At 38.0% G+C, this 115,946-nt stretch overlaps 3 protein-coding genes across 4 annotated transcripts; 2 read left to right on the top strand and 1 right to left on the bottom strand.

The window, feature by feature from the left end:
- The first annotated feature begins 6,318 nt into the window (after positions 1-6,318).
- Positions 6,319-8,613, top strand: SMIM15 (small integral membrane protein 15). Of its 2 annotated transcripts, none has more exons than XM_039709673.1 (2): positions 6,319-6,830; positions 7,986-8,613. In XM_039709673.1, the coding sequence occupies exon 2, from the start codon at positions 8,013-8,015 to the stop codon at positions 8,235-8,237; it is 225 nt and encodes a 74-aa protein (XP_039565607.1). In that variant the 5' UTR covers positions 6,319-6,830; positions 7,986-8,012; the 3' UTR covers positions 8,238-8,613. The 2 variants fall into 2 exon arrangements, with proteins under 2 accessions (XP_039565607.1, XP_039565606.1); XM_039709672.1 differs by lacking the exon at positions 6,319-6,830 and adding an exon at positions 7,212-7,247.
- Positions 8,614-9,829: 1,216 nt separating this feature from the next.
- Positions 9,830-66,451, bottom strand: NDUFAF2 (NADH:ubiquinone oxidoreductase complex assembly factor 2). Its single transcript, XM_039709671.1, has 4 exons — positions 66,279-66,451; positions 32,570-32,659; positions 23,618-23,658; positions 9,830-10,948 (listed from the first exon to the last, which is right to left on the bottom strand). Exons 1-4 carry the CDS (start codon positions 66,403-66,405, stop codon positions 10,691-10,693), a joined length of 516 nt encoding a protein of 171 aa, XP_039565605.1. The 5' UTR covers positions 66,406-66,451; the 3' UTR covers positions 9,830-10,690.
- A 21-nt stretch (positions 66,452-66,472) lies between these two features.
- ERCC8 (ERCC excision repair 8, CSA ubiquitin ligase complex subunit) lies at positions 66,473-95,886 on the top strand. The gene is made up of 12 exons (XM_039709670.1): positions 66,473-66,595; positions 68,605-68,700; positions 68,846-68,947; positions 76,696-76,819; positions 78,447-78,528; positions 79,199-79,267; positions 81,733-81,799; positions 83,073-83,176; positions 84,202-84,326; positions 86,744-86,941; positions 93,722-93,808; positions 95,521-95,886. Exons 1-12 carry the CDS (start codon positions 66,519-66,521, stop codon positions 95,587-95,589), a joined length of 1,200 nt encoding a protein of 399 aa, XP_039565604.1. The 5' UTR covers positions 66,473-66,518; the 3' UTR covers positions 95,590-95,886.
- Positions 95,887-115,946: the final 20,060 nt, after the last annotated feature.

Below are 115,946 nucleotides of genomic sequence, written 5' to 3'. Positions count from 1 at the left end.
AGCATGAGTACAGCAAGGAACACCTCTACCTTTAAAAGCATACCTGACATCTTACACAGAATTTCTGTTACCAAGAGAGTCAGATGAGCATTTGAATCTAATTCTTTTCTATGCCTTAGAATGGAGAAACAATTGTAGGAAAAGCACCTGATTTTTGTTGCAGTGTGAAACATCATGACAGCAGCTTTTGGCTGCCTGAGCTTTGTAAGCTTCTCTGTTGGGCTGGTTCTAAACAAATCAGATGTATGCAACTGTCTTTGGTGACAATCTAAGTTGTACAAGTTTAGTTTGTTGTTTTTTCTTAGTGATGCTATTCTAAAAGTATACTCCATATGTTTGAAACATAGGCGAGGACCTGGCATTGGAAAGGACAGACAAGCTTACACCTACCCAAAATGATAAGTCATGAACAATTGTCATGAACAATTGTCATGAATTGTCATGAACAATTTAGTTTCAAGAACATACATTTTATATTTGCAAAACTGACCCCCCACTGTTATGATGAAGATAAATTTATGTCCAGGAGATTTCTCAGCTGTGAAGGCTCTAGTAAGAACATTATTTCCTATAATCTGAAGAAGAAATACATGAGTACAAGTTCCATAGTACTGGAATTACTTTTCTGATTATCTTTTGAGCATTCAGTAAAATTTAAACATGTGATCCTGAGGCTGAGGTACTTCAGACAACAAAATCAGCATCAAGACTGGCTGATGTTTAGATATTTTAATTGTGGTGGTATTTCTTTAGGTTTAATAAATCTTCTTTTCTAAGAATGAGCTGAAAAGCTTTTAGCTTTTTTAGGTGTTTTAATTCTAGCATGAAAACTATGTAAGGGAACATATTAGAATTTTCTTTTCGTTTTCCTAAAGACTCCTTTGCTAACAAGCACAAGGCAAGAGAGATGTACACATAATACTAGACAATTAAAGAATTCCATTTCATAGAGCTAAGAATTCACACAAGGTATGACTCCTACTTCCACTGACAACAGTTTCTTGCCATATAAGATAGAGCAGAAGCAGCCAACACTGCTGGCTGTCTTTCAAATCTGTGATTCATGCATATACTACTTTTCTAAATTAACTTAATTTTGAAATGGGCCATCATTATCAATACTGAAGATTTATACAGTGTCTTTCAGCAGCAAAGGGATCACAATACTTTATAGAAAGTTCAAACTTCATAAACACACATAAACAAAAAAAAAAAAAAATATTCTGCCATGAATGGAAAACAGCTGTAAAACACACAGGGAAAAATATACCATAAGGTCTAGTTGCCAAAAAAAGGAATAAGGAATTAGAATTAGGGTGCCTTAGTATTACAGAAGTCCTGACTCATTAAAGTACGTCCTATTATGAGAGTCTCCAACTTCACTTTTACACTGGAATACCAGGTGCCCTGAAAAAAGGAAATCAAATCCACTGGAGGTGTGAAAAGGAATTTTGTTGAGGAAAAAATGTATTATTCAAAGTTGAATTTATCAAAGACACTAGAAGAGCTGTGAGATGAACTCTGACCATGTAATGAGCACTTAAAAGTACTGAAACAATAAACAGTACAATTATTATTATTACTGAAGTATCAGGAACTCATTCTTACGAAATATGCAGATCATGATGATTCAAGAAAAGAGGCTGTTGCAGACACTACCCTGGTACATTTTTTCAACTCCAGTTAGGGACAGCGTGACCTGCAGAAAGCAGCTGTATCACTCAATGAGTCAATATTGTTATTTGTTACTGCACTTGGAAAGAAACAATGAAAACAATAACTGTGTTCAGCTTTCCCATGATGAACTGCGGTGGTTACACAGAAGTGTGGCTTCTTGTTCTCTAGTTCTCAGAACGTCATTCTCTAGTTCTCAGAACATACAAAGGACTTATGTACACTCTAGGTGTTCTACCTTAGAGTGTATGTCAGTCAAGTTAAAACAGGATGTAATTTAAGACTCAAATGTCAATTCCTCTTCTCAATTTTGTCTTGTCTGCTGAAGAAGCCACAAAAATTAACTCAGTTGTACAGGGTTTTGAAATGTCTAGCTGCACACTAGCAATACCAACATCTATAAACAGGAATGGGGTAAAAACATAAATAGAAGAAATTTTAGAAGTGAAACCCTGCTCCCCGAACTTGAAAAAGTTGTATTTAAAACCCTTACTTGCACACAGCTTTGTAACAGACATAAGTTGCTTGTTAAACTCACGCTTCTACAAAATCAAGGAAAACCTGCATCCTAGAAGTTCAACTAATAGTCATGCTAACACTGCTTCTTTTATTCAAGAACCTCAAAGTATTTTAAGAAGGTGAATAAATATTAGCACCTGCTATACATGGACTTGATTCACTGGAAGATAGGCTGTTTGGTTTGTGTTTCTTGCACTTCAATTTGGCATTTCACTGAGGTGTTTAATCCTCAGTCCTGTGAGCATAAGCAGGCAGCTTCAGAGAATGACTTGCACCGTGGATGGCGTGAAATACTGTTCAGGCCTACCAATCTTTCTCCAGTGCTTTTCAGCTTTGTTGAAATGGAGATGAGACTTTTGTGGAGATGGCTGAAATTTTCCAAATCAGCCCAGGCCTAATGTCACAGCTGCTGTATTTTCCTGTGATTCCCATTTCTTATCTGACCTGCTACACTAAACTACCTTTGGGAAAAGATCCAATCATTTATAAAGCTGTATTGATAATGATTTTTCCTCTCCTTCCCTTTAATATAACCCACAATTCTAGAAGTCAGTTAATATCTGCATCAGTCATGACCATAACAGAATACAGTGATGATCCAGGAGATGAAATGATCCCTACTATTTGAATACCTTCTTTTTCTGTCTTGGATAATTCTTCTTCCTTTTTGAACTACAATAACCTACAACAAGAACAAATGAAGGCTAGAGTAAGGCATGATACGCTTTAGTTCTTCAGTTATATTATTCATTACAACAGCAGTAAAAAGAATGCTATTACATAAATGAACCCACGTAGAGCACAGAAGCATTTGATCATTCTTTAATCAAATATCAGAGAAATGTACTTCTATGTTCTGTTACTTTCTTAAGATACAAAAGCATGCAGCATATTAATCTTTGGGTCATGCACTGTCCCAACATGTCCTGTCCTTGAATATATATAGGAGTAGAACAATTTATAAGGGTTGTTTGAAGTTGATTTAGTACAGCTGCAGTACTAATCATGATTTTCACCACTTTCATCTTGGATACTCAGACCTAACTGTTGGGAATGATAGCCAACTACAAATATTTGGGGTTGACCATGCAATTTACAGAATAAACACAGACTGCAAATCCACTTCAACATGAAACACCAAAGTTCTTAAAGATTTGCAGCAGAAAAAGAATCTTTAATCCCCAGTGCTGCAAAAGAGTTTTCTTGGCTTAAGTACAGCTGTAAAAAACAGAATGTTCATTGGCTGGCACATACTGTGAATATATCATACATGGTCAAAAAACTCCCAATAAAGCTTTCACAGCTTAGCTATTCAACAGGCTGGAGAAAAAAATAAACAGCCTTTCTACTTTACAAAACTCCTAAACCCCCCCACCATTGTGCAATGGCCTAAGAATTCTAATTAGCTCTTCCAGAAACAGAGATATTCAGCAAGTGGGCTAAGCCATGCCCATTAGTAAGTACACATAAGGATTACTGGAGAATTCATGCGTATGCAGAGAAAAACCTGCTTCAAGAAACTAGTTTATCCTCAGACTGTACAAATGACAGAAAGGTACAAATGAGAGAAGGGTAGCTAGAGACAACACTGAGGGAAATATTTAGCAGCTTCCTTATACAGAAAGGTTCTGGACTACTGACACATGTCAACACATCTGAGTGAAATGAATACATTTACTCAAAGCTTGTCTTCACCACACACAACCAAACACTTCACAGACCCTTCAGTCACTGCTGGTGTGAGAAAGGCTTTGCAAGTAACTCTCCCATTTTCCATGCCTGTATTGCATTCCCAGCATTGTATCTTATTATTTCTAGATTTTTGGAGTGCTGTTTCCATTTTCCTGCCCACTCCTTCATTGTGATCTTTGATTACTGGATCCTTTCCTGAGAGATACAAAATTAATGACTTAAAATACACACAGGCACATACATAACTATAAATAACATAACAGGGTCATTTAAAGGCATTCTAGATTAGATGTAAAAGAAAGCGCAGAAGTAGCAATACAGTGACAAAACTACAGTTTACATAAAATTAATGCTTAATGTGGTGTTTAAAGTTCTCCAATGGTGTTAGAGAACACTAAGGGTTGCGATGTTTTGTGCAAGTTGTAGCTAGTTCTGAAATTTCTGTTCTCTCTTTGACTACCTGAGGTACAGCAGGAAACAGATTAATTCAGAAAACCAAACCAAGTATCCTGTTCTACCATGGCTTCATGGTTGAATTATTCTGAATTTGGTAAAGTGAGAGCCACAAATGAAGCCTACCATGTGGTAGTATGCCCATAACACCTCCTCATTCCTATTAAAGATGCACTGCAGTTTCAGCCAAGGTGGTAGTCTGGGTTGGTTTTCACAGATCTTAAAAGGAGCAAAATTATTATGTACAAGACTTCTACTACTTTGCCAATATAACCAGTGAATAGCTTCACAAACTGTTAGGAGGAGGAAGACAGCAGGAAAAGTAATTATGTAAGATCTGTTTTCTAGGAAAAGTGAATTAAAAATACCTGCCTTTTTTTCTTCCCTGCCACAATAAATCAGGCACTTTTCCTCTTTAAAGCAATAAGGCAGAGAAAACATTGAAAGGCAGACAGATCAGACAATTTCTATTATGTGAAAGACTGGAACAAGAAATTAATTTTGCAGTGGTTATATTAATAAGTCCGTATATAGCTGCTGACTAAGTCAGTGCTTATTTTGGAAGATGCATCTGAGTTTGACATTCAAACATCAGAAATGTAACTGAGTCCCCTCTAGCCGAATATACAATTTTACCAGAAATAGGATATACTTACGTAATACCCACCTACTTTAACTTAGCTATACAGCACACAAAACCTTCTTATTGTGACACCATTAGATACAACACCTCAGGAACAGTACCTGAGATCCAATAAATTGATATTGTTACATTCTGCCAAGATTTCCAAACTACAGACCAAACAGGGACCCATAACTTCTCTGAGTTTTAATGCTCACATGAACGGCTGAGTAACACAAGTACAGAGATACATGTACACACAGCTCCCAAAGATCTTGGAGTCTTGGGGGTCCTGGACTGGAAGCTAGCCAACATTATTTCAATTTACAAAAAGGGCATGAGGGAAGATCCAGGAAGACCTGTTGGTACAATCTCAGTACCTGGAAAAAGATGGAGAAGATCACACCGGCTGCAGTGGAAAGGCACTTGAAGAAAAATTACATCCTCAGGCAGGGTCAACAAAGTTTCACAGAAGGAAAGTCCAGTTTGACAATGTAACCTGCCTAGTGGTTTAAAGGAAGGACATGGATTTAGTTTTCCTGTATTTAAGAAGGATTAAGAATGCTTAAACTTGGATTAAGCCTTCTGATGCTGTCCCTCACAGCATCCTTCTGAACTTGTCCAGCATGTGCTGACCTGGCTGAAGCGCAGAGCTCAGCGGGGTGCTGTGCCTGGGGCTGTGTCTGCCTGGGGACCAGCCGTGCTCCTCAGGGCACAATTCTGCGCTGTTGCTTCTGCTCAGCCCTGAAGCGGCCAGGCAGTTGTACCTGATAATAGCTGTAGGTACCTTTCACAAGAACTGTCCTATCCTGTCCTGTCCTGAAACGTTTTTAATGAAAACACACAAATAATGCAATTTTCCACAGAGAGAATTGCATTTGACATACTGAAAGTGAAGCAATTTAGGTTATTAGTCAGGTGTCTTGTCAATAACTCTTTAGCAAAACATATTTTTGCCTGTTTTCTGCCCTTGAAATAATATAAATATTGACCTAAAGAAAATATATATGAAAGCAGATTGCTGTGGTGGCATTTGCTGGTATAGTACAGAGAACAGATCTGAATTGCTAGATACAATTTGAGATTTTGCAAGATCCTAATATCCTAATCTAAACTTTTCCTTGCATTGGAAACGTAACAAAGTTGTTATTCACATGTGCGTGTCTGTGCAAACGGAGAGAGAAGGCTTGGTGCAACATAGAAAGGCAGAATATTTTTTTTTATTTTTTTATTTTTCAGGACGAGCACATGAAAGGCTCAGAACACACGGCGATCAGCTGAGTATTTTTGCTGAGCTCGGTGCAGCGGGAGCAGCGCCATACCCAGCGGCTCCTGCTGGGCCATGCGGCCCCGGTGAGAGCCGCCCCAGCAGTCCCACAAGGACCAGCACACACCGGGGGCATCTCGCCCAGGGGCCGGCAAGGTCCCCGCGTCGCCTCCCGACCGCTCCTCGCACCGAGCGGCCCCGGCTCGGCCGAGCGCACGGCAACACCGCGGGGCTCCAGCCGCATTCCAGGCTGTTCCACAGCGTGAACCACCCATCCGGGTACCTCGGAAACTCCTTCTTCCCGGCTCACCGCTTCCTCTCACTGGACGCCGAGCGCTCCCGCGGCCCGCGGCGGCTCCCGGCGGGCGGGCCCTGCTCGCCGCTCCCGCCCGGCCGGGCGGGGCGGGGCGGGCGCCTCCTTCCTGTTTCCGCTCGGGATCCCGGAGCCCTCAGGGCCGCGGTACCGCGGGGCGGCGGCGGCCCCGGCAGCGCGGCTCGGGCGGGGGAACATCGCCGTCCCCTCACGGCCCCGTGTGTTCTCTCCGCAGGGAGCTCGGCTCGCCCTTCCGCCCTCGGCAGGCCCGGAGGGTGCCCGGGCCGCAGGTGAGGCGGTGCCGGCCGCGGCGGGGGCGGGAGGCTCGCAGGGAGGCGGGCGAGCTGTTCCGGGGAGGCGAGCCGGGGCCGGGGCCGCTGCGGGGCTTTGGCTGCCCCACTGCCGCCAGTCCAGCAGCCAAAGCACAGCTCGCCGCCCTGGTGAAACCTACACAGAGATAAACCAGCCGGGCTGGCTTTCCTTCACTTCCAGCGATCCACAAACCGCACTCCTTTTCCATTTAGCAATACGTTCTTGGTAGCATTTGCAGCTCTGTTGGATTAAATGCCTAATTATTCTGTGAACACTGAACTTTAACATTGGATCAGTGCTTTTTATTACACTTTCACATACTATGCACTGTTTTTAACTTCTAGCAAAAACGCTCTTCCCACCCTCGGCAGGCCCGGAGGGTGCCCGGGCCGCAGGTGAGGCGGTGCCGGCCGCGGCGGGGGCGGGAGGCTCGCAGGGAGGCGGGCGAGCTGTTCCGGGGAGGCGAGCCGGGGCCGGGGCCGGGGCCGCTGCGGGGTTTGGCTGCCCCACTGCCGCCAGCCCAGCAGCCAAAGCACAGCCTCGCCGCCCTGGTGAAACCTACATGGAGATAAACCAGCCGGGCTGGCTTTCCTTCACTTCCAGCGATCCACAAACCGCACTCTTTTTCCATTTAGCAATACATTCTTGGTAGCATTTGCAGCTCTGTTGGATTAAATGCCTAATTATTCTGTGAACACTGAACTTTAACATTGGATCAGTGCTTTTTATTACACTTTCACATACTATGCACTGTTTTTAACTTCTAGCAAAAACGCTCTTGCCCTTTGAAAGTGAACAAGGATAACTGATGTTAAAATGGTACTTGGTATCGCAGAATCGGTAGGGTTGGAAGGACCTCTGGGAGGGGATGATGCAGTCCAACCCCACTGCCAAGGCAGGCTCATCCAGAGCAGGTGACACAGGAACCTGTTGACATGAGCTTTGGTATGTCCAGAGGGAGACTCCATGACTTCCCTGGGTAGCCTTTTCCAGTGCTCAGCCACCCTCAATGTAAAGCTGTTCTTCCCCATGTGAAGGTGGAACTTACTGTGTTTTGTTTTTTGTTTTTGTGTATGTGTGCTTTTATTTTGCTGAGTACTCAGAAATTTATTATTTTTTTTAATATTCTGCAGGGTTTTCTCAATAGCAAAACAGAAAAGATGTTGGATATTAAGGCTTGGGCCGAGTACATCGTGGAGTGGGCTGCCAAGGACCCCTACGGCTTTCTCACGACCGTGATCTTGGCTCTCACGCCGCTGTTTGTCATTAGTGCAGCGCTGTCATGGAAGCTTGCAAAAATGATTGAGGCCCGGGAACGAGAGCTGAAGAAGAAACAGAAACGCCAGGAGAATATTGCAAAGGCCAAACGAACAAAGAAGGATTAAATGGGCAAAAATGGTCTTCCTTGTGCAAAGAATCCACTTTTAAAATTAAATACTTGTACATTTTGTTTTGCAACTGTCCTTTGATACTTGATCCTGTTATTTCTTGAAATATGAAATTTAATACTTCCAGTGTAATTTTTTTCTGCTCATTTGTGTTAAAATTTGCCCGAGTGACACTTGTTAGAGTAGTTAAATTTACTACTTGTATTCTAGTGCAGGTTGCTTTTCTAAATTTGCATGTTAAATGAAAAAAATTAACCTCTTGGATGGCTTTGGAGGTATATTATTTTTTTTTTCTCTTAGCTGAGCTAACTTAACAAGTGTCTTAAAATTATCAAGTTTAGGGGAAAATGTGAATAATAAACTGGATTACAGAAATGCAGTTTTTGGCATACCTTGAGCAGGGCTGTAGAGACAAGCCAGCTGTAGCATTAGACAGCAGACATGACTGATTTAATTTAAGGTCACTGCATATAGCTGTTTGTGCCCATAGTAGCTGCTGCAGTGTCTTTGATGGTGCTGCAGAAATAACCTACCTTAGCTTTTCCTTTTTCTTGACCTACAAGCCATCAACAGACTTAACTTCAGCCCAAGTTCTAGGAAACTGATTGATTGTTCTTATTAGCTTCCCTACAAGCCATCAACAGACTAACTTCAGCCCAAGTTCTAGGAAACTGATTATTCTTATTAGCTTAATTTCTCTTAAGGCACTCATGTTCTATAAAATACAGTACTGTTGTTTGATCTTCCCTAACAATCACCTGAACTAATTTGTTTTTGCCTTCATAAATTCTTTATGCCTCAAAGAATAGCCATAAGTTGGGTGAGACCAAAGACCCCAGTGGCCTAGTGTTCTGCTATAGCAAGTGGCTGTGCAAGGATGATGCACAAGCTGGTGACAGTAGTTCTGGTGACAGTAACCTCCTGGCTACCTTTGATCTAAGACTTGAGTTTAGGTAGGATTTTTGTTCTCATGGCCCTTGAAACTCTGCTGCCTTACAGGTTGCAAGATGCTGACATAGTCAGAAAAGTCAGGTTTGTGTTGTAAATACATCAAAATTATTTAACCTTATTTCCAATTAATCTCTTCTTAATAGACTTGATTAATCTTTCCAAGCCTAATTTTTTAATAATAATAATGTGTGTGGTGGCCTCTATGTAGTCTAGTTCAAAAGAGCTTGTAGCAGTCATTAAGATTTTAAATTTTGCATCAGCACAGAGTTGTGCATTCTAGCAGCTACTCTTTGATCAGGTTTAAAAATAAAACCTTAAAATAATACCATTGTTCAAATGAAGAGACCTATAGAGCTGGCTGACACCAAGGGGGATCAGAAGTGGGGAGTCTAACTGAAATTACTTTTAAGTAAATGTGAAGTTGATCCCCTTTCAATTTTGTTGGTGAAAGCAAGCATTATTAGAATATGACATCTGGGCATTTTATAAATATGTGAGATTAAGTCTCCATGTTTTGTATGAAGTGTTGTCAAATATGTATGTGTTCAACCTTTGATACCTACATAGCTTGAAACACAGGCAGGAAAACTGATGAGGGATACAATCCGTAAATAAATTTGATACTTTTTGAAAAAAAATTTGTCTGGTCTTTATTTTTATGTGAAGTTCTCAAACATCATCTCTAAGCAAATAATCTGCACATTTTATGTATCTGAACTATGGCCAAAATGATCTCATCATCTAGGGAAGTCCATGGATACACAAGGAATAAAAACTAATATTTTTTTAAAATATATATGACAGTCCCTTGTCCCAGACCTAGTGTTTTTTCCAGCAGCTTTATCAAGTATTCTAGCTTCTATTATAGCAGTTATATGTATTTTAACTGATTTTACCCTGTACAAATTGCTATCTGCAAATCAAACATTCAAAAATTCAAATTCAATGCTGACTGTTTTAAAATCAAACATTCAAATACGTTGACTGCTTTTAAGTTACAAGAACATCTCTACGATGAGTACAGTGTGTAATCAGTGTAGTGTCATAGTGATTCTTGTTAATGAAATCAAATTTTCCGTCTGCTTGCCACTGGAAAGCATGCTGGCACTGCCAAGGGATTTATTCTGAAGAGATATATTGGCCAAGGCTTGGGAAAATGTACAGACAATAATTCTTACATCAAGAACAGTTTTAAAACTAAATTAGCCTTCAAGGAAAAAGGCAATTTAGACTTCAAGAAAATTTAGATAGTCTTTTAAGTATGAATTCAAGAGTAACTGATGAACAGCAACTGTCAAAACCAAACTTAATAACACACCCTGTTTTTCACTAAACCCAAGCACTTCACAATACTTTGTCATGACCAAGACTATTTGAATAGTTCTGCCAAAGTAACTGAACCTGCTTTAATACTACTTTATTGTACTCTTGTATGTAACAGCTGTGTATGTTGTCTGTTAAAATAATAATCCATTAACAATACCTGTCCATTAAATTCCTTATTTATTTTGACTATTACCACTGCCTGGTGGCATCCAGGCACCTGGCTGGAAGATATTTGCAGTGCTTGTGGGATCTTGTGAGGGCTCCTTCCTTCCATAGTAAGGGGCAGATGCGTGGCCTTTAACCTGAGTATGACTTGGTTCAGCAACAAGTCCTTCCTCATACTCCTTGGCCTGAAGCAGCTTATCCTTTTCAGACACATCCTTGACTTTCTGCTTCATTTCTTCTCTATAATTTTCATTCCTAAGAATCTCCTAAAAACACAGCAGAAAGATAGTTAAGTTAGAAGCAAATGCAATATACAGTGTTGCAATAAAACATTTTAAACAGTAATTTCTTTTCTTAATTTTACAACCCACATTTGCAGGTATTAAAGTAAAATAAAATGTGGCAAAATTGGTTTGTTTTCCACAACTGCAAATTCAACCTCTATTGTATTGTGGTGTCCACTTCACTATTCTATTGGAGCAAAAGGAAGAAATTAAGAAATTAAATACATCAATAAATGTGAAAGTACATTAAAAATAAGGCTACTTTTGCATTGTTTCCTATGTAGGAGTTGATATTTACAGCTATTTATCATTTGCATCTGTTCTTGTAATTCACCATGTCTGTGGTGTTAGGTACCTGTGCCTCAGGGCACAGGTTTGGGAGAAACAGATGTGCAACCTTTGGGGTCTTGCTAGTGCAAGACTACAAAATAAATAACTAAAATCACAAAATCACGGATCGGTCAGGTTGGAAGATAGTGCAGTGGGTCATTTGGTCCAACTTAATTTAACCTCCATGCTCCAGCAGGGTCATCCCAGAGCACATGGCACAGAATTGTGTCCAGATGCTGCCTGATTATTTCCGGTGAGGGAGACTCAACCTCTCTGTTCCAGTGCTCGGTCAACCCCACAGTAACAAAGTTCTTCCTCATGTTCAGGTGGAACTTCCTGGGCATCAGTTTCTGCCCATTGCCTCTTGTCCTACTGCTTGACATCACTGAGCACAGCCTGGCTTCATCCTCTTGACACCTTCCCATCAGATACTGATAGACATTGATCATGTTCCGTCTCAGTCATCTCTCCTCAGCTTTTCCTTGGAGGAGGGGTGCTCCAGTCCCCTAATCAACTTCATTGCCCTCTGCTAGACCTGCTTCAGGAGTCCCATGTCTTTGTTGTCCTGAGGAGCCCAGAACTGGACACAGCACTCCAGGTGAGGCCTCACCAGGGCTGAGTAGAGGGGCAGGATCACCTCCCTCCACCTGCTGGCACTGCTCTTCCCAATGCTCCCCAGGATACCATTGACATTCTTGGCCACCAGGACACGCTGCTGGCTCATGGACAGCTTGCTGTCCACCAGGACCCCCAGAGCTGCTCCCCAGCAGGTCAGCCCCAGCCTGTGCTGGTGCCTGGGGTTGTTCTTCCCCACGTGCAGGACCCTGCATTTGCCTTTGCTGAATTTCAGAAGGTTCCTCTCTGCCCATCTCCCCAAGCTGTCGAGGTCCTCTGAAGGGCTGCACGGCCCTCTGGGGTATCAGCCATTGCACCCAGCTCTGCATCCTCAGCAAACTTGCTCAGGAGGCATCTGTCCCTTCACCCAAGTCACTGGTGAGTTAAACAGCCCTGGCCCCTGTACTGAACCCTGGGGAACAGCACCAGTGACAGGCCTGCAGCTAGACCCTGGGCCAGGGATTGCATCCAGCTGGACCCTGGGCCAGGGATTACAACCCTCTTGGTTCTGACATTCTCAATCCACCTCACTGTCCACTCATCCAGTCCACACCTCTTGAATTTTCCTACAAGAATGCTGTGAGACACAGTGTCAAAAGCCTTGCTGAAGTTGAGGTTCCACTGCTCTCCCCTCCTCCATCCAGGCAGTTTCATCATAAAAGTCAATCAGGTTGGTCAGGCATGATTTATCTGCAGTGAATGCATGCTGGCTGTTGCTGATCACCTTCCAGTCATCCATGTGGATAGAGATGGCCTCCAGAATTAAGAAAAAGGCTGAATTCTTTTCTCCAGATTACAAGTATATGGAAGAATTAAGGACAAACTATACCAGTACACTCCTCTGTGAACAAGAGACCATGATATTATTTTAGGAATTTAGGTGCTAAAATATATGCAGTACTGCCAAGAGTTTAAATAGCAACTATGAACACCTAAGAATGCTTGAAAGAAAGTAATTAAAGAAAACCTTATGTTGATCATGGCTGAATGCCAGATGCCCACCAGAGCTTGTCACTCCCCTCCACAACTGGACAGGGGAGAGAAAATATAATGAAGAGCTCACAAGTTAAGGACTGTGAGAGATCATGCACCAAATGCCATCACATGCAAAACAGACTCACTCCTATTGCTGGATGATGAGAAGTAAAATTAAATCTTAAAATAACCTCCCCTCTACTTCTCCCTCCTTCCCAGCTTTGTACCCTCCCTGTAGCAAGTGCAGGGAGACAGGGAATGGGAGTTATGGTCAGTTGATCATACATTCCTGCTGAGGGAGAGGAGTCCTTCCCATACACGATCACAGGATCCCACCCATGGGAGACAGTTCTCCATGAAATTCTCCAACATGGGTCCATCTCATGAGCAACAGTCCTCCCCAAACTGCTGCAATATAGGTCCATGGAAGCATGGAGTGCAGGACTTCAGGCACAGCCTGCCCCAGTGTGGATCTCCCACAGGGTCCCAAGTCCTACCAGGAAACCTGCTCCAGCAATGGGCTCCCTCTCCATGGGTCTGGAGGTCCCTGTCAGAACCTCCAGCCCAGGCCCCCCACAGGACCACAGTTTTGTCTCAGGCATCCACCTGCTCTGGCCTGGGTCTCCTCCAGGGGCTGCAGGAGAACCTCAGCTCTGGTGCCTGGAGCACTTCCTGTCCCTCCTTCTCCCATGACCTGGGTGTCTGCAGGCCTGTTCCTGTGACATATTCTCACCCTGCACAAAACCTCTACAAAACTTTTTAAAATTCTCCTTAAATATGTAATCAGAGAGGCATTACCACTATTTCTGATGGGCCCAGCCTTGAGCAGAGGCACATCCATCCTGGAACTGGCTGGGACTGTCTCTGGAGGAAAATTCTGGCACATTCTCACAGAAGCTATTCCTGTAGCTGCCCTGTTACCAAAACCTGGCCGTACAAACCCAATACACCTTATCTTAGAGGTACACAAGCCCTTTTATTAGTTCTTAGTTGCCTCTGTACTTAAATTCACAGATACACAGAGCAGAGGCAGAACCCTTTGCATACAAATGGAAATTGAATGGAAATACACAAGTAATACATAAATGACTTTACAAACTGAAGAGGGGTGAAAATTCTCACATGCTCCAATAGAAATATTGCCAAGCATTATGAGATCAAATTTTCAACAGTCAGTATAGCAAAACTTCTTTGTGGCATCTCTCATGTCTATCCTTGTTTACCATATGCCTATGTAAATCACCACAACCTTATTGATTTCCAGGGGATTACTCCTATGGTGCATGTAATAAACCACTACTAAGAAACAAGTAAAGCAAACACCTTTGTGATAACTGAAGACTGCATCATTGTCTCTGGTAAAATAATAGGAAGTGATTTATTAAAATACAAACACAACCTATTTACTATGAACAGCTATTAATTAAAAATCTCTTCAAGTGATTACTTCAACAAAAAGTTATCTTAATCAAGTAAGAGCAGCTGTAACTACACACCAAAATGCTCCTAGTCCATTTTGAATGTTGATATATAATTGTTCTCTGGTTTTCAGCCTCAAATATGACTCTTTTAGTCAGCTATCTGTGGACAAAGTATAATTGTGATAGAGTAAAATGAAAAAGTGGATCTTAAAAAAAAACCAAAACAAACATGAGAAATTATTCTTATTAGCAATTGCAAAAAAACCCCTGAAACTGAAGAGACTTATTCAGAATTTTCTATACAATTTACTAGGATAAAATTTTTCTACTACAAAATGTACACCTCCATTTTTAGCATTAAACTCATGCCACTAACATGTACACTGAAATCACTGAGTTCCTGTGCTTAAGTTAAAGAAAATACGAATTGGAAATATTGGGTCAATTAGCATGTTAGAAAAACTAGGTCAAATACATTCTCACTTTGAGATTCCACTGCTAACCAATCCTTTCTGATTGGCTACAAAAAGAGCTGAGAGCTAAAAGTTAGTTTGTTTGTGGGTTTTTTTCTTTGTTTGTTTGTTTAAGTTACATTGTCAGGTTCAGAACACTATTATTCTCTCCTTCTTCAAGATGAATCACAGTATTTTATAAGATGGCTTTCTTTACTATAAACTGCCTCCCAGTAAGTTTTCTGCTAAAATATAAGTACATGAACATGTAACGTGCTCTGACCATTAAGCAAAGTACAAATTCTTTCTATCCAACCCAGAGAACACATTATCTATCAGATAGCTGCAGTTTTTAAAGGATTAGCTTGTTCTTCCAACTATTTTTGTACAAATAAATTATATAAGCTCTTTGAACCAGCAATTCTCAGGAAATACATGGCATCTCAAGAGTACCAGAAATGTCCTTCAGCAGTTTTACTAAAAGAAAACTCTAAGAACTGGGGCTATGCTGCAAAACTAAAAAACAAAAAAAATGCCTTAAGATATCCAGCCACATTTTAAAGCAGTTGAACTCCCTATGTGCAGATGTTCACTTTGAAATGTATCAGCTCCCAGCATACAGAAGAGGATACACATGGTATGTCAAGAGCTACGCTCAACTACATGTTCTGCACCTTATTTTTAGCTGGAAATTAAAACAAGACATTTTATCACTGCAGGTTGTCCAGCTTTGGTGATTATTTCAAGTTGTATGAAGTTTTTAACACTTCTAACGTTTGGAGCTGCATGTCTTTACTCCTTAGGTAGGCAGAGTTTAAGAAAGTGATGTCTAAGGTTTCCTTGAAGAACATTATTGTTAAGGAAATACCAAAGTAGCCCTTTGTGGAGTTTGAGGCAGCTGTTTTTCATCCACAAAACTGCTGACTTCTGCATAACCTGACATCTTAGTATTGGTAACAGCTGCATGATCAAAGAATGAAAGATGGCCTGCTCCTAGGAGGAACACAGCTCAAGGCACGTTGCTGTCTTCCAAGGGTGTTTCTGCAAAAGACATAGGGCTGTATTTCCTGCCACCAGCATGAAATTTTCACTTCTGTTGCACACTATGTATTTTTCAAAGCTCTCACATAACTCCAGCAACTGAGTTGTATTACAAAGTACCCTCTGTGGCGTGGAAACTGTATTCACCTCCACTCCATACAAGGAGAAAAATCTAGACAAAGGATTTTAGATGCCTACCTTACTGTACTGGAAGAGCTGCTTTGTAGGGTAAATATTTGCAATGTAGTGTTCTTTTGCTCTTAAAGACTCCCATATTGTCACTCCTTTCCCCTTCCTGAATAAACTAGTAGCTTTACAAAATGAATAAAATGAGTTCCTCTTGGAAGGAAGATGTCATGAATACAAAAGAGGGTTCTCTAGACACATTCATTCCTTCGAGTGGAGTCTGGCTCAGTAGTCACCAGTCTTTGCTGAACACTTCTTGCTATTCTTCTCCACAGGCAGATGGTGGTACCGAACCCATTCTATCCTGCAGCATCTGTTGAACCTCACACCCTGAGGAACCAGCTCTCCCCTCTCTGTGTGTCCCTCAGTCCTTAACCCAACCATAGTCACATCAGTACCTGCCTCCCTCAAAACATATTCAAACTTCTGGGCACAAAGTTGTGAAGAGAGCTCTAAGGACGCAAGTAAATGCAGATATGCAGTACCAAGGTACAGTGTCTAAGGGGTATTTTAGCAGATTAGCACTTTCCAGAAGGTTCTTTAAACACCTAACCCTTTAATTAGAAGGGGTTTATTTATAATTAATTTTGAGAAAAATGTCACTTTTTTTTTTTCAGATGTGTTTTTATTTTGCTTAGAAATAAATCGTTTCTTTATGTTGTCTTAGAAACTATTTCAACTTCCCAACTTACCATAAGTTGAAATATTCATGGTTTCTCTTGATTTGCATCTTGTTAGCTAGTTACTGTTTGACACCAGAACTGAGAAACATCAGGACAGATTTTTTGAACTGTAGCTAGTACAATTTATAGAATACTCATATTTTGTGTCTAGTTTGAATATTTTATGTTTTATCATGAATTAACTTGAACTTAGAACTCTGCATGTTAAAAATTCATACCTGTAGGTTGACAAAAATTTAAAAAATAACAAATGGGATAAAAAAGGTGTTTTGGCAGAGTATTAAAAAAATTGATGTAAGTCAATTTAACATGTCAGAATTTTTCACCACTATCAAATTAACTGAAACTCAGGCAAAATGCTAGAAGTAAGCTGAATCACCATTTTTTTAGAATATCACCAAACAAACGAAACCCTGTTTTCCAGTTTGACAAGTAGGCAAGATGAGATAATTGGCTATTACACCATATTTCAAGAGTAGGAGGCAGAGAGAGGACCTCATCTTTGGGAAGCACTGAATGTTCTGATCCAGGGCAGGTCTTGATAACTCAGCAACTGAACATGACCCAGCAGTACCAGCTTGGGAATGAGAAATAATGTGGTAAATGAAAAGCTGTCATTGCATGGCAAAAACAGAGGAGTAGTGTGAAATAGAAAGGCTTATCTGGATTAGTCAAAATAGTTATTTAAATCAAACACTGACTCAACTGACTGCTAATTTTGTAAAGAGCATACACTAAATATCCTTGGTCCGTTGACAAACAATGTTAATCAAATCAATTTAAGATTTGTCTTGTGCAGGTTCATTTTTTGAGCAAATCTCTGATCAGTTACAATATTTAGTTTTACATGCAGTGCTAATATCACATCTATGCTAAATCAGTGAATTATTAATCATAACTCACAGTAATTTTTGTTTAAAGCAAATCTGCAGACAAGCAGTGCTTAGTATTACTGAAGTACTATAGTGCTAGATATGAACTACAGAATCTCTGGCATGAGCTGACATAGTTTCTAGGGCACCACAGTGTAACACTTGTGTTTGGCAAGAACACATACTAAGAGGCAAAAGGAAGAGACACTGGACTGTAAAGCATATCACCAACACATGGAGACTGTAGGGGTTTGTGCCTGAATTATTTTTACAATTCTGCAAAGGTATTTGTCCAAAATTACACAGATATTCAAGATTACAGATAAGAGTTTGTAGAAGCAGAAAAAACCACAAATTAGCCTGGCACCCACCACTGCACTCTGCCCTGGATAAAGGCAAGTCATGGCTCTGATCCCCACAGAGCAAACAAGGAACTGTAGCTGTGACTCAGTCGCAGTTAGGTCCTTGCTTTCCACGGTCTACATATGATGTAATTTGTACCAGCCCTTTTCCTGGTACGCTTCCCTTTGCCCTACACCCCCACCCAGCTGTGCTGTCAGTGAATCAGGACACAGAGCCAGTGCTCCATGGATAGGAGCAGAAGAGCAGTAGCAGCTCTTCCTTCTGCCGCCTTGGAATCTGCAGCGTGGGCAGTCTAGAAGCAATGGGACAAATTGGTGCTCCAAGACTTCTCTATGGAGGTTGGGCAAGCAGTTATATTTCAAACTTGAAGAGAAAGTAAAAATGAAGAAGAAGGAAAAAATCCTAAAGATGATGGTTTCTGCAAATGCTCAATTATTTTTTTTAAATTGACTCCTATTACTACTCCCTTCTATTTAAGGGACCTCAGTTCATTGCTCAGTTCTTTACATTGTCAAATTTTACTGCCCTTTTGCACCAAATAATAATCCTCTCTGGAATCATGCATAATTTACTATGCAAAATGCTATTTAGTGCAACGTAAGTTATTGAATATGGCCCAAATCCTGGTTGTGATTCTGGACAATGGTGGGAAATATTTTGCTCAGAGACATGTTTATCCCTGTGCTTTTAAAATATTTTTCCTTGAACCTGTTAATCATACTACAGCTTTTGGTGGCTTCAGAAGTAAATTACTCATGTCCTGAGCCCTAATCTCTATGTAAGAATGTACAATCTTCTTATCAGTGTTCTCATTTTACAACTTCTCAACTGAAACGTTTGAAAGCAAACAGAGGCTAAACTATAACATGCAATCCCAACAGTGTCAAAAAAAGCATTTTTCTAAACTCATTCCATTTTCCTTAAAGGAATACAAATTCTATGTAAACTAATCTACATGGATGAACCTGCTTTTGATCATACCGTCTCTCAAATAAATAATACTTATGATCAAACAGGAGGAGTGGATATACATTGTGGGAACTAACAGAATTTAATTTCAATGTAACTATTTGGGGATTGAGAGGAAGAAACCTTCTGCTTAATACAACTCACTGAAGTATGTTTTTTCCTCACTTGTCAAGGAGTTTGCCAAAACAGATAATTATGGATACCCTAGAAATAGTTTAAAAGAATAGAGGCATCATCACATTAGGTTTTTTTAGCATTTCACCTTCTATCCAATTGTGCAAATCAGAACTCACTGAATTTTATTACTGTGTAACAAGTACATACTGCATGAGAAAAGCAGCCATTTACTGTGGTTTTCAATTTCAAACTATTTTCAGGATCTTGATGCTAATTAAAGGAACATGCAATTCTACTTTACTTCCCATTAAATACTGATGTAACACACACATACAGAGCAACAGACAGGTTTCAGTTCAAACTGATATTTGTGGCTGTGCAGCCCTGTGTGTGCTACAGAGGAAGCAGCTTCTACATCAGCAGAGAAGTGCTATCTAGTACAAAGACCTGTATACACAAAGATGTGTTACTAAGGGTTCACATTCAGGATACCATGTTGGTGAGTTCAGAGATAAACCACATTTCCCTCCACACCAGTTTCTCTCAGCATTGCCATAAAGTTTCCTCATTAGTTTTCTGACACCCCAAGGAAGTCTGTAACTTTATTTCTGTCTCCATGCTACAGATATGGCCTTAAATAATGTCAAGTTTCTCAGATACCCTTGAACCTCAGGACATTATCAGAAGTAGTGTGTAGCTAGAAGATCTGTTAGGGGAGAAAAGGGTTAGATTTCTAAATATATTGGGATATCTTGTGTTACAGATGGCAGAATTCTTTAAAAGCCTCTACAAACCTGATGCTCTCTGAAATAAGAAAAAAAAACAAATAGAAGTTAGGCACAGAAAGGTCTGAAGAGATGTTTCCTCCTTGTCTTCATGAGCATCTTTTCTTTCCTTTCTAAATAAGATGTGAAAAAACCAAAATATAAAGATGCCAGGTTTAAATTTCTGTAGCCGGAAGGAAAACTGGGGAGTAGGGGAATAGCAAGAGAGCACATTAACATTTACCTTGGAAATTTCTGGATGAGCTATACAGAAGGTATACTATGGCTCAAAGAATGGAAGGGAATAGCCTCTTAAAGAAATAATTTCCATGGATCGAACATCCTTTCTATAAAACAACTGCTATATCTCAAGACGACTTTTCTTAATAAATTCTGACAACATTAAAGCTGAGGCGGTGAAGTAATACACATGTAAAGTGATATATTATTAAATCTGCTTCCACAAAATAGCATTTGATTAAAATTATTTTAATATTAGTAGCCTTTAAAACATTCTCATTAATTTAAAACTGTAAGGTCCTTAGACAGTGACATATGTCCTACTTGCCAAAACACTTTCTACATACATCTAGTTTCCTATATACATAATAAAAAAAATGTATTAGTCAACTGAGTTTTTAATCCCTAGTTAAACTGGTTAAAATATAATTTAGAGCTGCACAGGAATAAAGTGCAGCCAACCATATAGAATCATACTCAATACACATATAAAGGGACACATGACAGGATGCTACAGTACTGCAAAAATATTCATATTCAAGCTCAGATTCTCACTGTTATTAAGGAGTATATGTACTGTACACATACTGTACACATGCTCAGACAGGACAAAGGCATGATCCAGAATTTTATATCAAGACAGATTCCCTGATTACCATAGGAACAGAGTATGTTTAAGTAGAACATAAGAAATAATGTGATCTGCACTAATTTGTCAAGTTATCATCCTTATCATAATTAAGCTGAGACTTGGCATATTTCAAGCTGTAAAAAAAAATCAAAAGGCAACCAACTGTTAACCAGTATCCCAGAAAATTATTTTAAAACCCAAGGCTTCCAGCATTAACATTCCTTATGTAACTGGCCAGATTAGAAATAATGAAGGTGATGAGCAGCATTCATGAATTATGTCTAGCCAGACACAGAAGGCCAAGTGACTTCCTTCAAAAATTGGTAAAAACGGAGGGGCACACAAGAACAAAAGAAACCATTAGGGATGTGGTACATTTAACACTGCACGTGCTGATTTGTAGTATTTTTCCATTAAAAAAAAAAAAAAAACAGGACAGAAAAACTAAAGAGAGAGGTAAAGCAACTTCTTCTGAGCAGAAGTGAAAACTTGATAATGGAAACAAGTAAACAAAAAAAAAAATCAGGTGTTTGTGGAAGAAAGAATTTTGAATACAAAACATGATCAAGTCTCATGAAAATCATCAAGATACTTAGCTTGATGTCATGACCCAACTATTCTGACCACTGTCAGGGAGGAACAATTCACATTTGTTCTCACTTAAATGACTGACATGTCCTGATGATTTTGAATGACATTTTGTTAGCCTACAGTATTTACCAAACCACTGGTTCCCAACATGTGGTCATCAGTGTGATCAGTAAGATCCAACTGCTTTGTGAAGCTGTATCTCTGCAATATTTTCAATTAAAAATTCATCATGAAAACTGGTAACCTGAGTTGTTGAGCAAACAAACATAAAATTTGTGGGCTTTAAATCCTTTTTCAGAAAGTCTGGTCTTATGGGAAATACACAAAAGAACAAAGATTTCTCACACAGGGTTTCAATATGGAAAATGCCACAAACTGCCAAACAGCAGTTTATCATACCATCTTTACTGTCAAAAGGGAAACATAATATGGAATAGCAGCCAGTAAAGTTTATGTAGCTAAAATACTAAAGCAAATCAGTCCTACAAATAGGGACCAAACAATATGGTATATGTACTTCACTACTATAATTGTAATTATAATTATAACCCTTATGAATTATAATTATACTGAGATGTAAAGGTTTGTGCCAGTTTCAAATCAGAAGAAAAGTAGATCATATATAGCACCCCAAACTATTCTCTGTAATAGAGAAGAAAATTAGGCTTTGCCATCACATATTAAAAATATGACTGGAGCACCCTTTTCAAAATACTAGGGAGAAATTTTAACATACATGTATTTGAACTACTTTTTCTTACACAGGAAAAAAAATGTTTAGAGATTACTTGAAAAGTTAACTATTTTCAAATTTCTAGTTTATAATTTCTGCTCTGTGATATGGTCAATGAACAGCCCTGCAGGTGAAGTACCTAGCTGCTAAATTATTTCTCAGAACTATTACCCCAAGAAACTAAAAATATACAAAGTCCTGTAACTCTGAACGCACCATTAGTCACAGCAATCTTTCACTCTCCATAAATTGCTTTTTCTGGAAGGTAAAATATTTAGAACACTATTGTTCCACAGTTCTCTCACCTGTGGAGCCTTGCTCCATATTTCAAAAATGAACCAACAACTCTAGCACCAGAAAGAGTTTTACTGCACCAAGTCCAGACCCAAGGCTGCCTGTCTTGGAGAACGTTTACCTCACAGCAACTATCAGAGCAGCCTGGCTCACAGAAATGATGGAACTAAAGACACAACACTTCCCATCTTCAAACATCACATTAAGTGGTAATTTCAACAATAAAAGTTGTTTGCATACAGTTGGAATAAGCCAGAAGTAATTAAAATTAGGTCAGTCCAAACTTAGATGGAGCAACTGTTGTAGTATCAGTTCCATGGCTCTACATAAGTAACTAGACTGGGGAGGAAAAGGAAAAAATAAAAAAAATAAAAACCCAAGCCCATATTTACTACTTCCTGAATAGGTTTAAGGATAAATTTAACTTAAACTTCTTTCATTCATGGATGTATTATAGTCATTACTGTCTCTATAGCCTCAGTGGCAAGTGTGAAAGAGGGGCTGAGAGAATGAGTTGAAAAGCTGTACGTTGTGTAGGAGCTTGTTTCAATGACAAACTTCCCCAGGTCATATCAACACACAGGCAGTCAGGACAACTTTCCACGGGGCAAGATGTTCCAGAAGATCTCAGTGACCAAATAGCTGGATATGCCAATATATGTTCAGGGATCTGAACTTGACACAGTTACTCCTGATGCAAGTCAAGTATCTGCCTCCTTGGGTGTAATTTTGAATCTGCTGCAGCAAATTATGTCTTCTCTTTCATTCCTAGCTGGTGCTTAGCAACTTATAATATAAATGCTGGGCAACTCATGTATGTGTGTGCATGCATCTGCATACACAGATCAGCAGTCAAACTTGTTTCTAAACTCCTTACAAACTCATCAATGTGAAAGACACTAGAGGACATTTTTCTGCTTTCTCTTATAGAAAAAGACATAGCTGCAACTCCCTGTACCATTGGCACTGTAAAATGCTAGTGCAATTGGTTTTTCTGATTTGATGAATCCACTGGCAGCTGGGTTTGAAACCCACATTTTAATATCAACTACTATGAAAAAACCTTACAGTAATTAAAATGCCATAACAGCAATTTAAGAATTTTTTAATTGAAGAGACTCTTCAATGGTTCTGATCATCTTAAAGAACCTATGTATTTCATCTAAAAATAATTTTAAATTTAAGAAATAAAAAGTTTATTTTACTTTTTGCTAAGTGTTAGCTATCTAGTCAGTGTGCATTTTCATCAATTAGGCAAGGAATATACTAAATTCTCCCCCATAAGTGGCAGATTACTGCACAGATGAGTCCACTATAAATTAATTATGGTAGTTTCATTTCACCAATTGAAAATTTAAAGACATTACATCTCACCTCAATTGTGGGTGGATCTTCTCTCTTTTTTCTTATCCATGCTGAAAAAAAAATTAAATAGATTATTTCAAATATCACAAACAGTATTAAAACTCAAGATTATTATTAATTTGTAACAGAAAGGAAGTATTTATGAAAAAAAAAATAGAATTCACCACAACCTGGCAAACCTGTCATTTCCCAAAATGTAGGCACAAGATGTTATTCCCCATTTCAGAGAAGGGAGTTGTAGGGGATGTGTCACCTCTGTGTGGAGACCTTGGGCACGGTTTACATTCCACCTTGGCTGTCAAAACAGGGGTTATGGCACAGGCTTATTGTTGAGTTTGCAGTACAGTGTTGAGGTACACCCTAAGAAAATGACAAGCTGACTGATGGAAAGTAAGAACAGCCTTAGACCACTCTGGTGGAAAAGGATTCCTGTACATGCTTCAGACATTCTTAAAGCTGAAAACTTTTCATGTTACCACCAGGTAGAATACCTTTACAGGTATGAAAGGTACAGCCCCAGACCTGACTGAGGGACTGCAGAGCCTGGACTGAACACATCATGTGGCTCTGTGGATTTACTCACTGCCAGGAGGGGTGGGCACTGTGCCTGGCAGAAGGATCCCTCCATCTCAGTTAATTCATGCTGGAAAAGACAGTAGAGGAATGGAGGAATAAAAGTGGTGGCAATGACAGTTGTCCTGTGGCTCAGGTTTTCTGAATGAGATCCACAGACATTTGCCTACTCCCATCACTATCACTGCTGTTAGCTTGGACTGTCAGGAGGCAACAATTCAGACACCACATCACAGATGCTGACAGCTCTCTTTGTACAGTCAATGAATTAAGAGAGAGAGCTCCAAATATTACAGACATTATTTAGAGGAATGACCTGACACCACTTTTTAGAAATACCACTACTGTAGCATTTTTTCATGGCTTTTTAATCTACACAATTGGTAGATTCTTGGTTGAATACTTCAAAGACATTTGTCTTTACTTCCCATATTTTTCAAATTAATTAGTTGCAGAATGCAAGTAGCCAGTAATGAACAGAATGACAGACATAAGGAAGGCCACTTCCAAGTGCTGAGATGCATCACAATGTTATTTCGTATGTTTGTTTGGGTAATTAAGATTTTTGTTCCTATGCTTGAAAATGAGAGCAAACATAACATTTTGCTATAACCCACTCAAATTCCTGGCCTCACTTATTGCCATCTATAAAGTTACAGAAATGCTTTAAGAAGTAAATAGTCCATATTTTAATTTTCTAATACCATCCGTGCTGTATTTTGAGGGGCACCAGGGAACGATTTAGACAAGCCTAAGACACTAAAACCTGCACAGAGCCATAACATCATCTCATTTCTGAAAATGCAATTACATAGAAGGTGAAACACTAACACCAGCAACAGTATGCAACTGGTTTTAGGGAGAATAGGTTCCAATTAACATATGAACAAAGGGAGATGAAATGGTAGAACAGCTTGGAATTCATCCAGCATGTCAAGGCAAACAGCCTTGGTTAATGGTAAAGTTTAATGGTAAAATACCTGCAAAGATATGAAACAAGGTAATACTTTCGGTTCTTGTCTATCAGATGCCACTTCCTGAAGATATGTACTTTTAAATGTCTTTCTCAAACTGCTTTTCTTAAAAGCAGGCCCTGTCCTCTCTTCTCAGCATTCCTAACAAAAAATAGATCCAATCTATTGTCATTGTTGAGAAGTGACAGAGCTATGAAGAGTCAACACACTTTCTGCAAGATTTATGTCAGTGGAAAGAAAAACAGCCCAATAATGTAATTCAAAATACAACTTAATGACTTTCTATTAAATCTGTAGAACTTGCATGTACCTATAGCACTTACAAACATTTAAACTTTTGTAGGATTTCAAACTGCAAAACCTGGTCAGACGAAAGACTAAACTGAGACTGTCACTTCTCAGCTGGCAGCCTTACATACGCTCTGTAACAAAACCAATCATGCTATTGAAGAACATCTTATCACACAAGCATTTCCTCCTGAAGGAAGTTACCTTTGTCCATACTTAGCAATAGTTTCAGATTACTGAAATACTTGGCAACATCATTCAGAAAAAAGCAAAAAGTAGTAGAGATTTCAGATATAGCAAAGTGTGTATACTAGACACTAATCAATAAAAGATACAACTGGAGAAAAAAAGGGAAAAATACTAGTTCAAAATGCCTCATAAAAAGTAAATCTTAAACCATCAAAATTTAACAATTACTTTCAATGAAATATCATCTTCTACCTTGCCATGCCTTGCTTCTGACCTGTGGAAGGACAGTACCACTGTTTTCAGTCCCATAGCTCTCAACAAGTAAAAATTGCTTTACTTTATTCAAAATTGCCAGTATTTTCTTAAAACACCAGTGGCATTTTTACTTCAGATGATTATAATAACTGATTCCTAAAGAAAAATTTTGAAATAAAATTAAGCTGCAGCTAGAAAGTACTGCTGAAATACAAACATTACAATAGATTTTCTTTCAAGAACACCTGTGACTTTTAGCAGTTCTTTGACTAATGATTTTCAGATGAATGGAATACTTCTAGTAAATTATTTTATAATTTAATTATCTACCTTGTTTAAGAAGCTGCAAACAAAACAGTGAAGCGCAACACTATCACATATGTCCTGTGAACAGAGGCTGTGAAGTAAGAACCACTCCACAATAAATTTTCATTCATTAACGGAATTCAGTAACAACACTCAAAAGCAAAGAAACAAACCTTAATTTAGGAAGATTTTTCGTATCACACATTCCATAATAGAACTGTATCTATTTAAATACATAAATAATGCACACATTTTTAACACTGTGCTCTTTTTCTTTCCAGTCATAACAACACTAGAATACTTGGTTTTATTGGAGCTATTAACCTTCCTGTTTTCTAATAAATGTCAGGGGTACAAATCTTTTTCAGCTTAACGGTACGTAAGACTTGTTGGCTCAAATATTGATACTACAAGTAAATTAATTGTAATATCTCTCATGAACTTCATAAGTAAGTCATTATTTAATGAAAGATTTCCTCACTGCCATGCAGCTGAGGAAGGACTATAGCATGAAAATTTGCTAAAATCTTTTTATATTCATAAGATGAAGTTAGTTAGATTTAACGTTATCATACTCCTCTGTGCAAATCCACTTCTCAAATATTCTTCATAAAGCTCAAGAAGAAATATGAGTTTAAAAGCAAAGAAAACATCATCTATTTCAGTATATAAGTCTTTCAAAAGAAATACATTTTACTAATAATTCACCTGACCACTCCTTAATCATTGGGGGTAAGAATGGGAGGACTCTAGTACACTCAATTCTCACCAGTTTTTATGTGGTTCTTTTTGAGACAGGAAGATTTTTAAAAGCATTTAAAATCTTTGACTTTTAAGTTACCAATAAAATTTTGAGCACCCAACACATGGTTCAAAAAAAGGACCATTACCTCATAACCCAGGCATCAGAGAAATTCATGGTAGCAAAGGGAGAATGAAGGTGTATAAAAATATAACCAATTTCCTACCAGCACTATGTTTAACATAATTCAAGTAAATAATATGTTGAAGTTTATATATTTTGCATTCTCTTCATATATCTGCGTATACCCAGATGCAAAATATACATATCTGTGTATAAAGCTGAGCAAAGAAAAAACTCTTGTACCTTTCTTTATGATCACCTTTGGTAAATGCACTTTTAAATTACTCAACAGCTTTACACCATAGCCAAATATTTGTTGATGGAAACAAGGTATGTAGGTGCTTTATTACATTTTATTTGAACAATATATAGCACACATGTATGTACTTAATAAAAATTTGACAGTTATAGCTGGGAAAAACTTTTACATTATGTTCCCATTTCCCTAAGCTAACAAAATGAAATGCTTTCACCATTGTCAGCCAAGATTTTTTTAAACCTGGCAGAGAAGGTAACATGTATGTACTGAGTGCAACCCAAACATCCTCCCTGCTCCCAAAGCTTTGGCAAAATGTATCATTGCCCCCATTTAAAACTGCTGCTTCTAATTTTATCTGGATGTACTCATTTTAATTCCACCTTTGTCAAAAAGGAATTTTGCAAGTAAGCTGGACATTTCTTACCTTGAGATATTCGCATTCTTTCATCAGCACTGATTTGCATTCTTATTAGAATGCATGAAATTTTCATTGAACTTTAAGACTCCTACTGGCCGATAACAAGCTGCAATGGCCATAAAAGTGAACATGCAAATTAAGATTCCCATTAATCACTAAATGTTACCAAGAAAAAGAAAAGAGAGATTAGGAGTAGACAGCAATAAAATGCTGTATGAAGCATGCCTTCTCCCAAATCTTTGTGGTATGTAAAATTACAGATCTCCCCTGACATGTCTTGAGGAGGTAAATTACACATACTTAAGTAGGTGAACATTCAGAACTAAAATACAAAAATGTTATCTGTTGTGTGCATCCATACTGCCTAAGGAAAAGGAGGCACTCACTCTCTGAAGTAAAATACAAGAGACTTCACTGAAACAAAACCAGGCATTGTTGTATACAAATATGTGTTTGCAAATATTTGTATACAAATATTTGATTGCATTCTAAATTTAAAACTACAGCACAAGAGGAAATACACTTTTGGATTTTTAAAATTAAAATAAATTAAATTTTAGGTGTAGAAATAGCTAACACTGAGAACAACACAAGGGATTGTTTTAGCTTTACAAAAACCTTAATGGACATGTCAGAACTTTTAATAAAATTCAGAGGTTTGAGAATGTACATAATTCAATCTTGCAGAGCACTTAACACTAACATCTTTAGGATAAAATTTCCAGACAAGTCCTTCAGGAGTAAACCCTTGGTCTTGTATTCAGTAAATATAAGTACACAAACAACCTCTCCAGAATCAAAGAAACATCTTGCACAGATTGAGTCTGTGACCTAGATGATGCTTTATAGCTTTCTACTTGGTCTCCTTTACTTTATTACATGTTTAAAACTTGATGAACACAGCACCAGAGTCAGTTCCCTAGCTGTCCAAGTTGTCTTAGGTACAGAATGAGATTTAACTTGTTCTGTCCTCCAATTTCTCTACAGCCTGTTCCCACTCCTTACACTATCCTTTGTCCCTGGTTTTGTGAAAGTTCTCTTCAGACAAGTGATGCCTGTAAGTATTTCCAGGGATGGTACTTTTATTAATTTTGGTCATAAGAGGTTTCTTTTTCTAGTCATACAGTTGTGCAGGGTAACAAAGAAAGGAAAAGGGTGCTGGGATGACTGCTGTTAAATGAGGTGGCCATTTAGAATTGTTCACAAGTAAAAAAAACCTGAGTCCTGGCAGAACAAAGACAGTACAGGTAAAAGCAGCTCCCTACAGGTCCCAAGAAAAGGAGGACATAAGGGAACAGACTCTTCAGCACAGTCTTAAAAGTGAAAAGCCTGAGAAGAATAGGAAGGAGAGCCAGCCAAAACTTAAGTAGAGGCCATGGATGTCAAAGTACATACTCTGGGTTTGGAGAGGAGGCCCCTGGAGATGTAAATGTGGGCCCACCAGAGTCCAAGAGCAAAAAGAAAATAAAGCAAGAAATATTAAATGAAATTCTAACCTCATATTCATCTTTTACTGTTCAGAGGAATTATCAAGTATTTTAGAACTCCTTCTGCAAAGTCTCAAGCTATTTGTTGGAATGATCAGCATCCATAATAGCATGAATTATAATGTAAACACCCACAGAAAGAATGTACTGGGATATTTTCAAGTATCTGGACAAAAGACACAGGGTGAAAGTTCAGCACAGGTCCTGTGGGCCTGGGAAACATCTAGACCAATGTTAAAGAGGTAAAAATTGGGACAGAAATTTAATGAGAAGTTCAGCAAAGAGTGTCTAAAAATTTTGAATTAAATTTTTCTTACTCAGAAATTGGCTTCTACACTAGTATTTAAACTATCTACACTTTCCGTTCCTTCTCATTTTTAACTAATTCAGAATTTCTTTTTTGACAGGAGGCAAAAAAGAAGTAGTGATGAATTGAAATTCAGAGCATTCTACATCCCTCACACCCCAGGATAGGTAGCCAAGACATAATAGTTCTTTCAATAGCTTCCATACCCACAGCAGAAGTACCAGTTTTCACTTGTCAAAATTCTACATCCATAAAACCGTTTGCAAAGATTAGACTAGCACTGGACGAAAAAATACAGTTTAGCCTTTTTCTCTGGAATTCCAATCTTTATCTCTCAGAAGCATACACTACATGCCCTTCTGGTTAATAAATGCACCAGAGAAAAAAGCATGCATATATCTCTTCTTTCTAGAGACAGAAGTAGGGTTGTGGTTGAGGAATGGTACTCCTCAGTTTACTTCTCTCACAAAAGCTCCCCAAACCACACTGCTGACTGCTTCCTCTCCCTTCCTCTTCCACTCTTCCCCACTGAGGGTGGCCAGGGAGGAGGATGGGAATCGCAAAAGGCAAAGATCACGGGGTGAGATAACAATTACTGGAAACAGCAGTGACATAAGAAAACAAACAGATATTAATGCTAATAATAAAAGCATACAAAAGAGAGGGTAATTTTCTTGCAAAATGCTCACCAAGTATGATGTGAGATGACCACAGCCATGTTTTATCCCAATCAGAAGCCACGCCTTTTTTCTCAGAAGCCAGAGTCCCCTTCCCCTACTCCCAGCAATAACCTAAGGTGGTATTGTATAACATCTGGATTCTGGCCACACCCTGTCAGCCACACCCTCTCCTGGTGATTGCAAAAATTAACTCCCTCCTTGGCCAAAATCAGGACAAGTACTTAAGAGCAAAAGACTATTACTCAATCGGCAAACTGCAAATTTTCCTTTCCTCTGTGAATTCTTTGCCGACAATGTATTTGTATTTGCTGACAAAATCACAAAAGAAAACCTCATGGTTACGAAGATGAGGAAGTTAAGCAATAAAACTGTAAACATAGCTCATAACAACAGGACTGTCCAGTTAATTGCTTCTTCTCTAAAACAAATCTGAACAGGATGCCTTGACTTGAAAAGTGTGCCTCAGGTCTGGCAGCTGCAGCTTTTTAGACACGTCCATATGCCCTTGAGGGTACATGGTATTTGACTTCAAGGTCTTTTCACACACAACATCCCAAAAATCTGCAACCTTCAAGGCACTACACTGTCAAATCCCATGGTTTTGAGCTAAATTTCTGAAGAGAGATATAACAGAGGATTTTCAGCACTACACAGATCCTAACAGCATGAAGCAATGGGTTTGTATAGCAATTTGGTCTAACCCCATTTGTGAAAGGATGATTAGCCAACACCCATCTGAGACAGTCTGACTGTCCACATTGTGTTCCTGTTAATTCCAGACAACTGCAGACAGAGACTACTGAATTGTCCTGGATGGGAATTCCTTCACAGGAGCTTCATATATACTTCTTGGTGTCTGTGGTGCAGTGTTTGCATGACACTCACAGAGAACTAAGATGAGCTCTAACTGACAGCTGGAGAACTTTTGGATGACCTTCAGAAAGCTGGATAAATAGCATTCATCCATTCAAGCACCAGATGATTTAGTTAGTACAAGTCTATCAGGTTGCTGCTGTCCTTCAGAAGATGGCTCTCTTGGACTGACAAAGAAGCAGAAACAGCTAGAGCAAGACTTGCCAACCCCCTGAGGGTACTGCAGAAGTAGAAGACAGAAACTGTTGATACTGTGGTTTCACCATAGCTGGCAAACACTGCCAATAGTGTTGAAACACCTTTCAGAAGCTTTCTGCTCTTACTGCTAACCTCAGTTGATCACAGCAAAAATCCTGGGAATTAGTGTAATGACAATGATAAAAAACAAGATAAGAATGTTTTCTATTTCTGTATTGACTCCATGAAGGAATATGATGGGCCTGAAGTTTTCTTTTTGTTCAGTATCATCTCCCTCAGAGAAGAGCATCAAGCATAAAGGAAAGAGAATGAGGTAAAGCAAGTATACTAAGACATTTCCTCCAAATATGTTGTAGACTCAATTCATTTGCAGCTCATTCACAAATTAAACCACAGTAATATCTGTTCCTACTGAACTCATGCAAACTTCTAGCAAGCAGAATAGTCCACCATGAGGAATTCCAGAGCTTAAATACATACAGCTTAAAATCTGTTTGCTTTAAACCTACCAACTTCTGGGAGATGTTGAGGTATTTTTCTTTCCCAAAAGCATGTTGAGTAATGGGTAGCCTCTACATACTATTTCAGGGATTCCTTGCTTATGCTGCAGAGTCCTGGATTCTAAGTCACATTTAATCCCACACTTAGGTCAAGCACCTAACAACTTCCAAGACCAACATATACTCCTCTCGTTTCTCTCTTTCTCCAACAGCTGATCAGCTAATCCTAAGGAAATGCGCTAACTTCCCTGAAGTGTTTATTATATCACAAATTTTCAGAAAATAATTTAATCAGTAGCAGTTGGACAAGATATTTACTTATTAACAGGTTCTCCAACTCTCTACTAGATTGCACAACGGAGAATACAGGAAACCAAATACACCATAAAAAAAGCAGCCCCATCACTGGTGACACCAGCATGTAGGTGATCTGACTTAGATATTAACACTGCAGTGAAGGAATAATAAGGAAGTTTTGTTTTATTCAGTGCACTTCATGCTGGTTATTCAATCAGATCCTCCACAGGCACAAATATTTTCACATTTAATAGAAATAAGTCATCTCCACAGAGGCTTTACTTTCATTAAGTACTGACTTCTCAAACAAAATGTATCCTATTTTTAAAGAGTTATTTTAAGAATTCATATTGTTATATAGTTAAATAAAAGCCTGCCTTACCTAAAATGAAAGATAACAAATAACTAATTCACATAGTCAGGCCTTCCATTAAAAATACAGAGCCTGCATTCAATGGCAAAATTATCTTGAAATAAAACCAGAATATTTACCTTCCCATTCTGCTGGAAAGTCCCCAGTTTGATACTGATACGCTTCACGATTTACCGCTTCTACAAATCTCCTTTCCGGTACAATCTGCCCTAAAGCAGAAAAAAGAGAAAGAAAGATACATATAATTATATTATATATTTCATATGTAATATAACGTTATATAGAAATACAGTTAGATAGAAATATCCTATATAAATTGTTTAACTGTATTTTTATATAATAGGTATTTTATATTATTTATTTCTATATAAGTTTATAATTGCTGATCACCTTATCATTTTGAAAGAATGTATTTATTCACGTGAGTCGAATGACATAGAGGATGAAAATGAAAGATTAAAATACTGAGAAAATTATTACCATCTAGACATCAATTTGAAACGTTATATTTCAGTAGCTTCAAGAAAAGCATCCATGTCTATTTTGAAGTTGACTTGTATTATTGATGATGAAAAACAGCACTCAAAGTTCACTGGCTAGGTTTGTAAAGCCATCAGGCCATATCATCTCCAATCACCAGCATCTGCCTTGTGCTTGTGAGATTTTCCACAACTGCCTATAAACTAAATAAAATACATTCTCTTTGTTAAACCCAAAAACCAGAAGGTAGGAATCTGATAGGGAACACTCAGTATATTGAAAGGGAGACAGTGTGGGGCATCTAATCTACACATCCCACATTCTGATTCTATTACTGCCAAAGAAGAATTAAAAACTTCGAACTGAAAGGTGGTACGCAGCAGACTGACTGTCAGATATTATGCTACTGTATGGAGAAAGCATATTTTAATTTGCTTTTTAAATTAGCAGGTACTGCAAAGATATGCAAGGCTCCCATCCCTCACAGGGAAAAATCCAACAGTATTCCCTAGGCTTTTTCTACCAGCTTCCTCTCTTCCTGGGGTGCTCATATGGAGAAATTTGACATTTTGAGGAAACATTAAGTATACCTGCATAAAACATTTTATTTCATAATGAAGTGATTAATGCAGTTCATTCCTTCAGTATGCTTTCAACAAGTATTTCAACTGAAGTTATTTTAAAACTGATACCAGTTGGGACATGGAACCATTAGTAGCTAAGCCCCACACTATTATTCACTATGAAGTATTTAATACAGTAAAATAAGAACTTGTATATAATGTGAAATTCCTTTTCTAAGATTTTTCTTTAGCTTTATATTTTATTTTCAAGCAAAATGCAACATTTTTATTTTTTCAAAATATGTCATCAGGCAAAGAATATTGTGTAGAATGCCTTCATCTCCAAAATTAGATATTTTTAATCAGTGTTGGAAGTTATATGATTGATACTTGTTTATTTTATAAGTACACAATTCCTATAAGCTGATGAAATTATAGTTTGTACCTAGCTGTAACACAATTTTTTTTTCAACAATACCATGGATGATTTAATTTCTTACACTATTCATCTACAAACCAAAACAAAACTACAGAATTACTTTCTTCCCATGCAGAAGATTTCCAGAAAAGCTGAAGAGACATTTTAATTAGGGCTGATCCCATCTAAGTCTCAGAAAATACCACTCTTCTCCAATCTTGTAAAGTTACTAGACTTTACTGTTAGAACAGCACCTCTCAAAAAACTGTCCTTAATTTGAGTATTACACCATCTGAATAAATAACCATTAGAAAGAGTAGTGAAGAACTGTTTTTTTCTAAGTGCCACCACAACTTGTGACTGGTATTATTAAACAAAATATTCCACTTCTTATTCTGCTGCAAGCTTTCATAAAACACATAAAAACTCATTCTCCAGATCCCACTGTCAAATCACACTGTAGAGCCAAACTCAGAAATTATTCCCCAAATGTGTTATTTTGAGTACTGCTGGTGGCTTTTAAGCCTCTCTGCATTTGTGATGCACACATGACACTAATTAACTTCAACTGCCTGATTTGCCTTGTCCCCTAGGTTTTTTTTTTGCAGACCACCACTGACAAATAATTTACATAGACTTTTGTAGGGAAGATCACACTGAGGCCTCTTTAGATGTAATTAAAACATTTTATAGTTTGGGGAAGCGTTTTTCGTACCAAAGATTGACTTCATTGACTGTTTTGCTTCCTCTTAATTCATCCCCATATTTTCAAACAAATACTTGGGTCTTTGCTACAGCAATGCAAGAAATTTCACTTGTAAGAGTGTACGTATGAAGCAATTAAAAATAGCACCATAAGAACAGTTTTAACTTTAAAATTAACCTCATTTTCATGTGACCACTGGATGTTAGAGACACTGAAGAACCATTAATGCTTCAAATTGGGATTATATACATAACACAATACATCCAATTGAGTCTTAAAAAAATAGCAGGTCACTTCAGAAAGAATTTAGCAGATGGACAGAATAGTAACATAGAATATCAGATACAAAATCGTTTACACTGAACACCAAAGTAGCCAAGATTTGCAGGAGCTTTCAAGCAAGCAAAATGGCCAAGAAAATTATGTAATTGACAGATCTTTCAGCAAGTGATACAGTATTTACATATGTTACATTTATGTATTTTCTCACTTCACATATTTTCTCAAAACCTTTCAGTCTACTGAAAAACCAATGCTTCATGACTGAAGTGAATTTGTATAAAAGCCCCAAAACAGAAGTATTTAGCAGAAGTTTGTGGCCTGCTGGCATAAGAAAGGGGATAGTAAAAGCCAGCCCAGGAAATACTCAGTGAAACATAAAAGGGTAGCCAATGGCATAATTGGCATAAGAAGTTTCTAAATTTCTACAGCCTTATCTATACACTAAGGAGTCCAGAAACCAGGCTACATTGTTACAAAAAACCCCCATGATTAACAGTAGATATGTACAGATGTTATAAAATTAATATTTTAATTTTTCAGTAACTTCTAAAGAAGAGTGTTTCTATGGGCAAAATATCCTAGTTAATCCCCAGCAGTCATTAAATACTATATATATGTATTTACATTTAGAAAAAGCCATTGAAGAACCTTTCACATGAAAATAATGAATCCCAAAATTGTTGTGTTCTATAAACAAATTATTACTATTCTGACACCAATTTTGAAAAAAAAATTATACACACTATTCTAAATATCTTCAGGAGCCCTGATTTTCACTGTTTACAAAAGCATTATTTGAAAAAGATTTCCTGTTAACCCTCAAACAAGCTTGTACAATTTTTGCTAAACAAACTATGACACACACAATGAGTGAGAGCAGAAATGGGACCAGAAACAAGGAACTGGATGTTTCTGGTACCTGAACTGAGCTACCTGAACAAGAGCCCCTGCCAGATATAAAGTATCAGCATGTTTTGCAGTCAGCAAATGGAAACAGGATCTCCAGCTCACATACTACTATGTGAAAACAGTAATTGCCATTCAAAATGAATGAATATCAGATGTTCATGAGAACATCTTTTGGCTGGCTGATTTGCAATGTCTGCATACTAAGAAGAAACCATGGAAGAAATGCTGCACTACGATGGGTTTTTTTAATGCAGAGACTGAACTTGTAGCCTTTGTGAATTTAAGGCAAATGGCCTAAATTCCAGTTTGCACAGCAGTGCTCTAAATTTCATGATGAAAGACACATTTGTAAAGTATACTTTTTTACTGAAGTGCTATGTAATTTGAAAAGATTAAATCCTGTTAATTCACTAAGAGCCTATTATTTCCCTGTCAGCAACACAACATAAACTTCACCTACTCAAAACAAAGGCTTCTAAAATTTTTTTCAGCAGTATCTTACAACACTCAAGGAACAGGTCACCCATTTCTTTCCTGTTGCTAACCACCAAATAAACTGTAGTTTTTCCTAAATGTGAAGTAGCACTTGAATTACCAAAGCAACTGAACTATAAGCAGTTCTTCATATCAAGCAAAGGAAGAAATACTTCTCTGGAAGTAACAAACATAGATTTATGTATCTATAGGCTACAGGAGCAGCCCATCACTGTCAGAACAGGATCTAGAGTTTTCCATCTCCACTGAAGAAGGAAAAAAAGTTTGTTACAAAAGACAACCCTTTTAAAGCTGAGTAATAGTTTATGAAAGCCATTATCTTCTCTTTGCATAGATTTTTAGCTGAGGGAGTCTATTCATAGTCTGTTTATATTAACTTGTGGCCATATTTCCAGTGTTTCTGCAATATCTTTACCTTAGGAAAGACATAAATATTTTAAACTAATATATTTTTACCCAAAGAATTATGGGTTTTTTTCCAAATATAGACTTCTATGATGTTAATTAACTTTTGCTTAGTGACAAATTAATAACTTCCAACAGTTCATTATATTCATTCATACAATACATACAGTATCCTGAAACACAAAAAATTTAAGTATTTGCACCTAACATCTATACTTACAAATGTACTTATATTTTCTCCAATAATCTATAATGCTTTATGCTTTATAAAATCATAACAGAAACACATTTTAACTTTTAAGAGCCAGCAAGGCCACAGACGTTCAATGGTTCTGATTTCCATTTACCTGAAATGAACCAGTGTAACTATGATATTTTATGAAAAATCTTCTGCTAAGATTTTTCCCCTCCTGACAGCTGAGTGCCTCAGGAAAGAAATGTAAACAATAACTGTCTGCTGCTGTGGAGTGCCACAGGTGCATCTTTCATTGGTCCATGTGGATTGTTTTCAATCAGTGACCAATCACAGCCACCTGTGCCAAGGCTGTGAGCAGTCACGAGATTTTGTTATGGATTCTTATTCTATTCTTGTCTTTGTAGCCTTCTGATTCTTCTCTCTTTGTTCTTTTAGTATAGTTTTAATGTAGTATTTTAATATAATATATAACATAATAAATCAGCCTTCTGATGAAAATAGTCAAGCCTCCTGTCCTCCCACATGGGGTCTCAGAGACAAGAAACCAGATCAGTGATTTCCAGTTTTTTACAACAATGCAGGATCAAGAAATACTAAACTTGTTAAGTGCTGACTCAGCAAATCCACAAAAGCTGTAAATATCAGGGACTCGCTGTCAAGAATTGTGTTTCAATTTTGCTACTTATATTTACATTTTAACAGCAATACATTTGACTTTCCAGAGTTGTCTACAAGTACTAATTTCTTCCCAATGTAAGACAAGTTTTCTGAGACTTCTACTGAAAATTTGAAGGCAGGGAAACTGCTCAACTTTTGGGAATGTATACTGTTCAAAGAAAAAGACTGACATACACTACAAACATCACAGTTCCTTTTCACTTCCCAAAAGAACTGCCAGCTGACAAAGTCAGTAAATTCCTCTGGGATCAGTGCCCCTGGAGTTCATGTATGTTCACACAAATCTTACGTTTTGAAAACCTGCTGTATTTTAGACTGTGGCAGTTAAATTAAGTAATATTTGTTCAAGAAACAATTTCTTCCAAGGGACAGACAAATCCCTCTGCTAAATATCCACTGCCATTGTAGCCCCTGGGCACTCTTAATCTGCTGCAGGATGCAGCACCACCAGTTCCCACTCCCTGCTCACTGGAAAGGCTTATGTCTTCCTCCTCATCTGTGAAGCCTGTGTATTTAAAATGAAGCACTGTTTTGTAAATGAGTCTACAATAAGCCTCCTAGAATTACACAACATTACATTCTTTTGGGAACACAAGTGCAAATGATACTAGTACAAATGACAGTTCCTTGGAGAGCTGATGGAAGCTCAGTGGTCTATCACAGAGAAGCTTTCTCCCAACCATTCTTTTGGTTTCTTTTGGTCTACCAGATTCAAGAAAGGCTTTTCTAGCAATTACTGTCAAAATGTGAATAAATCCAAGAATGAGGTGCTTAATTTATTCTATAAATGTATGGAAATGCTTAAAAAGGGAACATAGCATGTATAAAGGGAATTTAGCAAGTAGATAGAAAGTGACAATAACTTGTATAAATAAAAACATAAGGCAGGGAGCTAAAATGGCAGTGATACACGGAAGAGAAACTGTATGTGACAGCAAGAGTATGAATTGTAAATAAAATTAAAAGAAAGTCACAGCTGTGAAGAACATCCATTCTGCAATATGACCCAACACAGCAGTGTTGCAGACTGGTTTGGATGATTCATTACATTTCAATTAGAAATGAATTTTCAACAAATCTTTTGCAAAAACTCATTTATCATCTCCACTTTTTCCAGAATAAACAGAATTATTACAACTAACTGCACATACATTTCAGGGTACTAATGCTACCTTTGGGGGTTAGTATATTTTAATGAATTTTACAAAAGGACTACAGATGTGAGACTTGCAAAGAAAATTCAGTCTTATACAAGGTCTGAACACCATTAAAGCTAATACTGTACTGCACTTGAAGGATTAAAGAATACTGGTACTACTATTTTACTGTGTTTGCTTTTCATTGTGGAGGTTAGGGAAGAAGAGTCACCTGTTTCAGCCACAGTCAACCCAACAGTGAAACTTCTGAAGAAAAGTTAGCTAAAGTCCTTGAGATGTATTACGCACTTAATGCATATCCATATCCTACAAACATTTAAAGAGTCTTAAATGTTATTCTTTTTCCTACAAAATGGCATCTTTCATCTATACAGAAATAAAGAATGTTTAGTTTATTTGGTTAGAGTTCTGAAATAAACAAGGATTTCAAAGGTACTTTTTAAAACAATGGTAAACAACACATACTAGTAAGCAATATTTTAGTTGATTAACAGTAATATAAAATCATTTACCATTCAACAGGTTGTTATTTTGTTTTTTGGGTTTTTTTATTACCCTCTAGCTTTACACTGTTAGGTTACTTTCAAAGCTCTCTTCAAAAGTTTGTTTCTTTGAGCTGTCCTGTGTACACAGATCCATTAGTTAAGGTACTTTCCAGCAACACTGATCTGGAGAAAAAAACCCCATAGCTTAGCTGGTTTTGGTGGGCTCAGAGTGGTGTAGGTGGTGAAGAAATAAAAAAAAGTCTTCACATACCCAAGGAATTGCAGCAATACCCGATCTGCTTTCAAACCTAATTTGAGCAGAAAAAAACTTAAAAGTGCAACAGCTGAGAATAAGGACTAACCATAAGTTGAGGCTTTTTACATCTGGTCAACCCATTATTTTATTTTATTTGTCTATTCAACTCTCAGACTTTGCGTGGTCTCTTTTCAAGTTACAACAAGCAAATGCATACACAAAAAAGCAATACAGAGTTGACAGTTTTCCTGTTCTAGTTCCACAGTCCCAGCTTGAGTAAATTGTAGACTAAACAGAAAAAACTGAGGTTTATGTGCTTTCCCAGTGTGCAGGTAGGTACCTAATCATCAAGTACTTGAATACCTATTTGAGCGCTCATTGATTTAAGAGTATTGCACCAGGTGCAACTATTGTACTAGTTGTCAATAAGTTTATACAAAAATTTCTATTTGAAAGCATTTACCTTGATGCCAGAGAAAGAAAAGAATAATGACTACTTTTGGATGGCAACCTTTAGGATTGTATAGCTTGTAAAAACTGTAATACAAGTGTTTGTACTGTAAATGCAGTAAACTGCAAACACAGAGTTTACAACCACCAAAAATACAAGCTGTGACACTTATAAACTCTACAACCAAACAATTTCAGTTCTTTATACATTAAAGACTAGTAGGTTCCTAAACCTACTGGCAGTAAAATTAAGAACAGTTACTCTATCATGCTTTATCAATTTAATCTCTAAAATGAAAACTCTCAGAGATAAAGACACATAGATTTTCATTATTGCAAACTTGCTCAATTAACCTAATTAGCATTCTAACTCATTCTGTGGTGCGAGCAGCTAAGATGTCTTATGTCTTTGTACTAAGATGTCACACAAGCACTTTAATTCTTAAATATCAAAACCACATGACTTGCATCTCACCATACTAAACTCTGCATTGTCCAGCTATGGTGGACTCCCTTTTTAGTTTCTGCAACACTTGAGTGCCTACTGATCTCAAAACTCATATTTGTTGACCCTCCTTAACTGCAGCAAAGAATGGGAGCAATGCAGACTACAAACTATGAGGAAAAGGCTTACGGACACAACCTGGTGCGTGTAGCTGCCTTGCGGGGCATTGAGAGCTACAGGCAGAAATCTCTAACATCAAGATTATAGAAAACATCTCAACACTGAACATCTCCACAGTCTTAAGATGAACAGATACTCAGAAACAAAGTTGTCAACGGATTGACAACAATGATAGTGCTTTACTGCTTCTATTAAAAAAGAAGATATTTCAGAAATATTTGACCTCTTCCTTCTCCTGCCCTCTTTCTTCCATAAAAACAGAAATGGACAGAAATATACAAAATATTGTAACCAAGGAAGACAACATTTGTTATATTCTGTCATAGTATTTGTCTCAATAGCATTTCTTACTAAATGTTTCGGTAACACGAATTTTTTTAACTGCATTTTTTCTTTTTGCACATGATGAACATAATGAGACTTGTTACTCAGACAAATAAACCCAAATCTTACATTCTCTCCTATCTGTGTATGAATGAGAGGGAGCATGCCACAGATGAGATTTTCACCCCTAAAAACATAATCTATTTTAGTATATTCCAATACTGTTCATTTTCTATCCTGGGAATTTATTATACAATCAAATCACATGTATGATAAATCTTCTGCAATTATCAGTAAGAGTCTTTCAGTTTAAGGACACTTCTGATTTACAGTTGCATTTTACGTACTGTACAGATGACTGCATGTACATTTAAAGATAAAAATTCAAATATCTTTAGTTCAAATCAGTTAAACTGAAAAATCTTTCCTTTCTGGCTGCCTGTATTTCTCTTTAATCATGGCCAGTATAGGACCTTATTACAAGTAATTTGTTACTATAGAACTGAGGAAAAAATGCTAGCCTCACAAGTTTTGTCATTTTTCCCCCCACTTCCCCCGCAGGCTGCTATTGTTGATGGCCTTTATGGAAATATAAATTCAATCAGCAGCTGCAAATTTCATGAGACGCCCATCTTCATGCTGAATTTCTAACTGAGTGTCAAAACAATCTGTGGATTTCTCCCTGATGAATTGTAAATTTCTGCAATTTTCTCATGTTAGAATTTGAGCTGCACTAAAATAGAGCCAGCCCAGATACAGTGCCTGCCAGACTGAGAGAAGTAATTTTCCCCTTCATTATCTCAACTCAGACATTGAAAGGGTTAAATGATAATAAACAAAATTTATATGTTTCTTTTTTATTTTACATAAAAAATTAAATCCCATTTTTCTTTTTAGAAGAAAAACAAAAAGGCCTTCAAAACACTCCAAATACTCTCAAATCACTTATTTGAACCTGCTGTTCATTTTACAGTATTTTGCAGTGATAAACTCCCAAAAAGTAGCTGCAATAGAACTTAAAAGAATTTCCTATGGTGCCAAAATAGTTATTACAGATAGTTGGTTTCTTCTAAGTCCCAGCTTATATTAAATGTTGATGGATAATAGAAAATAGAAGCATAAATTACAAAAATCAAAACTTTAGTAGAGTTTTGAACTGTCTACTGTTTTCTGAATACAATAAAACAAAATAACATTTCTTATTTAATTACTGTTTCTTGTAGTAGCTTAGGAGGCACACACAGCTTACCAAGCATATTATAGTAGTTCAAGTATTTTGCTTTAGACAAATATTTGCTTCTCTCTTCTGTAGGCATTGATATGAAATTTATAAAACAACACCACTTAACCAATTTGCAAGCAAACTAATTAGTCTGTTTATTATATAGAAAATAAGTAAGAAATATTCACAGAGAGAAATTCACTATTAGTGATGGTTCATCTATTCATACAGTTGAAAACTAACCGACTTTCTGTTTATTTTCTTCTCTCTGGGATAAATATTGTGGTGGGATGGGTGAAGGGTTTACTGAACTGCAATGACCATCACTGAAAAGAATGACACTGTATTGGAAGCTTCTGTACACATACCACATTCTAAACACAAGACCATCTTTCAGTTTTGAGAAAATTCAAATGGGCATCTTGTTTTGTATACACCAATCTTCCAGTTCACTATCAGAATGAGGAAAGAAACCTAAGAGTGAGTGTCATGGATTGACCCTGGCACAGTGCCAGTACCCCCATGAAAGGTATATTTCCAATATGGTTACTGTGAGATGTGACCCAGAAACAGAACAAAGCAGGCTCCAACTTTGGAATGGAGGCAAAAAACAACACTTTCTTAATCTACAACATAAAGACAAGAGGGAAACAAAAAGGAAAAAAAACACACACGAAAATCCACAATGGAACACCTCCAAAACACTCCTCCTCCCCCCACCCCTCTAAGACCCAATCCCCTCTAACACTCAATTCTCAATCCAACCAGGTCCCCAGTGGCCACAACAGGTGCCAATTTCAAATCTGGCCACTGATTGGTTTGACCACAACTTTCCCAGCAAGTTACTTCCTGGTCAAACCACAGCAGTGAGCTACAGAGTAATTCCATTGCAAAACACTTTCAATGTACTACAGTTTTACCACTTTATAATTTCTACTTCTTTTATCACAACATCATTTCTTCCGCTGAGTCATTCCACATTCCCTGCCCCCTCCTTCAGTTACGTGCCCTGCATTCTGGTTTATGTGATCTGGAATGACCTGAGAATTGATCACAATTCCAGACCCTCAAAACTGATCTGCATACTTTCCCTGACTAGTTTCTTAAACTTGACTATAAGTCACCGATTTAAAAACCAATAAATATGCAAGAGCACTAGTCTATGTCAAAAACAAGGTTAGTCTTCAAAAACACCCAAGGAAAGAATGCTGGTATGCAGCTGGAGAATGACTTGCACTAGTTAGCTGAAGTCTTATGCTCTGGCAAACAGGTAGGGGAGAGGGGCATGTTGCTCAGAGGAAAATCACTGGGCTTCCTACATTTACTAAACAGACCCTTATAAACTCGCTATTCTTAGAATGTTTCCTGCTCAGCATGACAAAAACAGCCCTCAACTTTGCTGAAAATGTTATTTTGACAGAACTCTGATTTAGTTTCATTGAGTTACAACATCCAGATCAGATAATCTTGATACTTTCACTTTTAGCTGTCAGATACTTATTAGCTTTAACAGCAAAACAAAGACACACACTAATCTCTCCTCTAATACAAGTAATTTTATATAGTTAAGCAGGTGTTCTGTTCCACATGGTTTCCAGTCACAAGTGTTAGCTATAAATTCTGCTTGGGTAGGTAACAAGAGGTGGTAATTACTGAATGTATTATAATAGCTTTCATTATAACAGATTCGTGAATATTATTTGGTTATTTTTATCTGTGGAGCCTACCAGAAATGAAGGTAGGCATAACAAGAAAATCTAGTTCTATTTCTTAAAATATTGAGATACTACTTATAAGTAGTATATATATATATATACACACTTGTAATAATTTCAAATACAAGTAATTTTATATAGTTAAGCAGGTGTTCTGTTCCACATGGTTTCCAGTCACAAGTGTTAGCTATAAATTCTGCTTGGGTAGGTAACAAGAGGTGGTAATTACTGAATGTATTATAATAGCTTTCATTATAACAGATTCGTAGATTCGTGAATATTATTTGGTTATTTTTATCTGTGGAGCCTACCAGAAATGAAGGTAGGCATAACAAGAAAATCTAGTTCTATTTCTTAAAATATTGAGATACTACTTATAAGTAGTATATATATATATATATATATATATATATATACACTTGTAATAATTTCAAAGCACAGGAACAAAGAATCCTTCTTAACTGTATTAATCATTGTATAGCTGGCCTCTTTACGATTTAACTTTATTTTGTATTATTTCACAACATCACAATTTCTCAAAAACAATTACTTCTATTTTATCCATATCTTCCAAGTTCTAGGCCATGACAACTTATTAAAGTGCAGGGTGTTCAAGTACTTCCAAAGGAAGCTGATTAAACTTCCACTGAATCCATGAAAGTGCAGAATTTTCCAATTTATGCATGGAGTCGGGTTTGCTAATCTCTAGACATCCTACCAAAACTGAAAACACCAAAGTAATTTGAAACTTAGGGAAATAAATGAAAACTGAAAACAGTGTTAGTAAGCTACACAAAGCTACATGAAAGAAAACACACAGCAGTACAAACCCAACTGTGATCCTTTAAAAACTAGCATGATCTATGTATTTCCCCAATGCCATCTTCTGCACTGTAAAGCCACTGAAGAAGTGTGATTCCCTTTTTCCTTCCAATATAACCTAGGATGACACTAAACTCGTAATTTGACCAATTTGTACCAGAAGTACAAATAAACAAAAATTGCAACTTTTATGGTATTAAGATATATCACTTGCAGATTACTTTACTTTCCTCCCACATTGAAAGCTTTACTCTTACACCTCCTGCACATACATGCATAGAAGTTCATGAAGATTTCCTTTTTCTCACCTTCTTCCTAAGACAACTAGAAAAGTTTGTAAATGGCAAGACTGCTTAAAAAGGTTGAAAGCACTACTACTTAGGAAGCTGATTTTTAAAATATAGCATAGTAATTGCTAATATGGGAAGCAAGCAAAAGTGAAGTGAATAATAATAAAAAACCAAAAGATCCATTACTTTCTCATCCAAAGTATTCTGTTGCAAGGCAATCCCTATTTAACCTAATCATTCAATTTGAAAAACTTGAAAAACATCTTGTTGAAAATTGCAGTGAAGTTTAACCAAGTCTTATAAACCAAACAATAAACAGTTTCCAAAGCAGGCACATGCAGTGGTTAAAACTGTATTATTTGGAGGACAGCCAGTTGATTCACCATGGACATAAAATACACACCCTCTCTGGGAACATGAACTCTCATATGCTCTACGTGGCCTTCACGGTTTACGGCACTTTGACAAGGAAGCAGGGATGTGATACATAAAGAATACTGCAACAGTGGCCAGTTGTCCAGGGCCATAACCTTGTACCTAAATTCTCTCAGGAAAAGCCTGTGGAAAAGCACTTGGACACCAGCAAGAAGAGAAAAAAGAAACATTACAGATCTTACCACTGAGAGAGAAGGAAACAGAATCACAGTGCTCCCATCAGCTGATGGATCCCTAGAGAAAAGTTGTCATATTAACCCAATGAAGTCCCAGGGAAATTAAAAAGTGAATGGAAATGTCAGCTTATCCCTCAGGCAAAACCTGATTCATTTCTAGAATTCTATAATCATTGCTTAGATAATGGCATCTATAATATCACTGCATCATCCCTAATGTACACAAGGTTTATATTTTAAAAGAAAACATGGTTAATATCCAGCCTCCCCAAAAAAACTTCTCAGCAGAAATAGAAATCTGAGTGCAAGTTTCCAGAAATGCTTGTGTTCCAGACCTCTGAACCATTAGCAAAACTGTAGGAATAATCATGTTTCTCAGTGTTTTCTAGTATCACTGTTTATGATAGCCTCAAAAGCCTCATCTGGAGCGATGCCATGCTTATTAATGAATTATCAAGCCAACATTATCCTTTTTCTGTTATTCTATACATTAAGTGTAATTTTCAAAAGTTTTCCATCAATGAGATGACAAACAAAAAGAATTTAGAATCATAAAAAGATCCTAAAGAGGCTATGCACACACAATATGAGAGTTCTCTAAAGCTTGATGTAAAAGGAAAAATATAATCACTAAAAATAGTACAAGTTTCAATGTCTTTCTGGACTTACTCAAAGATTAGCTCAAACTGCTTTGTTATTTGCCTGTTTTCTCTTGACAAAGGGAAAAACCCAACTAACTAACTACCACCAAAAACTGTTTCACAGTTGTTTCCTATGACATTGCATCTCCCCTGCACAAACTTCACTCGCTCAAGGGCACAGGGCACAAGTCTTACAAATTTAGCAATCAACAATGCAGACAGAGCTGTTAAAGACTATGTTTAATTTATCTTCTAATCTGCATCACAAATAGGAGGTTCAGAGGTTTCTTTCTCCTACAGAGAAAGTATAGAAAGGAAAGCACTGAAAAGGAAATCAGGAGTGTGGACTTCTTTGTATGGATTCTTCCATCCAGGGCTTTCTACACCTTTGGAGTAAAAAAGAGGTGAGCATAGGAGACCCACTTTTTTTCTGAAGGCAAACAGTGGAAGTCCTGTCTATTATACAGGGTAGTACCTACCAGATTAATCCAACATCATATCCTACACATCCATCAGGCAAGTTGTCTCCTAACAATTTTTTTCACCATTTTATTTTCTTTAGCACCTATGAAACATCTATTAGTTACACTATCTAAACACTTACTATACTGAAGAAACTACCAATTATCTTCCTTTTAGTACACTATACTGTTGTTTTTCAGATGCAGGCATGGTATTTGTTAGGTCTTTATTATACTTTAAAAAATATTCTAATGATTAATAGTTCTATTGTCCATGTTAAATATATTTTGCATTCTGTCTTCCATTTTACAAGTTGCAGGTTCTTTTTTTCTACATAGAATTAAGTATTGTATTTCAGTCTTCATTCACCTTCAGCAATTTTTTACTCGTCATATTTACACAAATCTTCAGATACATCCAATAGCCTCTTTTCTTTAGAGCCAACTTTGTCACTTTTTATACTTTTGGCCAACTTCCTTATGCTGTATGTTTTCCTAATTAGCAATGTCATAATTTTTTAGCCAGCTCAATCTTCCTTCTAGCCTTTTTTTTTCTCCCCAGTTTAGCTGACCTAATTGAAATAATTTCATTCAGTCCAACTAGATAAAACAGGTAGACATATATGCTTACAGAGCCAAATCCAGAGCCAATGCATTCTTGAACCTCACTGCATAGAAATAGCACAGTATTTTACAGAAACACCTCAGAATCGCTGCATCTGTGCCTGTACACTTTAAAAATATATCAGAACCCCATTATTACAATGTCAGTCCAAGAGTTTGCCATGTTATTCATGCAGACTATCCACTCTTGCCTAGAAATCACCTCCTCTGAACTGTTTCAATTTCACAGGCAGTTATGAGGTCTTCTATGACACATGGTTCATATGTAAAAGACTTATGAAAACACCATTATTTTAAAACACTAACACTTTAAATTATTAAATAGTGATGATTTAACCCACTGTGTGATCTTTACAGTAACATAAAAGTTTCAGTCTGCCAATAACTCTTAAAAAATAAATCTGAATGCCTTTTGAAAAGACTCAAAATAAAGCAATACTGAGTAAATTAAAAACTGCCATCTAAGAACATAAAAATTTCCAAATTCACAGAAATATTGCCTTCGTCATCTGCAATCTCTTTCAGCATGACAGAAGGCAAACTACAGAACATGCTTTGGGAGACAACCCTGAGAAAAAGAGGCATTGCAGCTATTCAGAGATATGCTGGCTACAGAGGAGCTGGGTAGTCAAAATGGGTAAAATGTTATTGGTACTTGTGAATTGTAACTAAAATTATGCACAGTGGTTGCTATACTTTTCACAGCTTGAGGGTATGAGGGGGAGGTAAGTGAAAAAGAAAGAATGAATATTAGTGAATACTGCATACATATAATAATTTGTGTGGCCTCTGTAGGGCCACAGAAGTGACAGAAAAAACCTCGCCATTTGAGATAGATCAGTTTTAAATACAAAACCACTTCCTTCTGAATCAAAACTGTACCAAGAGTAACCTTAGTATAAATAAAATCTAAAAAGCCCAAAAAACAACGTATTATGCTGTCAGTTTTAGAAATTACAATGTGCTTCAGAGATTAAACATTCTTCTCCACAACTGAACAGATGGAATTTCTTATTGTTTGTTAACTGGACCAATACTTAAAATATAGTTCAAATTAAACTGAAAGATACTGCCTTCTTAGAAGAGGTGCATAATCCCAAAAATAATGAATGCTGCAGAGATTGAGCTGACATCATTATGTCACATTATACATTCATGCAATACTTAAACTAAATATTAAAGACTAATAAACAGTGATTTAATTTGAGGCAAAACACCCACATTTTCGTATTGGTAGTTGCCACGAATAAATGCTATTTTGTGTCTCTGTTTAGGAGGAGTCTGTAAGATTTAGCAATTTTGTATCTGGCAGTTATTTGCTGTAATCTCTTGACTGTTGCTGCTCTGCTTGTTAGTTAACTGGTACTTTTTTCATTTGTCTCTAGTCGTATTCATTCCTTATTGGTGGAATTGGTTGAACCAATTGGATTGGAAAGGGAGGGACTGGTTGAACCTATAAATGGAGGCAACTCATTCTGGAGTGTTCACCTTTAGTGTCAGACCACAACAGAAGAGGAAAAAAAAGGAACAAAACATAGCAGCATGAGACACCCCTAAATCTCAAATGCCAATACATTTCTGTTCATTTTCCCCCTACTGGTTCCAAGACCAGTTATAAATGGACCGAATCACAAATATCAATCACCATCCACCATTAAAGCTCCCAACAAAAAGTGCTTTTTAAAACTTTTCAGTCCTTTTAATAAAATTTGGGTTTTAACTATACTCATTATGAGGGAAATTTCTGATTCGATCGAACCCTTTTCCACCTCTCACCTTATTGCCAGTGCTTACTTGCCTGGCCTTTCAGGACATTTCCTCTATAAAGTCTGTCAACAATACTGCTTTCAAAAAAAAAACCAACACAAAACCAAAAAAAAAAAAAAAAAAAAAAAAAAAAAAAAAAAAAAAAAAAAAACCACAAAACACACCGCCCCCCCCCAAAAAAAAAGAAAAACACCACAAAAACCAAAACACATGCACACAAAAAAACGTCTGTCAACAATACTGCTTTCAAAAAAAAAAAACAACACAAAACCAAAAAACAAACAAAAACAAAACACACCGCCCCCCCAAAAAAAAGAAAAACAGAAAAAAACCACAAAAACCAAAACACGCACACAAAAAAAACCCAAACCACAAAAGAGCACCACACCCTTTCTTCACCACAGTTACACTTTCTCTCTATTCCACTTCATTGGCCTCCTGCTTTTTCTGTTGCATCAAGACCAGCTAGAAAAGTCCCAGTGTACTACTGCATTTACAGCAATTGTTTTAACAGCTACTCTCAGAAATACGTAGCTAATAATTACCTTGCAGTACTTACAGGGCAAGTGCCTCAAGGCACTGCCTGTCCTTCATCCCTGCTTGTCTTCCTGTTTTTCACTTCTGGAGACACTGAAATCTTTGCAGCACAAACACCCTCCAGACAAGTATTTGTAGTACAGGTACTACAACATAAATCCAATCACTTTTACTATTTCTTTCTGTTTCAAATTACTGCTAAGAACCCTCCACAGTTCTGCTGAGTTTCCTATCAATCTTCACCCATCTTATACACAGACACAAATTCTTCCAACAGTTTAGCCCTGCCTCCTTCTGTTTTACCACCTCTCTCTCACTGGCTTCTCCAAATACATGTATAATTTTCATATTAAAAACTGCATGTCTAAATCAGGTCTTATTATCCTCCCTTTCCACATATTCTTCACAAATGCCAAAATTCTCCTCCTTTCTTTCTGGTACTCAGGATTTCTCTCTAATGTGTAGGTTCCTTCTGCATAAGATATTTTCTGTAGGATCCTCCTGATTTTCCATTCTGCTAAATCTGCCATTCAGACACAACTACAACAACATAATTTTCCCATGTCAAGGCATATGCATCCCACCCTACTCACGAATTTGTAACACTGCTGCAAAGATTGATTATCTAGTCAGGAACTGAGGGAACTCAATTGTGTCTTTAGACCCCCTACAAGGTTTCTATTTTTCACTTGGACTACAGGGTACTTTGTTTTCAAACTCCTATGCAAGGAGGAGTCTCCTCTGTATCCTTCTCCTCTTTCTGAGCCTGAGACACCAGGACTTCAAGCACATAGGGGTCTATGTCAATCAAGCAAAATTTATTTTCTGTTTCTATTCACTAAATGGAAGGACTCCATGAATATCCACAAAGTAATTTCCAAGTTTTCTTTTACCTTCTCTACTAGAGATGCAAGACATTGCTGTGGCTCATAGCCACAATAAAAATCTGAAAATAAATTTAAACAACACAGATGGGAAAAATAGTACCACAATATAGAGAAAGATAAAAGAAAAGTAGATATGGCTCTTGTTATTTCTTCAGCAGTACAGAAAATTTTGAAGTAGTTCTACAGCAGGCCTTTTCCTACTATAAGATCAAAAATTTGAAAAAACTGTATATAAACAAATACATTTCACTAGCAGCAACTGAACTTCACTATTCTTCCAATTTAAATATCTTTATTCTAGTTCCAGAAGAAGGTGCTTCTTTTCAAGGTTTTTGGTTTTGTGTTTTTTCTGTTTGTTAGAATATGGAAGATATAAAACAGGCATCTACAGATAATGAATTTGCAGTAAGGAGGAAGTTAAATATTTGAGATTTCCTAACTTACTTTTTTTAAAAAAAAATTTTAAATACCTGAAGGGAGAGAGAAGGGAGCCTGAAGGGACTTTGACAGAAAAATTAAAAGGAATCATCACTGCTATTGCATTACATTGAGCAATGTCAGTGTATGAGTCAAGATGCCCATAATCCACTTAGTAGCCTCGTGCTGGTTTTGGCTGGAGTAAAGGCAATTTTCTTCCCAGTGACTGGCATGGGGCTGTGTTCAGATTTGTGCTGAATACAGGCTTGATAATACAGAGACGTTTTTGTTATTGCTGTGCAGAACTCACACAGAGCTTTTTTGCTTCTCCTACTGCTGTGGTGGTGAGGGGACTGGGAGTGCCTGGAAGGTTGGGAGGAGACACAGCCACACCAGGTGACCCCAGCTGAGCAAAGGGATATTCCAGACAAGGTGACATCACACTCAGTATACAAAGCAGGGACAAAAAGAAGTAAGCGGGCGGGGGGGGGACGGGGACACTTGGAGTGACTTCCTCAGTAACCATTACACTGTTATCCTCAGATGGCTGATTTTCTTCTATATATGGCTGTCACTTTCCCTATGGAACAGTCTTTATCCGACCCTTCAAGTTTTCCAGCTTTTACCCTTTCAACTCTTAGCCCAATCCTGCTGGTGGGGGAAGAAGCAAGCACTGCATGGGACTTGGTGGCTGGCTGGGGTTAACCACAAGCCTCTATAAATTCACACTTGATAACATGAAGAACACATGATCTAGCATCAGTGATTTTGTCATTAAGTAATGCCTATTTTATCTAATATATCTATTACACCTAAAGAGCCAAGAAGCTAGATGCTGAAGTCAAACTGATCTCAGGACATGTTTGCCAACAGAAGAAAAAAACCAAAACACATTTTACCGAACAGCAGGTAATATTGATTTCCTTCCCTCACCCATCTATAAAGAAGACCCACATTTGCACTTTACACATTTGAACAGGACATAGCACCACACTGAGTCTGTCTTTGGTTTCCACAGTGCTACTCTAAAAGATTATCAATTTCTTCTCTTGCAGCTCATGCACTTTATTTCCACTTAACTGCCCATTTACATTTAGGTAGTTGTATTCCTCCCTCGTGTTATGCCACACCTTGGTACTAGAGAACGATTTCCTTCATGCACTCTACACCACGATAATACAGCTACACGGATTCAAGAACACTTGAGAAGGAACACAATCTCTTTCAGCTAAAAAGAGGGCAGAGTCTGCAAGTTGATGTATTTTAATCTCCAGTTCCTTTGTTTTGATTAACAGAGGTAATGAAACTTTGTATTGGCATTTCCATTACAACCTCTTTTAAAGAGTACCAGCCATTCTGTAAACATATACCACAAACCAGATTGCTGAATGTTTGCATGGTAAGTATATGGATGTTAGTAAGCAGTCTGAAACTAAGCTTAGATATAAACTTCTTGCTGTTTTAGACCTTTGAGGACAATGCAAATGAACGTTTTCAAGATGCCGAAATCTTTGGAAACGTTTCAAGGCAAAAAAGCATTCAACGTAACAGCTTTTCCAGCATAACAGATTAATAAATTTTAGCAAGGAATGGCTGATACACTAATGCTTGAAAGCCAGTTTCCATCTTTACCCATCACATCATTCTTTCTTCTTATCCAAAAGAGTGGCAAGGTGGGAAACTCAAGAAAATGCACCTCTACTTTCCTACAGTTCTTCATGGTAAAGTCCAGGAACAATAGTGAAAACATTTTCATAGCAGTAGGCCCTCCAGGTGAAAACTCAGATAATCTTTAGACTGGAGAGCCACCAGTATATAATGAGTGATCTCCATTTTCCATTGAGTAGAACAAGATGAGTGTTTGCCCCTACTCTGTCACTCCCACAGAACCACACTGGCTGTGATAAGGTGACTCCCTCTCATGGCCAACTAAACAATACATATACCTTAATCAATCCAGTGTTAAAATTCAATGCAGTCTTTTTCGGGTCATGAGATAGTAAATCATACTAAAAGACCTGATGTCTTATGTGCTTCAATAACTTACAAATGTATTACTACAAGACAGTTTGATGACTACCCTTCATTCTAAAGGTGCTAATTTAGAGATACAGTCATAATTTGTAAACAATAGGTAATAAGAGACAGTGCCAAGCTGCCACTCAGGAGGCAGGTCAAGATGTGTAACTAGTTGAAGCCCTCTTTCCTTTATAGATGCAACTGTAAATGGTTGCAAGCTGCTTGGATGCCACATGCCTATTTCTTTACTAAACAGTCTGCTCACCAGCTGCTTCAATATTATTAAAGCAAATCTAATACTTGAAACTTATAGAACAAGCATATTTTTCACTGGTTTTCCAGTATATTGAAACTGTTTTGGTAGGCTGGTATGGTTAGGCATTCAAGGACTCTAACTCTGATTTGGATCAGACAACTTTCTCTCACTGAGGAGAAGATGTGAATAACCAAAGGACATGGAAGAATCAGGCTTACGGACTGTACTGAACTGTCTTGTTGTACAGAAGCAACAGATTAGCAGAAATCAGTGAACTGATTAATTACTCCAGAGGTGTAATTAATCTGTTTAATTAATTAAACTAATTTAATTTGTTTAATTAATTAAACTAATTAATTATACCTCTTTGAGAATACCTATAGTCTGTTTCAGAGGATAGAGTTAGTCACATTTGGAAATACTGTGCCTGTTGCAAAAGTCTAAAACCTAATATGCCCTGCAGGATACTGTGCCTTCCTAACTCCTCCCTGCTCTCAGAGGAAAGTCCTGGTGTGGAATGGACAAGGACCTCTTCAGAAGCACTACCTCACTATTGTACAGGATCTGCTCAGATCACACAGACCTTTTAGTAGACATTCCATTGGCAAAAAGTTTCTATAAAGCTTGTTAAAATACTCAATTTGATAATCTTCTCTTCTTGTGACAGGGTTAAATGGCTTCTTCCAGAACTGAAAAACAGTTTAATAAACCTTTAAAACCTTGTCATCATAGCAACAAATCATAGTAAGCTTCCTATTTCAGCAAATATTACCACTTCTTTCTCAAACAAGAGATTTGTTTTAATCTAAGACAAAACAAAAATCAGAATCTCATCAGTAATCCAACAGAAACGCTATGGAACAAGCTACATAAGGAGGCACGTGTTCCCCTGGGAGTCTTCTAGGTTCCTCCACCCAGACACCAGTCTCCCACCCCAATTTAGGTCAAAGGTTCCACCCTTTTTCTTTGTCCCGCCTTCTTAACTCAGGGAACCACATGCTCAACTTTTTCAACTGAATTAAACTAGCTCAGCAACAATTCTTGTGAATGCTACTTTCAGCTTGAAGAAGAGAAGATAAAGGATGAATGAAATCTTTCCCTTTCATTGATGACGAACTCATGTTAATCAACAGAGTCAACCTCACTTCACCTTCATGTTTACAACAGACTCTGGCTCCAGTCCTCTGGACTTTTTCCCACGCTATTACATATCTGGGTCAGACACAAATCCAGAGCAGCCCATTTTCCAGCTCTGGCTCAGAAATTGCTTACGCAGCATGTCTTTTCAATCAGAGATGATGAAAATGTCACAAAACCAGATGATTTCATAAGCTACTTGTCATCTCCCACTTAGTCATTTCAACAACAACCTAGGAAGCTTTGGTATGTTACACTGGACCAGTGTCAATGCTTATGGATACTGATTCTTGGTTCTTAATCAGGGTTAGAATAAGCAAAATTTTTTCACTGAAATAAGAAAATATCCAGATAGAAATATCAAATGCATTTTAATAGCATAGAAAAATGTCTCCATTTTGATCTGAAAAAACACTTACAGCATTATAGTTCACTGAATAGTAAAAAAAATAAAAAATCCCAAACAGATAAGATAATAATCACAATTTATTTCTAAAAGTACTCTTTTGATTATTTCATAATCATTATATAGGTTTAATTTAGATTTTTGTTTTGTATAAGACAAGAGTGGCAAAAGCAGACATGAATAGCCAGAGGAAAGAACAGGACCATTGGTTTTTGTCAAAAATACTAGACTTTACTAACTCTCAGATCAGAGATTTACTTTATCACACAAATAAATATGGATAATAATTTTACTATAGCCAAGTAATTTTGCAGAAAATTGAACTATTACAAGTTTGATTTTTGGCAGTTTTAGAGTTCAGTTGCCTAGATCAAGTATTTACAGTTTAAACACCAGAACACACTACATGCATTAAATTAGCCATTCAAATACAGAACTCTCTCAATATGTATTTTGCAAAAATGGCAAAAAGTGGAATTCTTGAAGATAAAAGACAGTCTGTCATTGACTTCAAAAGACTACGTTTTGTCTCATTTCTTATGGAAAACCATTCAAAGTCTGCATTTTAAAAAACTTATGTAGTAAAAGAGAAATCATAAAGATGATTCTGACCATAATCAAGCCATAATATATTTACAAACATTTCCTAACTGATTAAAAATAGGAAAAGATACACTACAACTGCTCATGAAAGTTGTGTCACTATATCTGAAACTTTCATAGTTCGACAGTTAGAGGTTGTTGGCACCATACCAAACTTTTTTTAACGTTTCTGGAAGACCAATCCACCTGAAGCTTTATTTGTTTCAATATTGTGATGACTACCCTAACCAGCAGTGTAGCTAACACAGAGACAAAAGCCACCACCTCCAAAGTATAAGTATATAAGGTCTGATGGCTAAGCATCAACTCTAGCACTTTTCAGGCATATTTAAACAGTTGTTTTTTTCTTTGCAGTCTCCTGCTACTCTTGATCTGCCTGAACCTCTCACAACCCTCATACAGCAATGAAGCTCTAGTGCATGAAGGAAGCTTATCTGTTTTTTTAGTTTCTTTCAACACAAAATGAAGGCTTGTTGATAGAAGAACAAGGAAAGCTGCTAGGTAAAAAAAGAAAAAAATCAGGTTACCACTGAACTTGCTGTGCCTGGTTGGCCTTGGGCTTGTCCGAAAAAGTAGCAGCAAGCACCACTTGGAGTGAGAGTACAGGACCATCAAGTAAAAAACACCTACTATCTTTAATTGCAAGGTCTTTTAAAATTCCCTAAGGTTTTAGAGGTGTTATGTCCTCCCCACCCCCCCATAATTGCTACTGTTAGTAACTGTTTTTCCTTACAAATTAAATAATTTCTGATGTCTGGTCATGGGAGCAAGTGTTCCTTTAGTACCCTGTTATCTGGATGCATCTGCTCAGATAACAGCCACCAGTCGGGAAGACACAGATCTTGACATTCTGACTGCCTGGGAACTTTATTTCCCTCTACCTCAATTCCTAATCAGTAGGTCTGCTTTACAGGAGAAAGAGCAGATGCAGCCAGCAGTCTCCTCCAAGTATCAATTTATTGTACTGAAGATGCTGAATTAAGACATGACTTCCAATTTCTCTCTTACGCACTGTACACATGCACACCTCCATGACCAACCTTTATACGAATCAGATATGAATTATACTCCTGGATGAATTCCTCCCCTGATTCAGGCAGAACCTTCACCTTGACTGCTATCAGTCTTTGGGCAGCACATTATAATCCAGAGAGCAAAACTTGGTATTAAAGAGCTAAATTTGTTTATCTGAATTTCTTCATTACATTGTATATCTTCCTGTTAACTGCTAAATTGGGGTACTCTTAGCCATAATAACGAGTCACTGAGATATATAGGGTTTGTGTGGCCAGGTTCTGTTAGTGGAGGGGATGCCTGCAGGGAGCTTCTCTTCCCTGAGAAGCTGTAAGAAGCTCCCCCCTGTCTGACAGAGGCAGGGCCAGACAGCTCCAGCACAGACCCATCAGTGGACAAGGCCAAAGCCATGAGCAACACTGATGGCACTTCTGATATAACACACTTTACAGAATTCACAGAATGACTAGGTTGAAAGAGACCTTCAAGATCATCAAGTCCAGCCCATTCCCTAACACTTAAACTAAATCACAGCACTGAGTGCCACATCCAATCTTTTTTTAAACACACCCAGGGATGGTGACTACATCAGCTCCTAAGACAGACAATTGGCCCAGCAGTTCTCTGACTGCCTCCTCTTGGATAATGGGGGGACCAGTCTGCTCCCTGATACCATCTATGAAATAGTTACTGTGCAGATGAAATTGCAACCAGAGAAGAATGAAAATATGTGAGAAGTAAAACTCTGCAGACACCAAAATGAAGAATGAGGGTAAGAAGGTGTTCCAGGTACCAAAACAGAGATTTCCCTGTAGCCCAAACTTATTTGGATATGAGTCTTTTGAGAGTCTTCTTGTGGTCATGTGGGAACATCCCACTCCTCAAAATTCACTTTTATGGTCCCAGATCTTCTGATGAATCTTCTTTCCTTGAGAGTATCTCAAATATGTGGTCAGGTCATGATGCACTTCTCTTATCATTCTTTACTCCGGCACTCTATCTGTGTTCTCAAAACTAAGAATCAACTAGTACATATTAATCACTAATAAAAATTAACAATGAAGCATTAGGTGTCACAAGACTTATTAGTCACAACAGGGAGTTAGCACAAGGCCACACTGACCTCTGGTATTTGTACTAAGCACGGTGTGGTACAAAACTAAGCACTAACCACAAATATAGGGGTCATTCACCACTGTGTGAGAGTTAAAAGATTTTTCCAGTATCTTCCCGCACTGCTGCACAGACTTCTACTTAAAGAAACATCACTTGTTCAGTAACATCTGTAGCGGATGTTCTGTTCAGTGGACATCCTGCTGCATATTGCTACGTGTCTTTCCATTCCATCTTTCTGTTTGTAGTTGTCTTCACTAACTTTTCTTCATCCTGCAGTTTGATATCCCTCTTACAGACACAAAATATAATACAGTACATGTGCTTAATCATTCCAAAGCTAGTGACATTTTCAGGTCCTACAGCACTGACCAATGCCTTCAGAAGTCTGCCAGAATCCACCCTTTCTTTGACTTATTCTAAAAATTTCATACTGACTGCAAGTCCTGCTGATGGTGTCTCCAGTTCATCTAGTTGAAAGACGCTAGTCAAATCACTCCTTCACTTTAAGAAGGATGAAATAACATAGTTTTTCATACACAGATGGCCGTAAAAAAGGGACATTTAGAATTTAAGATATCACCTCCCTATTTCATCTTTTCTACTCCCTCAACCTGTCACATTCATTTCTCTATGTTCTTCCCTTCTGTGCAACCCCTGTGCCCACAGCCTGAGTAGGAAACCGATTCTTCCCTTTCCTCAAAGCAAAGTTCTTGTATTGGCAAACCTGACATTACAACTATAAAGCCCCTGGTAACAGAAACTTTGTTATTTTAAAGATTTATAAAGAGCACAGTAAACTTATTGCACAAAGCAGAAGCCAGACCTAATTCTTTACCATCTTCTCTATTCTTCAGGAGAATCTTAAAAGGTTACAGTGGCCTGTAGGTAGCAGTTATTTTCAATCTCATGGTTTGTCAACTGAAATATTTTGTTAAGTTCTTTGTCATTTTATCTTTTTTAAAATGACATCACTGGTGGGTAGCCCCACCACTTTAATTTAAATGCTTAATTTTATTTGCACTCTTATTTTACAGTAGCAAACGATTCCTAAAAAAAGATACACCAAATTAGGTACCAGCAAAAATGGACACTGCAAATTTTCACATCAGAATCACAAGTAATAAAGCACGTATACAGTATTTATAATATTGTTTACCTAAATTCATGTAAATAATGTGCTGAAATTAATGATACACACACATATTAGGAAAAAAGTTCCCTGTACCTGCTACTGACTTCTTGCACTCTCTTCTGTAAAATCTGTTCTTTCATTTCCCAACATGATTTCAAACCCTAAAACTTTAAACACAGGTGATTTGTTCTTTTTAATGCATATTAATGATGGATTTTTTTTCCTCCTTCAGAATGAGAAAAGTAAGTTGAATTCTCCTTGTATTTCAGAATAATGAAACTAAAAGGCATGGAATTTAGTCACAAAGCAGACATGATGCTATACCATCAGTCCTGATTGATGTAATGAACATGTTTGCAACACACTCAGCCCTAGTGCTCTCAGCTCTACAGGTGTCTGCTGTTCAAATCATCATTATTAAAATACTGCTAAGATTTTTCTACCTATTGAAAACATCTATCTCTACAGCACTACACCATCTTTTTCTTTCACAGAAGAGAGTTACTAATAAATGGCATTTTTTTTAATACTAACACATGGAAATTATTTTTTTTACCTGCCTGACTTTTTGGCAACCAAAGAAACCTAAAAAACAGATACCCACTCAAACCACTACCTCTTCACACACCTCTACTGAAAGAATCCAAACATCTTTCCAAGCCAAATGCACGATAATTAACTTAAGAATGTACAGCATATGAATGTTAATAGTAGGAGGCAGAATTCAAAAAGATCAGCATCTCAGTTTAATACCAATATACACACTGAAGATGAAACCTGGCTGTAGCAATGGCCAGATAATACGCAACTTATAACCTGTCTGCATGACTACTTATTGCTATTCCTGGCTTTTCAAGCCAAGAGATTAATACCATACCTCTTGCCAGTTTGCTTCTGGCAACTAAAAGAAAAACATATGGAACAGATTATCATGAGTGCTAGGATAAGAAGGGGATCAGGTCCAGCTAGCATGAGTTTAGGAAAGGCAGGTCCTCCTTAACCAGCCTGATCTCCTTTTATGACCAGGTGAGATGCTTAGTGGATGAGAGAGCGGCTGTGGATGTTACCTACTCAGATTTCAGTAAAGCCTTCAACACGGTGTACCATGACAATCTTCTGGAAATGCTGGCACTGTCGTTTGGACAGATGCACTTATCTCCCTAAAAACTGTCTGGATAGCTGAGTCCAGGGAGTGGTGGTGAATGGAGTTATATCCAGCTGGTGGCTGGTCACCAGTGGAGTTCCCCAGGGCTCCGTACTGTGGCCAGCCCTGTTCAATTTCCTTATGGATGATCTCAGTGAGGGGACTGAATACACTGTCAGTGAGTTAGCAGATGACATCAAGCTGCACCAGTGGAGTTCCCCAGGGCTCCGTACTGTGGCCAGCCCTGTTCAATTTCCTTATGGATGATCTCAGTGATGGGACTGAATACATTGTCAGCGAGTTAGCAGATGACATCAAGCTGGGATGAGGAGCTGGAGAGAGTGCAGAGAAGGGCAGTGGAGCTGGAGCACAAGTCCTGTGAAGAGAGGAGCAATTAAGAGAGCTGGGGGTGTTTATCCTGGAGAAACGGAGGCTCATGGGAGACCTTATTGCTCTATGACTGTCTGACAGAAGTGTGTAGCCAGTGTAGTGACACGATCAGAGGAAAGAGCCTCAAGTTGCACCAGGGGAGGTTCAGGCTGGACATCTGGACATCAGGCTGGACAGTATTTCTCCAGGGAAAGGGCTGTTAACCATGAAACAGCCTGCCCAGGGAAGAGTTGGTGGCACCATCCCAGAAACCCTTCACAAAATCACTGGACATATAGTTTAGTTGACATGATGGTGTTTGGTCATAGGTTTTACTAAATGAACTTGGAAGTCTTTCTCATACATTTATGATGCTATATCACAGCAAACAAAGATGGGTTTTTCAAATATTAATGCTTTTATAATTTGCAGTGAGCTCTTCAAATTGTAATTGTTTTGTTACATAAGGTATCACCCAGATTGAAAAGCTATTTTGTCGTTCCAGAATTACTGTCCTAGAAAATAGCAGTCTGCAGTGCAAGTTTTCCTTCTGTACAAACATACATACGCACAACTATTTTAGAACGACGTTTCTGTATTCTGTTTCCTTCTAAAATCTCTACATGAAGAAATACTCAAGAGAGCTGTCAGTACTTGCTGTACTCTTTTTGAAACAATGTTGCCACCACCTGGACAAACCTCTAACTGACAGGCATTGCAGGTCTGTGAGTGTCTGTACACGGAAAAAACCCCAAACTTTCACTTTCTCCATAGAATTATTTCCACAACCAAGATAATGAAATTGTCTAAAATTTGGTTTTCTATTAATAAATTAATATTCAAAATCTGTGTTTCATTAGTATCTTAACATTAGGCATGTAAAACTAAAACTTATTCGCTTTCCACCAACATTTGAAAAACTAACTTGAGAAGCTACTTTTATGTTCAGTAATATGATGTACAATTATCTGCAGTTCTCAATAATCAGCTCACAAATGCGTCATACAATGACAACCAGTTTCTGTCTCTTCCTCAGACTTCCTTCCTGTTAGTGAAGAAGCTAACATTCAGACCAAGAAGAAAAGCACAGTTTTTATCTCTGAAGATATGCTTTGGATATTTGTTGATTTTTCCACTCTCTGCCATTCATCATAAAGCATTACAGGAAAGTTTCAGTCTAGCCTTCAATAAAAAGCTGTATTTTATAAAAGATTTTGAAAGAAAGTAGAAATTATCTAAACTTCTGATGCACAGGAAGGTGACAGGCCACTACCTAAAACAGGAAACAAGGAGGAACTAACACTATAATGGAGGATTCCTTTAACTTCCACTAAAAAGTGTACATACTTCTACTGAAGACTGGACTCAATCCGATATAGGAGAATTTACATATATATATATATATATATATATATATATATATATATAATGCAGCTGAATACTTAGTACTTTTCCTTATATAGATCCTTATTTATTTATACATTTTTGGTTTGTTGAGAATTTACTGCACAAGATACAGGCTTATGCAGATGTGAGCAGGCATTTCACGTGAAGAAAATGTTTCCCAGCGAAGTCAGTGCTTGCATTCAATTGTTAGCAACAACATTTACCACTGAAACTTGGTAATGCCACATGCATTTCTCAATGGTATTTGATAAGAGTACTAAGAAACTTTAGCTCATAGCATCAGAAGCTTAGGCCATATATGGCCTCTAATGCAGAGCTTGTGCAACACATAAAAATCTATGGAAAACAATGTGTCCTGCTTTTCCCAGCAATTCCTGGTAAACTAACAGTCCAAATCCAATCAAACCTGAGTCTGCTGCTCCCATAAAAAGAACTTTAAAACTTAAGCCATGCTTTTAACATTCCTACATCATCCTTGAAATAAACTGACTTCTTGATCATAACCTAATGTTCTTATAAAAATGTGCACATGTGGTACTTTACAGTGCTAATTTTAATTCTTAATCATTACAATACATAAGAAGGTAAATGAAGATATTGAAAATGTGTAAATATAACCTGCTAATTAATGAGCCAAAATTATATATCACATCTTGAGCATTTAGGGCCCCTTATCTTCCTGTGTTTAAAACTAAAATGGTTATTAAGAGTCTTTATACATTATTTTCAATAGAAAATGGAATCATCTATTTCCAGCAAGACACATTTGGTTGTAATAAATGCATAAACCATATTTGGAATTTGTTTTTCAATTAAAAATATATGTACACATTAAGTACCACTCCATGTTCTACTGCAAGAACAATTAATCATGTACCAAAGTTATGGCAATGCCCTGGCAGTATGTTATATAATAAGAAAAATAATTTACTTACATTGATAAGTCTAGTCTGTTTAGTGAAATATTTGTCCAAGATACTGAAATGAGTCATCAATCACTACTACTCAGTCGTCGATTCCCATCTTTTATCACAACCAACTGAAGAGTCATCTCAGAGTTAATGAGTTTTGCTGGATGTTCCCCTCATGACAAGCTTGGTATAGTTGCATTTTATCACTGCCATCACTTTAGGGTGATCTTGTAAAAACCCACCACTTACAAAATGTTGTTGAATACAGAGCCATCTTTACATTCAAATAAGCCCATCTTACTGTTTTGTTGAAGGTGTAACCTGACTTTCAAGATGATACGTTTTTCCCCACTTGAAAATAAGAGTTCTTGATAAGAAGCAAACACGTAGACTCAAGTTTCACGCTTTCAGGCAATTAACTACTCTAATTTTGAATACTACCATATACCTGTTGACAGTATATTTACTTTTTTAGGATCTTTTCCCTTTCTATGGCACCCAAATTTTTCTTAACTCTTTTTCTATTTCTAGCCAGTATTTTCTTTACTGAATCTAACGACTTCTAATTCTTACAGGCTAGGGTCTTTGAACACCCACTTTCTCACTTTCAACAGAAATAAGACAACCAGATTGAAACAGCATTATTTTATGTCCTTCTCCCCTCCACTTCTGAAGGCCAATCCTTTCTATATTCACCACAGAGAATTACAATACTCTTGCAAAGTCATATATGTTTACTACTACTCATTAGAACATTTTGAATGAAGACAAAACACATGTTAAATCAGCACTTGCACATCGTTGACACTTTAATCTCCACAATTATTCCCTTCATCCCAACAAAACCTATTCAAGTTGCTGGCTCTTCTAAGAACCTAATTACTCAGAGACAGGCAAAATCCGGAAGGCAAATTAACTTTCCTATGACGACAGAGGTAAAGATGGTCTCAGGGTAAAGTTGTTACACCTTGAGTTTGACCTGGACATCCAAGACCTTAGGATACTGGTGAGACTGTAGTGACTTGAATCAAAGTAAGTGTAGTTTTGTTAATCCTGTGTTGCCTTTATTTACCACGTGCTGACTTGGATTTCAAAGTAGTTTTTGAGTGCATAATTTGCTTTTTTTTAAGAAGAAATCCTCATTTATAAAACATTTTGAAAAATAACAGCATATTAGGTGCTGTGGCAGTGTGAAAGCCATACCTGCAGCATATACTTAAAAATTTTGTACCCCTTTAACATCTCTAAAGTCTGTATTGCAGATATTCAGTCCTGGAAAACAGACTAAATTTAAGAACCAAACTCTCTTAATTAGAGATGATGAAGGTATAAGAAAACTCACCATCAACCACCTAGGAAACTCAACATCAACCACTTGTATACACTGACCTGCTCCTGCGAACTCCTTACTACTGACAAGGCCTCAGGTTCCAAAAGTGTTTTGGACCCTGAATTCAGTGAAAAACAGAGCACAATTCACACCAGACAGAAAGAAAACATTAATTATTTGCATCATATGGTCCACTACTGCTGCTCCAAACCCCTGCCAAAGACCAGGACAGGCCAAAAGAAAGGTGTCAGGTGGTTTTTGATGGAAGCAGAAGGTGGCACAGACACTACCTACACTATTTACTCTCACCTCCAGCTTAAGGTGGGATGTTGGTCTGAAACAAAGCCCAGCCTGTCCTGATAGACCTACCCTATGTGAAGAGAGAGAAAGCAAGTGTGCCTGTTTTGCACACTCTGCAATATATTGGATCAAAATCCAGTAGGGTACAAAGGGATCAAGCACATCAGGCCCGGCACTGTGATAGCCCCACTCAGTCCTCCCAATAGGGCAGGCAGCAAAGCACGCAATCCAGTAGGGTACAAAGGGATCAAGCACATCAGACCCGGCACTATGACAGACCCACTCAGTCCTCCCTAAATCCATAGGGCAGGCAGCAAAGCACAGTGCAGACACACTGCAGTGACCTTGCAGTGAAACCTGCACACAACACCTCACTCGTCTCATCTACAACTCGTTTTCTTTCTAGTGTTGTCCCAATCCTGCACTGGTCTCCATATGGTTAGGACACTGGGTGAACTACGCAGCAGATCTTCCTAACGTACTACAAATAATGCTGTCCAACACTTGAAAAGAGAGCATTGCTTTCTCAGCACTTTTTAATTCTTAGTTTCTTTTAAAAACAAACCCTTAGAAATTTTTGGTGTGCATTTTAATTTCTGTAGACCTTCCACAATCTCTATTACCTTCGCAATCCGTATCATTAAACTTCTTCACAAAGTTAATAAAGCCCACAAATGCCAGGTGTCACCCTGTTTGTACAGCAGAGGATGCTGCTCAAAAATGTTTTGAGAGGCAGTTAGTTACCACCACCCACGGCAGTGGTTGCAACCATCTGTAATCACTTCACTGCTGTCAGAATCATTTTTCTCCTCAGCCACAAGCCTGAGGGAGAGCTGGCATACTCTCCTGCTCTGGAATAGATGAAACCTCATATCTTTTCTATACTGACAAGGATGATCTTCACAGAGGTAAAGGCATAAATTACAGTGGAAATGAGTAATCAGTGTGTGGGGGAAATAGAATCTCCCACACCCAAGTAACCCCAAACAACAAAGGTCAGGGAGCACTGTATCTTAAATCAATAATGAACATTCACAAGGAAGTCCATTTTGTAAGGCAAGTGGATGATAGTCTGTCAACCAGAAATGGAGGAAGAAAATGGGGATCCAAATTAAGAGGTCACAGAAATGACATTTGTAGCAGCACAATACTTTGATACATGCTGTACTACAGAAAAAGCAACATTTGAACACTTTCATTAAAAAAAAAATCACATCAATTTCATCTTTGTTAGCAGAAGGCATGCTTATTTCTTTCAGAGTTCTGTCATTCTCCTGATGCTGAGTGATTAAGGTTTTTTTAGATCAAGCTAAAGCACAGTGACAAATATACAGAAAAAAATCAGAATTTTCACAAAAATCACAGCAGTAGTACTTCCCATATGAATTTTCCTATTTTCTACTTACATACAGAATAAGGTCATCCAAACTCCTGGAACACGGGCAGAAACCTAGAAAAGTATTTTCTATGGAAGTGGGGATAAATGCACATGTAAGAATTAATTTCACAGAATTACATAATCAGTTAGGTTGGAAAAGACATCTGAGACCATCAAGCGCAACCTATGACCAAACACCATCATGTCAACTAAACCCCGGCAGTAAGTGCCACGTCCAGTTGTTTTGTGAACAGTTTCAGGGATGGTGATAACCACCTCTTCCCTGGGCAGGCCATTCCAATGTTTAACAGCCTTTTCCGTGGAGAAATAATTCCTGACGTCCAGCCTGAACCTCCCCTGGTGCAACTTGAGGCCGTTTCCTCTAGTTCACTAAGTTGCCTAAGATAGGAGGCCGACCCTGGCTACACCTTTCTGTCAGGCAGTCCTAGAGTGATAAGGTCACCCCTGAGCCTCCTTTTCTCCAGGATAAACACCCCCAGCTCCCTCAGCTGCTCCTCACAGGACTTGTGCTCCAGACCCTGCCCCAGCTCCACTGCCCTTCTCTGCACTCTAGCATTTAAAAGCTTATGCAGAAGCGCTCCGAATTACCAAGAGGAGCAAATAATTGCTGCCTACCTACCCGGTCCAGGCTGCGCTCTGAAACCCGCCAGTGAGCGGCTTTACGGTTTCTGTGGCATCACAGCACCAGAAACCCGCACGTGCTTCCCGACGCGCGGTACTTTCCGCTACCGCTCCGCCACTATAACTAACTGTTCACCAGCCACAGCACAGCACAGCACAGCACAGCGGCGGGCGGGTGAGTGAGGGGCCACGCAGGGCACGGCCGCCCCAGCGCGCCTGCCGCCGCCGCCCCGGTGCGTACCTGCGCGGTTCTCGTACTTGGGCACCCGGTAGTACTTGTTGCCAAACTGGTCCGTGCCCACCAGCTCCTTGGCAGGCCCCACGAACCGCAGCCGCAGGGCGCGGAGAGCCTGCCAGGCGCGGCTCATGCCGGGATCCCGCCGGGAACACCGCGGCACGGGGACACGNNGCCCCGAGCCAATCGCGGCCGCGCCCGCCACAAGATGGCGGCGCGGCGCAGAGCGGGCCGGGCGCTCCCGCCATGTTGGGGCTCATGGCTGCCCGCCAGGCCGGGCTGGACGACCCCGCGCGGCTGCGCCGGGCCGAGCGCACCCGGAGGTACCGCGGCCGGGGCGGGTGTCCCTGCGCGGGGAGGGCCCGGAGCGGCAGCTCCCGGCTCCGCCCTGCCGCGGAGCCTCGCTTGGCCCGGCCCGCACTGGGGCGGCCCGGGGCGGGGTGAGGGGCTGCGCTGCCGCAGCCGCCCTGTGCGCGGGGCCGGGGCGGGGGAGCGGCAGCCCTGGGTCACAGCCCTGGGTGACAGCCCTGGGCCAGCAGCGGTGGGTCACAGCCCTGGGTCACAGCCCTGGGCCAGCAGCGGTGGGTCACAGCCCTGGGTCGCAGCCCTGGGCCGCAGCCCTGGTGCTCGTGTGCGGTGTGCTCAGCCCTGGGCGCAGAGAGCTCCCTGCAGCTCGCCGCTACCGCCCGTGCTGCCGGCGCGGCTCCTGCCCGCGCTCGGGCTGCGTGCGGCTGCGCCCCGCCTGGGAGCAGGCGGGTGTTTGTCCCGCATCTGCTCGTCCTTCCTTTTCCCAAAGCCGGCCTTTTGGCAGGTTGAAGAAGAACCAGCTGCAGGGGGTTTCTTAGCGGTTTTTGTGGGAAGCGGTGGCAGCATAGACGGATTTGTTACTGTTCCTACTAAAGGTTATAATGTAGTATTTGTTCAATACTACAGAATGTGCTTTGCAGATGCATTTCACGATAAATCAAATAAAGCCTACCTTACCTCAGTTACTCATACAACTTCTGGATCTGTGTTGGTGATTTATGGCTTTATGACGGTGTGTCATTACAAAGCAAATAATTAAATTTGAAATTAGTTTTGGTAGCTCCAAAAGCTTGTTTCTGGGTGCATTTTGACAACACAATTATGCCACTGTGTGCCCTCAGCCCTCATGTAACATTCAGTGTTAAGAACACTGGACAGACTTAACCTTACTTGGACAATTGTCTTCGTAGCATTTCCCTTCCTAAACTTTATAGTTTTGATTTTTAAAAAAAAAATCGGAAATCTTAAGTAGATTTTATTTATAGCTGCATTTTGAAGTCATATATTTTAGCACATTTCCACAGGGGCGTTTCTTGCTTCCTGAAATTCCATCTGGAGCTCGAAGGTTTTAAATTGGGTGTCTTGTGTATATCAGAATTCTTATTCTAGGTGAATTCTTGCAAAATTGTATTTCACATAGTTTAAGAGAGCTTAAATGATCTGCTGCTTTTATAGCATGTCTACAGACATGATGTTGGGTCCTGCCTGTAGCAGGCTAAGGTTCTCACATCAGAATTTTTTGCCCCTTGAGCTGAAGCTGAGACAGGGCACTCTGCCTTGCAGCTATTCAGTTACATACTCAGTTATGTTTTTGTTGTGGTGGTGTTGTGCTTTGTACTAAATGGTGCCGTAGGAGGCTCTGGTCATGTTTCAAGGCTAAATTTTATATCAGGTAGTATGATTTAATGCAGTAGGATATCTTTTTTTTGACTATTCAATATTAACATATTCAGAAATACAAGCTAAGAATTGCAGGTCAGAAAATGTTATTGTGGAAGCTTCATCATTGGAGGTTGCCTAGTTTTTTAGTATTGTGGAAAATGTAGCATACAAACTTTGTTTCATTAAAGGAAATACTGTAAACTTGGTAAATGAAATTACTTTGTCCACTAGGTGTCCGTAACTCCAAGCAGGATGAAGCCTGAAAGGGTGCTACATGATGAAGCGTCAAAGTAGCCAATATTTGTGATGATTACAAGCTTCTTAATGTTTCTTTTTCTTAGTGTTTTCAAATTCCATTCCAGGTTTTATTTAATATGTTGACCCAAAATGCAGTTTTTCTTTTTCTTTGAGCCTGTTTTATGTACTTATTTCTCTCTTACCTTCCAAACAACAAAGTATTTTTTTCTGCCAGCATCACAAGACTTATTTCTATCTCTGTATTATGTAGTTTTGTTAAAAAAATGGCAAGGATGACTTAAATGCATTGAAGGAGCATGAAACTAGGTTTCAACTGTTCAGAGCTACATAATAACATTTAATGATTCTGTTCTTATTTTTCATCTTTTTCCTTTTTTGTGGGTAGGGTTTTAAGTTTGGAACTAAATAAAGATAGAGATGTGGAAAGAATACACGGAAGCGGTATCAACACCCTTGATATTGAACCTGTTGAGGGAAGATAGTAAGTATATGCTTTGGCTGGTCCAAATGTGCATAAGTAATTCACTGTGTTTTGGTACTATGGATTTGTTGTCTTGTTGAACATGCTCATTATATTGAGCATATCGAAATTATGAGTGTTTTAACTTCTTCATTAACACTTCCAGCATGTTATCTGGTGGATCGGATGGTGTTATTGTACTTTATGACCTTGAAAACTTGAGCAGGAAACCAAGTTACACATGTAAAGCACTTTTTTCAGTTGGAAGGTAAGTACTTGTAAGTCTTTTGAAAGTACATGACGTAGCTCTTGTGTGGCTAGAATTAAACTTGCAAATTAATGTCTGTTCTTGTTTCTAGGATAAAAAGACTAGAAAATACTGCCAGAAATTTTTGAAGGCTAGTAGCAGGAGTTAATTTTTTATTCCTGATTTTTCTACTCTAATAGTTACAATATATGTACAGTGACTCTGGTGTTGTTTGAGCAAATCTATAGCAATTTCAAAAGTTAAAATGACAGATATCAATTGTACTCACATGGAAAGTAAAGTTAGACAGTCTTACATTGCTGTAGATGCCACAAAAAGGAGGCAGACCTAGTATTCTAACCTCATATTTTAACACTAGAGAAAGAAGACAGTGGAAAAAAAAAGAAACCCAGACCTTCCTCTAACTCATAATTTCTGACATGTGAGTTTTCTTAATGTTTCATTTTGAAATTTGGTGCCTCTGAGAAAGAAGTTTTGGTACTGCTGTAGAAATATTCCCTGGTTCCCCAAATATATGTAATACATATATTTGAGTAAATGCACTTTTAAGCAGGATTATTATGCAATTATTTGTGTAATCCTTTTCATCTGTTTGGAAAAAAATCTATTTATTTCCCCTTTCTCTCTTTCCAGCTTTACTAGTAGTTATTTTTAGTTCATCAGGTATTCAGCTGGTACAGAACTGATTTGTACAAAACTTCTTATGAACATGTTTGAATGAAGACAGGTGTGCTACTGAATTTTTCTAAAGAACAGGGTACTACCATGCTGTATGCAGTCTTTGTAAGAGTCTAAGCCTTTATTGATTTGTCAGGCTGTTCCTGCAGACAATACAAATTTTTCCATTATAGACATTAAGTCTTCTAGCAAAAGCTGTTTTTTCCTTTATTTAGATAAAGGCTTGTCTAGTAGATAAGAACTTCACCTAAGACTCACAGTAAGAGATATTCTATTTCCTAATAGATTGATAGCTGCATTTTCCCCTTATTTTTTCCCAGTCTACAAATTATTTGAGGTCTGAGAGTCAGAGGCTTCATGTGTCAGCTATACAAGAACAGAACAGATTTGTAACAATAAAAGGCCATAACAATATCTTGGATCATAGGAAAGAAAAAGGCTAACAGAACATAGGTAATAGAACATGTCTTGATGGCTGGGCTTCTTGCACAAAATTATTTTAAATTGTAGTTAAGAACATAAAATCTCTAAATCTCTACATCTCTAAATCTCAAAATTGAGATGAATTCTGAAACAGATGCAGCAAATTGAAGAAATTCATGCTAAGAAGGCATGATGTAAAAGCTATCAAATCTGTGTTAAAATCAGGCTATCATTAAGTTCAGTTAGGTCAGTAGAAATACTCCATTCTGTTTAGGAGTATGGTTAGTTGGTTATCAGTTTCTTGTGTAGGTGTTAATTTGCATAGCTGCATCTTTTATTTCTTGCCACTCGAGGCATGAATTTTGTTAGTAGAATTGGATTTTGTGTGCCACCGCTCTAGATGACAGGCTTATGATTATTATTGCTTGAATAACCTTAGTAGATTTCTTTCCTCAGTTATTTATTCGTAGTATTCATGAAGCTTCCTAGTGTGTTTTAAAAACTAGCTAACTAATTGCTACAGTTTATATATACATATATTCAGATATTTGGAATATTACTCATAGTTCCTGACTTAATAAATGAATTTATACTGCAGAAGCATTTTACTATGTCTGACTCCTATATTTGAAGGATATAGTGCTGACATCTTGTGAAAGTTTGCCTGTTGTCCAAGATTGCAGGGCAGAACACGTCTGCTCTCAAAGTTGCTTAAAGAATATCCTGCTAGAGGCCCTTTAAAGCTGTTTCTTAATACACCCCTGAGCTGGCCTTGCTGATGGTCCAGTAGTATAGAACAACAAAAGGGATAATTCCTGGTGGTAGGCTGTGATTTATCCCATGTTTCAAGTCTAAACTGTAGGGCTACTATTGCAAATACAAAAATAAAACTTTACCTGTTTTCCTGGGAGTCAGCACAAAGGGCTTTACCTGGTTTCATATGATTCCTGCTGACCTGTGACAGAAACTGGCATTTGAGAGAAACAAACAGTACCTGTTTCTAGGTAATATGCAGATAGTGCTTATCTTTAAGGTAGTCTCTACTACCCAAAACATGTCTAGGAAGAATGAATGACAGTGACCTATCATCCATAGAATTATTTGTATATGTCTTTGGTAGAAAAGGCTGGGATATTTTGAGTAATGGATGAAAATACTTGTATGGAATGACTGGGAATAATGTACATCCCGAGACATGAAACTAGGCTGAATGGCATGTAGCCACTACTAAGCTTAGCCAGATCAAAGGTGGTTCCTGCAGAGCTACTCAAGAGGTTGTTAGTTGATTCCTCAGCCCTGTGGATTATGGAAGAATTGATTGTTCTTGTGCAGAGTTGATTACAGTCCAGGGTTGTATATTTATAGTTACTGTACCCAGATAATGATTTCCATTCTCCATACCCAAAATCGAATGAGTTTAGATTTTTCTGCACAGTGCATAGAAAAGCCTCTCCAGGAGTAAGCTTACTCTTGAGTCAAGCTTGATTTCCTGGCTCTGCAGGTACTGAAGATTTTTAACTTGCCATGGTTTAATTCCAGCCAGCAACCAACTTCCGCAGAGGTGCTTGCTCGCTCCCCTACCAGTGGGATCATGGGGAGAATTGGAAGAGTAAAATCTAGGGTTGAGATGGTTTTATAGAGAAAGCAAAAGCTGCAAACCCAAGCAGACAAAGGAATTAATTCACTTCTTCTGCTATCTTCAGGAAAGCAGAGCTCCATCATGCATAATAATTACTCGGGAAGACAAAAGCCATCATTCCAAATGTGTCTCCTCCTCTTTCCTTGTTGCTTCCAGCTTTGTATACTGAGCTTGATGTCACATGGTCTGGAATATCCCTTTGGTCAGCTGGGGTCACCAGTCCTGGCTCCTCCCAGCCTTCCAGGCACTCCCAGTCCCCTCACCAGCATGTCAGTATGAAAGGCAGGAAAGGCCTTGGCTCTCTGTAAGTCCTGCTCAGCAATAACAAAAACATCTCTGTGTTACTAACTCCATTCAGCACAAATCCAAAACGTATCCCATGCTAGACACTGTAAAAAAAATTTATTCTGCTCCAGCCAAAACCTGCACACCTGCCTGAAGAATAAGAGGCATACAATTTGTTGACTTTTAGCACTGCGCCAGAGTAACACGCCATTCTAGGATATGTGTCAGAGATGGAGGAGCAATGCAGAAGTCATTAAACTAAGCTCAGAAGTTGCTCAGTATCTCTTGTTCAGTATTGTCAGTACTGGCTTCAGGCTAACTCTCCTTAACGGTCTCATTTTTGCTTTGTAGCAACCGAAGTGAGCAGAAAGCTTTATTAGCTCAGATGAAATCAGGGCTATAAGATGTCATGTGAAAAGGGAAGATTTCCTCCATGCCTCGTATTAGATTAGTCTGTCAGTGTCCTGGGAAAGCTGAGACCTTTGTGTCCAACCAGCCCCACAGCACCCTCTTGTAGAGACCCTTCACTGAATAGTCCTGCTGGATCAGAGGGGTGGTTCAATGGACCTGTTCAGGGACACACACCAACGGCATGAGAGACCCCCTTAAATGGGTTTCCCACTTTATCCAAGTGTATTACCCACTGCCACTGAGTGCCAGTGTCCATGAAGGACTCACTCTAACTATGGAATAACATTTACATGGTGTAAAATTCTCTCCCTTTGCTCTTAAAGCTACAGTCAATAAAATACAGAGCACATACTTGGGAGGGGTGATCTTACCCTGGAGGTGGGTAACTTGAGGTTAGCTCAGTTTATTAGATCTTGATGTTAGTAATGCCATGGTTGTGGTTTTGGTTCCTATATGGGCCATTCACTTAAGAGTTGGACTTGATCATCCTTGTGTCTGCCTTCCAGTTGAGAATATTCTGTGATTCTGAACTTTGGGATGGAGGTCTGTGTTAGTATTACAGTTACATGATAAGGAACCAAGTTCATCCAAGGAGAGCAACAGTTGCTGGTTCAACAGAAAGACATCTTCTCCTGTCTCCCTTAGGGGACAGGTGATACATGGTTTATCAGATACAAAGTACCCCTCCCTGCAGGGATTTCAACAGTACCTGGCCATGGTGTCTTGGCTCCACCCCCCATTTCATCCCCTTTAGCAGGTGCTTGAGGTTACAGGCTGTTTATATGGGGAATCATTGTGGAATAGCTTTCAGTCATGCTCACCACATTCCATCCAGAAGAAGCAACTGTGCTTTACCCTATAATTCCCGTATCATTATAACTTCTCATAGGATGTGAATACAGCTTCTCAGTTTCCTTCCATTTTACCCCCAGCCATCATTCCACATAATCCACCCATGACTAGTCACTTAAACTTTACAATATCCAAATAAAATTTGAGAATGTTTCACACTTTTATATGGTGCAGATCATTTAATAAATATCTAATGTGTGGTTATCTGGTATTAATGAGGGTAACCAGTAGGCTAATTGTTTCATAATTATCCAAATCTTAACTTATAATATGATTATTAGAATAAAAAGCAAAAGAGTTACTATCAACATGACAACAGGGTGAAGCACTGTGGAGAATTCTGGTAGCTTTTAGTGACCATGCAAAAAGGGTGTCTCACCACTTTATTCACAAACTCCATCATGTGATTTGTTTCTTCCACATCATGATGGACAGTAAACAAAGTCTGTTCATTTTTTTTGCGCTTGTTTTCAACAAGCAGCTCAGGTCTTCGTGCTGTAACAGTTTCTTTAGCAGCATGAGGTTCATGCTAATGGGAGTAGGCTGCAATCTTGAATCAGTGTATAATTAGATACTAATATTTTAATAGGCTACAATAGAAGCTGAATAACTTAAATTACATTCCATAATGTTGGCAAAGTTATAGCACAAATTTGAGAGTGATTACTTGCATCTATAGTAAGGTTATCCATAAATACAAAATCACAAGAAGGTCTCATAAAAGCTCATCCTTTACCAATATACACGTTTTCCATGTTTTCATTAGGATGAATCTCAAAATCAGAAATCTTTTGCTCGGTGTCACGACAAATGCCTGGGGTTTTGATGTTGTTACACATCACAAATGTATCCTTGTTGCCCTCATGCAATGCACATGTTTGCATCAGTAGTTTTCCATTTATTTCCATCTTTTCAGGCCCATACTCTTATGTGCCAGAGGATGAGTATAGTTCTGTTGTGATTTAATTCTAATGCAATGACTGGGGATATATCATATAGTGAAGCATTGTGTATTACTAACACCAAAGCTGTGGCTGTGCTGCTGATGGGATCATAGGTACCAGCAGAACTGGAATTTGTTTGAAATTCAGTTGTATTATCAGAAATTACCTCTCGAATTTCAATGAGTAATGGTTTCTTCACCTTCCCTTGTGATTGTAGCTATCATCAGTGCATCCGTAGGTGAACTTGGATAGAAGTAAGTGCTAAAGAAACATTGGTTTGGACTATGCTAAGTGCATCTGTCATGAATTGATGGTCTTTTTCATTAACACCCTCCCACTGAAGTAATATATCCATTTGAAACCATTGATTAGTTCTGAAAGCCGAAAGGGAAGATCATAGGGGATGTTTCGGTTTATTTAAATCATTACTTATTGTCACTAGTTTTGTTCCTTAATAAGCCAGAGTCTTGCCATTTAGAACTCCCCATCCTGTTCCCAGGATACTAGTCACATCCTTCCTGGTTTGCCTAGAGGATGTGAGGGTTTGTTTATGCAGCCATGCTGTCCATCATGCATAAGAGGTTTTCAGGAGCAGGAGCAAGCTGATTGGATTGTGGAAACATTATTCTGCATCAACAGTTCAACTTGTTTGAGAGACCACATTGAGTTAAATAACATTTACTGTTGACCTGTATTCCTGACTAAGGAAGGAACCAATCTTACAAGTGTGAGGAGACAATTCGATAGGCAGTGGAGATGCTAAAAATGGCACTTCACTTTTGAATTGAAGACCCTCGTTCAGTCAAGAGTTTGGGTCTGTTTAACGACAAATCACAAGTGTTGGATGGGATATTTTAAAGGTATGCCAACACTCATGTTTAGAAGAGCAAGTATGTATGGTTTTCTCCCTTCAGCACAATTCATTACACTTTGACGTAGCTTACAGTAGTATGTAAGAATGTTGTCATGCATTTAGTTGTTTTGAATTCAGCATCCTGTTGAGATGTCTTCTTTAATTCCCTTCAGAGGTGAATTCATTCTCCTTTGTGATGATCCACTCCTGCCTTTAAAAGGTAGTGTTATGCAGTGCTGCTGTAGACAAATTTAGGCCAGGCATAACTATGCTGAGAAGTGCATACTCTTTTATACATGGCAGTACTGAAGATCTGCATCTCCATTTGCATAATGATACCCCTGCAATACTTACTGCTGTGGAGGCCAGGACATTTGATAGAACAATGCAAAGATAAGAGCTGGAGTAATGAAATCTCGTTAACCCTTTTCTAGCTGCAGTTTTGTCATAAGTACTGCATTTAGCTGGGGTTAATTTTCTTCATAGTTTGTATACTAGTACATTTTGTACTTGTAACCAGTCTTGATAACACACTGATGTTTTAGTGAATGCTGAACAGTGCTTGATAGTGTCAAGGCATTCACCATTCCTCACTGCCCCTTCAGGGGGTGAATGGTAAGCTACGAGGAAACAGCTGGAACACCTGACCCTCACTGAGCAGAGACATACTGATATTCCATACCATAAAATGTTATGTGCAGCACTCTAAGCCTATGCTAAGGGGTTACTTTTCATCACTTCACCGGTTGGGGGTTTGTTTTGTTTGTTTGTTTTTCCCCTGGGTTCGTAGGGTTTGTTTTGGTTTTTTCCCTTTCACTTACTAAAATGTATTTATCTCAATCCACAACTTTTCACACCTTCATCATCTGTATGCGCTCCCTCATCCCATTGCAGAGGATAGAATAAGCAAGCAGCTCGTTTTGGGCCTCTGAAGCTGGATCCATGTGCATCCAGCTCAGATATAAGTCGTCTACCAGGTATTTGAATGACATATTTTTCAGAGCCTGGTCAGTTGAGTCTGTATCCTGGAGCTCTCAAGATTGGCTGTGCTGTCTGTTCTTTCTGCCACAGTCAATTATTAATTATATTGCTGTCTCTAAATATCCGCAGTTTAGTTTGAAAGTTTCCTATTGTTCTTCCTCTTTGATTTCTGAATGCAAATATAAATGACTCTCAGTAACTTAGCCGACTGCTCTCTGGTGACTTTATCAGACAGAAATTGCCAATGACTCTGTAGCTGTAATTATTCATCAATACTAATGTATTTTTTTAACTCTATGTGTGATTGTGTTTTTCAATGGGTCCATTTCTAAGAAGCATAAATGGTTTGTAGTATTAGGCCATCGCATTTAACATAAGATTTGTAAACATTGCAACGTAAATATTTCAAAATACTGTTTTTATGCTTTATAACTGTCTTAAGATATGCTACAGTTACCATATTTTGAAAAGATAATGATCTGTAGTTTCTTGAAAATAAGACCCTTCAAAGTAATGAGTATTAGTTGAATGAAAATCAAGCCCACAAAAATACAGTTCTTCTTGAAAACCTCAGGACAAGTTAAGAAAAATGTTTATGTTTTCAACTTGTTATCAAATACCAAGACAACCACAAGATGGTTATCAAAACTCTAACCAGTGGGAATATTTTCCTTGATTTTAGGAGTCATCCTGATGTACATAAATTCAGTGTGGAGACAGTCCAGTGGTATCCTCATGACACTGGCATGTTTACATCGAGCTCATTTGATAAAACCTTGAAAATATGGGATACAAACACTTTGCAAGTAAGAGAGTTTCTACAGATTGCAACCTTCTTTGTGTACATTATTTATTGCATATCTGAAGTTCTCACAGAGGTGAACAGGATCATGCATCCTGAAGATGAAAACCAGCCACCTGTTGGAACTGTGGGTGCAGCAGTAGGGTGGTGTGGTCCTGGCATTCATGTATACATTGGTGTGTACCTGCCCATTTCTGAAGACCTGAATGTCTAAACTGTAGGAGAACTTGGAACCCTTGGTATGGTTCCTTTCTGCTTTTGCTGTGAACAGGAATACAGCTAGTTGAATTTTGCTGGGTAAACCCGTAAAGACCATGGTCTAGTCTGCAGTTCATTCTTGGGAATTGTTGAGTCTAATGGCAGTGGCTACTTATTTTTAATAGCCAGCGTCTAATAACCAGTACTTTTGAAGGACTGATGGTCTTGGCATACAGGATCCAGGTCCAGAATTCTGCTGTTGTAAGCACTATAAACACAATTTCTAAAAATAAATTCTAAATTTCTAAATCAGTAGAGAATGAGAGAAGCCATTAAAACCACGCTAACTAATGTAACTGACATCAATAAGGTAAACAGATTATTTAGGAATTTATGTTGCTTTGATTCAATAATCCTGGCATTTTGTATTGAACTGATGGCTGTATTGAATTCACGGCTGTAGTTTGTCCTGTTCCCTATGAACATTTACATTGATTCATAGTATCATTGATATGTAAATGGATCATAGGGATCCAGAGTTCTCTTTGATACTATTTGACTGCTATTTCACACATGGCAAAATAAATTTTTGAAAAGAGGTCTTTCATTCTAGAGATGTAATAGGGAACAAATTTTTAGCTTTTTTGGTTTGGCTTGGGGTTTTTTGGTGGGTTTTGGGGTTTCTTTTAGGTATAAAGCTATGTTTGCAGTTGCTAAATCTTCTCATAAACAGTTAAGTTTCCAGATAGCTTGATAATTTTGTGACCATCTCTTGAAAGACACAGTGTACACATAAAAGTTATTGAATGATCTGTTCTGCCACTAAATGGTGTTTTTGAAAGTACAGACAACTCAGTTTTAAGAGATTTTCATATACAGTATTTTAGAATGAGACAACAAAAGCAGTTTACCTGGAAGCAATTGTACTTGTTAAAGTTAATATTAAAGTTTATTAGAATAAATACATTCCATTAGTTTTAAATAGTCATGAGGCAGATAATAGTTTTATATGGAACTGTTTTATTTTTTTTTAGGAATTGAAAATAGTGTGTGGTATTCATGAATGAAAAGTGTCTTTAAACTTAGTCTGAAGTCCTTTCTTCCTGTTGACTCTATTTCCATATTATAACCTTTTTGCTTACTTACTAGCTTTATTAATTTTTGGTGACTGTAATAATTTCTATTCATGCTTCTCATTTGTCAGTTTCATGATCTGTCTTTTGGGTCATCTCTGAGCTCTAGTGCTGTCCTGCTGTTGGAAACAGGCTTACTCTGTGATGTTTGTGTTATCTGGCTTCTAACCAGGAGAGTTATCATTACTGTGTAAATAGTAATATTTGTATTAGTCTTAGTTGTTGCTGTTACTTGAAAAATTATGGTGAGCATTCTGCTAATATACTTGCATTGTAATTAATTTAATATTTTATTATCAGCCTGCAGATATATTTCACTTTGAGGGAACTGTCTATAGCCATCACATGTCTCCAGTTGCTACAAAGCATTGTTTAATAGCAGGTACGTATCTGTTTTTAAAAAGTAGATATATATATGTACAGAGAGAGAGAGAGATAAGGTTTATAATAAGCAAGTAATATTTCAGTTGAGTTTTTTTCCCTACTCTGTCTTATATTTACATAAATCAATTCTTGATAAGATGTAAGTTTACTGGTACAATAAAATACTGTCCATTAGTTGGATGATGTCAATGAGAGTATCATATTTGTTCTTCTGAAATAATGCATCAATCACTTCTCCTTACTGATAAAATTCTTAGCTATAATTAGATTCTTTCATTGCATAAGTTATCATTTAAAGGTTATTAGATCCAAATATAGTAAATTTTGTGAATAGATCTGTGTATTGCTTACATGTACACAATTTAACTATGTTAGCAAAAAAATATTTGAGGAGATATTTTTAAGTTTCTCAAGTACGATCCTGTTTACTTCCAGTTTCTAAATTTTGTTTGTTACATGGTAAATTTGTTTGGACTAAAAATGTAAATCTATTATTAGAAGCATTAAGCATGAAGCATCATATTAATAGAAGCATTGCTCTGACTGAATGAGCAGTTATGCAGCTAGCATTTTTCTTCTGTTTTTTTGTCATTGCTAAGATTTTTTTGTTGTTATTGTTCTTTCAGATGCTGGGGGTTTTTTAACTGTCTTTGTTTCTCTTGTTACAGTTGGTACCAAAAGCCCCAAAGTACAACTCTGTGACTTGAAGTCGGGATCCAGTTCTCACATTCTGCAGGGTACTTTTTAGTCTGAAACATAAATGTTAAACAATAACTACTTTCAGTAAAAACAAGTCCTGTAAAGAAACAGTGTATACAATGTATTCTTTGTCAGTAACATGACTATTTGTAGCCAGTTGTGAAAGTTACACAGTGGCAAGAGTTCTTCTGGGTGTTTTTCTAGAGCTAATGAATTGCAGAATACAAACATTAATCAATGAGCAGTTACTACTGATGTTTGGGCATTTTCATGGTCTAATCAATACTGATTACTATTTATTACATGGTTAAATGTAATCATTGGTTTGGGGGGTTATGGAGTGGTCAACAAGTGGTGTTTTACTTGGTCTTCCAAAAAGAAGACCAAGTAAAACAAGAGAAACTCCCCACCACCCCCCAGAAAAGAAACCAAAACAAAAGAACATTTCACTGCTTTTAAGAAAGTATCCTGTGGAGGTTTGTTTAGAAGTTTCTGATTTCTGTAGAACAAGCTTTCTGTAGAAGATTACGAAATAGTTTCATTTTCCTAGTTCAGTTAAATATAAGGTTTTGTTGTTCCATAATCCATTACATTTGCACTCAATGAGAATTTGCCTTTGGTGGCCCTTTTCTAATTTCTAATTTATTTATTTTAATGACTTTTCTGGAGTGCCAATATATATACGCATGCTCAGGAGAAAGCAATCATGAGGCAAATCTTCATGCTTCAACTGTAGTGAAACATTAACTCGGATGCAGCAATGTGCAAATGCAGCTTTATTTCTACACTGGCCAGCTAAGTATCAAAGGAGCCTAGGTGATTTTTTTTTTTTGTGATGCAGAGCTTAAGCTGTTAGACTTCTATGAACTGAATTTGCTACAACAAGCATCTCATGTTCTGTTCCTAGAACCAAGAGCTCCAGACAGAGCAGTGACAAAAACAGTTCTCTAAAGATCCCATTTGGTTTCATCAGGGCTTCTTAATTTTGACACAAGAGTTAATGCTGTCCAGGCACAAGCTCCATCGTGTCTTTGTACAGAGCTTGTTACCTTAAGTGCAATATTGAAGGAACAAGTGGAAGGAGAATATGTTATTGATTAGGCATAATCTAGTAATTCTTTGCAAAACTGAAGCAATCAGTGGTGTCTTGACCATATGTATGAATATTTTCACATAGGCTAACTCTGCAGCTGAAATGGAAGTATATACATGGCTGTAGTTTAATTAATGGATCCCAAAAAAACTGCTCTGAGGCTTCTAAGTGTATCCTGTCGAACCTGTATCTTGAAGGTTTTTCCTATTATCCTGGTCATTACAGGGATTTGATTAATTCAGGTAATGGGAAAGCGTTTACTAGAAGATGCACCAGGAGCAAGGTGGTTCACACCACATCTAAACTACATTAGCAAAAATGTATTTTGTGATTTAGTTTATTTTTCAGCAATATGTTTCTGCTGTGACATGGAGCATGATTGCAGTCTTTCCATTTAGGACATCCTATCCTTCCTATTTTTTGTACTTATTTAACATAACTTACCAAGTTTTAAAGAGTGTGTGTGTGCATGTGTGTGTATAAAAAAAAAACCAAAAAACATGTACATACATATATATATACAAAAGGACCTTTCAGATTATTGAGTCCAGCTCTTAACCCAGCATTGCCAAATTCACCACTGAATTACGTCTCTGAAGTGGCACATCTGTACATCTTTTGCATATCCCCATGAGCAGAGGCTCAACCACTGCCCTGGGCAACCTGTTCCTGCCAAAATTTTATTTGGAAAGTATGGTAATTTTTCCTAACAGCCAATCAAAACTTCCATTGGTGCAACTTGAAGCCACTTCCTCTCCTGTTGTGTGTTACTTGGGAGACTGACCTCCACCTGGCTACAGGTTTTTTCAGTGGTTTTAGAGAGCAGTAAGGTCCTCTCAAGTCTCCTTTTCTCCAGACTGAAAACCCCCAGCTCCCTCAGCTGTTCCTTGCTGGTCGTGTGTTCAACACCCTTCACTAGCTTCATTGATACTTTGAGAGTTAAGGGAAAAAATACTACAAATTCAGGGCAAAACTATTAGAGGATACAATGAGTATAAAGTTTTAATTGTAAGTAAGTAAGGTAGATATAGTTTAAGTTTAACATTATTAAAGGATTTGAAGAAAAATAAATGGAAAGTTCCTTCCATGTATGAAAATAACAATTCTGCACAAAAAGCTGTGACTGAGCTGTAATGTGTTCTTAATGGATAAAACTGTCTTTATTATCAAAAATTATACTCATACAATACTGTGTATCACTTTCTGCTCACTGCAGTCCCACTCAAGGAAGAAGAAGAAAGAGAAATAACTTCTGTCCCAAAAGAATATAGTTTCACAAAATTTAAATTGATGTTACAATTCAAATTATTATTCTGGCTTGGTGAATCCTATGCAACTAAATATTTGCTTTTACTTTCAGTTATCTACACAAAATGATGTGTTTAATTAGCTTTTTCTTGTAATTCTTAGGTCACAGACAAGAAGTATTGGCAGTGTCTTGGTCCCCACGTCACGAATATGTTTTGGCAACAGGAAGGTAAGGATGTTGCTGAACTGTTAATGCACTGGAATATTAGTCAGTAAAAATTTTATACATTCTTTAGGCAGACTTACTTCAATTCAAATGCACTTCTGGAGTTAATTTTCTTTGTTGACTTTTACCTGTTGACAATTTTATAGCTTTTCCCCAGCAAAACAAAACCTGAGGGGCTGTCATCAAGTCATGCTTATTTTAAGTTTGTTAAGTTTTTAAGCAAGTTTGTACAAAGTTTTGAAACACTAACTGTAACTACTGATATAGGAAAATGGTAGAATATTAAGAAGTTACTCACTTATTTACTGTTTATTAGTGTGTGCATTGCTAATCCATATTGTAATAAAGTAAAACATGATTAGCTCAAATTACCATTCTGGTAATCACACTTAGTTATGTCAAAAGGAATAGCTTTGGTAGCTTAGCTGATGTAACTTTCCAGGCAACAGTAATTCAGTGAATATGGATTGTATGTTGATATTCCTTGGCTTTTTTTGTTTTCGGTCCAGACGTTTTTAATGTAAAAAAATCCTCTTGGCTATTCTACAACTTTCATGTATGTTAGCTTTTGATTATAGTGTGACCTTTCTCTTCTCATTTTTTAGATGCTGCGGTTGTTTTTCTTTTGCAGAGAACAACAACTAGTTCATAAGTTTAATGTAATGGCTGTTTTATAAGTTTAGTGAAGTTACCAGATTTGCAAACCTTTGGTTTCTGAAGTCATCTTTTGAAAGGCTTATCACAGTTGGAAAATGTTTTAAAAGTGTGTTGTTCAGAGACTGCTTTGTTTGTTTGTTTGTGGGGTTTTTGTCATTGCTTGTTTTGTTGTAGCAGATGAAAAATTGTTTGTAGACAGCTTCTGTACCAGTTCGTCTGTGATAACAAAAGCCCAAATTCTCAGACCACTATTACAGACAATGCTGGTGTCTGTAACTACAGTTTAGGCAACAGAAGTATTAGCAAATTTATTCTCAGGCTCTGTGTGTGTGCAAGGGTGTTATGTTGTAATCAAAGGGACAAGTGTATTGTGTTACAGATGATGATTCGCTCTTAGGTCCTGATGGTGTACCGGTAGAAGTTATTAATATATGTAAATGAAAGTCTGAAGTCTGCCTTAAAATATTTTAATGCAATTCGTTGACTTGAGTGTGCCAACATGATGAGTGGTTCAGAATAGTTGCTGGACCAAGATGAGTGCCCGGTGTGTTGACCAAAGCCAGTTCCTGAACTGTAGTGTACTCAATTTCCCTAATTTCAGCAAATCTGTTTTTCTTAGTGCTGATGGTAGAGTAAAATTATGGGATGTGAGGAGAGCTTCTGGATGTCTGAGTACACTTGATCAGTACAATGGAGAAAAGTCCAAAGCATCTTCTGAGGCAGGTAATACAAAATATAACTGGTGGTAATTCATATGTAACTGGAGTCATTGTTATATTTCATGAATGTTTTGAATACTCCCCAGCAAGGGGAGTAGTGATAATCCAGTTGTTATTTAGTACATAACAGAGGCCATTCAGCTTTGTTCAGTTACTTCTGTTACAGAGTCAGTGTTTGTTGTTTGGGACCTTGCGTAGAGAGATTGCCTTAACAATAGCAGTATATCTATTCTAAATGGCTTTCCTCTAAAGAGGAAAATTCTGTAATCTTTTGTGAGTGGAAGAATTAATATATGCTGTGGATTAGCCTTTATATAAATATGAAATTGATTGAAATTTAAAAAATTATTGAGAGGAAAATTTTCTAAAGAAAGTTAGTACTTTGTAAAAAAAGAAGAAATATTGTTTAATGAAAAACAAAATTTGATGTCACTCCAAAGATAACTAGTGCCATTTCATATATTTCTTTGGAAAACATGTTGACTTGTTCAATCACAACATCTTTCTTTTCAACTCTATTTTCATCAGACAGGTTCAAGATGATTTTTTGGTTATCTAATACCAATTGTATAGGCTAGGGTATTTCATTTATTGAAATGTATATGAACTAAACCAATAGCAGGTAATAATTATTTTCTACTAAAATCTTTAAAAAGCAGTTCACACTTCTATCTGAAAGGTATGTCTAAATTTGCTACTGCAGTATAGTACAGAGAGACCTTATCCTGACTGCTTCAGAACTGACCAAAAACTGCAGTGTGTTGTTGAGGGTATTGTCCAAATGCCTCTGGAACGCTGACAGGCTGGGGGCGTCAACAGCTGGATGATAGATTGAACAGAACTGGCCCTTGAACTGCACCCTGAGGAGCACTGCAGGTGGCCTGATGCTCTCATAAACAAAAAATTAAATTATTTTTAACTGAATGTTACCATTTAAACAGCACTTTCAGTGCTCCACATTGAAGTAAAAATGTATACAAAATAGTAACTTTTCTCTAGAAAGCTGAGACAGCTCTTTTTCCCTGGCAGCAAACACTGCTCACAATGGGAGAGTTAATGGTTTATGCTATACAAATGATGGACTTCACCTGCTAACCATTGGTACAGATGATCGGATGCGACTCTGGAATAGCTCCACTGGAGAAAACACCTTAGTAAGTTTTCAAGGAACTTCAGATGTGTTTTCACTTTCATTTAATTTTAAGAGATCTATAATTTTTGTAGTTGTTAGTAGAACTTGGATTTCATTTTCATAAAAGATGTAGTTGCTCAGTTTCATCACTAGAAGATTTGTTGAACATTTTTTGCTTCCAAATTTCTTTTCTTCTACTTACTGTAAAGAAAAATAGTATGAAGAAGCCTAATCTACTTACAGGTTGAATATGGTAACTCTTAAGTTCATGAATTTGAGAGTATATCTATAAGCATTTCATACAGTGATAAAAACTTGAATAAACAGTGACTGTTGGTAGAAAGATTTGGGTTTTTTGAACTATTAGTTGCCGATGTACCATAGAGCAGTTGGCCATACCTGAGAGTTTCACTGGCTGCCTGGCTTTCTTACAAATCTCTTTCTGTTTTTGTGGAATCTATCCTGTGAAGTTGCATGGCAGTATTAAAAATATCTGTTCATCCATCCTTACAGATTTGTGTTGGAAGCACACAGCAGCAGGAATGAGGGGTGGGAAATGTGTTAGACCTCTACTGATATTGCAGTCTTTTCAATGGCTTTTGGCTGTTTTTGTTCTGAAGGTTGTTTTAATTTTCTGTTCAATAAAGAAAATAGTTTTCTTTGTTTATTTTGAAAGAAGAACAAACTAGGTAAGTCAGTGTCCATGGAATTTTAGTCAGCTGTAATTATGGTCTGTCATAGCTATCAGGAAAGAAAGAAATTTTGTTATACCTCAGAAATCTTTTAATTCTGCTACTTAGTTTCAGAACAGAGCAAAAATAATTCCGTATAGATAATTAAATAAAAAGACTTCTCTCCATCCTACCCATATTTGCTATCTTGCTCTCAGTACCTCATACATAAACATGTTCCTGTCTTCAAATCACCACCACCAGAGTTTTTTCACTCTCCTGTTACCAGCTGGATCACTGTTTTTTTGCTTTTTCTATGCTTGTTAGTTCATTGACTTGTTTCATAGGCTATTTTACAGTTTTCTAATCTGGTGTGGAATAGCTTGATGCTGCTTTGGTTTTTAAAGTTCAGAGTTGTATAGTCCAGAGTACTGTATTTTCACATACTGCCCAGTGGTTTTGCTTAAAATAATTTTAAGGCATCAGCAAACAAATAAATGCATGTACAAGTAATACAAGTTTACACCATAGTCCTTCTATTTCCCTGACTAACCCATCCTTTTGACCTAAATATTTCTTTTCTGTATCTTTCAAAACATATAGAAACTAAGGCATACATGTGATTTTCTTTTAACAATGTCACTGTTGTGTACAATATTAGCAAAACTCTGTTTTAATCTTAAATCTCCGTACCTAAAACTGAAGGCCTAGAGTTAAGAAAGAAAAAAATTCCAATTGTGAAATCTTTCGACTATAAGCTAAGAAATTTGTGAAGTTCATCATATGAGTATTCTAACACAATGCATTTTCTTCATGAAAAAAAGTCAAAATTGTAACACTTTATTTTAATTAAATTTGTTTAGAGGAAGGGTACACTGTTTCCATTAATATATTTCTCTGTCTCTTTATAAATACACTTTTGATGTCTGATAGAACTTAGACTAATATAGCCAACTGGAATATTTCCAAACATGTTTGGAAACTTCCCTTTCAATGTTTTATGAGATTTTTATCTGTATAAAATTTGTCAAGAACTTAAAACTCTATGAAACTGTAGCTTGAGACATTAGTACAGGTATTAATAAGGTGCTTTTATGCTATTTTAATTTGCAAGACTTCCCTTACACTTCACTACTAAGGTCTTAGAAATTTTTCCTATTAAGCTACCCTGGGTGAAAATGGTCCAGTATTTTTTTGTTGAACTTGTAAATAATTCCATTGTCTTGTACCTTTTGTTACTAATATTGTTGCTCCTACTGTTTATTTTTTTATTGCTATTTTCAGTAATTTGTTCTTATCTCAACCCACGATCTCTGCCTTTTGTGCGTTGAATCTGAGGCAGGAGGGTGGGTGTACTGAATTGAAAATACCATTCCTAAACCACAACAGGTGGTAATTCCTGAACCATGTCTAATTTCAGTGAGGGTTTAGATACTTGATGCAGATCTGGCATGAAACAGCCTGTGTAAATCCTATTTCTTAGTGTGGAGTTGCTAATTTTTAGCCTTCCCTTCCCTTCCCTTCCCTTCCCTTCCCTTCCCTTCCCTTCCCTTCCCCTTAAAATTGATATTAAGATGTGTAAACTTTATGGAACATAAAAATAATTCTCTGGATAGACATCTGTACTTTGAAATATCAAGAGATATATTAACATAACTCAAAAGTAATTTTATTATTAAACATGAAGTAAAATTGACCTTTTAATATAATTTCCTGGGGCTTTACTTAATAGCTGACTATGTAATCTATGTGATCTTCCATTTTGCAGGTGAACTATGGGAAAGTCTGTAATGAAAGTAGGAAAGGACTCAAATTTGCCATCTCTTGTGGCTGTAATCCAGAGTTTGCCTTTGTTCCATATGGAAGTACCATTGCTGTTTATACAGTTTTCACAGGAGAACTGATAACTATGCTTAGAGGGCATTATAGTACTGTCAACTGCTGTGTGTTTCAACCTCATTTTCAGGTAAGTAAAATACAAGCAGTATTCCAGACAAGAAGGAATATTTATACAGATGACATACCATTTGCATTATAAAAGCTTCTTCTGGGATATGCTTTAATCAAAGATCATAAGAAGGAGTATTGTAGCTTATGTATCATCCAGGAAAAATTTAGTCAAGTTTTTGGGATGACATTTTCTGGATTAGGTACCTTCCACTGCTTCTTTTGTCTCACATGAGTAACTTCTCAATATACCTTTAGTAACCTTTTGGCTTGTGTAATCATTAATAAAGCGTATGTATGAAGGCTTTTGTTTTCTGTAAAACTGAAGAGGAGTTGTCTTTCTGAGATATCTGAGACTAATCACATTACGAAAAAATGTGAAGTGCATTAGTACTGCTGTGAGTACTGGGAAGGCTCTCAAATACTTTCCTAAGGTGATCTTGCTCAAATTCCTGTAGTTACACTTTGGATAAAGTGCTGACAACATGGTGAGATTCTTGAATTAATGAGATAACATTTCAACTGAGAAATAACCATAGCATTACAGGGACTCATGGTACTGACAGATTTTTTTTTTTTTCCCCATCTTCTCTGCCTTCTTCTTTTCCTATCTCCTCTGGTATATTTTTCTCTTGTAGTGAAAGAGTTATGGGTAACAAAAGTTAATTTGTTATGAGATACTTCAGAACAGATTGTTCATATCGCATGTCTTGTGCCAAGAGCAGAAGGATGATAGTATGGATTTTCAGGCCATTACGTAGTGCCCTCATGTATCAAGGATCGTACTTCATGTCCCAGCTCTGCCTTCCTTGCCTGCTGTTTCTGAGTATCCGGCAGAAATATTTGAGGCAGAAGGGGTGTGTAGATGCCTTTTCATGACCTCTCATATGATGCATCATAGAAGTGACTCTGGTAGCTTCTGCTTTGTGTCCAGTAGCTTTGATTGAATCACTGAGACTGTATCACTGAGACAGATTTCACTGAAAATGGTGGACACCTTATGGACATGTGGTAGACCCAAAGCTAATAAGCTTTGCTAGATCTGGAAGGCAGTTCTGATATGAATAGTCAGTGAGATACATGGACTGCAATATTCACATTGTGGCTAAAGCACATCTTTCCCAGAACATTCTTGAAAAGCTTTTTGTCTTTTCAAGCATAGTTTCCCAACAAAACTTCCAGTGTGTTTATATGAAGTTATCTTTGGTGTTCTTTTTGATAAACTGAAGAGGTGAGGTTAATTAGGTCTCTCTGTAAAACATGTTTTACTTGTTTTACATGTGGTGTCTCTATCTTGGCATTTAAGATCCATGGTAAAGGGTCACTCGTGTATGCATATGCACACAAGAACTACATCAGTCACTGTATCTAGAAGTTTGTGATGTCAACAACTTCATTTGCTAATCTGATGTGACTCCAGATTCTCCGTCAGAAGCACCCTTTTCCAGAGTTCAGTTCTATACTGTAGAAATGTGACTGGATTTTCTTTTTTTGTAAATGCTGTGCTTTTTGTAAATGCTTAATTAGGTCTCTCTGTAAAACATGTTTTACTTGTTTTACATGTGGTGTCTCTATCTTGGCATTTAAGATCCATGGTAAAGGGTCACTCGTGTATGCATATGCACACAAGAACTACATCAGTCACTGTATCTAGAAGTTTGTGATGTCAACAACTTCATTTGCTAATCTGATGTGACTCCAGATTCTCCGTCAGAAGCACCCTTTTCCAGAGTTCAGTTCTATACTGTAGAAATGTGACTGGATTTTCTTTTTTTGTAAATGCTGTGCTTTCCATTGTATTAAATAGTCTGAGAAACAACATTGCTATATGTCATGGTTTGACACTGGCTTAATACCAGGCACCCACAAGAGTTGTTTGCTTACCCTCTTCTGCTACAGTTGGGCAGAGGAGAGAGAAAAAAAGAATTAATGAAGGGCTCATAAGTTGAGGTAAGGATTGGGAGAAGACATTCTAAGGGCAAACCAGTTTCAAATATAAAGGTAGAAAGTAAATTTATTATTAACAGAGTCATAGGAGGATAATGAGAAGTAAAATAAGCCTTTAAAACACCTTTTTGCCCCTCACCCCATCCCTTCTTCCCACTGACAGTGCAGGGAGGCAGGGCATGGGGGTTTGGTCATTTCATCACTGGAGATCATCTTCTGTTCACTCAGGGAGAGGAGTCTTTTCTTGGCCATGCCGTGGGGTCCCTCCCACAGGCAAACAGTCTTCCCAAAAACTGGTGTGGTGTGGGTCACTCGTCCACAGGGTGCAGTCCTCTAAGGATAGGCTGCTCTGCTGTGGAAGCAAGGGCCCTTTGTCTCTGGAAGCAGGAGCCCTTTTTTCTGGACGGGTCACCCACTAGATCACAGCTTTCTCCGGCATCCACCCACTCCGGCATGAGCACTTTTCCCATGGGCTGCAAGTGGATGTCTGCATCCCCTGCAGACTTCGTGTGTTACAGTGGGACAGCCTGTTTTACCACAGTTCTCACCACAACTTGCGGAGGAATCTCGGCTCCAGCACCTGGAGCATCTCCTCCCCCTCCTTCTCACTGACCTTGGTGTCTCCATGTTCTTTTCCCTCCCATGTTCTCACCTCCTCCTCTATCTAAAGAAAAGCTGCTGCCCGTAGGTACCACTGCCCACAAGTTCTGCTAATTCCAGGATTCCTGCAGGATCCCGCAGTGCCGAGTTGGTCTCAGCTGGGTTCCATGTTGGGAAGATGTTCACCATGTTTTCGCCGGTGGCCGTGTGGCTGCACCACCACACGTGAACAGCGTGGCTGCCGTGGTGCTGCTGCTGTTTAACACCTCCCCTCCTGCAGGCTGCCGGGAAGGGGAAGTCGCTGCTGCCCCTGCCCTCTGCCCACGGCACGGCTGGCATGGGGCAGGGGCCAGGCAGGGGGAGGCCACGGGCCGCACCCAGACCCTGCCCTCTGCCCACGGCACGGCTGGCATGGGGCAGGGGCCAGGGGGGAGGCCATGGGCCGCACCCAGGTCGTGGTATCCATGGTGCCTCACCACCCCAGGGAGAAAAATGCATGTGTGCTGTTTTGATTTTCTTCTTAAATGTCATCACAGGGAGAGGCATTACCAACCTTTCTAATTGGGCCAGCAGCATGTCCATCTTCAGAGAGATTGGCTCTGTTGGACATGGTCAAAGCTTCTAGCTGCTTCTCACAGAAGCTACCCCTGTTTCCCTCCCCCACTACCAATAAACCAGGCCATGCCAAATTCACACACCTAATCAGGATGTCAACACCAAAGGTAGTGCTACTGTTATTTTCACTGCGTTCACGCATGTACTTCCAAGTATCTTATCCTATCTTGACACAATTAAGTGCATTCATCAGTCTTCATGTGATTCCAATAGAAATTATGATTTTGCCAGTAAAATTTCTTTCCTGAGAATGTAATATTGTTTGTAAAATTTATAGTCACCTCTTCTTTTACTCTCTCAAGCATTATTAAATCAATATGCTGCAAAGTTATTCACAACTGTACATTTGTATTTTGTTACCAGTTTTAAGTAAAATCACTTTTGCTTAACAAAACGTGCTCTATTGCAAATTCTGTTGAGTGATATTTATATATCTATATTTTAACTCTACAGTAACTTAATAATTTAATAATCTTTTCAATTGTCATGTTTAGGATTTTAAAAATGTCAGTTCATTCTTGTCTATATTATTCTGCCTTTTTTTTATTTCTGAATGGCATATCAGCTCACTTTCAGCTTTGCAATTTTTAAATACATATCAAAACATAATTAGCAAGCTGGAAGTTTTCCTTGATGGTTCTTCTAAGTCTCTGTCATGTAAGCTATGTACACAGTGGTGGAATGTGTAGCAGTGGCTTTGTAACTTTTTTGTTACTTGTTAGCACTTAATTGGACTTTAGGACCCTGTGTTCATGAGAAACAAGATTACATATTTTTGTAGTTTTGGCTGTTTCCATCTAGTATTCTCTGTCATTGTTAAGTGTTCTTCATAGTAACAGTCTTTCAAACTTTTCCTGCTATCTTTAACCCTGGTGACTGATTTGTGTCCTACCCATCCTCAAATCTGGTCCTTAGATTTTTCTCACTGTTTTTCACTGTGTTCAGAATTCCTTATTAATATTGATTGCTGTCAGTCCCTCATGTTGTTTCTGTTCATTAACTGCATTTTAATTGCTATCTTTGTATGTACCTCATAACTAGAATAGGCTCTAAGAAGAAACTTAAACTTTGCACCAGTTAAGTATTTGAGATAAGTGTCTTATGTTTGCTTGGAACCATATAATCAGATGTGATCACTGATAACCAAGCAGCTAGCTATTTGAAATTCAATTATACTAGTCTTTATCTGTTCTTATCCAAATTAATTAGCATGTTCATGTAAAATACCTTTTATGTTTGAGGTACAGTATGGAGCTGTCTCCAGAGAATGGTATGAGCTTTAGTTAATGTGTGTGTTACGTATGCCTTTTCTGATCCTAGGAACAGGACCATAAAATCCACTATATTATTGTTTGCCTGTACTGTTGTTACGTAAATATCTCTGTCAAGTTAATAAGATGTTAGACTGCTTGAGTAATAAGAACTGCAGAATTTGGCCCTTTAATAAGAAGCATTAATTTAATAGGAGGTCAGTAATTTCAAGGGTGGTGTGGAAGAGAAAATCTTTGTTGTGCAATGTCTTAGATGATGTTTACAGTTGGATCTAAAACACTAGATACCAGTGTGCCATATTATCTGCTTAGAATGATTTAAATAAACAAACAAGACCTATGTTTCCCTTTCAGAAAAAGAAATTGCGTAAATAATCATGTATGAATGACATGTCATAAAATAGTAGGTATGCAACAGGAAGCAATTTTTATTTAAATCATACTGCTGCTCATACTGTTCAAGAAATGCTAGTGACATCTGCAAAGGTATTTGGCAAATATAGTAGTAGGCTATTACGCAAAGTTAACTGAAAATTAAATTAGGTTTTATTTGCACTCGTTCCATATATTGTACTATAAACGTGCATAAAGCATGTTTGTAGTGCAATATATGTGTCTGTTTTGTATTATAACATAATTCTACATAGAGGTCACTAGCTCTTCTTTTGACTGACTTATGGTGTGACTCACCAGTTCAGATAGTAATAATTAATTGTAAGCATTGCTTAATGCTGTGGATATTAGCTTGATGTCTTGCCATACCAGGATCAGAAAGTGAGACAAGTGGTAAAAATAATTAAAATGGAAGTATGCAGCTGTGGCATTGCTCATAAGGAGGTATTTTGACATAGAAAGATCTTTTAAAGTTCCTAGTGATATTCTATATTCTATCAAAGACAGAAGACCCAAGTAGAGTACTGCTGACAGAATAAAGTAGAATTTGACCTATTCTTTGGTGTACCATTCTTCTTTTAAGCAAGTTAAGTAGAATGGTTATCTCTCTTAAAATTGTAAACTCTAATCTTAAATGTTTTTTATGAATTAACAACTTCATGCATAATACCAGTTTTTGAAAAGTATAGCAGCTCGCTTGAATAAGATTACCCACAAAAATGTTTATAGGAATAGAGCATTGAGTTTCTGCACCAAATGTCAACATAATTCATGCAGTTCTAATTATATATAAATTATATAGGAAACTTCCTGCAAAGACAGACCTGTGATAATATACTGAGCTTACATTGAATCAACATACTCATAATGTGCACATATGCAGAGAGTTGCTAGTTTAGGTGTAAAAACCAGCGTACTTAAAGCAAGGCTTTCATACTTCGTACTGTCAGCCTGAGTACCACAAAAAAAACCTATGTGTCTCACTCAGGTAGTTTAAATACATGACAACACTCAAGTGTTGTCAGACATCACATGTAATAGGCAGGAATATAATTCAGTATTGAAGACATATGAGAATATCTTCATACCTGTTAATTTAAGTAGCACATTGGAAAATACAGGTGTTATAGGTGCAAAATTTACTGCAAAGATGGTGTTAGTATTTCTCACCGGTATAATTTTCTCATCTTAAAGTGACAGAGAAGTCTGTATTTCCTTTAGTACAGAACTATAGAACTGTTCTTTAGTACAGAACAGTAAGGAAATTAAATATATTTGACTTAGAGCTATTTGGTATAAGGACTGTTTGTTGCCATGTGTTACAAGGCACCTTGTACAATGGGATCTCAGTCCTTAGTCATTACCATAATAACTAATAAGAGTTATTTGTATTAAAAGTAATAAATTCTTTTTGATCCATGCCTTCCCAACAGGGTACAAGCCTCGTACTGCACTGTATTTTTCTTTTCCTTCCCTACCCATACTGAAACTACATTTACTTAATACTTTTTTGTTCCATGCATATTCTGTTTTCTGGTGTATATTACTAGATTCTTGATTCTTCTGAGTTTATTCATGGTTTTTAATTATAATAAAGTATTTGTCTTTTTTCTTGTTCGTGTGGGTTTTTTCAGTTTTTTTTTTACTTGTCCATAAACAATCTCCTAAAGTGCCTACGTGTTAAAATAGGTGTCTTTTCAGGAGATAAGAGAGAGGGAAAAAGAAAAATTTATTTAAGCAATACAGTTCATTTCAATGTGGTTTTGCTGTTTTGGTGAGCAATTTGGGAAAAAAATATACAAACATATTAATTTTGTTTTGGCATGTTATTTTAAATACTACTTATCCAGATTTATAATATAAATTAGAAATTTGCTATTTGCTTTTATTTTAAAATAATATTCACTATCTTTTTTTCTGCCCAGTATGGTATCTGTCTCACTGTTCAATAAATTTTGCTTATTTTTTAACAGGAACTCTATAGTGGTAGCAAAGACTGCAATATCCTTGCATGGATACCAGCTCCACGAGAGCCAGTTCCTGATGATATTTCTGAAAAGGTAGTGAAATTTTGAGTTTGAACTGTATTTTTTTATGGCTGTTATATTTGGGCAGATTGTGTGGAAAGTCAATATAAAGTACGTGATTCACCACCAACATTTTTAACAATTTCTAATTAAAGGAGAATCACCTATTATTTCTGTTCAATATTTTGATTCTTGTAGGGTTTTGAGAAGACATTTTCTCTTGTAGTCTAGTGAAATCTTTTGCAGGCTGCTAGCTTCCTACTTAGTAGTTCATGTCATTTGACTATGGGGCTTTCAAATTCTGCTTCTTTAATTTCCAAACTGCTTTCTGCAGTTTGTACTGTTTTGGAATTGTAGAGGTGCTAGATTGTATTTTAAATTGTTTGAGAATATACTGCCTATTAAGCAGTAAGATTAGGGATACCACACATCATACGCATATATTTTTGATGTGAAAATGTAATAAAAGAGTTTCTAAATATGTTTATTTTTGTGCCCAAGGCAAGACATTCAGGATGATTCCAGGGAAGATCATATGTAAGACTGTTTTCTAGCAGAGTACTTTCTCTCTCTCTGACAAGAAATATTTCAGTGAACAGCCTGAGTGGGAAAAAGTTTTTATTTTAATTAACTAAAACCATTAACAAGATCAGAGTATGGCACACAGTACTGATGTTGAGAAATGAGGTTGTATTAATGTTTTGGCCCATAGCATGTGAAAATTACAGTTTTTAAAATTTCAGCATCATTCCATTTTAGATGGAAAAATTATAAGAAGTATAAAATTGTTGTAACATATGCTTTTTTGTAAGTTTGGGTTTTTTTTAAAACTATTCTGCACTTAAGCAGAGAAGAAAAATATAGTTCCAAAGGTTTGATACCCTAAACCCAAATTGTGTTGACCTGAAATTAACATTTTTGCTGTGAAAATTTTGATGTGAAGAAATTGGATTTTTCTTAGTCTGAAAAACAACCCACAGAACAAGATTATTTACTTAGCTCTGATTAGAACTGCTCCTTTAAATTTGACACAGTAGCAGTATGTAATATATGCCATTGTTTTGGAATCTGTTAAGCTACAGCTGCTGTTTGCAAATGCTGTAGATGAGCCCTGTAGATGAGATGTCTCTGTAAGAAGCTGTTTTGCTGTCCACAGGCCATTAATTCATGTTTCCTCTCAGGTGCTAGAATAGGCATTTGAGTCTTGTATGACTAGAATCTGAACCCAGAATAGAAGTAAACAAGAAAAGAAATTTACCCTAAGTCACTGAGATTCAGTGCATTGCATAGCTACAAAAACCCTTTAGCTGGTTTAGTAGCCCCTGGTGGGGCTGAGGTGAGAAATATTTCTTGGATGTGGGTAGAGGCCAGGGCTGCTTCTTGAAACTGTAATGCTAAGTTATGTTGGGCCGAGGATATTGTGATCTAAATTAAAGCAGTGGCACACAATAAATACTTTTATAACATTTGTTACATTTTTTACCAAATATTTGTAATACTTCCAGCCAGTCCTCCAGATATTTTATGCTGAAATTGAAATAAAATACAGTACTATTTCTTTTCATAATTTATCATGTCTCAAATCAGCAGAATGTCTAAAAAAGTAGTTAAAGATAATCCAGTACTGATGAGAGATAGAATAGTTCGCCTACATGTAGTCATTTAAAAAGTGCATTTAGCTTTGCCCTTATTTGATTATAGTATTTTTAATTAAGCAAAACACTGAGAATTTTTATTTTCCCTAGTCTCTGCCTCAACAACATGTAAATCCAGCATATGAAGACGCATGGAGCAGCAGTGATGATGAAGGCTGAATTTAAATTATGAGCTGATATAAAATTATGAACTGACATTCAGGCACTGCATTCATGGACTTTTACAGAATTGGACATTGTTGGAATTATCACAACTGGATTTTAGGTACAGTTCTGTTAGAGCAATGTCTTTCAGAAATAAGTTTCCACTGTTCTCTATGTTTCTTTATCACTGTAAAGTTGAATCCAAAGAATTACTTTTTCAAACTTGCTGACTTTTATACATTGGTATACTTTATTCAGTGTTGAACAGCTGTTAAAGAAAAAATAAAAGCCCTTGGGACCAGTCAGAATCAACATTGTTTCTTTTATCTTTAGTACATGAGGAGATAACCCGTTCATTTCCAAAACACATGATACAGAAGATTTTCCACGAAAGCGGGGCAGCTCAGAAATACTTCCAACTTACTTTTATCAATGTCCTGAAGGAATAGATTGTATAAATTTTCAAGTGTTTCTGTGCTGTGGGAGTCAACAGATGTCTGCACCCTTTCTTCTTGCATTTTCAGTTTTGCATGTTTTTCCATTAATGCAGCATTCACTTTGGAAAGAGGTATAGCAGGGATCCTCTATTCAAGTATTTATATGGCGACCCCATCATCTAATATCTGAATCTGCCCCAGAAAGCTAAGAATAGAAACTAGTTTAGAGTTTTGTTGCTCCTGTTAGCAGGTTTTTAAGATCAGACTTCTGTGTATGAATTACACATCTTTAGCAAACATAAAGGATTCCTGAATAGAAACAGGGTTAAGGTACAGTACAAGGCAGAGAATAGATCACATTTCAAGTTAAAAATATTGAGTGTAATTCTTCCAAACTGTTTTCATCTAAAATAGTTTGTGGTCCTAATGTCTGCTCTGTTTTGAAAGGGAGGAGTTTTGTGGGCTTATTGTCTCATCTCAGTTACTAGTTTGTGCTTGAGACATAATGTAATCTCTGTCACTAAAGAATGTTTTCAGATTGCTTAAAGCATCACCAGCAAAAGTATTGGTAAAAACAGGTCCAGTAAAAAAGAGACAGCAGGACAAGGTTTGTTGCAAGGTTTACTCTTAAGGGCACACTGAGGAAAAGCAAACGAAAACCCAGACTGAATCAATCCAGTCCAAAATAAACCAAAAACTATGCCACATAACTTATAACTGAAGTTAAATGATTTAGCAAAGGACTTGTAGAGGATTTACTATACCACACCAGTAACTTACTTACAGACCTAACTTACAAATCTAAAGTACTTAGAGAATCTAGGAGAGCAGCATTTCTTGTGCACTTGGTACAGAATATGCACACTTGCATGCACACAGACACAAAGAGCCTGTACAAGGTGAAAAATTCCCCTCAAAATAATGAAATACCCACTTCAGATGCCTTTGTGAAGGGTGGGGCCTCAAGGAGTCGAGGCTGTCACTGTTCAGGGATCCTCAGAGTACAGCAAACTTGGGAGTTCCCTGGCTCTGAGAGGCCCCACTCATAAGGGCTTTGCTGGTCACAGCTGCTGCTCCAGGAGAAGCTCAGAGGGTCTCACTTTGGAGCACTGTTTGTAGGGATGCAAGAGAGGGGCTTTGGAACATAACAATGTTCTATCCTGGCCACACTTCGCATTGGAAACTTTCTCTGAAAGTGTGAGAAGAAAACATATTATCATACTTGGGTTCTTATTCAGGCAAAAAAAGTGTCCAAGGCTGTTCATTAAAACACAGGAGCTCGTTAGACATCACAAATTCCTGGGAACAGTGTTTTTACTGGTAAGTCAAGAGAGGCTCAGTCTCGGTGCTGTTCCTAAGGAACATTTCTCAGATCGCATCAGGAGAGGGATTTGATGCACTATTGCCAAATAAACGTTCATTTTTGCCTAAGTTGCACCATGAATGAAGGATTCAGCTCAAGAAGAAGTGCGCTGTGAATTATTTGTCCAAGTATGTTCTTACCCAGATGCCTTTGGGTTTAGTGTCTCAAACAGTTGAAAAGAAATTAGTTGTCCTGTGGGCTTCTTGCATCTACTGGCAGCTAATATCTTCTTCATAGGAGTCCTTCCAAATCCTCTTCTGATATTAGTTGTTGGTGGTATTATTCTCCTTCTTGACTGCTGTTCTCTGCTGGAGGAGAGGTGTTTCTTATGAGGAAAATGAGAAACACCTGTCTCTCATGTGGGCAAGAATCCAGACACATTCTACAACCCAGCACCTGCAAGCCTTCCTATGGAAGCTGTACTTAATTACAGAGTGTTGGTGTCTTCAAAATGAAAAACTTTAAAGAGCTGTGAAGGTATACTGTATATGATTTCTCACTGCCAAGAACTAGGTACTTAGTCAACAATATCAGTTGCAACTGCAATATCTTTCTTGTGTGTAAGTTAAACATTAAAATTAAACCTGAGTTTTCCCTTTTGTTTATGCCTCTCTGCTTATATGCTTATGGCATGTATTTTTATAGTATCAAAACTCTTTCAGAACCCAAAGTGGAACAAGTAGAGTGGTATAGACCTAATCCCGCTTCCCATCCTTTCCCATTGGTCAGGAAAAAAAAAACCACATCTAAAAATCCAGTCAGATCTCAAAATGGATGCTCTGTTCATACTGAAATAAAATTACTCACTTCAGAGTCAACTAGTTCATGGCTAGATTAGTAAAAGTTAAGAGTTTAAGGAGAGAACTTAGGCTGCAATGAGCTGCATTCTTATCTCACTAGTAGTACTGGGATTTAGTCATACTGTATCAGAGACCATAGAGAATCTAATCTTAGATTCTAGAGAATTTAATCTCTTCAGGCTGTTCTGGGAATTGAATATTGCTTAGAAGACTTTCTTTGTCTGCCAAGGCAGAGACTTTTTATTTGAACTTGATACAGTAAGTATCAAAAGATGGAGAAGAATTTATTTGTTCTTACAAGAGATCAAAGAGTTTTTTTTTCCTTCTAGCCTAAGGAAACAATGAAGGTGGAGTCAGACTGAGCTAGTCCAACTGAAGAAACACAAAGAGCCTAAGACAAGTCTCCTTCAGCTTCAGTGGAAGTTGAATTCTGTGGAGGCAGTAAGATATTATTACTGATTATTTATGCCTAGGTTATGATGCTCAACAAGTACCTCATATTCAGACTGCCAAGAAAAAACCTTGTTCTTTTTTTCTTCCTGTACACAGATCTGGAAGAAAGCATTAGCACATGAGAATTTCTATATAGCTATCTCTCCTTAGTGGGATAACAAGTTAACACCATAAGCTTACCTCCCTTTGCCCTTTTTTCTGTGCCTGGTGTACTCGCTCTTGCACACAGACTGACAAGTCTTGAAACTTAGGGGTTTATTTGCCACCTTTTTTGCATTGTTTGGGTTTCTTGGCAGGCCAGGCTTTTCACAAGACATCTGGGGGTTTTTTTTAATCAAGAATGATTTCCTCTATCAGCTTAGGACCCAGAATTTAAAAGTGAAAAAATAGTAAAAGTGAAAAAATCTCAGATTTGCCAACATCAATAGGATTGGTTGTTATGTTTTTCTTCCCTTTTTTAAATACTTGTATTACAGTTCGTATCCTACCTTGAATGCATACACATATACATACACATGTATCTATGCACAGAAGATACAAAAGTACTTGAAATGCCACTGCTTTGGCATCAGTGGAGGATGGTTCTTGGTTTTGGTCCTACCTCATTTTTACATGGAGGCAAGGGTCTGGTTCACATAGTTGAGAATTTAGGCACTAAATTCTAGGCTCTTTAGTGCAGATTGGCCTAGCATCTGCCGTAGTGAATGAGTAAACTTACTGCTAGCTTAGTACACATAAAATTTGCAGTATCTAGTCACATTATGGGCATATCAGTTAAACAACATCTGTGCAAATAGAGGTTTTTTTTGGCATGGTTAAAGTAGTCCCTAAAGAAAGAGTGTGAATATTGGCTGCTAAGTGCTATTGTTAGGCAACTATTCTCATAATTCTCCACCAAGATGTGTGCTGAGGTTTTGACACCTGAGAGATGTTCTTGAAAGCAGTATATTAGTTTCAGTGGTCAACAGTTAGTGGTTAAAATACCCAACTCAACAAAAGTATGTAAAATGTATCAATAATCAATAAAGTCCTTTTGTGTGGTTAAGGCTGAGTTATGAAATGGACATGCCTTCTTCCATCCTCCACCATTTTTGTTTTCTTTTGGTCTATTTTATAAAAATAAAAAGGGATGACTGAGTGGCCAGGAATTCAGGCAGGTGCATAACTACTTCCCACATCTTCATCCCTGCTAATCATGTCTGTGTGTGTAGTCAGCCTTACCCACCAGCCCACAGGCTCGGCCCAGATGACAGCTAACCAATGTCATCCGACATGCCGGCAACCCTTAACCACGCCCAGTCCCGCCAAATTCCACTGAGTCCAAAAGACTGAAAAAAAAAATATTTGGGGCTATTAAGGAAGCATTTTATTTACACATGAAAGAATATTTTAATTGCATAGGCATACAGCATTGTTCCTAATTTTCATTTTATCACCATTGGTTTTCCAACTAAGTTTGAAAAAAAATATATATATTTTTAGTGACACATTTTTGCTTTGTGCAAAGGAGTCTTTCAGACACTAAGATCTGTACACTGGGAAGATTGCAAATCCACCCTTTTCTTACAGCTGTGAGGCAGAGATACATCTGCAGTCCTAAACAGGTTTTGTAATAAATTTCCTCATGCCAAAATGAAGATTATAATCAGCCGTTAAAATCAGTCCAACCAGTTATTTTTACAGCCATATGTTTGTAATCTAAAGTAACATGTTTAAGCAAGAACCAGGTAATGTATTCAGCAACAAAAATGATATGTATATCCCTTTGTTTAATGCAAAATGGATTAATGTGGGAGGCAGGGAAAAGGGGATTATTAAAAGATATTTTGCTGTTCTCTTCACATTTGGAAAATATTGAGTATTGTCCCTTTCTATTGTTTCTAATTGCAAGGCATTTGTTGAATAGACTACATTAACTAAAGGTTTTAGCTCCCAACAGAATTATTAAAACCTTCCAGGAAAATTTTGAATCATATTTTTAGAAAAGTTCTCTCAAAATATGTATTCATTATAAATTAAGAAATATATTATGATTTTGCTGGAGATCACTGACAAGAATTAAACTTAAATTGGTAGCCAGCGAGTTCCATTTGTATATAGAATTCAAAGCTGATTCTTAATCTTCTGTGTTAGTAGTCCAGCATGGCCTCTGAAAGAAATATAGTTATTAATGCTTCCCTCCAGTATTTTAATTTTATCCACACAAAGATATCATCATCTGTGTGATGGATCTTTAACATGTCACTGACATTTTAAGAAAGGGGGGACAGAAACCCACGGGAAGGAAACAGAGCGACAGGAGAAAAAAAGATAATGCTTTTGTTGGGCTCAGGGCACGTCTGTCGTGCAGGCAGCAGCGTGAGACAAAGCTGAGTTCAGCGGATGTGAGCAGCCCCGCCACGCAACGATCCGCCGGCCTGGGGACGCTGCATTGGTTCACCTGCACGGATGGAGCTTCGTTGATAGGCTTCTTTCCTATTTTCTGTAGGTACACTGTGTCAAAGGACACAATGAACGCGGCTGTTTGGGGAGCCCGTGTTTGCTGTGATAAAAGATACACCAGAGAGTAGGTGTATGTTAAGAATATCAGGTTCTCATGTTTTGTGGCAGTTAGAAGGGAGTGTCTTGTGTTGCTCAACAGTTAATTACTGTTGCTATCACCTCCCACACTGTTCTGTAACACCACAGGAAATCAGTTGAGGATTATTCTCATGCTAGCAAAGATGAAAAAAAAGTGTTTTGGGACTTAATAAAATAATAGATTTTCCCCATCAGTAGTTCTTCCAGGTGGAATATATGGCCCAGAGAATATATTTTTGTACCTGAATTGTGCTGTATGGCGTATGAGAGTTGAAGTTAAGCTAAGAATTCAAACAGTCTGATGCTGTTCAGTGGTTTTGAACTGTCACTACTGCAACAGGAGGCTTAGACTGAATGGTTCTCCTACACATCTCTGGGAAATGGTCACATTTGGCATGTGCTTGGAATGTATTGCATGTTCTCAGGGTAGTGCACCAATTGTTTCCCAAGAAAAAAGTAGTCTAGAGTTGCATGGAACTTCGACATCTGAATACTATTCATCATTATTTATAAAGTAAGTTTCCAGAACACTTAATTGTTTTGCAGACAGCTAATATACCTGAGGGCCTAAATGAATGTTTGAAATAGCTGCTTCATCCTGTTCTGCCACTCTGGTTAACTATTGAAGTTTAGGTTGACTAATGAAGTATATCAAAGTAATTTAAATAACACTCAGCAATGAGCTGCTGTATTAAATGTAGATACCTGTAATAATTGTTGAATCTTGTAGTATAAGAATTATATTGCTGCTTAGCAGAATTCCCCTGTATTGGACTGTAGGTTTCACTACTTAAGGAGGCTTGCTTTGTGTGACCTAAACATGTAAAGGTACATCTCATATCAGTAAGAAGGTTTATTATATATTCTGGTGGCCTTGAAAACTGTGCTAGCAAAGTTTTTTCCCTGCCAGAAAGAGGAAAAATTATGCAAGTCAAAAGGTAGTAGTTCACAAGACTGCTCAAGCACTAAGTGTGACAAGCACAAGAAAAATAAGAGTGTCATGGCTTAATCTCAGAGAGCAGCTAAGCACCACACCACTGATTGTTCACTGCCCCCCACCCCAGAAGGATGGAGGGGGGCAGATAATGGAAGGGTGAAATTAAGAAAACTCATGTTTTTGAGTTGAGATAATAATTGTTTAATAATCAAAATAAAATATAATTATAATTATAAATTGTAATTAAAAGGAAAAAGAAAAAATAACATACACTAAAAAAAACCCACAACAAGAAAAGAAAAACCAAACAAAGAAAACACCAAACCACAAAGAGATAGAAATAAAACTCAAGAAATACAATTGAAGCTAATAAAAACAATTGCTCCCCCCTGACCAATGTCCCTCCCCACTCTTCGCTTTCCCTCAGCTTTATATGCTGAGCATGATGGAATATCCCTTTGGTCAGTTGTGTGCAGCTGTCCTAGTTGTGTCCCCTCTCAGCTACTTGTGTCCCTCCAGCCTCCCCAGCGGTGGGACACAGTGAGGAGCAGGAAAGGCCTTGACAAGGTGTGAGCACTGCTCAGCAGCAGCTAAAAGATCCCTGTGTTACCAACACTGTTTCCAGAGCAAAACCAAAACATAGCTCCATGACAGATACTGTGGGGAAAATTAACTCTACAAAATGAGCACATATAAGAAACAAAGGAGCCACTCTAGTTTACAGATGAAAAGGTAGACCTCTACTTGTGCCACAAGATACACAGGGTGTGCACATCAAACAATCCTACATGCTACAGCAGTGCAATTACCAGGGCTATTACTCACTTCTGTGTTGCCCTGATCTTCCAGACCTGAAGGTGAAAGTCCTGCTTCATGTGGACCAGGTCATGGGAGCTGTAAAAACAATGCTTTTCACACTGCTTCATCTTCCCTCTATCTCCATTGCTTTATGTAGGATAAATTAAATACAGGTCCTTCGTGGTCCCTAGCTCCTGTCTCCTCTCTTCCCAGCAGGCTGTTAATAATCTTTTCTATTAATTTGCATCTCCTTTCTCTGCTGCACACAGCCATGCCCACTCAGCTGTCCAAGCCAGGACATAATCCTCACCTGTCTGTGCCCCACAGTCCTCAGTCCTTTATACATCCAGTGTAATTCATCAAGCTCATCTTAAAATTGCTAGTTCTGTTTGCTTTTGAAGTATCACCCAACTTCTCTGGGCAGTCCTTAGGCGTGTCCTACCCTTTCTTCTTGATTTCCGTTTGGTTACGTGCTTAGGTGCATACAGAGGTTTGCTAATTCAGATAGTGTTTTGAGCAGAAGAACATGAGAACTTTGATCTGAAAGACGTTTGACTGTTAGAGAATGAAAGACATTTCTGTGTTAGAGCAGAAATGTACCACAGAGTAAGGAAAGTGGGAGGGAGATTTCATTAGCTCTTTTATCACTCGGTATGAACATATACATGCAGTTTCTGGAATCACACTGGCTGCTTGTTAACTTGCTTGGACCCTGTACAATTTTAATTGGCATTTTAATTTTTTTTTAATTTTATAATTGATCTGTGTTCATTATTCTCCTCAGTCACCTGCAGCTTCTTAAAGTCTTGCAGTCATATACAAAAGTGATTATATAAATCAAAGTCTAGTTTATCTGAAGAGACACGGTTAAATAAAAGTATAGCTGAGCTATTACAGAAATCTTTGTAAATCGTCATCACTACTACTACCAACTGCTATATTAAAGTATTTCTCAGTTTTATAATAATTTTTGCAATGTAAACCAACTGTCAGCTTTGTTATCTATGCTTATTTGTAGATGATCTTTCTTTTCTTACTCAAATTAATATTTTTTTTTCACATCAGGATTTGTCAAATGCAAATCTAATTAGTCAAATTTAAATCTAGCTTCACTAGTCCAAATTTAATTAATTTCTCTTGAAATGTTCTCATTGCCTTGTCTCTTGTCACTATGTCCAAGACAGAACATTCAATGGTACTGAACTGCAAGGTCTGCTCCATCCAGAACTGAGATTTTACTTTATAAGATGATTCTGCATTGTGCTTTCAGCAGCATCCTGTGCCATCTCGTTGTGGTATTCCAGGCCAGTGTTAACCCAGAAAATGGACAAGTGACCACAGCTGACAAACATTAGACCTTGCTTCTTTTGCATGATCATATCACCCACTCCTCTTCCTTTCTGGTCTCCTAAAGCTTTAACCCCTTTAGTTCTCATTAAACCTATGAATGATTTCATAAAGGATGAAAACCTTAATCTAACGCTAAAAGAAAAGCAGAAAAGCATTTTATTGCATAGACCGATCATAAATATTATAAATTGTATTATTTATTATTATGAATTGTTATGGAATAATTACCAAGAAATAAAGGGGCTATCTAAGTAGCATTGCTTTACAGTGCCTTGACAGAGACACCTGGCTTTGTTAAAGGTATTGTCAAAAATGTCTTGAGGAAAGTAAGAGTTCTCCCAAATCTTATAAAATCTGAGCACATGCTACACAAACCAGAGAAGATTTCCTTGATTAGACTCTCCAGAAATCCGCCAGTAAGTAGTTACTCTGTATTATTCCAAATCCACCAAATGTTATTCCAGACAGAGCTGTCACCTATTCAAGAAGACAAAGGTATTACCGGAGATGACAAAATCAGGGACAGCCAGCCCTATTTACCACTCTGCCACCTCTGCCTGCCTGAAGTTTTTGAACCACAGTGTCTACAGTTTTTGAACCTCTCAGGGCTGTTAAAGACAGTACAGTTGGGTACAGGGATGTCCTTGGCAACTGGGTGATAGAGTTCAAAATTATTAAAATCTGCTTTGCCTCATCTCTCCTCAAGTGGCAAGAAGCTCTGCTGCAAAATTGGATTGCTTCTTTGCTCTCCATGAATGAAAATCCTCTTATGTCTTGGTAGATTCTTAAAAATAAAATGCAGCATAATGAAAGGAATTTGTAGGGAAACTCTTCCACTACATCTTCTCTGGTTGCTTCTTTCCTTTTTCTCTGCTTTATCTATTTCCCTTTTTATATTACTTCTACTGTTCTCCTCCCCACCTTTCTTTGTAGCCTGTTTGAAAAACTAAGGTGTTTTCTTGGAAACTCTAATCTAAAAACCTTTTAACTGTTAAAGATTAACCAGTAAAGCATCTGTGAAAAAGCACCCACTTCCCTGACATTTGACTCCATCCTGCCACATTGAGAAACTCCGCTATTGTGATGCTTCAATAGCTTGTTCACACTTACCAGATTGACTGGAAGGCAGGAAAGCCGACTAATGTGATGCCACATAATGTCGGGAGCGCAAATGCCCCAAATCATGAACGGGTTTAGCACCTGTCTTTCAGTGGAACAATCTATTGGTGCTTTTGATTGCAATGAAGTTTTCTACTGAGTTTTCTGAGAGTGGCTTGTGCACTTTCAGAGTGGAACAGAGGAGGGTTGCAAGAGTGCCTGTGCACAGAGGGAAAGGGATAAATACAGCAAATCAAACCCAGGTAGGGGACATAAAAAGGGCTTTTTAGTAGTTGGTGTTTGGTTGACCCTGCTGGATGTCAGGTGCCCACCAAAACTGCTCTGTCACTACCCTCCACAACTGAACAGGGGAGAGAAAATAAAAGGCTCATTGGCTGAGATAGGGATGGGGAAGGGATCACTTTTAGGTCACAAAACACTGAACTTGATTGAATGTATTGCTAAAACATTCAATTGAATGTGTTAATTGAACTAATTAATTGAACATTAATTGAACTATTGTTCAATTCATTAATTAATTGAATTAATGAATTGAACATAAATTGAATGTATTACTAAAAACATCAGTGCTGTATAATGAGAAAATTAAAAACACCTTTCTCTACTCCTCCCTTCTTCCCATCTCTGTCTCCTTCCCCATAATAATGCAGGGAGACAGGGAATGGGGGTTATACTCAGCTCATCACACGTTGTTCCTGTCATTGCTCAGGGAAAAGAGGCCTTCCCCTGCTCCACCATGGGATGTCCCCCATGGGACATATTCTTCCCATAGGCTCCAGTTCTTCACAAACTGTTCCAGCGTGGATCCCTTTCCATAGGGCGCAGTCCTTAAGGAAAGGCCTGCTGCAGTGTGGGTCTCCCACAGGGTCACAAGTCCTACCAGGAAACCAGCTCCAGCATGGGCTCCTCTCTCAATGGGTCTGGAGGTCCCTGCCAGCACTTGCTCCAGCCCGTGCCTCCCACAGGATCACAGCCTCCTCTCAGGCATCCACCTGCTCTGGCCTGGGTCTCCTCCAGGGGCTGCACTTGGATCTCTGCATCCCCAGGGACCTCCATGGGCTGCAGGGCCACAGCTGCCTCACCATGGTCTCACCACAGGCTGCAGGGGAGCCTCAGCTCTGGTGCCTGGAGCACCTCCTGCACTGACCTTGGTATCTGTGGAGCTGTTCCTCTCTCCTGTTTTCACTCTGCTCTTCTCTGAGTGCATTAACATCTATGGAACAACTTCCTGTTCCTTCTTGATTTGTCTGTGGCCAGCAGTGGATCCATCTTGGAGCCAGCTGCGATTGGATCTGTCTGACATGTGGGAAGCTTCTTTCAGCTTCTCACAGAAGCCACTCCCACTACCAGAACCTGGACACGCAGACCCTATACAATGATGTACATGTACAACTGGAAAGGCAAAGCTTTGGAATTAGTATTTTAGATCATACAATATTACTTCAGACAAGAAAACTTAATGCCCTGGCATTGACAGGCATTTTCCTAAAGGTATCCACACATGTTGAATTTGGGGGGCCAAATGTGGTTCAAATTCATCTGAATTTACAGGATTAACAGATATTTTGGCCTTTCCTGTATACAAGTTGATGAAAGCAGTTTCCAATGTCATTGAGAAGGTTCCACTTGGCATTTTGCATAGTGCTCTTTTAGTGATATTAAAATATTGATTTATATCCCATAATAAAATAATGGTAGAAACCATTTCAGAATTTAGATTGAATTAGACTAGACTGCTAAATTTCTGGGGTTTTTTTAGGAATTTCAGTAAAATTTCAAGTTGCTATTCAATTTTTGCCTTAAAAATAGAAGTAATTACTTTTATTATATTCTGATTTGTGATCTGGAAGCTTATGAATCCCCTAGCAGAGACATAGACCAGATATCCAAGAACAAGAAGTACCCCAACTGATAATCAAAAAGAGTGAGAGAAAGGGGATGTTGTCAGTTTTTGTCATTGATGTATTTTTAATTTTTTTGTTGTTGTTGTGGTTGTTGTAATATTAACTTCTGAATGTATGTATACATACTTCAGTATTCTCTGCAATTTGCAGAATCTTAGACCAGAGGATGAATCTTAGACCAGGGGCATGTCCTGAATAAGGCCATTAATTCCTGTATGGCTTCATATATTAATGTATTGCTGCCAGAAAAAAAAAACAGAAGTGGTTGGAGGTAACTTCTTCTCCACATCTTCAGTATCTGACAAAGAGACAAGTTACCTTAAGAATGAAAAGAGTGACTGGAAAGCAACAGTAAGTAGTAGTCCTTTTATTTTGGTTACAGTTGCATTATATCTACCACAAAGTATTTCAGCCGCTTGCAAGAACATGAAATGTCTCTGAAAATCTTGACCTAAATTTAGAATTTCCATTTTGTGCTCTTACTGCATCTCTCAATAGAAAAGGTGAGCACAACAAATATAATAAATATAATACCTGAACTGCAGTAAGTCTCTCTATGAAACAATAGTTGTCAGGAAGGGAAACAACTAAAGAGGAGGCTTCAGAATATTCTTTAAAAATACTTGAGAAGCCATGTCAGAATCACAGAAATGACAAGTAGCATCAGTTATCAGTTTTCTGCTATCCAGTTTCAGAGAAAGTTTTAACTTCTGGAAGTACTGAATTTTTCCTATGCTCTGTCTAGAAATCATTGGTTTTGAGTTTGTGGGTGTCACATGCACAGAGAAAACAGTACTTCAGGTGCAGCACTGGTCTATGAATGTAAGACTTGCAAACTGCCCTGAAGATTTATCCCCGAAAATGTCTCCATATGAAAAACATCAGACTATGTATTATTCCATAACAGTCCCTAGACTGATGCAGAGGTAACAATCAAGGAAGTACAGGTTTTTTTGAAATATAGAGATGTTTAAATAAGATTCAAATAAGCTTCTTTTTGGAAATGTTGAGATTTTAAAATATTATTTGATTGCAAACAGTTGTTTTGTGCTCTGTTTGAAGTGTTCCTATAGCCTATTGCTAGTTACTCTAGAGTGGGTGTAAAGGCATGTCAAAATGTGTGGAGGTATGAAAACAAGCACCCTTAAAAGGACTTATCCAGAAGAAATTCTTTGCTGTGAGACTGCTGAGGTACTGGAACAGAGAAGGTTGCCCAGAGAAGTTGTGGATGCCCCATCCCTGGTAGTGTCAAGGTCATGTTGGATGGAGCTCTGAGAAACCGGTCCAGTGGGAGGTGTCCTACACATGACAGGGGGTTGGAGCTAGATGATCTTTGTGGTCTCTTCAAACCCAAACCACTCTATGATTTTTTTTTCTCAGCTCCCACCCACACCTAAAAGTGAAATAATTCTCTGCAATTTGATATGAAGTCACATTCCCACTGTCACATTTTACTCTAGATCTATTTAACCATAGTAAAGAAGGAGTAGGAGGAGAGAAATAAATAGAGCACTACTATGAAATACACTGTAAGACATAATGGTGCCTTGGGCAGGTGCTTAACATGTCCCCAGATGCAGCTGTGAAAAATGCCAGAAGTCTGCCTGGGAGAAGGTTCTCAGCATGGATATAGGCCTGAGATATATCTTGTAACAAAAATATGCCCTGATGCATTTTAAGAATCTTGCTGACAAGTAGAATTGCTTATCTAGAATAGAGAGATAATGTTTTTGGTTGTTGGTTTTGGTTTTGTTTTTTTTTTTTTGCGGGGGGGTGGTTTCTTTTTTGGGGGGAGAAACCATTTGGTTTCTGAGACTGTATGTTTCACTAGTTTGTTAGGTGGATTTTCTTTCTTCAATACTAGATTTAGATTTAGATTCTCCAAGGCAGAATGTCTTTTTCTAGGCAGGTACCTATTCATACATTTAAGCCTAGAACCTCACTGTTTGATAACTCTGCTTTGCTCATTTAAACAGATTAAGTAGCATCTTCATCTGTAAAATTCATTGTTCTGAAATGTTCCAAGTGTCATTTATGGTAAGTGGAATGGAATAAAGGAACTTCAAGCACTTTGTAAAAAAAACAGACTACTTAGCCCATCTCTGCAAGCATGTCACATCTCTGCCTGCTAGTAAAGTCTGCTTAAAAGATATTCTCATGGCTGTCTGGAAGATCAAGGGTAATAATGCCAATGTAAATGAATCTGTGTTGGCCTGCAAAGGGGTATGCAAGGCTTTTTGCTTGAGACGATAATAAAGTCAGGCCAGTGAAATCCCCAAAGTGGATTGATGCACAGACAAATAACAGTCTGGGCAACTGTTTGATAACCTCATGGGGCCAGCTCCTCTCCTGTCACCTCTTCTCCTGACATAGTGCTTATTAAGTACAGCTCAGCTTTGTCAGGCTAGTCAGACTGAAGAGAGTTTATTCAGTCCTTGAGAAAGGCTTTAGTTCCTTGCTCTGGGTTTATTGTTGCTGTGGTTACAGACACTTGAGCTGGGAAGAGTAAAAGGAGTTCAGATATGTTTATGTGAACTCTTATGACATGCATATGGAAATGCACATCCTTTAGAAGGACAACTTTAATTACAATACGAAGGCATGTGTTGATGTGCTGGCTGCATTGTGGTGGATCAGTTTTTTCCTGTGAAAATGTTAGATTTGATTGTAAAGGTTAAAGAAAAGAGGAATACAACAAGAAATGCAGGAATAAAAGTTTCTGTAACACTGCCTTCTACCCCATGGAGGAAAAAATAGTGAGGTGTATGCATGGTTGTGTTAGCTGGTCAGGAGTGTATAGGCAGTATCAGAATCTTTCGTTTGGAGAAGGCTAGAGATAGATAGTTTTATGTAAGTGAATGTTGAGTACATCTTAGCTATTTGAGTATGTGGTTTTATTTTCCCTTTGTTTTAAGAAGTCTTAAAACTCTCTGCTACCCTTTGAAGAATGTTCAAAAGGCACTAAAGAGAGAAGATGCAAGAAAGGACATTCTTGATGCCTATTTCCATGGCATGACCTTGTTGCCAAAGAGGAAGGAGAAGACCATGGGCAGAACAGAGTATGAAAGAAGTTTTTTAGGGTAACAACAGAGTGAAATCTTTGTCATCTCCTCCATCCAGAGTTTTGTTGTACACATTTTCCGTATTTGCTGTTTTCCTGCACAGCTTCAGCTCATTATTTGAAGGGACTGAAGACTGTAATTTGTCCTAGCAACAACTCTCTAGGATGCTTCAGGTAAGTCCTTATAAGATCTTACCAGGCAGTTTGTCTAACTGTTCTGATCAGTGTCTTCCTCAGTCCAAAGAGAAACATGAATGCCCTTCCCACTGAGGGTGGCATATGATGCTCTCCCACACTCCAGATTACAACAGATCTATGACTCCTACAGCCTTTTCTTCATGACTGCCACTGCTACTTTGCAGCACACCTGCTATCTGAACATGCACTGGAAGATGGTGAGTTTTTGTGACTTTTGAGTGTTTGTGACTCTTAATAAGTTGTGGATGTAACTGCAGGCTTGCACAGTGCATACTTTCATAAAGGAAAGCCATTGGGTGTCCACATTTCTGCATCATAAGAAAAGATAACAATTATGCCTTTTGCAACACTGCTAGAAAAACAAATACATGAGTGGAGAATTTTTTTCTTGTTTGTTTGGGCACACTTTTTGTTTTGTTTTGGTTGGGCCTTGTTTGTTGGTTTTTCTTTGTTGTTTATTCTTTCTGCTTAATTTCAAAAGCCTAATTTAAAGTGCCTGGTCTGCGGTAGTCTTACATATATGGGAAACCACAGAAATGTCATTAGCTATGAAATATAACAAAGATTTCTGTTTGATTGATTAGTAATTAGCTTATGCAATTTCTTTTCAGGAACTGTCTGACAGGCATTTGCCAATGAAGATGCTCAGTTTCAATACCAACCTGTGGAACCCAGCTATGACAAGACAGTACAAACTACATGGCACACAATTAAAAATTTTTTTGAAATTCCCAGCTTATTCTTCTTAGCATTTTCTCCAAAACTTAAACTAAATTAGCAAGTTCTTACACTTGATAAACTAGTCACTTCTAAATTTATTGGAACCACAATTTAGAAAGAGGCAGTACTTATTTTAATCCATTTGAAACATATCTTGCCTATGTCTTGAACAGCATGTCTGTCTCACAACTATTTTCCCATGGTTTACCTTTCCTTGAGTCTTAGTAGCTATATCTTCAGTTTCAAAGTAACTTCTTAATCTCTGGTCTCTTTACCAAGCACAGGTGACATAACTGTCATGGGGAGAATGGGAACAAAAACAACCTTATTTGTTTAAAATCAGATGGGGAATCCAACCAGGCATAACTGTAACATATTCCCAGAAATGTGTTGAGTACCTCTTTCCCTTGATTATGCATTTCTTTACTTTCATTTTCCTGTTTTTCTCCCCAGTCCCATCTGCAGAATGTTTTTATAAAAATAAATAAATGAAAATCCATTAAAGGATTAGGTTTCCACAATGTATTGTTAGGTGCATTGTAATGTGATCAAGAATCAATTTTAGAAAGTAACTTCTTGGTATGATTTTACTGTAGTTTTGCATTCCTTGAGTAATGTCTCATCTGCAAGGCAGAATGGACTGTGTATTTGTTATAATTAATCATAAAACTGCCTTTTCTAGTCTTTCATTTTTCTTCATATTTCAGAGACTGGCAGAGACAGGGAAGAAAACCTGCTTCACTGTTAGGAAGATTATGCAATTTAGTAGCTTTTATGGGAGTCCTTGTGGATGCTGGCATAGGAGAGACAGGAGGAAAAAGTTGATGGTTGGTTTTTGAACAGGGAAAGGTGAGCTTTCAATGGCTTCCTCAGAAGTATTTTAGATTTCTGTTTCTTACTGTGACACTCAGTTGCCTTACAAGTCATGTCCTGAGCCTTGGTGGTCTGAGTATGAAACAAAATAACTCAAGGGCTTTGATCTGAAGGTCAGTTCTCATTCCTTCACCCACAGGTACCATCTTTGTAATGCATTCTCACAGCAAAATGTCTGCAATCTGGCAAAATTAGTAGAAGCTTTTGCATGGACACTGAACATAGCAGAAAGAAAGCTCTTTGACAACATCCCTGTCCCTCCAGTTCAATGAACATGGCAGCCCATGAACTCCTAGAGTGTGATATTCACTAATGAAGAAATAGGAAAATTATATGAGAGAGAGCTATTTATACGTTTGTGTCACCACATGCTGCTTGGATAAAGAGTCTGTCTCTTTCAGGTTCAAATTGCAAACCAGCAGGTACTCAAGCCTACACCAAAGATCTTATTTTTTCTTACCCTTGCAGATGTTGTGCAGCACATGGTGTGTGGAGATGACACAGACAGCTACATCTTCATTAGCATCAGAGAGTTTCCATAGGCTATATTGGTTTATCTTTGCTTGCCTCAGTAACTCACTTGTTTCTAAAAGCCCAAAACAAACTTTAATCAGGTAAAATCCTTGTTGATCTGATTTGGAAGTGGAGTAACATGTTACTATTAGCTTATTGTTATTGATCTTCCTACTGCTCTAAGCCCTTCTGGTGGATTGCACCACAGCATGCACTTGTCAGCTTGGCCAACTATAGCCTAACCAGCACTGTGCAGGTGTTCTGCAAAGTTAACATTCACTCCTTTGTTGACTTTTCATTTTGGTGTTGGTTGATTTTTTTTTTTTGGCTTTGTTTTTTTTTTTTTTTTAATGATACGTGTTAGAATCCTTTTGGAGTCATGGAGTTCCTACTCTCTAAAAGGAGCTTATGTTTCCAGACATGTTTATGCACCCATTTCATGGATAACACTGTGATTACAGCATGCTGTTCTCGCCCAGGAACAGCAAACAGGTCCCACAGCGCTCCGGCATCCTAAAAAGATTGACTTCCTTTAGCTTTGTCTGCGTGAGTTCCTACAGGATAAAACTTTTGCTCCCATCACATACAGGTAAAATTTTACTTACAAAAGATTTAATATAGTTGGTAGATAGCACCCAAATTAGAATTCTCAGCTGTGAAAAGCTGTAAGATGTAGGCTCCAGAACAGCCACTGTCCAGCTCTTTTTTCCATATACAGATTTCAGACATGGGGCAGACTAAAATGAAAAATCTGCTGATGCAAGGTTATGATTTTTGGGAACAGGCTGGCCAGGTGTACTTTGGTTTTCTCATTATGTTCACTTAGGCTTATTTGGCTGACTGCACTATTTGTGGATGATTTAATTTTCCTTCCTGGTATAGATTGAGCTGCAATCAGCCTGCATTCAAGCAATACACTCTGAGGAGGTGAGTCACTACCAGTTTTCATTTGAGAAGCCCAGTGTGTATATAATAAAGTGCATTATACAATATATGTGTGTATGCATTCTAAGTTTATTTGTATATACAGTATATTCTACATGCGTTGTACTATACACATTACGCAGAAAGTTTAAAATATAGATATGTAGTAGAATATACATATTATATATGTATGACACTGTGACACTGCTTCTTTTAAACATCCCCTTTAATGACATTTTTCATACTCTTAAGATTATATCTTATACTTTTGCAATTGTCATTATTCACCCAAATTTTGTGGCACCTTCTTCCTTTACTCCTGCCTAGCATGAATCTCAGAGGCAAAACAACTTTCTATGTACCTAATGGTTTTAATATTGTTACTAGACATAGATGGGTATGCATGGAAAATTCCCTATCTAAATAGCTTTGTAATATTTGCAAGAGTTCATCAAGTTCACTATTGTTCAAATGTCAAAACTGGAACCCAACATGTAAGTCAACATGTAGCTACTGAAACAGGCTGATGCGACAATAGCGGAGTACACTGTGGTGTGTTTGTGGTGCCAAGAAGTCACAGAAACCCAGCAGTGACTACTCACTTCTGTACAGTCACCTGCAGTGACTGTGTCCCCAGATGGAGGGGGAAACCTCCCTGCAAAACTCAGCTCATCCAGAGAGATATGAGCATGACTGAGTAATCTTCTCACCTTGTCCCATAGAAAAGTTGATGATGCATGTCTGAGGAAGAATTCCTTTGTGGTGTGGAAACTGCTCCTGGAAAGTCACTGCCAGCATTACACAAGGGGCCATCCATGGTGTTCTGGAAGAGACCTAGACAGAAAAATTATCAGAAAGCCTCAGCTAAATGAAAGGCACTGTTCTGGCTCAGAGGATTAGGAGAAGAAGCAATATTTTCTGCAACAAGCAGTAAGAAAAGTCTGAAAGTAACTCCACCTGGAAAATGAGAAAGGGCATAGAGGGCCCTTTTTTTGCCAATCCAGCTGCCCAACACAGTGCTGTGATGGCTGTGGGAGACTGGCCACGTGCAGCAGAACCTGCCTCAGACAGGTCTGGCAGTTGTGACTCAGAACACCGGTACAAGTGCACAGGCAAACCAGGTGTTCTCCAGAAAAGCAAAGGTTGCAAACAAAATCTGGGTTATCCTGGCATCTCTCTTCAAGATTGGTGTGCAGATATCTCTTGGTGTTCTTGGGATGACTACCTTGTACTGTGTCAGTAAAAGCAGCCAATACTGTTGCTGGAGTAGGGAGTGGTTCCTGTGGTTCTCCTGCTGATCAGCTGTTCAAGGCTTCAAATACAGACCTAGAGAGCGCTTGTCTCTAGAAGACTCTTAAAGCGTGTGAGCTACTTGGATTCTAATAAGGTAAAAAAATAAGGTAAAGCACTGGCTATCACTATTCATGGCAAGCACAGTTCTTTGTTCATCATACACTAGTTATGTAGTAGTAGTATGTAGTTATGTCTTTAGCATCTTGTAAAGTCCATTGGGCAGTCTTCAGTCTATGTTTATCTCTTGTCCTATTCTTGGATAGGGCATGTAAAAGATTACTTAAATTTACAGTAAATATCATGTGCAGCTCTCACATGCTAAGAACTGAGAAAACCTGTCGGCTGCTAGCTCCTCTTTTATAATGTAAATGTCTCTGACTTGCTGTGTGTCTTGGTTTTCTTTGTGTGTGTAGGGCACAGCTGTCTCCTTTATGCTGCCTTTTTCCTGATGCACGTTAATGATTTACCTGCCCTGAACAGGTCAACCATTATTTCTGTCCTCTCCCAGCCCTCACAGACTTGCTTGATGGTTCAAATTACCTTTGCTCTTGAAGTGCATGGAAAGCAAGGACTCTTACTGTCTTTATGAGCTCCAAAGAAAGAAAAGCTGTTGATGCTAACACTGTTGGCATCAAATGTGTTAGAGCTGTTAGTTTGCATCTGGTTATTGTTTTTTTGGCTTGCTTTTCTTTTTCACATGAATGACAACAGCTATGTATTTTTGAAGCCTACAGGTAACCTACTTTTTATTGCTATGCACCCCAGTGTCACATTTTTTTCTTAGCCAAGGCAGCCCTTTCAGGCATGGCAAAACAGATTTTGCAACATGGGAGGAATATTAGTTGCTGGCTAAGCCACATCCCTCTGGACAAAGTCAAGACTTGAGGCTCCCAAGAACTCTGTCTTGGGAGCAGGGATGTGGTGGTTCCTAAGGTTTGTTTGTGGTTTTTCTTGCCCAATATTTTAGACAAAAAAATGGATTTGAACCAAGGAATTAAAAATGGTTCCAACTTCTGAATGCTGAAGGGAAAAGGGGATGACTTAATTTT

Source organism: Passer montanus, unplaced genomic scaffold (genome assembly GCF_014805655.1).
Source record: "Passer montanus isolate IOZ18808 unplaced genomic scaffold, ASM1480565v1 scaffold22, whole genome shotgun sequence".
NCBI lineage: Eukaryota > Metazoa > Chordata > Aves > Passeriformes > Passeridae > Passer > Passer montanus.
The sequence above is the reverse complement of the archived record's forward strand: the minus strand, read 5'-3'. Positions and strand labels throughout refer to the sequence as shown.

What these genes read in the sequence shown, in the direction of transcription:
- NDUFAF2 (XM_039709671.1), bottom strand. Translation starts at nt 66,405, where the DNA reads ATGAGCCGCGCCTGGCAGGCTCTCCGCGCCCTGCGGCTGCGGTTCGTG. An exon ending in CAAGTACGAGAACCGCGCAG is followed by an intron (nt 32,660 to 66,278) that starts GTACGCACCGGG and finishes TTTCTGCTTTAG; the next exon opens with GGCAGATTGTACCGGAAAGG. An exon ending in CTTTCCAGCAGAATGGGAAG is followed by an intron (nt 23,659 to 32,569) that starts GTAAATATTCTG and finishes TTTTTTTTTCAG; the next exon opens with CATGGATAAGAAAAAAGAGA.
- SMIM15 (XM_039709673.1), top strand. Translation starts at nt 8,013, where the DNA reads ATGTTGGATATTAAGGCTTGGGCCGAGTACATCGTGGAGTGGGCTGCC.
- ERCC8 (XM_039709670.1), top strand. Translation starts at nt 66,519, where the DNA reads ATGTTGGGGCTCATGGCTGCCCGCCAGGCCGGGCTGGACGACCCCGCG. An exon ending in GAACCTGTTGAGGGAAGATA is followed by an intron (nt 68,701 to 68,845) that starts GTAAGTATATGC and finishes TAACACTTCCAG; the next exon opens with CATGTTATCTGGTGGATCGG. An exon ending in CCACTGGAGAAAACACCTTA is followed by an intron (nt 84,327 to 86,743) that starts GTAAGTTTTCAA and finishes TCCATTTTGCAG; the next exon opens with GTGAACTATGGGAAAGTCTG.